General features: G+C 42.2%; 1 protein-coding gene across 2 annotated transcripts; it reads left to right on the forward strand.

The window, feature by feature from the left end:
* Nucleotides 1-3,366: 3,366 nt before the first annotated feature.
* Nucleotides 3,367-110,113, forward strand: LOC134347940 (E3 ubiquitin-protein ligase DZIP3-like). 2 transcript variants are annotated; one of them, XM_063050605.1, is made up of 32 exons: nucleotides 3,367-4,390; nucleotides 23,441-23,535; nucleotides 26,995-27,135; nucleotides 33,529-33,609; nucleotides 36,297-36,421; nucleotides 38,942-39,062; nucleotides 40,642-40,764; nucleotides 43,418-43,519; nucleotides 47,090-47,182; nucleotides 49,486-49,529; nucleotides 50,650-50,756; nucleotides 51,839-52,114; nucleotides 53,133-53,444; nucleotides 55,471-56,127; nucleotides 57,718-57,756; nucleotides 58,264-58,346; nucleotides 69,633-69,689; nucleotides 71,021-71,076; nucleotides 72,550-72,820; nucleotides 75,717-75,839; nucleotides 76,014-76,132; nucleotides 77,539-77,607; nucleotides 79,759-79,855; nucleotides 86,087-86,190; nucleotides 92,281-92,368; nucleotides 93,817-93,918; nucleotides 96,171-96,308; nucleotides 97,603-97,754; nucleotides 97,923-98,043; nucleotides 98,151-98,246; nucleotides 108,721-108,810; nucleotides 109,827-110,112. In XM_063050605.1, exons 1-32 carry the CDS (start codon nucleotides 4,378-4,380, stop codon nucleotides 109,935-109,937), a joined length of 4,206 nt encoding a protein of 1,401 aa, XP_062906675.1. In that variant the 5' UTR covers nucleotides 3,367-4,377; the 3' UTR covers nucleotides 109,938-110,112. The 2 variants fall into 2 exon arrangements, with proteins under 2 accessions (XP_062906675.1, XP_062906676.1); XM_063050606.1 differs by lacking the exon at nucleotides 55,471-56,127 and having other exon boundaries at nucleotides 109,827-110,113.
* Nucleotides 110,114-144,179: the final 34,066 nt, after the last annotated feature.

Raw genomic sequence — 144,179 nt, forward strand, 5'->3', positions numbered from 1 at the left:
GGAACATCTGGACAGCAAAGATGCATACATCAGCATGCTCTTTATTGATTACAGCATTTAATATCATCATCCCCTCAAAACTTATCAATAAGCTCCAAGGCCTTGGCTTCAACACTCCTTGTGCAACTGGATCCTGAATTTCCTCACTTGTAGACCCTTGTCAGTTTGGATCGGCAAAAAAAAAACACCTCCTCCATGATCTCTATCAGCACAGGTGTACTACAAGGCTGTGTGCTTAGTCCGCTGCTCTGCACACTTTACACCGATGACAAGCACAGCTCCAGTACCACAAACAGCAGGAATTCTGCAGATGCTGGAAATTCAAGCAACACACATCAAAGTTGCTGGTGAACGCAGCAGGCCAGGCAGCATCTCTAGGAAGAGGTACAGTCGACATTTCAGGCCGAGACCCTTCGTCAGGACTAACTGAAGGAAGAGTGAGTAAGGGATTTGAAAGTTGGAGGGGGAGGGGGAGATCCAAAATGATAGGAGAAGACAGGAGGGGGAGGGATAGAGCCGAGAGCTAGACAGGTGATAGGCAAAAGGGATACGAGAGGATCATGGGACAGGAGGTCCAGGGAGAAAGACAAGGCGGGGGGGAACCCAGAGGATGGGCAAGAAGTATAGTCAGAGGGACAGAGGGAGAAAAAGGAGAGAGAGAGAAAGAATGTGTGTATATAAATAAATAACAGATGGGGTACAAGGGGGAGATGGGGCATTAGCGGAAGTTAGAGAAGTCAATGTTCATGCCATCAGGTTGGAGGCTACCCAGACGGAATATAAGGTGTTGTTCCTCCAACCTGAGTGTGGCTTCATCTTTACAGTAGAGGAAGCCGTGGATAGACATGTCAGAATGCGAATGGGATGTGGAATTAAAATGTGTGGCCACTGGGAGATCCTGCTTTCTCTGGCGGACAGAGCGTAGGTGTTCAGCAAAACAGTCTCCCAGTCTGCGTCGGGTCTCGCCAATATATAGAAGGCCACATCAGGCGCACCAGACGCAGTATATCACCCCAGCCGACTCACAGGTGAAGTGTCGCCTCACCTGGAAGAACTGTCTGGGGCCCTGAATGGTGGTAAGGGAGGAAGTGTAAGGGCATGTGTAGCACTTGTTCCACTTACAAGGAAAGTGCCAGGAGGGAGATCAGTGGGGAGGGATGGGGGGGGGACGAATGGACAAGGGAGTCGCGGAGGGAGCGATCCCTGCGGAAAGCGGGGTCGGGGAGGGAAAGATGTGCTTAGTGGTGGGATCCTGTTGGAGGTGGCGGAAGTTACGGAGAATAATATGTTGGACCCGGAGGCTGTTAGGGTGGTAGGTGAGGACCAGGGGAACCCTATTCCTGGTGGGGTGGCAGGAGGATGGAGTGAGTGCAGATGTGCGTGAAATGGGGGAGATGCGTTTGAGAGCAGAGTTGATGGTGGAGGAAGGGAAGCCCCTTTCTTTAAAAAAGGAAGACATCTCCCTCGTCCTAGAATGAAAAGCCTCAGCCTGAGAGCAGATGCGGTGGAGATGGAGGAATTGCGAGAAGGGGATAGCGTTTTTGCAAGAGACAAGGTGAGAAGAGGAATAGTCCAGATAGCTGTGAGAGTCAGTAGGCTTGTAGTAGACATCAGTGGATAAGCTGTCTCCAGAGATAGAGACAGAAAGATCTAGAAAGGGGAGGGAGGTGTCAGAAATGGACCAGGTAAACTTGAGGGCAGGGTGAAAGTTGGAGGCAAAGTTAATAAAGTCAACGAGCTCAGCATGCGTGCAGGAAGCAGCGCCAATGCAGTCGTCGATGTAGCGAAGGAAAAGTGGGGGACAGATACCAGAATAGGCATGGAACATAGATTGTTTCACAAAGCCAACAAAAAGGCAGGCATAGCTAGGACCCATACGGGTGCCCATAGCTACACCTTTAGTTTGGAGGAAATGGGAGGAGCCAAAGGAGAAATCAGTTCCCCTCTACCACCACTCTGCTCTGTCTAGCGGAATTAGTCCTTACTCTTAATAATTTCTCCTTCTGAAAAGGATGCTTGTTGTCAAAAATTTAGTGACTTGGAAAACAGTTTAAAGAATGGAGGAAATTATTCCAAAATTATAAAAGGAAAAAGGAATTGTTGCAAAGTGAATTATTTACATTCATTTTATTAAATGAAAACATGGAAACAAATTTAAAAGTTAAGCATGCAATAATTAATATTCTTAAATAAGAAGATTTTAGTCTTACAAATGATGCAGATGAAATCAATGTAATTGAGGTGATGCAATTACTTGAAAACCATGTGATAAAAATTAGGGAGAACAGCAGTTTGTGACACTGCTCTCTAATGAGGAATTGCAATTACAAAGTGAAACATATAGAGATATGTAGGTGGAACTAGGTTGTCTAAAGTAGGTTGGAAAGCGATTGAAAATAGAGGAACTTATTACAAAATTCCAAAAGGAAAAGGTATTGTGGTAAAGTGAATTATCTACCTTCAGGTTGCAAAATGAAAACATGGGAACAAATGAAGAAGAATTTCAAGATCTCAGTAAACAACGAGAGACTATGATTCAAGAAAAGGAAAACTTAGAAACAGCAGATAGATTTGAAAAACAGCAATTTTAAATGTTAAGCATGCGAAAATTAATATTCTTAAACAAGAAGCTTTTAGTTTTACAAATAATGCAGATGAAACTAAAAATGCAATTACTTGAAAACCATGTGACAAAATTAGGGAAGAAAAGCCGTCTGCGGCGCCGCTATCTGATGAGCGTATACAGCACTCGCAAAAGGAATTGCAATTACAGAGCGACGTTAATAGAGATCTGCAGGCTGAACTTAGATTGTTTAAAGCAGAGTACTCCAGGACATATTTGGTTGAAGACGGAAGCATAGCAGGTGGCGGTAATGCACCTTAAGGCTGGTTTGCCAACCGCCATTAATAGAAGCAGTGGTAGGGGGAAACACACAAAAAGACGGAGTTCAACTGGAGGTACTGACAACTTCATTCTGAGAGCAGATGCAGCAGAGACGGAGGAACTGAGAGAAGGGGTTGGGGATTTTACAAGTAACACGGTGGAAAGAGGTATAGTTTAGGTAGCTGTGAGAATCAATGGGTTTATAATAGACGTCAGTAGATAAGCTGTTTCTAGAGATGGAGAGGCCACACTCAGATTGGAGGAGCAACGCCTTATATTCTGTTTGGGTCGCGTGGTGCTTCTCTCCTTTTCCTTTCTTCCGTGGCCTTCTGTCCTATGCTATTAGATTCCCCATTCTCCAGCCTTGTATCTCCTTCAACAAACAACTTCCCAGCTCGTTACTCCACCCCTCCCGGTTTCACCTATCACCTTGTGGTTCTTCCTCACCTCCTCCCACTTTCTTTCATCTTTTTTCCAGTACTGATGACGAGGTCTCGGCCCGAAACGCCGATTGTATTCCTTTTCCATAAATCCTGTCTAGCCTGCTGAGTTCCTCCAGCATTGTGGGTGGGTGGGTATGTTGCTTTGGATTTCCCCATAAACAGATTTTTCTCTTGATTGTGATTGTCCTATTTTGTCTAGTCTGGCAATCACCAACCTCCGTCACTACCCAGTTTTAAAAAAAGTTTCCATCAATCACCTATTGACTGCTTCACCCTCCCTCTCACTTCCCTTCCCAGTCCCGAGGCAGGGACACACAGCAAAATATAGACCCCGCCAAAATGCTGGAGGAACTCGGCAGACCAGTCGGCATCGGCGTAGGATTAAGGACTCGGCTCTTCCATAATTGCAGCCCAACCTGCTGAGTAGCTCCGACATTTTGTGGGAGTTTCTCTGGGTTTCCCGCATCGGCAATTTCCTCTTTATATAGACCGCCCTCCGCTCGACCTGCTGAATTCCTGTCGCGGTTTCCAGCCCCCGCGGCCGTTGGTGTAGCTGATCCCGATGGAGGGTCTCGGCCCGAAACATCCACTTGTTTGCTCTTTTCCATCGCTGCTGAGTTCCTCCAGTAATCTGCGTGTGTAGCTCTTCCCTCTGCTTACTCGCGGGAGAGCCGCCCTCCCTGCACATCGCTACGCGAAGTGAATTGAAACTAAGCCCTCGAAAGAGCTCGATTCCATAATTCTGTAAAAAAAACTACTCCCCCCCCCCAATCCTTCCAGTTTGATTCTTACATAAAGCTTCAATCTAGCACAAGCTTTAGAAGATCTTATTACAGTCGGGATTTGCATCTGTGCTAGTGCAAAATTCCCCATGATATGCCGCTTTTCAATACCATCTATCTGCGGGGCGGCTCAGTTTACATAAAACATGAGTGGCTGTTGGGTTTGCGGCTCTTTCGCATTCGTTGTTCATGAGTCAAACGGGAAGCAAGAGTAACCCGGAAATAGTGGTTTTGCTAACACTCTCTACGAAGGTCTCCGAGAGGAGTTATGGCTCGAGAAGGTAATAGCTTTCCGTCTTCTGTCGTAATTTTCCCGTGTACTTTTGTGTCAAATGGCGAGGTTTAACTTGCGTAGTAACTGAATTGTTTACATGAGCTTCCTCTAACTCAACCAATAGCTAGTTGTAATTCGAATTAAGTATTTCTGCCTATATTTGGCAACTCAGCAACATCGGGGATGAATCACCCAACAAGGAAAAAATCTGCAGAGGCTGGAAATCAAAGTAATACAGTACACTCAAAATGCCGGAGGAGCTCAGCAGGCCAGGCAGCCTCTATGGAAAAGTGTAATCGGCGTTTCGCGCCAAGACCCTTCAGCAGAATCCAGTTTTGAAATTAATATGGAGGCTGGCCTTCAATTCTTGGAAGCGATCCAGGTTCCGCAAGGAGATCCTTTGTTCTCATCCGAACAGGAGCTTTCTGTTTCCAGGCTTGAAACTCTTCTTAAGCACCATTATTGTACCGCTGGCGGCCAGAATCTTAAAAAGAAATAACTAAACAAGTAGTTTAGTTTGCAGTGCTTCCGATTTAGCTCCATTCTGAATGAAGAATAAAATAACTGGAGTATTTCCATATGATTTTGGAGATTATTTTGGTTCGTTAAGACAGTGCCGTTCCACCATAACTCCCACCCGTTCCCCCATTTACTTTTCCTATAATTCCCCCCCCCACATTACCATCAAGTGCACATCCTTCCCCCACCCCCTTCCATTCTACCATTTGCCTGCGTGCAAGGAGCAATTTCCAGTGACGTTAATCAACCCACCAGCCCACATCCTTGTGGTATGACAGTAAAATCCACGTGGTCGCAGGGAGAGCTACCCGAATCTAGGTCGTCTGAATTGTCTGGTGGAAGCAGGTCATTGGGGCACCACGGTAGAGCAGCAGTGCAATTGCAGCTCAGGGCATTGGAGTTCAATTCTGGCGCCCTCTGTAAGAAAGTTGTGCATTCTTCCCATGTGTGCGTGGGTTTCCATGTCAATGATTCAAGTGTTTGTCCAGAGGCTTTTTATGTGTTACCAGGGGTTCTACCCCCTATCATCCCTGTCATGTGGCTATTCACAGCAACTGCCCCCCCACCCCAACCACCACCACCTAGAATACTATCTCAGTTTTAATTTGCACCAGCCAAGATGCAGCTGGATTTGTAGGTGGAAAATGCTATCCCAGCCCATGAGGATAATGCACAAATTATGCATCGGTGGTGACACCTCCCTGATTAATAAGAAGATACAGATTCAACCAGAACCTAATGTAACCCAGACTGATGATTTAGTGTAGCTATGTGGAAGTGACTTTTAAAAGCCGTTCTCAGTTTTGAATTAAGTGTAGAGAAAGGTAGATCGTCTGCATTTGAGATACTGGGCCAGTGAGCAATAATATGCTGTTTCCATGAATTGTGCTTTTATTTGATTTCATCACTCGCTTAATAAGTTTTATTTAACTTCCTTTGTAGTTAGTGGGAAATGGAAGATTAAAAAAGAGCGTAACCAAAAAAAAAACCCCAGGAAGTACTGAAAATGCTCACTAAGTAAAGCATCAGACGTGGATAGGGAAACAGAGTTAACATTTCAGATTGATGACCTTGCATCACCTGAGTAGTATTAGTGCGATCACTCAACCCGAGTAGTTGTCAATGGAGAATTCCTGTGCATGACTTTGTTTAACGTGGGGGTCAGGGTCCAGCAGCATGAAATGCAAGATGTCTGTGGACCCTTCACTGCGGTAGTCTTCTACTGCCATTCTAATGTGTAATCATCTTCGAGGGCTTGGTTGGATTGATCTTTGCTGAGAACCGCCTCCTTGACTTCATTGTTACGAGTGACCTTACCAGGTGCTAAGTGCCAGATGGCTGAACTCCAGACGGTATTGCTCTTGCAGTCTTGGGGACTCGCAATCTCAGAGACTCAGAAGTCTCCTCGCCACAATAAGAGGACGATCCTTTGAGAGGGTCTTCAGAACAGTGATTTTTGGCTGATCTGAGTTTTTACGATATCTTCTATTCCCTTGAATGATGGTAATTCAACAAGAAAATAAATCGGAGGCAGGATCTAGATGAAGTATAAGTAACAGTAGTGGAGTAATTATCCACAGTTACAGAGTAGACGAATGGAAAATATTTCTGCGATGCAGAGGGATCTGTGTGTCCTTGTACACGTTTTGCAGATACCGAGAGCTAACAGAATGTATTGTGTATAGCTGGTGAAACTGAACTTCAGTGTGTTCCAATTATATGGAGTATTTTTGATCCCACCCCTGAAATACACTGAAGTATCGATCTTCTTAAAGACGTAAACATATAGGAAGTTCAGAGGTTTGCCACCCTGATGACTGAGGTGGTCAAGTTGCCTCCAAGGACAGACTCGATTTGTATCCATTAGAATTTAGATGACTGACAGTGACTTGATTGAAATATCCAAGAATCTGAGGGGTCTTTGCAAACTGAATGTGGATGTTTCTTGTGGGAGAATCAAGAACAAGAGGTCACTGTTTAAAAGTAAGGTATTGCCCATTTAAGATACAGCAGAAGTGATTTCTCTACCTCCCCTTCAACAGTGAGGCTTTAGAACTCTTCCTCAAAGGGCAGTGGAGGCGGTGTCTTTGAGTTTTTAAGGTACTGTTAGTGAATTGATTGGGGGGGGGAGAATTTTACTGGGGTAGATGGGAATGTGTTGAGGTTATGAACAGCTCAGACCTGATCTTTTTAAATGCTGGAGTGTGCTTGAGGGCCAGGTACCAGATTCCTACCATTATATGATTATATTATTGTTTATATGATTTTAATCTGAAATTATTGAATTCAGTGTTACAGCTGAATGTCTGTAGAAAGAGCTGAATTAACACAGTTTTGGAGACTATAGACGAAGGTTACAGTGGGGCATAATATTAAAACATCTGGAAAGACATTTAAAAACCCAGTGGAAATTTTCCCCCTAGAAATTATGGAGTCTGTGTTTAGTCTCTAACACAGAGCAGACTATTGTGAGCAGTGAACACAGTACATGAAATGAAAAGTTCAAGTCCTGATAACCTTGAAACACTGACTGTTCATTTCCCTCCATATATGCTGCCTGAGCCGCTGAGTTTCTCCAGCATTTTGTGTGTGTGTGTGTGTATGTGTCTGAAAAGTACAAGGAAGTGACCAATTGGAGGGATGTTTTGGAGACTAAGTGGAGTAAAGGAAAGGTTTTACACCTTTTCTCTTGCTATGGTATGATGACGTATTTTTGCAGATCATTTGAAGTGTGAACTGTGGGTTAGGGAAGGTTCAGTCCCTTTTCTGAGTTTTTGGAGGGAAAGTGTTGGATGAAAATAAAGTGCATGAAATTGACAAATACAGAATAATTGTAAGTGGGTGCCTCATAATGGACTTGGTGGCTTCAAAGGCCCATTTTTGTGCTGTGAGACTCAAGAGTCTGACTGTACAAATCCAGAAAAGAGATACTGCCAGATCTGTCAACGATTGTGGAGAATGAAAAAAAAAATCTGGTTAGAGTAAAATGAAGCATTACTTGGAAGGTAATGTCACTAATACACCTTAGACAGTAAATAAAACACAACATAGCGGTTAGCGTGATGCCATTACAGCCCAGGACATTGGAGTTTGGAGGTCAATCTGAAACAGAACTGCAATGTTCCCTTCTGTTCAAAATCCACAGAAAATACAAATCAGAATTTTTTAAAAAGCTACGGAAAATACTCAGGACAGATAGCTTCAGTGGAGGGTGGAACAAGAGACTTTCTGTAAAAGAGTTATCAAAAAAATTAAAATGCAGAAAATTTAAAGAGGGCTGGAAAGAACAAAAGGAAAGCTCTGTGACTGTATGAATATAAAGGCAGTATTGCAATGACAATTTCTTTTTTTTGTATTTGCACAATTTATTATTTTTTGTAGATTGGTTGTTTGTCGTGTGTAGTTTATCATTGATTCTATTGTGTTTCGGTGTATTTACTGTGAATGCCTTGGGATAGGACATAGCGACATGTGTACTTTGATAATAAAATTGATTTGAACTTTTGATGATTAAAAACACAATGATAGAAGATGGTCACGAGCAGCGATTTCCAACCTGGGGTCCACAGTCCCCTTTCTTAATGGAATTAGTCCACAGCATAAAAAAGGTTGGAAACCCCTGGCCCAGAGCAAGTTTGAAGGAAAAGCAGGTTGTATACTGAACTGAGTTTAGAAAGTCAAAATGCCTTTGCTGAAAGATGAAATATGTTTCCTCAAACTTGCGTCAGACTTCAATGGAAGATTGCAGAAAGTGCACTTTGTGACTGAACACCACCCTGAGACAATAATTGCTTATCATTGTGGGTTCAAACTAAGATGAGGAGGAATTTATTTAGTCAGAGGGTGGTGAATCTGTGGAACTCATTGCCTCAGATGGCTGTGCCAAGTCATTGGGCATATTTAAGGCGGAGGTTGATAGATTCTTGATTAGTGAGGGTGTGAAGATTACGGAGAGAAGGCAGGTGAGTGAGTTGAGAAGGAAACTAAATCAGTCATGATTAAATGGTGGAGCAGAGTTGATGGGCTGAATGGCCTAATTCTGCTCCTATATCTTATGATCATGAATGACCTAATCAATTTTATTTCGACCATCTCTATGGACAATGACTTCTAGGTCCTACCTACTATCTGGTTAAAAAGTAAAAGTTATCCTTTTATTCTCATTATATCTTTCCAGGAAAATTTCAAATGTGCCCTTGCAGTGATGGAGTCATACACTTATGGAATAATTTGTCACCATTTTATCTGACCTAAAACTAGTTAGATTTTGTACACTTTACCAAATCACCTTTCATCTCTTTGATCTATGGAGAACAGATCTCTGCTTGTCTAATCTGAAAGCTAATTTTCCTCATTGTATCTGCACTCTCTTGGACCCCTGTGTGAGAAACAGTGAATACAGTATTTCCCATGTGGCTACACTGAGTTTTGTATATAGACTCAACCAAAATTTCCCAGGTGCTATGCATTTTTGCCTCTACATGTAGTAAAATTGAAAATGTTCATTATGAACTGGTACTTTCAAGATTTAATGTGAATACGCATATAGGCCCTGGTTTTCTGCACTGTTGTTAAATAATATGCCTTTTGCTTTATGTAGTTTCTCCTCCTTGTACCAAAGAGGATCTCTTCACAATTCTCCGTATTAACGTTCATTTGTCACTCATCTGTCTCCTCAGCCAACCTAAGGAGACTGCCTTTTCACAGCCTGTTGCTATGCTTAGTACACATTTGACTTTACTTCAGTTGTAAATTTTGGAAATTTTACTTTGTGCATCCATTTAAATTATTAATGACAATCAAAACACTCAAAATTTCCAGCACTGATCCCTGGGGAACATCAACATCAATCTTAGTTTGAGCAAACAACCATTCGCAATCACTCTGGTTATTTGACTTTGAGTCACTTTTCTGGTTGTACAATAAAAATACGTTAGAAATACTCAGCAGGTCAGGCATTGACAGTTGAGAGTGAGCAGGTTCACATTTCAGATCATTATCCTCTCATCAAAGCTAGGAAAATTTGAAAGGAAATAGGAATAGGAGGCGGGGAAATGAAATGAGTGTAGTGGGAGAATGTGTGGTACCTCTGGGAGATCAGAAGATGAGAGAAAGGAAAAATAAATCAAAGTTGGACCAGTGAAAGTGAGAGGAGGGTGAAGGTGAGAGGAGGTGTGGATAGGGTAAATGCAAGCAGGCTTTTTCCGCTGAGGTTGGGTGGTACTGCAACTAGAGGTCATGGATTAAGGGTGAAAGATGAAAAGTTTACCAGGAATGTGAGGGGAAGGTCCCTGAAGTGTGGGACAAAATACCAGCGCAAGTGATGCACACGAGCTTGTTTTCAATGCGTAAGAGACACTTGGATAGGTACATGGATGGTAGGGTTATGGAGGACTATGGTCCTTGTGCGGGCAGATGGGAGTAGGCCGTTTTAGTACTTTGGCATGGACTAGATGGACCAAAGGTCCTGTTTCTGTGCTTTTCTATGACTCTGTAAGTTACACACAAATTTAACCAGAAAGAACTAAGTACTCTGTAATGCAAAATAGTCACAGTGTTGATGTAGAGAAGTAGTGATTAATGTTGTACAGACTGGTTCTGGATGTACAGAAGTTTGAAATCCCACACTTGGCGACATGGAACTTCAAGCTTTAGTATCTTCTGTCCAATGTTAACTGCAGGAAGATGGCATGGTCCCGATGATGGGGATCTAGGTGACAGATGTTGCCTTCTTGCAGAAGTACCTCAAAGACATTAGGGATGAAGGGGAGGATGCATGTATTGGCTGAGTCTACTCCATGAAGCTTCTTACATTCATGTGCATTGGAATACCTGTACCAGACCACGATGCAATTAGTCAGGATACTTTCAACAGTACATCTGTAGAAGTTTGTAGAGTGTTTGCTGACATGCTGAACCTCCTTAATCTAAGAAAGAAAAGATTTGTAACAGCTTTGTTGTGATTGTATCTAACTAAATGTGCTGTGCCCAGACAGGTCATTTGATATGCTAATGCCCAAGAATTTAAAGCTGCTGACACTCTCCATTGCTGAACTACCAATATGGATTGGCACATTTACCCTCCTTCCTGAAGTCAACAATCCGTTTTTTAGTTCTACTGATAACTGAGCAAAAGGTGGTTGTTGTTACATCTCTTAAACCAGGTGTCCCATCTCCCTCTTGTATGTGAGACGTCACCACTTGTGGCTCATACACCAACACTGACGAGTTGTGAAAAAAGTGTGGGAGGTGACATTGAAACATTCATTTTCTTACTGAGAAATGGGATGAGAAAAAAGGGCCTGAATAGAACTGAAAGAAGAAATATTCTCACAGTCATGCACTTGATTTGGGGGAGGTGAATGGAGTGTGAGGTAACGTAGCTTGGCATGAAAACAAGTTCAGCCAGGTAAATGGAGCTGGTGGTGGAGTGAACTGGTTGTGCCTGTTTGAGGAAAGGCCCTTAAGCTAACCTGCTAATGGGATGGTGGTGCAGAGGGATTCAATCTCCATGGTGAAAATAAGCCGACTGGAACTGGGAAAATGGTTAAAGTGAGGACAGTATCAGAAATGTAACTGAGAATTGGCTCAGAGGAACATTGTAGCCCTCAGTAATGAGAAGGCATTTCACTGAACAGTTTAATTGATATGGACAGATTGGGTTCATTGTTTGTTCTAAAAGTTATAGAGATCTGTCTTCTCCCCTTTCAATTGTCTACCAATTTGTTGCCTGAGTACCGACCTTTCTATTAGAGGCATTGGATTATCTCTAACCTGTCTAAACATGCTTTTTCTTCCTGTCAACTATTTAAATTTTTATGCATTTTATATTTTACAACTAAATTTTTTTCTCAGCCTCCTCTGTTCTGAAGCAGACACCCCAGGCTAACCAGTCTTTCGTCATATCTACATTTTTAAATCCAGACTACACCTTTGTAAATGTCGTTGGTATCTTGTTTACGCAATCACAAGCTTTATGAGATGTGTCAGATCAGACTTGTATGCAATATCCCAGTACTGCTCAAATTTGTGTTGTATATGTTTCTGTGTTTGCCAAATAAAGAAACCTTTTCCCCTTTTGTAACCACCTTATTGGTTATTCCCAATTTAGATGAACTGTTTCAATGATTGAAGTTGTGCACAGAAGTCAGATGGCCCTGAAAATGTTTATGTAATGGAGGGGAGGGGATGCTGGGCATTTGTTCTTGGAACCAAGAGGGCAATAACCCAAAAAGTTTGGGAACCACTTGCCTTAGCTTGAGCTCGACAATTTTACCAAAATTTCTTAGCAAAATCTATTTTTTCTTAATTTTTCTTGTGATTTTTCCATTATGTCTATTCTAGTTCTCAGACCGTTTCCATTAGTTGCCTTCCCCTACTTATTCAAAGTCGTAGTCAAGTTTATTGTTAATATGCACAAGCACGGTGTATGCACAGGTACATTGCAAAACTTACTTGCAGGATCATAGGCACATAGCATCATTCTCAAGAAAAAACATAAAATTTTACAAGAACACAACGATAACAAAAAACAAAGTTTAAATTTTCAGTGCAAAATTATCAAAATGGTCCCAGTGTTGCTAAACTGTACTGATTACAGTTGTGCCAGTTTGTTGAATGGAAGTAGCTGCTGTTGAATCTGTGGTGGGGGACTTCAGGTTTCTGTACATCTGGCCCTCCCTCTAAGCTACACTTCTGATTCGCCAGCCTTTTATCAATGGTTGAGGCAAGTTATAACAGCCATTTAATTTGCCAGCACAGCTTTGGGATCAGGGAAGCAGGTTGAGCACATGAGAGAAACCATAATGGTAGAATGCACAATCTCCACACATACACAGCAGTGGAGTTCAAACCTTTTCCACTGGCTGTGAGACAGTGGCACCTTCTGAAGCCGGCAGAGAGGGACTGAGTTAAAGGTCAACATCGTATAGCATCATACATAAAGAACATCTGAGAATGCTATGCCTCCTTAAGGAAAGGCAAGTTGACAGTGAAGAAGTGATAACTTTCCCCTTGGTTGCTCATTTACTGATTAACAATTTCTTGTGGTTTATTTTTATAAATCAGTATTGTCAATTTTATTATGAAATGTAGAAACGCATAATCAGAATCGGGTTTATTATCACTGACACGTCATGAAATATTGTTGTTTTGCAGCAGATTATTCTAAGTGATTGGAACAAATTAAACCAATAATTTTGAAGAATGTATTACGGCAGGCTGATTCAGATGATTGAAATATATGGGATCCACAGTGACTTGGTAGTTTGGGTACGCAGTTGGCAGGAGGTCTATGACTGCAGGGATAAGTGCTATGTTGTTTCTGAGATGTAGTGTGTTAAAAATACACATGGACTGAGATGTTAACTGTCCTGTCCTATCACCAGTGGGATCATCAGTTGATCTGCCACCTGTCTTCAGGAGTTTCAGCCTGCTTATGATCAAGACTCCCTCGAGGTGGTGGGCCAGCCGTGCTAAAGCACCACCTCCCACTGGTGAGCTTAAAAACTTGGCATCTGCCTCTATCAGAGTTGTTGGTCACTTCCATCCAACAGGTAGTCTGCTCTTCGGGTGTCTATGCAACTATTGAAGGGTTTGCAAAAGATGTATACACTGTCTGACTACCTGCCCCTCTGGACATACTTGGTCCACACCCATGCTGATCCTTTCTCTGCTGCCTCAGCTACAGCCCTGCTGGTTGACTTGATCTCTCTTCTAGTGATGCCAAGGTCACGCAGCCACTTCTGGAGTGAAAGCAATAAACCCACGGCAGCCTACTTCGAATGGATAGCATGAGACCTACCACCCTCTGTCCCTGCATTCTGATCTTAATTCTGCATACTTGGTTAACTTGCCCTCATGGGCTTCATCGATGTTGTCTTCCTAGGGGACTGTGAGTTCACCAATAACCGCTTCTGTGCTGGTGTCAGACCATACGATTATATCTGGATGCAATGTGGTGAAAGCTATTTGCTCCGGGAAACTGCCTTTCCTGTCCAGGTCAGCCTTGACACACCAATCATTGGCTGAAGAAAGTATGCTTGATCGTGAGCCTGCACTGTACACCCTTGACTTGGAGCCTTCTTTCACAAATGATATGTGATGCTCTGTGCAGCATGGGGCATGAGATAAGTTGTGCTGCAGTACTCTCTGCTCGACCACTTCTGTTACAACTTTGAGAACATTGTTATGTCTCCAGGTGTACATGCTGCTGGAGAGATTGACTCTGCATGCACTCAAAATATGTTGAAGTGTTCCCTTCTCGCCACAAGCAGCACATCTGTCTGTCTTATCTTCATACCACGTGCTGAGGTTGGCAGGTGTTGGGAGCAGATCGTACGCTGCTCTGCATAGAAAAGAGGTGCCGAGCAGTTCCATCTGCCACAGAACATTCCAAGATAGATGTCGGTGTTCAACACTTTCCCACCAGGTCCAAGCCCCTTGTTTGGCGAGGCCAGCTGTTTTAGCTAAACCTCTTCTCCTCTTCTACCTCTCGTATTTCTTGTGTTACAAGCTCACGGCGCTCCTTATCTGTAGAAGATGACCACCACTTGTGGGTTGTCCATCCAAGTCCCTGGCGGCCTAGCCTGATAGCCCCAACCGTCTCCTTGTGCTTCAATCTAGACTCTGCCTCATCAACTGCTACACAGGCTGACCACTTCCTGCCTGATCTCACATCCGGCTGGGTGTTCTTGATGACAGGGTCTTTTGAGTCTCGAAGCATCAAGAATGATCTTACTTTGGCTACCTTGACCTCTTTCACAAGGGATTGCACTGGGATGGTAAGCTTTGTCTGGCTACTGTGGATTGCAACATTGGTGAGGCTGCTCGGTACTCCAAGCCACTTCTTCACATACTTCTTGATCTTCCATTCCATTGCCTCAACGTGGGACATTGCCACTTCATAGACAGTTAGTGGCCACATTATCCGTGGCATCAGTCCATACTGCAATGTACCGCAACTTCAACTTTCCAGGCAAGCCACTCTTGTCAACAGACATCAGACCTCTGCTGATCTGTTCTCCTGTCTCTTGAACCCTCTTGGTGTCTCTCAGCTCCTCTGTGTACCATCGCCCAAGGGTCTTAACTGATTGATCCTCAATGGATGGAATCTCCTCTCCACAAAGGGTGAAATGAAAGTCAACCAGCTTTCCTCTCCAAAGAACAAGGCTCCTTGACTTCTTGGTCTTGAACTTCATTCTTCCCCAATCCATTAGCTCCTTGAGTCTAGATAGTACATTTTCCACTGCCTCCGTGCTGGGACCCAAAAGGGTGAGATCGTCCATGAACACCCGTATTGGTGGTAACTCCCCTCTGCCATCAAGTGCGACACCTGGTCCCACTGATTCTGCAGCCCTCACAATGACCTCCACGGCTAACACAAAAAGGATGGCTGAAATCGCACATCCCATTGGGATTCCAACATCCAAGCTCTGTCACCTAGTTGTAAACTGCTGAGTGGAAAACCTCATCCGGAAATCGTTGTAGTACTGCATAACAAAGTTCCTCACCTTAGCAGGAATCCTTAGGAATTCCATCGCAAACTCATTCGGGACATGGAGAACAGAACCATATGCATTTGCCAGATCAAGCCAAACTACAGCCAGATTTCTTCTCAACCTTTTCGACTCCTGGATGGTATGCCATATCATACTAGAATGTTTAAGGCATCCTGGGAAGCCTGGTATTCCTGCCTTCTGCACAGATGTATTTACCAATCCATTCTCTGTCACAAATGAAGATATTGTTTCTGCCAGAATGCCAAATATAATCTTCCCCTCTACATTCAGGAGTGAAGTTGGTCGGAACTGATTCAATGTAGAAGAATTCTCTTCCTTCGGGATGTATACTCCTTCAGCCTCACTCCATGACAAAAGAACAACACCTTGTCTCCATACCACTTTTAACAATCTCCACAAGTATTTCCTCAGCTCTTCACACTTCTTGAACACCTTATACGGCACTCCATTAGGTCCTGGCACTGAGACTGACCTTGCCTTTCTGATGAACCGTTCAACTTCTGCCAATTTGGGCTCTGACAGATCGAACTTCACTCCTGGCTTGGTAGGCTTCACAAGCCTTGAAATGTCAAGCAAAGGAGCCTCCCGCTGTTCGTTAGAGTAAGTGCTTGCCAGGTGATCCTCAAGTTCTTGTTGAGAGATGTTAAGCTGCCCGCTCTTACTTTGTTCAAACAGTTTCTTTGTGAACTTGTGAGGGTTCTCAAAGAACGACTTTCTTGCCTTCTCTCTCTTTCTCTTTTTACGTTGTGACTCTGCATGACAGAGTGATGCTAACTTTATTCGAAAATGCTCTCGGAGATCAGCAAGCCCTGGTTTGTCACCCTCACTTGCTACCTTCCACCTCTGTCTCAATTATCTAAGCTCTCTCCTCAACCTACTAATCTCATTCTGGCGCCTGCTTGGTTGCTGTGTAGGCTTTGCTTTTTTCAACTCAACCAAACCAAACCTGTGCTTTCCAACATCGTAAATCATATCACCTATCACTTCCAACTTTCTCTTTGATGTTCCCCTGAGAGTGTTCTCCAACATCATACTGATATCCTCATCAAATACACGCCAAGCCTTCTCATCTGCCATTGCTGGCCACTTGACCTTCCTCTTCTTCTCTACCTCCTCACCACCGCCATCATGCGAAGGATCTACCTGGGTACTGTGGTCTGAAACCTGACCTGGGTTATCTCTCGTCTGACCTGGAGTATGATGACTCTCTCCAGAGCGAATCGCTGTGGCTTGTGAATCAGTGGTTGAAAAGACCACATCATCTGTGCTTAGTGAAGTAATCTCATCTTCATCCACTGGGATGGAATAGCACCTCAACTTTGCTTGGTGGACTCATAAACCTTTAATGCTGGAAAACGCTCTCCCACACCAACACACTGGACACTCAGAGCCTCTTATCCTAGCTCTTGGTCATAGTCATTCTCTGTAATTAACTGTATCCGTCCGATTGGGTCCATCATTCTCCCTCCCTCTCGGAGGACCCCGAGGGTATGTTTCTCGGTGTAAACTAGAAGCTTCAAGAGGTGGGTGCTCTTCTGAGCTGGTGCCCAGAATGCCAATCCTGACACCCCTGGTGCCAGTCTTTCCTGGCTGTCCACTGTCCATCCATGCTGTCTCCGGACTATTCCGGTGACATTCCGGTATATATATATATAAATGACAAGAATGAAACTGATAGGTGGGTTGGGTTACTGATTTTCTAGACACAACAATTGCTATAGTTATGGATAGTTTAGCGGGCTATCGAAGGATGCAGATCAGTTACAGTTAAATAAATGGGCAGAGAAATGGCTGACGGGGTCTGAAGCATTGCACTTTAGAGGTCAAATGTAAGTGGAACATGTACCGTCAATGACAGGACCTTTAACAGCATTCACACATACGCACAAATGCCGCAGGAACTCAGCAGGCCAGGCAGCATCCATGGAAAAGAGCAAAGAGTCGACTTTTCGGGCTGAGAGTCTTCATCAGGACTGGAAAGGAAGGAGAGATGTCAGAATAAGAAGGTGGGGGGAGGGGAGGAAGAAGTACAAAGTTGCAGGTGATAGGGGAACCGGGAGAAGGGGAGGGAGTAAAGTAAGGAGCTGGGAAGTTGATTGGTAAAGAGATAAAAGGCTGGAGAAGAGGGACCCTGACAGGAGAGAACAGGAGACCATGGAAGTGAGGAAAGGGGGAGGAGCACCAGAGGGAGGAGATGGACAGGTAAGGAGATAAGGTGAGAGAGGGAAACAGGAATGGGGAATGGTGAAAGGGGGGCAGTTTCCTGAAGTTTGAGAAATCGATGTTCATGCCATCAGGCTGGAGGCTACACAGATGAAATATAAGGTGTTGCTCTTCCAATCTGAGTGTGGCCTCAATCCTGGTAGTACAGGAGGCCATGGACCGACCAACATGTCGCAATGGGAATGGGAAGTAGAATTGAAATGGGAGGCCACTGGGATATCCCGCCTTTTATAGGTGCTTCCCAATCTACATCGAGTCTCATAGATATACAGGAGGCCACATGGGGAGCACCGGATGCCGTAGATGACACCAACAGACTCACAGGTGAAGTGTCACATCATCTGGAAGGACTGATAGGGGTCCCTGAAAGTTACTGAGGGAGGAGGTGTAGGGGCAGGTGTGGCACTTGTTCTGCTTGCAAGGATAAGTGACAGGAGGGAGATCAGTGGGGAGGGACGAGTGGACAAGGGAGTCGCATAGGAAGTGATCCCTGCAGAAGCAGAAAATGGGGGAGGAGGGAAAGTTTTGCCTGGTGGTGAGATCCCATTGGTGATGGTGAAAGTTAAGGAGAATTACATGTTGGACGTGGAGGCTAGTGGGGTGGTAGGTGAGGACAAGAGGAACCCTATCCCTGGTGTGGCAGCAGGAGGATGGGATGGAATGAGAGCAGAGATGCAGGTGAGAGCAGCATTGATAGTAGAAGAAGGGAAGCCCTCTTCTTTGAAGAAAGAGGACATCACAGTTGTTCTGGAATGAAAAGCCTCAACCTGAGAACAGATATAGCAGAGATGGAGGAACTGAGAAAAGGGAATCGTATTTTTATAAGTAGCAGGGTGAGATGAGATATAGTGCAGAAAGCTGTGAGAGTCAGTGGATTTATAAAAGAGATTGGTAGATAAACTATCTCCAGAGATGGAGACAGAAATCGAGAAAGGGGAGAGAGGTGTCAGAAATGGGCCAGGTAAATTTGAGGGCAGGGTGGAGGCTGGAGGCAAAGTTGATGAAATTGGCGAGCTCAGCACGGGTGCAGGAAGCCACACAAATGCAGTTATCAATGTAACCTAGGCAGAACTGGGGAGCAATGCAGGTGTAGGCTTGGAACATGGACTGTTCCACATAGCAGTCGAAAAGGCAGGCATAGCTGGGACCCATGTGAGTGCCCATGGCTACGCCTTGGCTTTGAAGCAAGTGGGAGAACCTGAAGGAGAAATTACTGAGGTTAAGGATCGTTTCCAAAATACGGAGGAGAGCAGCAGTGGAGGGGAATTGCTTGGGTCTATTGTCCAGAAAGAAACAAGAGCCTTAAGGTCCTCCTGATGGGGAATAGAAGTGTATAGGAACTGGACATCCATAGAGAAAATGAGACAATCGGGACCAGGGAACTTAAAGAGATTGAAAAGATCGAGAGTGCTTGAAGTGTGGAGGAGGGTTGAAGACGGGAGAAGGGGTCATCAGTGCAGTCAGAACGGTCTTTGCCAAAGAGGAAGGCATGGAGTTTGACGTCTCAGCGGGCGCAGAACTCACTAAGGTGCAGACATGGGGACAAAGATAAGGCCCTTACTGATGACAAAACGTTCTGCCTCAGAAAGGGGAAGGTTGGAGGGAATTGTGTGAAGACCCGGCATGGATGAGAACTGGGATCAGAAGGGGGAAGATGATTGGTTGTTTTTCTGAGGAGAGAGGTGTGTTGGGTGTTCAGGGAAGGTGGGGTAGGAAGAAGATGGAGGCTCTGAGGACGCAAGAGCTGACGGTGGGGCCTGAGAGACACGGGATTGCAGGGTGATGGTGGGGTAAGGGGAGATTTGGGTTCCAGCAACAGCATATAAAGTCTCAACCTGGAGGCGCTGTCGGTCAAGGTCCAGGCTGGAGCCAGAGTTAAAGGTTACGCAATTAGCAGTTTGAAGGTGTCCTGGGTCGTAGGGACTGGCTTTGATGGCGGTGGAATCCAGGTTCTGAATCTGCTCAGAATCACTGGAACCGGTGTTGGCGATGGTAGTGTCACCACTACGGAGGTGTCTAGAGCTGTTGGGCTGGGGATATATTCAGAGAGATTTGTAATCTGGGTGCATCTGATGGAATTGAGGTCTAAGCCTGAGGCAGTAGGGATTGTGGAATGGAGACATTGAGGGCCACTGGAGTTGGAGGCAGGATCTGGAGGCTGGAGACAAGCAATCTTCCGATCCTTGCTGGACGTGAGGGAGGTGAAGTACCAGCAGTGAATCCGGCAGCGGATAAAGTATTGGAGAGGCCCATTGCATTTCGTTTAACAGAATTGATATACAAAGTGATTTTGGGGTTCAAGTCACTAAATGCAGCCATGCAAGCAGACAAGGTGGTAAGGAAGGCTTATGGCATGCTCGTCTTCATAGGTTAGGTCACTGACTACAAGAGTAAGGAAGTCATGTTGCAGCTGTAAAACTCTGAGGCCACATTTCAAGAATTCTTTGCAATTCTAGTTACCCGTTTCATGAAGGATGTGGAGGCTTTCAAAAGGGTGCAGGAAAGGGTTACCAGGGTGCTGCTTGGTTTCAAGAGCATTAGCTATAAAGAGAGGTTGGACAAACTTGGCTATTTTCTCTAGAGTACATCCAACTTCAGCATGGCACCAGCAATCATTGGCAACGTTGGGTTGCACAAAATTGTTCCAGATTTCCTCTTTATACCTCTTTTGAATTACTTTTGCTGCAATTTGTAGCATGTAAAATTCCTCTTAACAATGGACTTTCAAATTATCTCAATGATCTTCATATCTCACGATCAACTGAAGAACCTGGACCAGTCAGGTACAGTGCCTTTAAGGCTCATCACCGTGGCTAAAAGCATGGCAGGAGATGGGGAATCCAGGCCAGGCTGAAATACAGAGGTGATGAGGCTCCTCTATCCAGCACCTTGTTGTTGAATGTGCAGATGCTGGAGAGTAAAACTTGACAATCTGAAGGAAAGACTGTTGTATCAAAGGTACATGAGAAACATTTCAGTTGTTTGCCATATCGAAACTTGGTTAACTGCTGTCACAGTGGATGCAGCAGTCAAACCAGAGTGTATTTTATGGGCAGTTCTCGTTGGTGCTCTGACATGGCGGTTTTGTCAAACTTGTGTTCCCCCAACTTGGAACACCTAATGGTCAAATATAGACCATTCTATTTGCCTCAGGAGTTCTCTTCTGTGATCCTGATCGCAGCTTATTTACCGCCAGCGGCTGACTATAAGTAATCACTCAAGACACTGCATAATGTCATCTGCAGACAAGAAACAGCCCATTCCGATGCATTTCAAATTATAGTTGGAGACTTCAACCAGGTTTGTGAAGAAAATCTTGCCTACTTATCACCCTCACATAATCTGTAGCATCAGAGCTCCCAACATACTACATCACTGCTATACTAAGATAAGCAATGGCTACCATTCCTTGCCCAGACCACATTTTGGTAACTCGGATCACTTGGCTATCCTCCTCCTACCTGCTTACAAGCAGAGCCTGAAATGCAAGGCCGTGGACATTAGGACAACTAGGAAGTGGTCGCGGGAGGCAGAGCAACGAGACAGGATTGCTTTGTGTCAGTGGACAGGGCCATGTTCAAACACGCATTGAGAGATCTGAATGAATACACCATGGTTGTAATGGACTTTATTAAAACAGCTATAGATGAGTGTGTCCTACAAACTTAAATCAAGCGATATGGAAGACAGCAGGGCTTCACTTCCAGATGAGCTCAATGCCTTCTCTGCTGGCTTGGACCATCACAACATGGAGGAACCATCACAAACCCCCACATGTCCTGAGGATCCTTTGATCTCAGTATCTGAAGCAGGCTGCCTTCAGGAGCGTGAAGCTAAGGAAAACATCCAGACTGGACGAGGTACCTGGCCGTGTACTAACTGACTAGTGCCCAAGAAAAGTGTGGTGAGCTGCCACAATAACTATCGCCCCATTTGCATCACATCCTTGATGAAGTGTTTGGAGACACTGGTGGTGAAGCACATCAACTCCTGTCTGAGTAGCGACTTGGATCCGCTCCAATTTGCCTACCAGAACAACAGGTCCACAGTAGATGCCTTCTCATTGGCTCTTCACTTTAAAGCCCTCCCAACCATTGAGTGCATTTACTTGAAATGCTGTCGTAGGAAAGTAGCATCCATTATCAGAGATTCTCAACACCTAGGCCGTGCTCTTTCCTCACTGCTTCCATCAGGCAGAAGTGATAAAAGCTTCAGGACACGCACCACCAAGTTCAAGAACAGTTACTACCCCTCAACCATCAGGTTCTTGAACAAAGGGGATAACGACACTCACTTGCCCATCCATTGAGATGGTCCTACACCATAATCTCACTTTAAGCACTCTTTATCTTGTTATCACAAGTTCTCGTTATTTATTGCTATTTATTTATATTTGCATTTGCACAGTTTGTTGTCTTCTGCACTTTGGTTGATCTTTCATTGGTCCTGTTATATTACTGTTTCTATAGATTTGCTGAGTATGCCCACACAAAAATGAATCTCAGGGTTGTATATGATAGTACATATGCACTTTGATAATAACATTTACTTTGAACTTCGAAGCTGAGGGGAGACCTGATAGAAGTTTATAAAATTATGAAGGAGATAGATAGGGTAGATAGGAAAACCGTTTTTCCCAGAGTAGAAAATACCCTTTGTCTTTGGGAAACACGGAGAGGAGTAGATGTTGCCGAGGGTGGTACTGGAATGAGGTACAACAATGATAATTATGAGGCTTTAGGATAGACACATAAATATAAGGGAGTGGAGGGATAGGGATCATGTACAGGCAAAAGAAATTTGCTTTGTAAAGGGAGTTTAATTTGGCATTATGTTTGGCACACCCATCATAGGTCAACAGGCCTATCCTTGTGCAGTACTGTTTTATGTTCTATGAAAAGGCAGGAGGAGAAGATGGCGACGCGACACAGCTCGCAGTGGCCACTCTGGTGGTGATATCTGTTATCTGTCAAGTAGGGTTCTGTGCACAATCCTGATTTGATGGAGACAGATGTGAGAGCATGGAGGAACATCTGGTGAAACTTCTGAAATGCCTGCTTCACTGCCGCTGCTGCTGTGTAATCCAGAATCTCCGGAGGAGAAGGCCCCGAGTCCTTGGCTTTGCTTGTTGCTCGGCAGCCGGGGCAGGGTCGAAGCGCTCGGCAGTGGATGGCACTGGGTGTCGGAGGGCTGGTCGGGGGCTCGAAGTTTTTGGATGGACTCAGAGTCCGCTGCAGTTGGGTGCTTCCAATGGTGTGGCATCGGCAAGTTTGCAGCGCTTGGAGGTTCATGGCAGGGAGAATTTCTGCCTTCTACCGTCTGCGTGAGATGATGAGGTCATCGGAACTTTGAGACTTTTTTTACCGTGCCCATGGTCTGCTCTTTATCAAATTATGGCGTTGCTTTGCACTGTTGTAACTATATGTTATAATTATGTGTGTTTGTCAGTTTTAGTCTTGTGTTTCTGTGATATCACTCTGGAGGAACATTGTATCATTTTTTAATGTGTGCATTTCTAAATGACAATAAAAGAGGACCGAGTGTCCTCATGATCTAAATAAATAAATAAATGTTTTCTCAGTGACTAAGACTGAAATTTCCATGGGAAGAATTGCATTTGTTTATCAAGTATAAGTCTTGCGCACCAAGTCAATTCAATGGAAATGTGGAAGCAAATTTGCTTGTGGAATTGTGTTCTGCTGCAGAATGTCCTCCTGCCTATAGAAAGGTATTTCTGCTAGTCAGAACTGTAGAACTGAATTAAATTTTCACCAGACTAATTAATATCTTAACAGATTGCACAGAGTTTCTGAATGATGATGGTGCCACATTCAGACAAGGACCAAGTGCAGAATATCAACCTGAAGATGCGGATTCATTTGGTTTTGAAGTAGGTCTCTTTTTTTTTTGCACCACAAACATTTTACAGTTAAATTGCAAAATATAAATGGAAGGTACAGGGCAAGACAGTTGGAAATCTAGAAAGAATGATATAATTAAGTATTTATAGTTTCAGTAGCTAACTGACAGTACATATGGTTTCCTTTATAGCTGCTAAATTTTTAACTGTCAATTCCAGCATGTTCTGTGCTTTTGTGATTCAGATTTGCAAATATTAATTTCTTACTTCACAAGTTCAAATGTTAGTGTTCACGAAACCATTTAATATGCCTGCTGCAAATCTAGCCATACATTCTTCTATCCTGCAAATAGTACACTGTACTTAATAACTTTGAGCTGTTCTGCAGCCTGTCATGAATTCTGCCCCTTGGCTGCTCTTCGCTTTTTTCCCCTGAGTTCCCTTGCCCTTTGGGGTTCCTCAGTCAGTCTATTTTCAACTGGACCAGGTACTGCTGCTTCTGCCACTTGGTGTCTTCATCTTGTCTCCCTGCAGTTATATCTTTCAGTACTCTTGTCTGCAATGATCCTGTTGATTATTTTCATTTTTATGTTCACTATTCTTGTTCATTGGACTTCACCCCCATTACATCGCACTTCTGTGCTGTCATTACTGATTGGCTAGCAAAACTGATCGTTTTGGGGATGCTTCGCGCAAACTAACCGTGGATTAATTGTGCCTGCTTTTCCACTGGGCTGCGTTTAGCACAGAGGTTCTCAAGCTGGGGTCCATGGACCCTTCGGTTGGGGTCCATGGCATAAAAACGTTTGGGAAACCCTGATTTAGTGCAATGTCTTGAAATGTTCTTTCTGATTTTACTTCCATTTCCCAGTCACCTTCAAAGTACACAGATTAATTTTGTCAAAGCCAAACTGACTTTTCATTGTCTGTGGGTCATTCCTGCACTCCACAGGACCTCAGATTTAAATTTGAACTCTGTCCTGGTTTTTCTCTTAATTGTACAGCCCTCATTACGAAAATGGAATGGCCTCACTGATCCAGATTGCCTTCATGCAATCCCATCATTATATCCTTCATGTTTGTTTACTTTTCCTTTACATACTCCAATGCTGTTTGCCTCAGTTATTCCCTGTGGCAGTGAATTCTTTTTTAAATGATTCGGTAGGTAAATGAACTACTTCCAAGTTCTCCTTAAATTTATTAGTAATCCCTGATTTCTTTCCATTTCCAGACAAGTTATAATAAAAGGTTAGGCTTTTCTGAAGGCAGCTTGCTTAACTATTTGAACATTTATTCTGTTGGTTATGCTATAATCTTTGTGAATTTTATTTTAACCCTTCCAGAAAGCTTCTATCTTTCTTTTATTATGGGTACAAGAAATTTTTTGTCATACTGTGAGTGTGAGCTAGCCAGTATAGGTTTCACATAAGCTCTCTGCTTTTAAATCTATTTGTTTCTCCCTACCAAATTCTGATCTGAACTTTCTCTGCATCTATCTTGAACAGCTAACAATAACCACACAAAATGCTGGAGGAACTCAGCAAGCCAGGCAGCATGTATAGAAAAGAGTAGTCAACGTTCCCGGCCTGAAACGTCGACTACACTCTTTTCCATAGCTGCTGCCTGGCCTGCTGAGTTCCTCCAGCATTTTGTGTGAGTGCTGCTTGAATTTCCAGCACCTGCAGACTTTCTCTTGTTTGTGATTAGCTAACAGTTACCTTTGGTTTCTTCTTCCGCTTTATCTGTGTTCATTACATGTAACCCCTGCCTCTCCCAAACATACTTTTATCTCAAATCTATTTGCCTCTATTACTGATACTATTAGCCCAGCTGCCTCTATGACAATCTGTCTTACTTGCCTTGTCTGTAGGTGTTTCACTGATTGTTCTTGTACTTTCTCCCCCCACAAAGTCTCAGTTATGTTCTTGGCTTTTGAGCTCCACCGCCTCTTCTATTCCGAATATGCCACAAACAACCAGTTTCTGTTCTTATCCATAGTTCTGGACAAAACAGTAAATAATATCCACATCTCGGGAACTGTTTAATAATCTTTTCAAAAATTCAGTAGAAAACTGTCCCTTGGTGAAATCTAATTCTCAGTTATTATTCTGTACTCAGTGCCCTGCATCCATTATTTGTCCTCAACATTTCCATTTTAAAATTCTTATCGTTGTATTCAAATCTCTTCACGGCACCACCCATCTCTCTGCAACTAACCCTCTCTATTCTGACTATTCCACAAACTGCTTTCCTCCAACTGGTGGTTTCTTATTTTTTCTACTCCTGCCTACCATTGTTGGTCACACCTTCAGCAGTTAGGCCCCGAACCTCACAATTTTCTCTCCATATATCTCTGCTACTCCATTCTCTGTCCTCCCCTATCAGATTCCTTCTTCTTCAGCCTTTTGCCTCTTCCACCTATCACCTCCCAGCTACTCACATCATTTCCTTTCAACCTCCCTCCCCAACCCACTTACATACCTTCTATCTGTCTCCTGGACTCACCAGTTCATTGTGCTATTCTCCCTCTTCCCACTGTCTTATACTGGCTTATCCTCCTTCCTTTCCAGTCCTGATGATACGTCTCAGCCTAATATGGCAACTCTTTATTCCTCTCCATAGATGTTGCCTGATTTACCGAGTTCCCTTAGCATTCTGTGTGTGCTGCTCCAGATTTCCAGCATCTGCAAAATTTCATGTGTCTCCATGAGTTCTTCCAAAAATTCAGTCCCGCTAACCAAGATACTGGTTCTTCATCCTAGTATTCCTAATTGGATTTGTTTGAATTTTAAAAAAGTAGCAAGATAATTAAAAGTCTTGGTTGCATTGAAGCCCATCAGAATGCAGCACTAGATGGTTTATATTTCCAGTACCGCAATAACACATGCTGTTTAAAATTGAAAGGGTGGTTTTCAATTTGATTCTAATGAAGATGTTAGTCATCTAACATGCCTTTAAGCAAGGCAGGAAGTCCTAGAGAGGGTACAGAAAAGATTTACAGAATAGTTCAAGACATGAGGCATTTTAATCGGTTTAGATCGGACAAATTTCTTATGTTCTCCTTGGGGTAAAGTTTAAGATGAGACTTAAAAGTTGCACAAGATCAAATTGGTTTAATTGGGATAAATAGAGAGGAACTGTCCTCTCTAACGGTTCAAGGACTATTTGGGGAGATAGATTTTTTTGAGTAAAGCATGTTTGAGGGAACTTCTTTTAACTCAGAGTAGTTACAAGCTGGAATGTGCGGTTTCCTCAACCCAATGTAAACAGTTATTTGGAGCTTTTAAAAGGGAATTGAAAGGTAGTTGAGAGAGAATTTGTTGGGCGTTGGGGATAGAACTATGGGAAGGATTTAGCAGGATTGTTGTATTAGGAATTAAGATAATGAGCTAAATCCTGCTGTGCTGCCATTTTGTTTCTAATTAAAACCTGCTGAATCCCATTGACTGTGCAACCTTTTGATTCTGTTACTTGATGCTTGTTTTGCAGTTGGAAGGTAAGAATGTTGAAGAAATAATGAATAATCCACTGAACATAAACAAGACACTTGGTATCTTCCCGTCCATGAGTACAGATAGACAAATTCAACAGTTCCAAGTTTTTCTCACAGCTGTAGTGAAAAATGATTTGGTGAGTATTAATCTAATATAAAAGGAGTTTTTTCAGTTTAGTGCTCCCAAAATGCAGTGAATAATTTATCAATGTAATGGGAATCTATTTCTAAGTTTACAGTATTTTATCATCTTAATGTTAACTCATAGGCAACAAATATTAATTAACTAATTAATGAGTGAAGTGTGGGCATGTGGCCAAGTGGTTAAGGCATTGGACTCGCGACCTGAAGGTCGTGAGTTCAAGCCCCAGCCGAGGCAACGTGTTGTGTCCTTGAGCGAGGCACTTAATCACACATTGCTCTGCGACGACACTGGTGCCAAGCTATATGGGTCCTAATGCCCTTCCCTTGGACAACATTGGTGTCATGGAGAGGGGAGACTTGCAGCACAGGCAATTGCTGGTCTTCCACACAACCTTGCCCAGGCCTACGCCCTTTCCAGGCGCAGATCTATGGTCTCGCAAGACTAACGGATGCCTTTAATGAGTGAAACAGAGCAGAGTTGGCCCTTTGAGCCATGCTGCCCCAGCAATCACTGACAAACCTATTTAGTTCCAACTTTTCCATCTCTCCGAAGCCGTCTCTTGTGGACAGTGCTCTAGTTCTCCTAGAGGCTCACTGTCAACCTCTATTGTCAGGGATATTGTTATGCAGTAGGAGCTGATTGGGAGAGGATGTTTGTAGATGTTTAGCATGGGTCTCTTTTACGCTTCCCAGTACATATTTATGGTCACTTAAAGCTTGATTTATGGATATAATGCACAAGCATCATGTGCATAATGCAACAGAAAGTTGAAATACCTCCGTTCAGTCTAAATATGGTTACGGAATCTTGGTCTTAATGTTAAGGTACTTTTTAAATGTATGAGCACATCCACCACCACTCAGGAAATGTGCTTCAGATTGTGTATAGTTTTTGACACCTTTGCTTTGAAGTAAAATTTCCTATTTTCTACTCTAAATTTGCCCTGTCCTACAAGCATCTTCTTCATCACTGATTTTAGACTCACAGACCCATTATTACCTGGCTTATCCTTGGTGCTCCTTTTGAACAAAGGGACTACCTTTGCTGTTTTCCAGTCATCTTGGCTGTGGTCAGTGATGAATTAAAATGTTGTTGCGTTCTCAGCATTTAGCATCTTAGGATAAATCTCATCGAACTATGGAGGTTTATTCATGATAAAGCCTGCTCAGACATCTAATACTTTTAATAGTTATATGATCATTGATTGTATCTGATCATTGTTTATTATATTTGACTTGCAAAGCTATAACCATTGGCAAAATTGTAGAAGTTTTAGAAGTTTGTGGTCTAGAAACTTGAGATCTGCAACAGGAACCTCAGGACTCACACCACCAAGGTTCAGGAACAGTTAGTACCCCTCAACCATCATGTTCATGAACCAAGGGGAATAACTTCACTGAACTGTACCCACAACATATGGACTCACCTTCAAGGACTCTTCATCTCATGTTCTTGAGATTTATTGCTAATTTATTTTTTTTTCTTTGTATTTGCTCAGTTTGATGTCTTTTGCACAGTGGTGTTTGTCAGTCATGTAGTGTGCAGTCTTTCATTCATCTTATTGTGCTTATTTGTATTTACTGTGAATGCCTGCAAGAAAATGTAATTCAGGGTTGTATATGGAGACGTATATGTACTTTGATAATAAATTTACTTTGAATTTAGAAGTTCAGGTATAATGTCAGACAGAGATTCTAACTGCACTTTGAGATGGGTGTGAAATCCCCATTGCATTACTCAAAGATAGACCAGACAGCTTCTCATTTCTACTATGATTAGATTAGATTATGAGGACACTCAGTTCTCGTTTATTGTCATTTAGTAACGCATGCATTAAAAAATGATACTATGTTACACCGGTGTAATGTCACAGAAACACAAGACAGACCAAGACTAAGATTGACAAAAACCACAAAATTATAACATATAGTTACAACGGTGCAAAACAATACTGTAATTTCATAAGAGCAGACCGTGGGCACGGGAAAAAAAAGTCTCACAGTCCTGATAGCCCATTATCTCACGCAGATTGTAGAAGGGAGAAACTCTCCCTGTCATGAGCTTCCAGCGCCGCAAACTTGCTGATGCAGCATCCTGGAAGTACCACAGTCCAACTCTGAGTCCGTCTGAAAACTTGGAGCCTCCGACCAGCCCTCCGACATCGAGCACCATCTCTGCCGAGTGCTTCGACCCCGGCCCCGGCCGCCAAGCAACAGGCAAAGCCGAGAATTCGGGGGCCTACCCCTCCGGAGATTTCGGTTTACACAGTAGCGGTGGCAGCAAAGCAGGCATTTCAGAAGTTTCACCAGATGTTCCTCCATGCTCTCACGTCTGCTTCCATCAAATCGGAATTGTGCACGGCCTCCTACTTGACAAATAACAGATATTCATCACCGGAGAGGCCGTGCACACTGCGTCGCACCGCCATCTTCTCCTCCCTCCATCTTCAACAAGCGATTACCAATACAACTACCAATTTTGTTCACAAATACAAATTAATAGTAATTTGTCTTGTGGACTTTCTGAGAATTCTCAGCACATATAGGCAGAAGCCTTTTATTATTATAAGACCATAAGACCACAATATATAGGAACAGAGTTAGGCTATCTGGCCCATTGCATCTGCTCTGCCATTTCATGATGGCTGATCCATTTTTCCTCTCAGTCCCAATCTCCTGCCTTTTTTCCATATCCCTTAATGCCTGACCAATCAAGAATCTATCAACCTCTGCCTTAAATATACTCAGTGACTTGGCCTCCACAGCCGTCTGTGGCAACAAATTCGCGACTCTCTGGCTAAAGAAATCTTTCCTCATCTCTGTTCTAGGAGGATGCCCATCTATTCTGAGGCTGAGTTCTCTGTTCTTAGACTTCCCCACTCTAGGAAACATCCTCTCCACATCCACTCTATCAAGATTTTTCAGCATTCAATAGGTTTCAATGAGGTTACCCCTTGTTCTTCGGAATTCCAGTGAGTACAGGTCCAATGTCATCAAATGCTCTTCATATGACAAGCTTTTCATTGTGGGAATCATTTTCGTGAACCTCCTTTGAACTCTGTCCAATGTCAGCACATCCTTTCTTAGACAAGGGTGCAAAACTGCTTACAACACACCAAGTGAGGCCTCACCTATGCCTTATAAAGACTCAAAATTACATCCTTGCTTTTATATTCTAGTTCTCTTGAAATGAATGCTAACATCACATTTGCATTCCTCACCACAGACTCAACCTCTAAATTAACCTTTAGGGAATACTGCACAAGGACTCCTGAGCCCCTCTGTGTCTCTGATTTTTGAATTTTTTCTCACCATTTAGAAAGTACTCAAACCTTTAATTTCTTTTTACCAAAGTGCATGGTCATACATTTCATGACATTATATTCCATCTGCCTCTTCTTTGCCCATTCTCCCGATCTGTTTTTTCTGTAGCCTCTCTACGTCCTGAAAACGACTTGCCCATCCACCTATATTTGTACCGTCTGCAAACTTCGTCACAAAGCTATCAATTCCATCATCCAAGTCATTTACATATAACATAAAAAGAATCCATCCCAACACAGAGCCCTGTGCAGCACCACCAGTCACCAGGAGACACCGTCAGAAAAGGTTCCCTTTATTCCCATTCTTTACCTCCTGCCAGTTATACACTTATTATCCATGCTAGTATCTTTCCTGTAATACTTAAATCGTTAACTTGTTAAACAGCCTCATTTGTGGCACCTTGTAAAAGGCTTCTGAAAATCCTAGTAAACTCCATCCACTGATTATTCTTTGTCTATCCTGCTTGTTATTTCTACAAAGTGTTCCAACAGATTTGACAGACAGGTTTTCCCCTGAGGAAACCGTGCTGACTATGGCCTATTTTATCTTGTGCCTTCAAGTACCCCAAAACCACATCCTTAACAACAACTTCCCAAACACTGGCTAACTGGCCTATAATTTATTTTCTTCTGCGTCTCTCCCTTCTTGGAGTGACATTTGCAATTTTCCATTCCTCCGGAATCATGCCAGAATCAATTGATTCTTGAAAGATCATAGCTAATGCCTCCACAATCTCTTCAGCAATCTCTTTCAGAACCCTGGTGTATATACCATCTGGTCCAGGTGACATTGTGTGGGCATTGTGGTTAAGGCATTGGACTAGCTATCTGAAGGTCATGAGTTCGAGCCCCAGCCAAGGGAACATGTTGTGTCCTTGAGCAAGGCATTTGTTCACACATTGCTCTGTGATGACACTGGTGCCAAGCTGTATGAGTCCTAATGCCCTTCCCTTGGACAACATTGGTGTCGTGGAGAGGGGAGACTTGCTGCATGGGCAATTGCTAGTCTTCCATACAACCTTGCCCAGGCCTGCGCCCTGGAGAGTGAAGATTTTCCAGGCGCAGATCCATGGTCTCGCAAGACTAACGGATGCCTTTAAACCAGGTGACATCTACCTTCAGATCTTTCAGTTTTCCAAGAACCTTCTCCCTAGTAATAGCAACTTCACACACTTCTGTCCCAACACTTTCGAACTTCCAGTCTACCGCTAGTGTCTTCTACAGTGAAGACTGATGCAAAATACTTATTCAGTTCGTCCACCGTTCATTATTTTCCATTACAGGTTTCCCCTGCTATCCGAAGGTAGAGCGTTCCTATGAAACGGTTCGTAAGCTGGAATATCGTAAAGTGAATAAGCAATTACCATTTATTAATATGGGAAAAATTTTTGAGCGTTCCCAGACCCAAAAAATAACCTACAATTCATGCCAAATAACACACAAAATCTAAAATAACAGTAACATATAGTAAAAGCAGGAATAATATGATAAATACACAGCCAATATAAAGTAGAAATACTTTTCTGCAGCACTGTCTAGCGCAGCGAAAATCTCGCGGAAGCGCTCTCGGCAGAAACGCTCTCTCCAGTAACCTTTAAGCTATGAAGCTGCCAAATCATACCAAATAACACATAAAAATACACAGCCTATATAAAGTAGAAATAATATATGTACAGTGTAGTATCACTTACGGGAATCGGGAAGACTAATAAATTGCAGTTTCGTCACAGTTAAACACTTGCTTATATGAATAACCACCTGACGCAATCGGCAATCTGCTCTGATCTGGGCCGACATTTACATGCCGGGCGGCACCTAATTAATTAGCTTGTTTATTTCAGCTTTTTTCTTAAAGATGTGCTGGGTGCGTCCCAACTACCGCTGCACCACTGCATTCTTCACGGCAATGTATCGGTCCGCGGCCCAGAGGTTGGGGACCACTGCTTAATCTATGAAGCTGCCCTCAGCTCAGAAACCGATCAAACCACCCATGACTACCTTTAAATTCCACTTTCGCAACACTTTCATCACCATCGTCCAGTGCTTTCTGTTTCAGCTTATTAAAAAGACTGACTGATTTCTCCTTAAGTATAAGAAAACTTAATGGAACACTACGCTTTCTACAACCATCAATCCACTCAAGCAATAGACTTTCCATTTATCCATTATTGGATGCCGACTGAGAGAGACCACTTTGCTACGAGCAGAACCAACAGTAACATCGGCAGCTTTCAAAATTCTTTCTCTCTGTATAAATAGTGTGAATGGTGGATGCAGGCAAGTTCAACCCGTGAACAATGTCCTTACTTTGATCACCACGATCAAAATGCTTAATTATGTCTAGTTTTACGCTAAACGTAACACCCTTACAAGCTCTTTTAGACTTTTCCGATACTTTAGAACTCATCTTGTTGACGGATGCATAAAGTAAATCGAGATAAAGCACATGTTTAAGCAGTGCCGGGTAGAATATAGTTCCACGGGAGGAGCTTGGCTGCTCGGGCACGCGCTGCCTTTTTTCCTAATAGTGAAAACACCTTCTGTTAGCAAAAACAGGGTACTAATGTAGGTCTTTCATAACAGTGAGGTGTCGTAAAGCGAACGTTCGGAAAACGGGGGCCACCTGTACTACCTCTCCAGCATTATTTTCCTGCAGCCCAATATCCACTCTTGCCTCTCTTTTACACTTTATGCATCGGAAGAAACTTTTGGTATCCTCTTCAACATTTACGTATTCCATCCTTTCCTTCTTTATGACTTTTTCAGTTGCTGTCTGTTGGTTTTTAAAAGCTTCCTGATCCTTTAACTTCCCACTAATTTTTACTTTATTATATGCCCCCTCTTTGGCTTTTATGAGGGCTTTGACTTCTCTTGCAAGTCATAGTTGTGTCATCTTGCCTTTAGAATTATGAAAACAACTTTAAAATATAAATGCACTTCATTGGCTTTAATCTGTTTTGGGATATTCTTTGCTATCAAAGTATAAATTATTTTGTGTAGTGGAAGCTTATTCAAAGGCAAAGTGTAAATACGATTAAATGACTTCACCTCTCTTGCTCCTAGGTATGTCGAATAAGTCAAGTGCAGTACCTGTTGTTGCTGCACTACTTTGTTATGGCACTCTGCTCCAGAAGCAAGGCACAGGTACCATTTTTCTGGTAGTTCTATTTGTAATCTTAAAAAAAAATGTTTGAAGGTATTGTGGCTTTTACTAAACTGATCAGCATGCTTTTGCTTCTTAATCCAAATGATTTGTTCAATCAATTTTACAAAGCTTTACGAATGGTTTGATAGAGACCTGCTGTTTAGTGCATTGATGTGGCATTTTGAATTGAACTGACTTTATTTCTTACATCCTTCTTATACATGAGGAATAAAAACCTTTACGTTACATCTCCATCTGAATGTACAATGTGCAATCATAGTAATTTATAATAAATACAACAGTCGATGTAATATAGAGTATACTCAAGTCAGCGTGAATTCATCACTCTGTTGGCCTGGTGGAAGAAGCTGTCCCAGAGCCTGTTGATCCTGGCTTTTATACTGCGGTACTGCTTCCTGGATGGTAGCAGCTGGAATAGATTGTGGTTGGGATGGCTTGGGTCCCCAGTGATCCTACGGGCCCTTTTTACACACATGTCCTTGTAAATGTCCTGAATCGTGGGAAATTCACAGCTACAGATGTGCTGAAAAGTGCTGCATTCAAAATAGCATCGGGGCAACAACAAGCATGCAAACTTCTCTATTTGTGTGGAAAAATTTCCAGGGTACTTCACAATGAATACTGTACCAAACAAGACGATACTAAATTCAACGATGAAATTCTGATGTGGATCTTAAACAGGGAGTTATTTGAAGAGAGGAATCTCAAGGGGACTTGACGGACTTGGGCTTTATTCCTTGGAGTGCAGGACACACAAAGCTGATGTTATAGAAGTTTAGAGAGTCATGAGGAGCAGAGACAGGATGAAAGCAATTCACCTTTTTCCCAGGTTTGGTGAATCAAGAACTAGAGAGCATAGGTTAAGGAGGGAGGGGAAAGATTTAAGAGGAACTTGAGGGGTAACCTTTTTACACAAAGGGTGCTATCTATGTGCAATGAGTTGCCAGAGGAAGTGATTGAGGCAGCTACAATTACATCTTTTAAAAGTGAGTGGACAGGTACATGGACTGGAAAGGCTCAGAAGGTTATGGAGAAATACTGGAAAATATGACTAGCTTGGGTAGGATATTCTGGTCACCTTGGACCAAAGGACCTGCTTCCGTGCTACTTGACTAGATGCTCCTAAGTACATGTAGCTTTGATATGTGGAACTGTGCTTGTTTCAGACTTACTCAGCCCTTCATATTTTCCACCCCAGGAGCATTGACTAATGTATTGATGATGTTCCCTGCACAAAACTTGAAAATTTCATAACTTAGCTGTTACTTTCCACCCTGCTCCCACTGACGCACAATCCATCTCTGATTCCCCTCCCCTTCCTTCACCCTGCTCCCAGTTGCATACAGTCTATCTCTGATTCTCCTTCCCTTTCTCTATCCTGCTCCCACTGACACACAGTCCATCTCTGATTCTCCTTCCCTTTCTTCACTTTATTATCATGTTAGATTGGTGGCCAATATCTATTCCATGCTCTGGGATTCCCACAGCTAACCCTCCTTTGCTTGATCCCTTTTCCTGCTGCTGTATTTATTATCCATCCTATGCTTCACTGGAGCAATGTGGTGACAAGTAGTCAGTTCAGCTAACCTGCATGCTGTACATTTGTTTCTTGTGCCAGAAGCTGCTGGGTCTGAACCACGAATATCAAAATGAGAACTTATTCTATTTATATTTCTTCATCAGTGCTGAGGTGCAATTCCTGAATTTCCCACTAAACATTAACTTGAATACACTATTGCAAGCAGTAAATCAACTTTCAGGTTAACTAAGAAACAACAATTAAGAAGTTCTTGCAATGCATTCCGTATGCTTGGAGCAAATGATAAAAGGAACCAGGCACGTGGCGTAGAGTTTTACATTAATATGCTATCTGGATGACAGACGAGTGGAGCACCAACACAGAGGCTGTGTACAAGAAGGGCCAGAGTCACCTCTACTTCCTGAGGAGACTGAGGTCCCTTGGAGTATGCAGGCCTCTCCTTCAAGTGTTCTACCAGTCTGTTGTTGCCAGTACAATCTTCTAAGCGATGGTGATCTGGGGCGATGGCATCAACACGGGTGATGCCGACAGATTCAAAAAACTGATTAGAAAGGCTGGCTCTGTTATAGGAGTCAAACTGGACACACTGGGGGCTGTGTTTGAACAAAGGACCCCACAGAAAATCCTGGCGATTCTGGACTATATTTCTCACCCTCTACATGCCACCTTTGCTGAACAGAGGAGCATTTTTAATAATAGACAACTGAGTTGCTCCAAAGAGTGCTTTATGAGGTTATTCTTACGCTCAGTCTCTATAATGAGTCAACCTATAGCCGGAGAAGTGAGGACCCCTTCCTGTTAGACTATTTGAGGTAACTTTTTTAAAAGTCTTTCTTACTTCTCTTCTACTATTTGTATATCTGTGCACTTGTAATGCTACTGTGACACTGTAATTTCTTTTGGGATAAATAAAGTATCTGTCTATCTAAAGGAGCAAAGTAACTGGGAGAGAACATGACGGTAAGCTTGACTCTGCTGGGTATGTAATCTTGTGTGCTTTCTGACCACTTGTTTCGAAATAGGGTGCAGTTTACATGTTCCGAGGTCCGGTCGAAGATGTAGTTTCTAAAGACTTGGTGTTGTTTGTCCTGCAGCTATTTTACACTCTTTATACTGTATCTCTAGGATCTGGCTGAAGCCAAAAAGCAAGTTAAAACAATTGAGAAAATGACTAAGGAGAAAGCTGAATGCCAGGATTTTTTGTATGTGGCCTATCACACTTTAGGCTGTTTATACTACAAGCAAAATAGGTAAGGAACCTCAGCTTGAAAGTGAATATGAAAAATTAAATAGTCTTTAGAACAATTTAAATTACATTGGAAATAAATGTTCAGTGATTATGGGACAACCTGTGTTTGCATTCAGTTTTGCTCTGTTAGTTACTGTTATAGACAGCCATCCTCCATTGCAACATGAACCGTGCAGTCTCCTGATGAACAAGTAAACAAGAGAGGAATTGTTTTATGATCACCATTACTCTTACTCCTCTCTATTCCAAGAAATAATTTAAACAGCTAAATCCCCTTCCAGTGTGGACTTTGGACGCCCATCACCCAGGACGTGCCTTCTACTCATTGCTAACATCAGGAAGGAGGTGCAGGAGCCTGAGGAGACACACTCAATGATTCAGGAACAGCTTCTACCCCTCTGCCATCCGATTCCTGAATAGACATTGAACCCGTGAACACAGCCCCACTTCTTTCTTTTTCTCTTTTTGCACTATTTAATTTAACTTACAGGTATACTTACTGTAAATTACAGTTTTTTATTAATATATATTACAATGCTGCATAACAACAAATATCATGGCATAATGCCATTGATATTAAACCTGATTTTGATCCTGGAATCTTAGTCCAGGTCCAGGTGGTACGTATGTGTAGATGATAGCTAAACTCTATATCAGTCTGGACCTTAATCTTAGTCTTGTATTACTTTATCACAATAGTGCACACTGTTAAAAGCAAAAAAAAATGTCTAGGATTTCCAGGAATTTAAAAAGTACAAAAAAGTCATTCCATTCATTTAATCATAGTTCTATATTATATGAATGGATATTTTGTTCAAATTCATATTTCAAATATTTAAGTTAATGGAGCAAAAGTAGAACAGTGATGAGTGTTGTTAAAAGCCTTGGGCCAGGTGTAGGGTAGATAGTTTATTTGTGTGAATTACCTTTTTAATATGAATCTCAGTATTTGTAGCATTTAAAAAGACAAGTATGACAAGACATCAAGAAACCTAATTTTGTGGAGGAAGTTCATGATTTCAAGATGGCGCAGAACATTGATTGTGCGATACACTGTTAAGAAATACTGTGGTGTTAGAGATACTGAAGGGAAGTGGAGCTGTCAAGACCACCCTGCTTTAAAACTTTGAAATACAGGAGGATGAAATTATTCCACTGCCCAAATAACCTAATGTGGCATTGTCACCATTTCTTAAATTTCATTTTTTCTGATTATTGTAGATGGTTCCAGCAACTAATTTGCAGTCTCTCTCTCCTTTCCTTTTGCCTGTCATTTGCTTTCTCTCTATATATTAGATTATAAGAACAAAAGAGATGATTTCTTGAAAGTGAGTCCATAGGTTGTAGGAATAGTTTAGTGATGGGGTGAGTGAAGTTATCCTCCCTGGTTCAAGGGCCTGATGTTTGAGGGGTAATAACTGTTCCTGAACCTGGTGGTGGAGTCCTGAGGCTCCTGTACCTTCTTCCTGAGGGTAGCAGTGAGAAGAGAGCATGGCCTGGATGGTGGGGGTCCTTGATGATGGATGTTGTGTTTTTTGCAACAGCACTCTTGTGTGGATATGCTCAACGGTGGGGAGGGCTTTATCCATAATGGACTTGGCTGTATCCACTACTTTTCATGGATTTTTCTGTACAAGGGCATTGGTGTTTCCATACCAGATCACGATGCAATCAGTTAGTATGCTCTCCACCACACACCTATAGAAGTTTGTCAGTGTTTTAGATGACATGCCAAATCTTCGCAGACCTCTAAGGAAGTAAAACTCCTGCCATGCTTTCTTCATGATGTCACTTGCGTCCTAGATCCAGGACACTCCTCTGAAATGATAACAACAAGGAAATTAAAGTTACTGACCCCCTCCACCTCTGATCCTCCAATGAGAACTGGCCCATGGACTCCACCTGAGGTCAATAAGCAGCTCCTTGGTCTTGTTGACATTGAGTAAGAGGGTGTTATTGTGGCACCACTCAGCCAGATTTTCAATTTCCCTCCTATATGCTGATTTGTTTCCATCTTCGATTTAGCCAACGCCAGTGGTGTTGGTGGCAAACTTAAATATGGCATTGGAGCTGTGCTTAGCCTTACAGTCATTAGTATAAAGCAAGTAGAGCAGGGGGCTAAGCACACAGCCTTTGTCCCTGTGCTGTTGGTAATTGTGGAAGTGTTGTGGCCAATGCAGACTGACTGGAGTCTGCAAGTGAGGAAATCGAGGATCCAGCCGAACAAGAAGGTATTGAGGCCTAGGACTTGAAGCTTATTGATAAACATTTGATAGTTTATCACCATTTTAACAAAAAGGAAAGATTTTGAATGGTTGATTAATAAAAGGAATAAGTGATCCAAATTCAACTCAAAATTTGCAATTCTTAGTTCATGACGAGAACTGTTATTTTAAATTTCCTTATGGATATATTTCACAAGTTTGATCTATCCTTTCGATTATGTTAGAGGTTTTCTGCCTCCATTCAAGCCAAGTATTATATAAATAGCTCATAACAAGATTTTAAAATCTTTCTGCAGGTTTGAAGATGCCATGCAGTGGTTTCAAAAATCTAAACAAGAGTTCGCAGAAAACCCCCCAAACATGGAATGGAGCAATGTGATACTAAAAGCAGAAGAGATTATACCAGAATATTTTGAAGTAAGAATTTTATCTCAAATACTAAGAATAAGTCACTCTATGGTTAAACAAATTTTTATCTTAGAAGCATAATAGGAAAACAAATGTGTAAAAGATATATTCGGGGAATGGGTGGTAGTGCAAGATATATTCTGAAATGTTTCGTGTTTTTAAGGTAATTCTTTTGCTTACGTAATAGTGGTTTTGATAGCTTTGTAATAAGAAACATTAATTTTTTTCACATTTTTTTTTGGGTGGTAACAGTGGCACTTCAAATTTATGCCATTTACCTTTCTTTGCACTACCCAGAGATCCGATGTATTAGACGTTAATAGACTTTTGGGAACACTACAAATATTAAAATTCAGTTCATGTTTCATTCATCCATTGTGGCAGATTTCTAGATTTTAAATGTATTAATTCAAGCTCCAGAATATGTGTGACCAAACTGACTTCCTGCACGAAACCCACACAGTAGGCAAAAGGCCTCATGCTGTTGGGATTTTTCAGAAAATTAATTCAAGTCATATCAAGTTCTTGGTATGCAAATTATTGGCCATCTTCTTTAAATTTAGTATTTAGTTGTCAGATTTTCCGATACCAGAAAGATGAATTTTGCCTCAGGCATAATCTGAATTTAGGTTCCATTGATTTTTGCTGTAAGTAACTGATGAACTAGAAACATAGAAAACCTACAGCACTATACAGGCCCTTCAGCCTACAATGCTGTGCTGAACATGTATTGACTTTAGAAATTACCTAGGATTACGTATAGCCCTCTATTTTTCTGAGTTTCATGTACCTGTCCAAGAGACTTTTAAAAGACCCTATTGTATCCGCCTTGACCACCATCGCCGGCAGCCCATTCCATGCACTCACCGCTCTCTGCGTAAAAAAAACTTAACCCTGACATCTCCTCTGTACTTACTTCCAAGCACCTTGAAACAATGCCCTCTCGTGATAGCCATTTCAGCCCTGGGAAAAAGTCTCTGACTATCCACATGATCAATGCTTCTCATCACCTTATACACCTCTACCAGGTCACCTCTCATCCTCTGTGGCTCCAAGGAAAAAAGGCCAAGTTCACTCAACCTATTCTCATAAGGCATGCTCTCCAATCCAGGCATCATCCTTGTAAATCTCCTCTGCACCCTTTCTATGGTTTCCTTCCTGTAGTGAGGTGACCAGAACTGAGCACAGTACTCCAAGTGGGGTCTGACCAGGCTCCTATACAGCTGCAACATTACCTCTTGGCTCTTAAACTCAATTCCACAGTTGAGGAAGGCCAATGCACTGTATGCCTTCTTAATCACAGAGTCAACCCGTGCAGCAATTTTGAGCGTCCTATGTAGTAACTGTTCTTGAACCTGGTGGTTAATTGGCTAAACTTGCAGTTTGTTATAGAAGTGCAGAACCCAGATGACATACAAGGCAATTCAGCCCACCAAATCTTTTGTGATTTTTTTTTTTTTTTTACAGCTTTTGTTCCCTCACTCTTTCCCTCAGCCCAGTAGATTATTTTTCGTCACATGCCTATCAAACTGATCAGCCAAAACCGAAATGATGTTCATGTCATTACTCTGCCTTTCTCATCCTTTAGGTGAAAATAAATGAATATATTGAAAAGTGCACTGATCCTCCTGACCCCATAGCAACCTGCCAACATTTAAATTGTCAAGGATACTACAAGAAGGAAATCTATCCATCTGACCCTGATTACAAGGTATGGCTTCATACATGTAGAATGCTTACATGCAATGAGCCAAACTTAAAATATCTCTTCTGTCAGTTGATGCTTGTTTTTGACTTGCTAATAAGGATTGTTGCCAGATAATCTCATTAATCCGATGGAAGTAGTAATGGGACGCTGTTTCTGAATGTAAGGAAGCAATTTTCATGTAAGGATTAAACTGGAATTTAGACTAGATTGCAAGCAAGAATTGGTAATTTTATTTGGGCATTAATTCTTGTTCACTGTTGAAGAACTGATTCCAGATGGAAACTGAGCATTTTGATTGTCTAAACACGAGATCCTGCAGACGCTGGAAATCCAGAGTATCACACTCAAAATTCTGGAGGAACTCAGCATCTATGGAAAGGAATAAAGAGTGATGAAGGGTCTTGGTCCAAAACACCGACGCTTTATTCCTCTCCATAGATGCTGCCTGATCTGCTGAGTTCCTTCTGCATTTTTGTGTGATATTTTGATTGTCTGGTAATTTTCCAGTTGTTTTGATCATCTAGTGAGGATTTGATTGTCTCAAAAAGCATATTAGTTTAAGTATATGTTTATGTATAATAATGTGATTCACGCTGCTTTCTGTCTGATTTATTCTCCACCCAGTTAACCTAAGTTTTGGTATTGATTCTGAACAGACCCACCCAGTTACCCTCCACCACCACTCTTCTCTGTCTGGCGGAACTGGTCCTCACTCAATAATTTATCTTTCGGCTCATCCCACTTCCTCGAAACCAAAGGTGTAGCCATGGGCACTGGCATGCGTCCCAGCTATCCCTGCCTTTTTGTCCGCTACGTGGAACAGTCCATGTTCCAAGCCGACAGCAGTATTGCTCCCCAACTCTTCCTACGCTACACCGACTGCATTGGTTCTGCTTCCTGCACCCATGTTGAGCTTGTCAACTTCATCAGCTCTGCCTCCAACTTCCAACCTGCCCTCAAATTTACCTGGTCTATTTCTGAGAGCTCTCTCTCCTTTCTCGATCTCTCTGTCTCCAGAGGTGGAGACAATCTATCTATTGATATCTTTTATAATCCCACTGATTCTCACAGCTACATGGACTATACCCTGTCACTTGTAAAAATTTCATTTCCTTTCTTAGTTCTTCCATCTCCGCTGCATCTGCTCTCAGGATGAGGCTTTTCATTCCAGAACTAATGAGGTGTCCTCCTTCTGCAAAGAAAGCGGCTTCCCTTTCACCAGCATTAACGCTGCCCTCACCCGCATCTCTTCCATTTCACACACATCTGCTCTCACCCCATCCTCCTGCCGCCACACCAGGGACACGGTTCCTCTGGTCCTTACCTATCATCCCACTAGCCTCCACATCCAGTACATAATTCTCCTTAATTTCCGCCATCTCCAGCGGGATCCCACCACCAGGCAAAACTTTCGCTCCTCCCCACTTCCCACTTCCACAGGGATCGCTTCCTACGCAGCTCCCTAGTCCGCTCGTCCCTCCCCACTGATCTCCCTTCTGGCACTTATCCTTGCAAGCGGAGCCGGTGCTACCTCTGCCTCTACATCTCCTCCCTCACTACCAGTCAGGGTCCCAGACAATCCTTCCAGGTGACACCACACCACCTGCGGGGTCTCTTGGGGTCACTTATTGTACCTGGTGCCACCAGAGTGGCCTCCTGGCTATCAGTGAGACCCAATGTACTGTAGATTGGGAGACTGCTTTGCCAAGCACCACTCCTCCAGAAAAAGCAGACTCTCCCTGTAGCCATCCACTTTAATTCCATTTCTCATTCCCATTCCAGTGTGTCAACTGGCATGATGAGGCCTCACTCAGGTTGGAGGAGCAACACCTTGTATTCCATCTGGTGGCACAAACATTGATTTCTTGAACTTCCAGTAATTGCCTACCCCCTTCACCATTCCCCGTTCCTGTTTCTCTCTCTCAGCTTTTGTCCTTATCAGCCCATCACCTCCCGCTCGTGCTCCCCCCTTTTCCTTTCTTCCATGGTCTTCTATCCTTTTCTATCAGATTCCCGCTCCTCCAGCCCTTTATCTCTTTCACCAATCTACTTCCCGGCTCTTTACTTCACCCCTCTCCCTGTTTCACCTATCACCTGCCACCTTGTACTTCTTCCTCCTCTCCCCTACCTTCTTTGACTTCTCCCCTTCCTTTCTAATCCTGAAGAAGGGTCTCGGCCCGAAACGTTGACTATTTACTCTTTTCCATAGATCCTGCCTGACCTGCTGAGTTCCTCCAGCATTTCTGTGTGTGTTGCTTGGATTGCCAACATCTACAGATTTTCTCTTGTTTATGATTTGAAGTAATTAATTATGCATGCTTTTCTTCCTCAACCACCTGTTCTTCCCATCCCTGGTAGATGTGCCTTGTTCCCATTTCGTCTCCTGTCAACTAAATATACCCTGTTCTTGGAATGAGGACAAGGAAGTGAAGGCGTTGAGGCTTCATCAGTGTAGGTGACCCTATAGAGTGGTGTCCAGAGCCAGGCATATCAAGGGATGGTGTCTCAAAGAGCCACTTTGAATTAGTTGTACTGCATGCTGCAGGGACACTGCAAAGGACCTTTCTATGCATTCTATTATAAATGAGATAAGAAAATGTAGTATTTATTCTATGAAATTTCAGAGGTCTGTACCTGCAATTTTGTTACCTTTCAGGGTTATGTCGAACTTTCTTGTGACAATAATTGCGTCATGCAATATCATACGACCTGCTGGAAAAAGTTGAGGGATTCTAACTACCAGGGGCAATCGAATCAGGTGAGATATATTCTGATTGCTCACTCCTCTTATTTCCTCTCTTCCTACCCCATCTTGTCATCTTCCTTATTTTGATGAATTTTCCATACTATCGCTTTCTATTTCTTGTTAGACAGATGAAGAGAGGAAACCCAATGCTTCTGTTATATTTATTCTATAAAACAAAAATATCCATAAGATTGAAAGAGTGCAGAGAAAATTTACAAGGACGTTGCCAAACTTGAGAACCTGAGTTGTAAGAAAAGGTTTAAAAAGGTTAGCACTTTATTCCCTCAAGAGTAGGAGATATGATAGAGACATACGACATTATGAGGGGTATAGATAGGGTAAGTCTAAGCAGACTTTTCCCACTCAGGTTGGGTGAAACTAGAACTAGAGGTCATGGATTAAGGGTGAAAGGTTAAATATTTAAGGCGAACAATGAGGGGGAACCATTTCACTCAGAGGGTGGTTAGACTGCGGAACGAGCTGCCAGTGGAAATGGTGGATATGGATTTGATTTCAACATTTAAGAAATGCTTGGATGTGAGAGATATGGGGGGTCTACTGATTCCCCTCTTCCTGCCTCCTTCCCACTCTCAGTCCGCAATAGAGACTCAGGTTGGAGGAACAACACCTTATATTCCGTCTGGGTAGCCTCCAACCCGATGGCATGAACATTGACTTCTCTAACTTCTGCTAATGCCTCACCTCCCCCTCGTACCCCATCCGTTATTTATTTATATACACACAGTCTTTCTCTCTCTCTCCTTTTTCTCCCTCTGTCCCTCTGACTATACCCCTTGCCCATCCTCTGGGTTTTCCCCCCCCTCCCCCTTTTCCTTCTCCCTGGGCCTGCTGTCCCATGATCCTCTCCTATCCCTTTTGCCAATCAGCTGTCCAGCTCTTGGCTCCATCCCTCCCCCTCCTGTCTTCTCCTATCATTTTGGATCTCCCCCTCCCCCTCCCACTTTCAAATCTCTTACTAACTCTTCCTTCAGTTAGTCCTGACGAAGGGTCTTGGCCTGAAACGTCGACTGTACCTCTTCCTAGAGATGCTGCCTGGCCTGCACCAGCAACTTTGATGTGTGTTACCCATATCAGAATCTGGTTTATCGTCACTCACATATGTCATGAAATTTTTTTTTTTGCAGCAACCGTACTTTTTACCACAGTACTGTGCAAAAATCTTTGGCACCCTAGCTATATATACTGTATATACCTAAGAATTTTGCACAGTACTGTATGTTGATGGACTATATCTGACACCATCTATATTTGCAGATGTTGTTTATCTACTCTAAATGAAATGAGGTTCACTTTTAAAAAGCAGCATGTGGATCTGTAATCAGTGACGCTTTAAATCACGCCTGGTACTGCGTGTAACAATATTTGGAGCGTCAAATAAAATAGGGACTGCAGAATATACTGAACAATTCTGAAATAACTATAGAGAAAGAGACAGAGTTAATGTATCAGGTTGACAGTCCTTCATCAGAACTGTGAAAAGTTAGAACTGAAATTGTAAGTTGTAGAGAAGGGGAGTAGAGACGGAATGAATTACGTAGTGGTGATACAAAGCGCAAGAAAATCCATTCATAAGAAGATAATCAAGTGGAAATAAGGAAAACTGAAATACTAGTGAAGGAGAAATGAGAAATACTGAAAGCTGGATACTCTTAACGTTGAGTCTGACTGCACTTGTAATGCTGTGAGCAGTTTTGATCTTATCTAAGAAAAAGATGTATTGGTGACAGTCCAGAGGAGGTTCACAAGAATGCTCCAGGAATGAAAGGGTATGCTAACCATTTGATGGCCCTGGATCTGAACTCACTGGAATTTAGGAGAGTGAGGGGGAATCACATTGAAACCTGTCAAACATTGGAAGGTCCAGTTAGAGTGGATGTGGAAAGGATGCGTCCTGTAGTGCAGGCGTCCCCAACCTTTTTTGCAACGCAGACCGGTTTATTATTGACAATATTCTTGTGGACCGGCCAACCTGGGGGTGGGGGAGGGAGGAAGTAGGGTTGCCAACGGACAAGAGTAGCAGTCAAATACGTTTTTAACCCCAGGAAAAACTACAATGACCATGAAGCCTTGCGCAGGCGCCAGTGTGCATGCGTGACTTACGTATGCGTGTATGTGCCGATTTTTTTCTGCAAATCGTTTTTGGCGATTCTGTCCAGGGAGGGGTTGGTGTTAATCACGACCAGAATATAGGTGATAAGTAGCTAATACACTCAATTTCATTTCTAAAAGGGTTTATCTAACGAATTTAATATTAAACACACAGTGCGTATTTTCCTCGCATGAATATAGTGATAAGTCAATTATCAGGGGAGCTTGAAGTAAGTGTTGAACGAACTCCCAGTAGAAGTGGTAGAGACAGGTTCGATATTATCATTTAAAGAAAAATTGGATAGCTATATGGACAGGAAAGGAATGGAGGGTTATGGGCTGAGTTCAGGTCGGTGGGACGGGGTGAGAGTAGCGTTCGGCACGGACTAGAAGGGCAGAGATGGCCTGTTTCCCTGCTGTAATTGTTATATGGTTATATAAGTAAGTCAATAGCATCATGACATATTAAGTAACGTTTGGATATTAAACACACAGCACATATTTTCCCCGTATGAACATATAAAGTCATTGCAACACACCAATATCACTGAATCAGTGGGAGCCCTGGGCTGAATACTTGTTCCCTGCAACAAGACGGTCCTATCGAGGGGTGATGGGAGACAGCGATACTCGAAAGGGGTTCCTTATGTCCAGTCTATTCCACAATTTAGTTTTCGTTGCATTCATTGCAGGGATATGTTGGAAATGGAAGCAACATTTTCAGTGCTTTTGTGGCTATCTCGGGATATTTAGCCTTGACTTTGATCCAGAATGCCGGCAGAGATGTTATGTCAAACTTACTTTTCAGCCCACCGTCATTTGCAAGCTCGAGGAGTTGATCTTCTTCCCGCACTGACATGGATGACGCATGCGTAATGACCTTGCGTGCGTTCAAGCTCAACAGTGCGTGACGGGGAATAAGGAAATGGGCAGCTGACTCATATCGCCAAATCATATCGTTTCCTTGCGGCCCGGTAGCACATGCTTTGTGGCCCAGTGGTTGGGGACCGCTGCTGTAGTGGGAGGGTCTAGGATGAGGAGGAAATTTTTAAGCCAGAGGGTAATGAATCTGTGGAATTCATTGCCGTGGAGACCAGGTTACTGGATATATTTAAAGCAGCGGCTGATAGGTTCTTGATTAGGTAGGATGTTAAAGATTAGTGGAGAAGGCAGGAGGATGGGGTTGAAAGGGATAGTAAGTCAGCCATGATGGAATGGCGGACCCTTTGGGTCGAATGGCATAATTCTGCTGCTTTGCCTTATGGCTGTGGCCCAGGTGCAGGGTCGATGGGCCTAGGCAGAATAATAGTTTGGCATGAACTAGGAGGGCCCAAGGACCTGTTTCTGTACTGTAGTGTTTTGTAATTCCTCTTCCAGATTCTTGTAGACCATATCCAGTAAAGGGTGAAAATGTATGTCACATTTGTTTGATAAACTGTATATTCAAATCAATGTGTTTTTCTTTCTCCACAGGATTTCTGTTCAATGAATTGTATAAACAGTGGTTGTAAAGGGATAATCATAAAACTTACGATACACAGTGCTGCAGGAAGCACACAAACAGAGGTAATTACCAGCAATATTGCAGTGTATTTTCGACTGTTAATGGCCAGAGTGGTGTGAATGAGTTTTGAGCATTGACCTTTGGCATTTTTTAAACACTATGAACCACATTATTTGTGGTGGGAAAGCTGTTGGAAAAGATTCTTAGAGATAGGATCTATGCGCATTTAGAGAATCATGGTCTGATCAGGGACGGTGAGCATAGCTTGTGAAGGGCAGATCGTGTCTAACAAGCCTGATAGAGTTCTTTGAGGAGGTGAACAGGTATATAGATGAGGGTAGTGCAGTGGATGTGATCTATATGGATTTTAGTAAGGCACTTGACAAGGTTCCACACGGTAGGTTTATTCAGAAAGTCAGAAGGCATAGGATCCAGGGAAGTTTGGCCAGGTGGATTCAGAATTGGCTTCCCTGCAGAAGGCAGAGGGTCGTAGTGGAGGGAGTACATTCAGATTGGAGGATTGTGACTAGTGGTGTCCCATAAGGATCGGTTCTGGGACCTCTACTTTTCGTGATTTTATTAACGACCTGGATGTGGGGGTAGAAGGATGGGTTGGCAAGTTTGCAGACAACACAAAGGTTGGTGATGTTGTAGATAGTGTAGAGGATTGTCGAAGATTGCAGAGAGACATTGATAGGTTGCAGAAGTGGGCTGAGAAGTGGCAGATGGAGTTCAACCCGGAGGAGTGTGTGGTGGTACACTTTGGAAGGACAAACTCCAAGGCAGAGTACAAAGTAAATGGCAGGATACTTGGTAGTGTGGAGGAGCAGAGGGATCTGGGGGTACATGTCCACAGATCCCTGAATGTTGCCTCACAGGTAGATAGGGTAGTTAAGAAAGCTTATGGGGTGTTAGCTTTCATAAGTTGAGGAATGGAGTTTAAGAGATGCGATGTAATGATGCAGCTCTATAAAACTCTGGTTAGGCTGCACTTGGAGTACTGTGTCCAGTTCTGGTCGCCTCGCTATAGGAAGGATGTGGAAGCATTGAGAAGGGTACAGAGGAGATTTACCCGGATGCTGCCTGGTTTAGAGAGTATGGACTATGATCAGAGATTAAGGGAGCTAGAGCTTTACTCTTTGGAGAGAAGGAAGATGAGAGGAGACATGATAGAGGTGTACAAGATAATAAGAGGAATAGATAGAGTGGATAGCCAGCACCTCTTCCCCAGGGCACCACTGCTCAATACAAGAGGACATGGCTTTAAGGTAAGGGGTGGGAAGTTAAAGGGGGATATTAGAGGAAGGTTTTTTACTCAGAGAGTGGTTGATGCGTGGAATGCACTGCCTGAGTCAGTGGTGGAGGCAGATACACTCGTGAAGTTTAAGAGACTACTAGACAGGTATATGGAGGAATTTAAGGTGGGGGGTTCTATGGGAGGCAGGGTTTGAGGGTCGGCACAACATTGTGGGCCGTAGGGCCTGTAATGTGCTGTACTATTCTATGTTCTATGTTATTAGCTAGTGCAAGAGAGTTTTATGGCATTGCTAACCCTGCTTTGGTCATGTGCTTCCCTATATGGTTGCATTAAATCTTGGGATATGTAAGGTTGAAGGAATGGTGAGATTGTTATCATGCAATGTTCTTTGCTGAATTCTATAGACTGGATTGTACTCGACCCCACTCAAGTCTTGCATTCACCACCTCCGCCCTTTCCTGGCCTTTGCAGTTTTCACAGCCACACAATTCCAGCAGAAATTTGAGGTGTTCCTGCCCCGTGAGGCAGGGCAGTCCCTAAGCAACAGCCCGGTCCCAGGTAGCAGATCCTGGGTCCTCACTCACAGTCTACCCTGCGAGGATCAGAAACGTTTATTTCCATCTCTTGATATTTGATTGTTTAAATCTTATTCTTCCTGACTTGTCCTTCAAAGCCTTTTTGCTGTAGGACAACTCATTTATCTAACTCCTGTCCCAGTCTCTTATTAACCACCTTTTATCACTAAACATGAATCAAATTCATGATCCTCATTGTCGCAATCATTCACTGTCTATCTCCATCCTTTAGCACCTTCCAGACAGCCTTCTCTTTTCAAACTAGATTAAAACTGATCTATCTTCATCTTTTGATCTACTGTAGATAATCAGTTACAATTAAATGCTTCTGAAAATAGAAAGATTAATGTCAGCACAAGTTATCATATTACTAATTTGTGATCTTTTAATAGCTATTAGTTCCTTATCTGAGCTTGGCTTTCATATTTTTTGACAGATTCCTTGCTGTGTAATGTCAAATTATTGTAGTCGTTGAGGTGAAGGTCTTTATTTTTAAATACACCTGTTTTTTTTTCTCAATGTTTTCTTACAGTTTGAAGTGAAGATTCCAGCTCAGCAACCACAACTTTCCACTATGTAAGTATTTAAAAGCATCTGTACTTAGTTTATTATAATAAACTTCCCTGGGGAACTTCATAGGCTGAAAAAAAGTTTGCAAGTTAAGATAATTTGAATAAGTGGCTTGAAGCACAGTTGTTTGGTTAAATTTTGTAGAGATTTTGCAAGTCTTAGAGAGGATGTAGCAGAATGTTTAAGTTATTGGAATAAAAGACGTATGCAGTACTCGTGACATTATTTTCAAACTTGGTGCGTCACCCGGGGAAACTACACTAAAGCTGGAATAATAAAAAAGCACTTCACTCTAATATAATCAGAGAAACTGCCATACTAATATGAATTTTATTTTAGTTCACTAATATTCATTAAATGAAGAAATGAATGCTTGATTTGTCTGGTTTGTATGTGACTGTAAACCCACCGGAGTTGTCTCTGTCTTCTGAACTGATCTAACATGGCACACATCGGAGGGAGGGATGGATCATAAGTCATAAGATCCATACAGCACAGAGAGATGCCCTTTTAATCACTACGTCTATGCTGTCTGTTGTCCCTATCAACACTAATCCCACACCACCACTTTGAGCTTTGCCCTCTGTGCCTTGGTGACTTCTGAAAAGTAATGAGTGTCTGCTTCCATTGCCACATCCCAGAATCCAACCCACCTGACTACAAACTGCTAAAGAGACAAAGAGCATCAGGAGTCCTACATGCAGCTCTGTATTCCGTATTTAAGAAAGAATTTATGAGTCGGGGCACTTCATAGCAGGGTTATGAGGGTAACTCCAAGAATGAAAGATTTTCCTATAAGGAAAGGTGGAGCAATTTGGCTCTGTGCTTATTGTAGTTAAGAAGAATGAGAGGTGAATTTATCAAAACATATATGATTGAGGAGACAGGACAGGATAAATGCTGAGAGAATGTTTCCTCTGGAGAAATCTATGACAAGTTTCAAATGAGGAATCACCTTTTTAACATAATAGGGAGGAACCTCATCTGAGAGAGTTATGAATTTTCCCCATAGATAGTAATTACGGCTGAGATGAAGCGATAATAGGCAGATCAGATCTATGATCTTATTGAATGGCAGATCGGGCTCAAGCATCCATGTGACTTACTGCTGCTCCTAATTCTAAAGGAAGAATAAAACAAAGGATACCGATGCTCCTGAAGAATCGAGTAAGTGCCCCGAGGAGAAGAATACTGAGATGGCAAAGGAAGGACTACATCCATTTTGTTCGACAGGTTTGTTTGGGTTGTTAGTTGTCTGTCCGTCTGTCTCTAACAACCCTGTTTTTATCTCTACAAATAATGCCCCGTGAGCTACAAATTCTCAGATTTTGTTTGGTGGGATTTTTTCCTCTCTCTGTACAGAGCACCCTTGTTGTACAGATTACCATGAAATTCTAAATTAAAGTTGAACAATGCTCCTTATCATATTATGTATATTTATTTTGTTTGTTCATTATGTGTCATGTCGTATGACATGGTGATCATGATCTTTCCGTGACTGTGATTGTCCTCAGCAAATTTTTCGACGGAGGTGGTTTTCCATGGCCGCCTTCTGGCCAGTGTCTTTACAAGACAGGTGACCCCAGCCAATATCAATACCTTTCAGAGATTGCATAACCAGGACTTATGATATAGACGAGCTGCTCATACAACCATCCACCACCTGCTCCCATGGCTTCACGTGCCCCTGATCAGGGTGGAAGGCTAATCAGGTGCTACACCTTACCCAAGGGTGACCTGCAGGCTAGTGAAAGGAAGGAGTTCCTTACACCTCCTTTAGTGGAGACGTACCTCCACCCTGCCACCCACAAACATTTTACAGCTTGTATGTGCACATTTGGTCACATTTTAATCCTTTGAAATATGACACCACAAGGTTATGAATTTGTTTATTATTTTCTAAAAATAATGCCCATCCAAATCACTGGAGCATAATACTTGTTAGAGCATAACACTCATTCCAGATCTTGTTGGGTCCAAAACTAATAGCTGACCTCTGCCAATTTCAGCTTGAGGACTTGTACCTGAGCCTGATGAAGCCCCCCGGTTTTGGCTCCAGTCATGATTGGCTGACTGGCTTCTGCAGTAGATCAAGTAGGGAGCCCTTCCTATGCTACCTACATTCCCCTGGCTTTTCCAGCTGGTCCTACACAGCCCAGCCTGATCTAAGCTGAGCCCAGGGAATTATAAATATAACTTTGTTGGGGTTCTCTTGGTATTCTATTAACCGATCTCTTCTTGATGGAAAGGAATGTTAAATTACAGGCTACCTTTATTTTTATGTTTATGAAATCTTGTATTTTTTTTCCTAACAGTGAAATGTCGCCTATTTCAAGAAATAGCTAAGAACAGAAAGCTGATTGAAAATGCAATCTGTGAAATTGAAAACGTGTCAGAACTGTTAACGTTGTGTAACTTGAAAGAAGTACTTGCCGAGAAGAGCAATAAGATTTCTGCTGAAATCATTGTAGACCGTGTTTTGGAATGGAACTGCAATATTAAGATGCGCCACTTCCTAAGTGTGCTTAGGAATCAGGATATCGCTAAACACCCAGAACTCTTGGAGTGGCTGAAGCTCATCTTGGAATTGAGTAAGATTTGGACTTTAATTTGCACTGAATTATCACCACAGACAGATTATACCACAAACATTTGGAGATACAGATAGCATTCATCGACTTTAATTCATAAATTAACTCTTGAAACATTTTTCTGGACCTCGGGTTGACTCAAGTGTTCAGGACTTTGCAGAAGTTGGGCAGTAGGAGACAACTTGTGATTCCACATAATCTTGGGGGCATTTACATTTTGCTCAACTGTCACAAAACCAGATTTATAAAAAAAATTCATTGATATAAGACACTTTAATTTTCCAGCTCTCTTCATTATCACAACGTGTTTAATTACAGGTTGACCTTCACTAATCCGACCGACTACCTGTAATCCGGTTCCTTCCATAATCCGGCACTGATTATGCTTAATGTGATCCTTCTGTAATTCGGCATTTTCACTAATCCGGCACTCCTCAGGTCCCAATGGTGCCGGATTAGTGAAGGTCGACCTGTACTAGCTTTAGAGCTGGGTTCTTTCCTGTTCAAGTATGAACATTTTTAATTTCCATTATTTTCACAATTTGAGTTCTCTTTATCATTGCTATGAACTCCCTTTCATCAACTCCCCTACTCATGTTCTCAGTATTATTTATTCACTTGTTTTTTTTCGTTTGTCTCCTTTTGCACATTAGTTGCTTGTCAGTCTTTGTGTGTGGATTTTCACTGATTCTATTTAATTTCATTGTTCTACAGTGAATGTCCTCAAGAAATGAATCTCAGGGTAGTATATGGTGTCATATATGAACTTTGATAATAAATTTACTTTGAACTTTGATTTAAGTTGTTTTGATTGTCTTTCCATTATTTTCATGGTAATGACACAACCTGATATTTTAGTTCACTTTTCAAACACTACAGAGCTTATCCATATTTTAAAATGATAACAAAACTTGTAGATTAACCAGCAAGGTCTAAAACTCAATCCACTGTTTTATGTCTGAATGAGATTTTCTTCTCAATTATATACAAGTATTGCGTATTTGTTTTCTCCTTTCAGGTGACCAGTGCAGTTTGTACTTCTTATTTAGTTATAAGAAAATCTTAATTCAAGTCCTTAATGAAGCAGGAGATCTCGTTATCAACATTGCTGTAAAGCTGCTGTCTAGGAAAGCTATAAGTCAACAGGAACTGAAGATATTGACTGTAACTGCGCCTGACCAAAGATCACATACTTTGATGGAGCAAATGATCACCAGTAAGATACTTTGGCAAATTGGTGAGCTAGTGTTTCTTCTGGCTGAAGAGCAAGATGCAATTCCAAAACTGAAGCCTTTATTTGAAGAGTTTAACCAGGAGTTTGATAAGTTCAGTAAGTTGGAGTTATTTTAGTTTGGTACATTTATTCAAACAAATGCAATTTCAGTTTTAAAAATGTCAAAAGCAGCACATGAGGACACTTTTACTTCTGTGGAGGTTCAGGTGATACCAGCTACTGATGGACATCTGACAGTTCTTTCTTTCAAGCAAATTGGTTCTTGTCTCCAAACTTCCCTGCAAACTGCACGCCTTTTTTGGTGAACAAAATTTTAAGAATGGTTTGCATAGTGAATTGGAATCATCAAAATGCTCCCTTTACGCTTGACTTATCCAGGAGGGAAATAGTGCTGGAGTTAGCCTGAGTGACTTTATCTTTGCATTGTAAAGAATGATTCCCCAGTTGAAAAAAAGTTGTAACTGTAACTTATTTGTGGAATTTAGAGGGCTTGCTTATATAAAAACAAAATGGAGTCTAACCTGTGTCCAGTCTAAGTTGCAAACACAAGAAAATCTGCAGATACTGGAAATTCAAGCAACGCACACAAAATGCTGGTGGAATCTGATGCAACATCCAACCTGATGGCATGAACATGATTTCACTAACTTCAGTTAATGCCCCTCCTCCCATTCTTACCCCATCCCTTATTTATTTTATTCCCTCCATTTTTTTTCCTCTCTCTCTCTCTGTCCCTCTCACAATCACTCTTTGCCTGCTCTTCATCTTCCTCTGGGCTCCCCTCCCCCTTTCTTTCTCGCTAGGCCTCCCATCCCATGATCCTCCCCTTTCTCCAACTCTGTATCCCTTTTGCCAATCAACTTTCCAGCTCTTAGCTCTTATCTCTCCCCCTCCTGTCTTCTCCTATCATTTCGGATCTCCCCCTCCCCCTCCCACGTTCAAATCTCTTACTATCTCTTCTTTCAGTTAGTCCTGATGAAGGGTCTCAGCCCGAAACGTTGACTGTACCTCTTCCTACAGATGCTGCCTGGCCTGCTGTGTTCCACCAGCATTTTGGGTGTGTTGCTCCAGTCTGGTGCTTGCTTCACCCTCTTTTTTTGTACAGATGTTGTATTACTCCTACCCTATGACAGGTGGTACTGCAATTGACTGCCCTTGCAACTCCCCTGAGTATGTCCTGATCCTGGCCATATTTCTCGCTCAGCATAATATTGCAACTGAAGGACATTTGGACAACTTTCTCCAATTGATGAGATGTGCTGCTACACTCTTGACAGTATAAAGCCATCCCTATCTGCTCAGAATCTCTCTCAATCAGTCTTGCAGCTCTGGATGTCAATGCCTGACAGATCCTGAGTCCAGTAGCTTAGGCTTTCAATTGGAATTTTATAATGTGGCCAGCCTGAGGTAGTGGAAGGACAAATTCAGCAAAATTCTGAGTAGCATTCTGGTTCTACCAGTGTGCACTAAATCTGGGGGTAGAGTGGGCGGGGAGAAATTATAGGACTGACAGTCCAATGATGCTGCTTTAAGAATTGTAAGGATACACATACTATATTATAAATTGCGGTCACCGTAATTTATGATCTGGGCAAGCAGCAGTACTATGATTTGCGGGTTCTAATCTATTTTATTCATGGGACAACCAACAGATCTTATATGGATGAATGTAACAACAGTAACTTGTTTAATTACCTAAATAACTGGGATTTATAACAAAAATAACAGCATGTTTATAGCCATTCCTGTAGGGTTTAATTTCTGAACAAGTAAATGATAAAAATAGAAAATGCTGGAAAAAAAAATGATTGATTATGAAAGGTCATTGTCCTGAGTGTTGAATCTTTCTCTCTCTGTGGCCACTGCCTGATATGCTGATTACTTCCAGCATTACTTCATTCAAATTGACATCTCTGGCAATACTTTTGTAGATACAGATAAATTAACAGTTTAAAATGGTACAATCTCAAGCTAAAATTATGGATTTGTTAATGATCTTTTCATGGTTGCAGATTTGTAATTATGCTTTTAATAAAACTAGTGTTTTGTATGTGTAAGATATTTTACAGTTAACTACAGATTATATACACAGTAGCATTAACAATTATGTGTTGACTTTTAGACAAAGGCAGTGTCCCTAATTTTGGAAATGCTTTGCCCATGGATTCCTTTTCCAAGGACCTGGATTATTCATTATTTTACCGCCTTCTTCATCTGCTCATAATAAAGGGCACTGAAGTCGTTTTACAGATATTTGATCGGGCACTACCACCTCAAGTATTAAAGAGGGAATTACTTAAAAATAAACGCATTTTAGAACCTTACCATAAAGGCACCTCAAAGGCCATGGTAAACACAGGTGAATGGAGTTTACTTTTTCCACCTAACAACGAGCAACCCAACTCACAGAGATTTGACATCACGTTGCTGGCCTCACTTATTAGACACTTGAAGATCCTTCCCTCCCCCCGTAGAGGGTGGGATACTGAGCCTGCGAGTAATGACCACAGCAAAAGTGCAGCTATAATACACCTCTGCAACCTCCGAAACAAGCTTCTTTTCGAAACTCTGAACACTGGAATTAATGAATCCGAATTTGCTGTGATGTGGGACAGAATGACAGAAATCCTTGTGAACCTTGGGGCAGATAAGCAAGAGTTACAGGAGCTGAGGAGTTTTCCTGTTGAAAAACTGTGGGAGGATCACCATCGACTGGCCGGTTATCTGGGAAAACCTGTGGCAGATGTCATGCAGCTGCTCTTGTCATTTGTTCAACAAGGTACACGTCAACAGAAGCAGAATACTCTATTTTTGTAACAGAAAGTATCGTAGCATATCTTGCACCTGTCAAGTACTAAGCGTTGCTGAATAGCCCCAATAATTACTATGGCGGAGATCATTAAATCTTTTGTTTCCTTGATTTCTACTCAAAACTTTCTTCTATTCATCCTGTTCCAATGAATAATTAACTTTTTTAAAAATAGTGTTGGTCTTTTCACTATAAACTCTTATTTATTCTATTAACCTTGCTAGAGGAAACATTCTTTTAAACTAGTCATTAATACAGCCTGAGTACCCCTTATCTCAAATTCCAAAGTGCAAAAACCTCCAAAGTCATAAATCTTTTTGAGCACTGACACAATGTCACAAATGGGAAATTCCATAAGCTGCTGGGCAGGTTCCCTGGCACTGCACAGGTCTCTGGGCACCTTGGACAGTTCTGAGAAGTGACCTTGTGTAATAAACAGAAATTAATGAAAAATAGAAAAATACTGCATAAAGTGAAAAATTAAGATCTCGATCATGTATGGTAACAATGGATTCGGCCGAGTCAGGGTGAAAACATGCTGATTATGAAACAAGCTAAGATCTATCATGACAAACTGAAAATTGAAGGTAATTGTGAATATTTAGCAGGCTAGTTGCAGAAATTTAAGAAAAGGCATAGCATTAAAGTTTTAAAGATTTAAAAAGTTTTAAAGACAAAGCATCTACTGATCACGAAGAAGCAGAGAAATTCATTGGAGTTTGTGAAGATCTAACATCAGAACAAGTCTACAGTGCTGATTGTTCTTATACCTTACATAAAACCTGAAAGAAATTTAAAATACAAGTACAGAAAACTGCATTGTAGTTTGAGACTGAAAGCCTGCCGTTGTTTGCTGTTGTTCAACAGCTGATTCAGGTATTCTCCCGATGCTGCTTTCGTTACCCTACACACAAAGGCTGCTTACCAGTGGCACAAGTTCAGAGTTGGAAATGATGGTGATCCCAAGCTAGTTTATAATTTATTCCAGTATCTGAAAAATTCTTAAATCTGAAACACTCTGGCCCCAAGCGTTCAGCCTGTATTTATTAATTCATGATGTTGTCAAACCAGATGCAGATTCCAAACTAGTCTAAATTGAGCAGTCTAAGCTAAGATTCTTTCAAATGCCCTTTGCAAGCACATTAATTAACATTGCACTTACATTTTCTTTGTTACAGTAAATAGAATAAAGGATTGGGAAAGTGATACTTGCTTGTATTTAAACTAAAGCCACAATTACATAAAGAAATAAAATGGATTTGGTCCTTGAGCCAGCTGACTTGAAGTATTGTAGGACAAGTCTCCTATCCAAACTGAATATGGGCTTTGTTGTTCTGTTGGTGTTTAGGGTGTTCAGTAACTAATCTCTTTGGATAACTCAGTGATATCAAGCAGTTATTTTAAATATCCAAACTAAGTACAGAACTAAAAAGTAACTTGTGGAATCCAATGTTAACAATTAATTCAAGAACACTGATGTGACTTGTTGGCCATTATTCATCTAGATAACACTGTACAACCCATCAAACTTAAAACTCACTCATCCCTTTCCTTCTATAGGAATGACTGTACAATCAAAAGAAGCAGCATCGACAAACTGTAAGTAAATTGGTTACACTGATGCATTTTGGAATAACATGAATTTGACAATTTTAAAATATTCAGTATAAGTATTGAAACAAAGTATTTGAGATTCGGTAACACTGCCATCAGTTTCAGGCTGTGTTCACATTCACTTTGAATTTTATTTTCTACTAATGCTATTCAAGATGTATTTTAAAATGAGTGCAACCTTAATGCCCACTAATTCTCTCTTGATTACTGCCTACCAAAGAAACTCCTGGAAGAAAGCTGTTGTCCCTAAGTAATTTTTTGGACAAGGTGTTAAATGGAAGTCCTGCACACTTTCAAAGGACTGGGGTACAGCAGTCAACAATGCAACTTAGAGCCCCTATAACCCATTGCTGTCATGCAGAAGTGAACAGTATAATGCAAGTTAGTCACTCTTTCCCTAGTCTAAGGGTGGGAAATTGGCAATCAGTAGGCGGTCTATCTCACTATGATTTTAAAAAAGTGATGTTAACCAATGTCTATTTCTGTTACCAGCTGTTTTACCTGCACTTCCTCCTCCACAAGAGATAAAAGAAAAAATAATGGAGTCAGAAGATCTAATTGATGATCACTCAGTGGTAAGAACATCCGCTTGCAAACTATCATTAATTTTGGAGACTATATAGACCAGTCTTTAATAATGAATGATATGTTTCTTTCCACTCCTAGAATCCAGAAAAAGAGATGGAATGTTTTTAACAGTTGCCAAAGCCACTTTTCCAATTTGGTTCTGTTGGTCAGGACTTTCCTGCTGGCTTAATACCAATTAACACATTTTTTTTTTGCAATGCTGGTGAAGCTGATAATGTGAACAAATGCTTCACAGACACCATTCCTCATTGCATTCATTCATGCAATACCAATCTGCAAAATATCTTTATATAAACCTTCCATCATTCAGATATTTAATCAGGTGCAGTGATCAAAACCTGGATTTCTATCTTTGCATTGTTCACATTTTTTTGTTAATCCTTGTAATGCCCAGTTTGCTGCTCAGTGCGATATGAACATCACCTTGCTTATTGTTAAGTAAGTTGTTTATAAAAGAAACATTTCGGAGTTCCATTTAGAGGATCATATAACAGGTCAAAGGTTTATGAAATTGTTTACGCCATGGAAGTAGGCACTCGCCCATGCTGACCAAAAGCTTGTCTACACTAATCCCATTTTATTGCATTAGGCCCATATCCCTTTACTCCTTTTCCAAACATGTACCTGTCCAAATACCGTGACTATAACAACCTCCACCACCTCCTCTGGCAGCTCGTTCCATATACCCATCAACCTCTGTGTCGGAAAAACTTAACTCCCAAATCTCTTTTAAGTATTTCCCTTCTCATGTTAAATCTATCTTCTCTAGTTCTTCCTCTACTTTTGTTGGGTGGGGGGAGGGGAGACTATGACCACCCACCCTATCTATGCCTTTCATAATTTTATAAGGCCATCCCTGAAATTCTGACATTCCATTCAGATCATCCCAGCCCATTGGATATCTCCTTGTAACTACAGTCCTCTATGACAGGCCACATCCTGGTGAATCTCTTCTGCACTCTTCATAGTGCACCTACATCCTTTCTATAGAAGAATGGGATGGGGGGGGGATTCAAAGTCTAGGTAAATTTATTATCAAAGTCCCGATATGTCACCATGTACTAACCTGAGGTTCATTTTCTTGCGGGCATTCACAGTAAATACAAAGAAACACAGCAGAGTCATTGAAGAACTGCACACAACAAAGTCGGACAAATGACTAATGTGCAAAAGATGACAAATTATGCAAGTACAAACAATTATAAACAAACTAATAATAATAAATATTGAGAACATGAGTCGTATGGTCCTTGAAAGTGAAGTCCATTGGTTGTGGAATCAGTTCAATGTTTGGGTGAGTGAAGCTATCCACTCTGATTCAAGAGCCTGATGATTGAGGGTTCTTGTTGATGGCCAAGGGAGGATCTCATTGAAACCTACCAGATACTGAAGGCCTGGATAAAGTGGACGTGGAGAGGATATTTCCATTAGTAGGAGAGTCTTGGAACCCTGGGCACAGCCTCAGAATAAAGGGACATCCCTTTATAAATGAGATGGGGGATATTTTTAATTCAGAGGGTAAATCTGTGGAATTTGTTGCCACAGAGGGCTGTGTAGGCCAATTGTTGACTCTTTATTGATAAAGAGGTTGAGGGTTATGGGGTGAAGGCAGAGAATGTGGTAGAATGAGAGAGGAATCTCTAAGCCTAATGGCCTAATTCTACTTGAATATCTTGTGGTATATATCAATGGCTCTCAAATTGGGTGATATCATGTCCCCCTCCCGAAGGCTGAGGGAGTAAGTAGAGGGGGCGCTCGGTAGCAAGCAGGGCAGTTGAGGAATTACAGGCTTATTTTAAGAAAACTACCTATTTTGAGCATTTGATCCTCAGTGCCTCATAAATGATTACATTAACCATGTAATCGCCTCATCTCTTGGTAATCCACCATTCTCTTGTCTTTGCTCAAAGCAATATGTCGAAAAGCAATGTGACACTTCTGTATCTGGCATATCGTGAGAAATCTGGACTGAAGAAGTCGTGTTATTTCCGGGCTCAGCCCATGCATTATTGCCATTCACTACTATAGGGTACAGTGTTAGCTAGTACCATGCCCATATTCCAATCATGCAGTTATGCCATTCCTATGAATTAGGGTATGCTGTTTAATGGGGTAAAGTTCAGAATTTGCTCTTTTAGACCATAAGATATAGGAACAGAATTGGGCCATTTGGCCCATTGAGTCTGCTCTGCCATTTCATCATGGCTGATCCAATCTCCTGCCTTCTCCCCATATCCCTTCATGTCCTGACCAATCGAGAATCTATTACCCTCTGCCTTAAATATAAACAAGGACTTGGCCTCCACAACTGCTTGCAGCAAAAAATTCCACAGATTCATCCCTCCCCGACTAAAGCAATTCCTCCTCATCTCCGTTCTAAAAGGATTCCCATCCAGTCTGTGTCCTCTGTGTTCTCTCTCACCACAAGAAACATCCTCTCCACATCCACTGTATCAAGGGCTTTTCACCATTCAATAGTTTTCAATGAGGCCCACCTTCATTCTTCTGAATTCCAGAGAACACTGGCCCAGTGCCATCAAATGCTCTTCATGTGACAAGCTCTTCAATCCTGGAATCATTTTCGTGAGCCTCCTTTGAACCCTCTCCAGTTTCAGCACATCCTTTCTTAGATAAGGGGCCCACAACTGCTCGCAATACTTCAAGTGAGGCCTTGTCAGTGCTTTATAAAGTCTCAACATTACATCCTTGCTTTTTTTTTCTAGTCCTCTTTAAATGAATGCCAACATTGTATTAGCCTTCCTCCCCACAGACTCAAACTGCAAGTTAGCCTTTAGGGAATCCTGCGCAAGAACTCTCAAGTCCCTTTGCACCTCAGGTTTTTGTATTTTCTCTCCATTTAGAAAATAGTCAACCCTTTCATTTCTTCTGCCAAAGTGCATAACCATATGCTTCCTGACATTGTACTCTATCTACCATTTCTTTGCCATTTTCCTCATCAATCTAAGCACTTCAGTTAGTCCTGACGAAGGGTCTCGGCCTGAAACGTCGACTGTACCTCTTCCTAGAGATGCTGCCTGGCCTGCTGCGTTCACCAGCAACTTTGATGTGTGTTGCTTGAATTTCCAGCATCTGCAGAATTCCTGTTGTAAGCACTTCTGTAGCTTACTTCCTCAAACCTATCTGTCCCTCCAACTATTTTCATATTGTCTGCAATTCCATCATCCATATCATTGAATCGGTCCCAACACAACCTCTGTGGAATACCACTTGTCACTGGCAGCCAAGCAGAAAAGGCTCCCTTTATTCCTGGTCTTTGCCTCCTGTGAATCAGCTATGGCTTTAGCCATGCCAGAATCTTTCTTGTAATACCATGGGCTCGTAGCTTGTTGAGCAGCCTTATGTGTGGCACCTTGTCAAAGGCCTTCTGAAAATCCAAGTACACATCAACCAATTCTCCTTTGTCTATCCAGCTTGTTATTTCTTCAAAGAATTCCAACAGATTTCTCAGGCGAGATTTTCCCTTGAGAAAACCATGGTTTATTTTATCAAATCCCTCCAAGTGCCCTGAGAACTCATCCTTAATAATCGACTCCAATGTCCTCAACCACTGATGTCAGACTAACTGGCCTATAGGTTTCTTTCTTCTGCCTCACCCCCTTCTTGAATTGTGGAGTGATATTTGCAATTTTCCAGTCTTCCGGAAATATTCCAGAATCTAGTGACTCTTGAAAGATCATTTTTAATGCCTACATGATCTCTTTAGCCACCTCTTCAAAACACCATCTGGTCCGTGTGATTTATCTACCTTCAGACCTATCAGTTTCCCAAGAACCTTCTCTCTAGTAATGGTAACTTCACACACTTCATGACCTCTGACCTGGAACTTCCACCGTACCGCTAGTGTATTCCACAGTGAAGACGGAAGCAAAATACTTATTCAGTGTTTGCCATTTCGTTCTCTCCAGCATCATTTTCCAGTGGTCCAATATCCACTCTCGTCTCTCTTTTACACTATGTATCTCAAGAAACTTTTGGTATCCGCTTTAATACTATTGGCTACCTTACTTTTGTACTCCAGCTTTACTTTCTTAATGACTTTTTTAGTTGCCTTCTGTTGGCTTTTAAAAGCTTTCCAATCCTCTAACTTCACACTAACTTTTGCTCTATTATATTCCCTCTCTTTGGCTTTTATGTTGTCTTTAACTTCTCTTGTTAGCCATGGTTGTGTCATATTTCTTCCTCTTTGGCATGTATATATCCTGTGCCTTCTGAATCGCTTCCAGCCATTGTTGCTCTGCTGTCATCCCTGCCAGTGTTCTTTTCCAATCAATTCTGGCCAGCTCCTCTCTCATGCCTCAGTAATTTCCTTACTCCGCTATAAGACTGATACATCTGACTTTAGCTTCTCCTTCTCAAATTTCAGCGTGAATTTGATCACTTTCCCCTAAGGGTTCTTTTACCTTGAGCTCTCTAATCAATTCTGGTTCTTGCACAACACTCAACCCAGAATGGCTGATCCCCTGGCAGGCTCAACCACAAGCTGCTCTAAAAAGCCATCTCGTAGGCAATCTAGAAACTCCCCCTCCCGGAATCCAGCACCAGCCTGATTTTTCCCATCTACCTGCATACTGAAATCCCGCATGACTATTATAACATTGTCACTTTGGCATGCATTTTCTACCTCCCATTGTAATTTGTAGAACACATCCTTACTACTGTTCGGGAGTCTGTATACAACTCCCATCAAGGTTTTTTTTACCCTTGCAGTTCCTTAACTCTTATCTTCAATGAGTCAACAGCTTCCTACCCTATGTCACCTCTTCCTAATGATTTGATTTCACTTTTTATGAACAGAGCAACACCTCCCCCTCTGCCTTCCTGTCTGTCCCTTCGATACACTGTGTATCCTTGGACATTAAGTTCCCAGCTATAATCCTCTTTCAGCCATGATTTAGTGATGCCTACAACATACTTGCCAATCTGCAACTGCGCTGCAAGTTCACCTACGTTATTTCACATACTATGCGCATTCAAATATAACATATTTTGCTAGTTTTGCTAGTACTGAAATATTGCTGTCCCACTTTATGTACTTTCAAGTAGAGAGTCAAGTTTTGCTGGAGCTATGATGATGTCATAATTTTCGACTTTATTGAATGCAGTGCTTGAGGTTGGACTTAGACTACAGGCAATTGACCATGGTCAGTAATCCATAACAAAAATGACAGTAGCAGACCAAATGAAAAAGAAATTTAGACAATATAGTGTGAAATATAGATTTATACCAGCACCAAGCAACAAATGTGTCTGTTGTGTGGAAAAGGTTTTTTTCAAATGAGGCAATGAAATCGCCCAGGCTTCATAAAAATTTGAAGAGAATACACTCTACAAAAGCAAACAAGAACTTAGCTTATTTTCAATCACCTTGTGGCAACTTTCAAAACAGAAAACATGTCAAAACATGTTTGCCAGCGCTTCACAACAAAGCAGTTTTGGTTTGCGTGTTTCGTATATTTCTTTGCTCATTGCTAAGTCTAGGAAACCCCATACAGTTGGAGAAGAACTGATTCTGCCAGTAGTAAGGGTGGTTCTGAGTATGATTTTGCTTAAGTCCTCAGTCCAAATAATTAAAGCGATACTGCTCAGTGACAATTCTGTTCAAAAACGAATAGAAGGAATGTCTGAGAATGTGGAAGGTACATTGTGCAACATGCTTAGGACAACAGAATTTGCTCTACAGTTGGATGAGTCAACTTTGCCAGGCAATGAATCTTTGCTTCTTGGTTATATTCGCTTCATAAAAGATGAAAGCGTGATTCAAGAGTTGTTATTTGCAAGGGGACTAGAAACAAGTATGAAGGGAGAGTCAATATTTTGGGTAGTTGAGCAATATTTCAAAAAGAAGGACAATCTGCTCACCAATATTCTTGCTCATTCAACGGATGGGGAACCATCAAAGACTGGACGCCAACATGGGATTATTACTTTCTTGAAAAAAGCTGTACCTAACATACTTACCATTCACTATGTAATTCACAGACAACATCTTGTCACAAAAATCTAAGTGATTGGCTGCAGAAATCATTAAATATTGTTATCACAGCGGTAAATGAAATCAGGTCCCAGTTATCAACAATTTCGAGATCCTTGTATTGAGAATGATGAACAATTTGAACATTTGCTATTGCACGCAGATGTCAGGTGGCTCTTTAAAGAGATGATTTTATGTGCTTTTTGAAACTGTGATAAAGTTATTTGAAGACATGAGTATTTCGTTCCATAAACAATTCAAGAATGTTTGGCAACATATTGCTTATTTGTCAGAATTATTTGCAAAGCTTAATGAAATCAGACTTCAATTGCAAGGAGATTATGTGAATCATATCAAAATCAAATTAGTCATCTCCACATTTCTGTTCAGGTTAACCCTATTTAAATGCAACATTGGCTGTTGCGGCCTTTTCCAATTTCCGCGCCTCTCTGAGTTGGAAGAGAAAGAAAGAATACCAGATGATGATCTTCAAGTATACTGCGCCCAACTGGGTGAGCTGTATGTGAAAGAGATTTCAGACTCTTTCCTCGATCCAAATTCCAGATTGGGTAATAAATCCATTCCTGAACACTTGTAATGAAGAATTCACAGGAAGGATGGAGAAAGAACTGATCGCACTGCAAAATGACTTTGCACTGAAGCCAAGGTGCAAAAAAATCATTTCAAGACTTCAGATTGCAGAAAGAAATTTCTAAATGCCATCCTGCACTGTGGATAAAGGTCAAGATGTTCTTTATTGGCTTACCAACATCATAATTAGTGGAGTTCAGTTTCAGTAAGTCACCCAGCAACTTTCAAAGCAACCAAACAGACTGCCAATTACTGAATGTGGGGATCTGAGGTTCCTTCTGAGTGACACTCAGCCCGATGTTGAGAAGCTGATCTCACTGCACCAAGCCCATCCATCTCATTGAAAGGTGAAAAAGCAATGAAGGATTGATAATTGGCCTACTCTAAAATTTTATGCTCTAAAATTGTTGATAAAAATCCTTTTTACTTTAATTAAATCGTTTTATTTGTACCTTTTAAATAGATTTAAATCTGCTTGGATTTTTGCAATTTGTCACTGATTCCAATTTGCATTTCCTATTTTCTTTCACTGTGCATCGTAAATCAAGATTCTTTATAGTTGTTATGCAATGACTAGAAAGAGAGAGAGGGGTGCTGAGAGCCAGGTGAAGGTAACCCAGAAAAACTTGGGAACCACTTGTCTGTAATATGGTGACCAGAACAGCACACGATTTTGCTTCTTCATTTTCCTATCCACTTGTATTGCCATTTTCAGCGAGCTGTGAATTTGCACACTACGGTCCCTCTATATATCAATGTTCCAGTGTCCCTCCACTTACTGTATATAACCAGCCACTGTTAGATCAGTATCAGATTTAATATCACCAGCACGTGTTGTGAATTTTGTTAACTTAATGGCAGAGTACAATGAAATACATGATAAATAAATATAGAGGGAAAAAACTGAGTTAAGTAAGTGTGTGTATGTATGTATGTATGTATGCACATATATATAAAATAATGTGAGGGGTGATTGATAAGTTCGTGGCCTAAGGTGGAAGGAGATGAGTTATTAACTTCAAACTTTCTGTATAATCACTCAAAGAGTTGAACTGCACGTGCATGTAACCAGAGCTGTATAACTCATCTCCTTCTACCTTAGGCCACGAACCTATCAATCACCCCTCGTATACACGCACACAAATATATACACATACACATGTATATCTACTAACTGGGTAGGATCCTTAATGATGGACGCTGCCTTCCTAAGGCACCGCTCCTTGAAGATGTCTTGGATACTATGGAGGCTGGTACCCACGACAGAACTGACTAATTTTACAAGTTTCTGCAACTTATTTTGATCTTGTGTTGTAGTCTTGTTGTTGTTGTTAAGTGCCATCGAGTCATCGTCGACTCTTGACGACCCTGTGGATAATTGCCCTAGAGTTTTGATCCTTGCAAAGGCGGCTCATTGTTAATACACTGTGTTCATAGCTGTCCTTACTGTGTCCTTCCATCTGATTGTCAGCCTTCCACCGAGCATGATATCCTTTTCCAGGCAGATGTTTTTTCCCATGGTGTGCCCAAAGTACGGAGTCTTGTCATTTCAGCCTCCAGTGGGAGATTTGGTTTGATCTCCTTGATGATTCGTTTGTTCTCTGAGAAGTCCTTGAGATGTATAGCATTTTTCTCCAGCAAAGGCGTCAGTAAGCTTCCTATCCTGCTTTACCGTGTGACTTTCACATCCACATAATGTCGTTGACAACACCATCGCCTGCACAAGTCGAATCTCTGTATGTAGGGGTAGATTCCTGTTTCTGAGGCTCTTCTCTAGATCCTTCATGGCTGCTCTAGGGTGATTCTTTGCTGGATTTCTTGACTGCTGACCTCTTCGGTTTTAATTATTGATCCAAGTAAGCTGAAACTGTAAATCACCTTAATTTCCTCTCCATCGAAATTAAAACTGGGAGTGCTGCCAGTAGTCATAATGTTAGTCTTCTCCAGGTTAAGGTGCAGGCCCATCTTAAAACTAAGTTCCTTGATGTTGGTTAGCAGTTGCTTCAGGTCTTCTTCGTTTGCAGCCAGTATTGTCATGTCATCAGCGTAACGAAGATTACTGATGATTCTGCCACCAATTCTCACCCCTCGTATACGCCTGCTTCTTTGAAGATTTGTTTGGTGTACAAACTAAACAGGTGGGGGAGAGAATGCAGCCTTGTTGTACCCCTTCACGGATGCCGAACATTCTGTTTCTCCTCGTTCCATTCGCACTGCTGCTTCTTAATTGATGTAAAGATTGCGCACAACGGTCAAGTATTCTGGTACAGCCACGTGTCTTAATGTGTCATGATCGATGCAAAGGCCTTGCTGTAGTCAATCAAGCACATATAGATGTCCTTCTGGTATTCTTTTGTCTTCTTGAGAATCCATCTCACATCTGCAATGTCTCTTCTTCCCCCCTTCTTTCATGAAACCTGCTTGCACTTTTGGAAGCTCCTGCTCTAAATAAATATGAAGTCTTTTCTAAATGATCTTTAGTAAATCCTGCTGGTGTGAGGAATGAGGGCAATTGTATGATAATTTCCAAACTCCATTGGACCACCTTTCTTCAATATTGGTAAAAACATTGATTTCCTCCATTCACTTGGCTATGGCATTGTCTTCCAGATCAGCTGACAGAGCCTCATCAATATTGCAACAGCTGCATCTGATTGCTGTAGTATTTCAATTGGAAATACTCTTCTTCATCCTACCTTTCCTGAAGTCCACAATCAACTCTTTGATCTTGCTAGGTTGTTGCTGCGATACCACTCTACTGGCAGGTATATCTTGATCCTCTACGCCTTTTCGTCACCATCTGAAATTCTGCCAATAGTGGTTGCATCCTCAGCAGGTTTACCATAATACACTACCTCTCAACTCAATAGGTTCATTTAATGTCAGAGAAATGTATACAACATGCATCCTAAAATTCTTTTTCTTCACAAACATCCACGAAAACAGAGGAGTGCCCATAAGAATGAATGACAGTTAAATGTTAGAACCCCAAAGCTCCCCCTTCCCACGCATAAGCAGCAGCAAGTCAGCAATCCCCCCCACCAGCAAAAAGCATCAGCGCCATCTGCCGAACACTCAAGCGTGCAGCAAAGCATCACTAAAGACACAGACTTGCAGTACCCCAAAGACTACTTGTTCATACAGTAATTCAACATAATTCGAGAGGCTCTCTCTCTCTCCCCCGAATAAGGGAAAAAGAGTTGTCTCTGTTTCACAGCGAGAGGGGAGACATAACAAACAACTCGCTGATTTATGATGTTAAAATTCAGTTGCGTCGCTTTTTCCCAGTTCTGTGCCCCGAGCGTTAGCTCGAGACACATAGCTCCCGATGTTCTTTGTTCTCCCGCAACACTTCAACCGGGGACACCGGCCTTGAATCAGCCCGTCTCCAGAGCCACAAAAATCCGGCACCCTGAAGGCACGCTACTCTTCCAGGCTGTATCATTGGCATATCAAAAAGCAGCCGGTTGTGAGGCCCTGAGAGTGAGTCCCATTTCCGCGAAGAACTGAAGTCAACGTGTAACTCCAGGGCAGGGCCTTCCAAAGAACCTTGAAAAGGGAAAAAGGAGATATCAAAGATAGAAATGGAGCCGTTTCCAAAGATGCAAGCAAAGGAGTGGTCGTTTAGCGCCATCTTAACTTTGCACCACCCTCCAATTTTGGATTGATTTCCAGCTAATCTACTGCATAATCCATATGTATCTTTAAGCACACGGCCCTCACTATCAACAATTCCATCAGTCTTCATGCTGTCAGCAGACTTACTAATCTACTATATAATCCATATGTATCTTTAAGCAAACGGCCTCACTATCTACAATTCCACCAGTCTTCATACTAATCAGACCACAGTCTTTCTCTACAGGTTTTCCCTGTGCTACAGTCTTATGGGAAATTCACCCTTACAGAATTCACCAATCACCATAGAAAAACCTGAGATACAGAATGAAATTCACTGGATATTCATGTGGAGAAAGGTTTTTCATTTATTTAGAGATACAGCACAGAACAGGCCCTCTCAGCCCAACATGCCGCACTACCCGGCATTCAACCAAGTTAACCCTGGCCTAATCACATTACAATTTACAATAACCTATTGACCTACTAACTGGTATGTCTTTCGACTGTGGGAGGAAACCCACACGCACCTGGGGAGGATGTGCAAAACTCCTTACATTGGACTCCAGAATTTAATTAGGAACTGCGACACCTCGACCTGTAATAATACCAGGTGAACCGCTGTGCTACTGTGGCGTTTATTTCTTTTCAACTCACATTTCTTGACACAAGTGCAGAAAGTGCAACTTTGCATTTTCTATAACCAGTTGCATCTCTGTGCTCACAGATTTCCAATCAGAAAAACGAGACTGCCACTGCTGCCCTCTGCCTCTACTCACCAAGCCAAGTTTTTATCCAATTTCACCTTCCACCCCAAATGCCCTTTGTTGCCAGAAGTTTTCTTCAGCCCATCTATACAATGTCTACTGCCTGGCCTTCATCTGTTTTCTTAGAGATGTGCGAAGCAGGGATTCCCCTACACAAAACCACCCCGACTCTACCTAATTAGTCCCTGTTTTTCTGATTGATCACAAATCTAGGTCCTTCATAATTCTGGTAAATATTAAAATTATATTCAATTCTAATTAATATTAAAATTACATTTAAAAGGTTTATTTTCTTTTCATTGCAGATGCTGAAAGCCAAAACAAAGTCTAAGAAGAAAAAGAAAAAGTCTAAAAGTAAAAAAGTAAGCTAATGTTACAGTATACTGATTTGGGGGCCCAAAAGAAATACATTTTTTAATCAAAAATTCAAAATCCCAATCAATTATAAATATCGTTACGTTAGCTGCTGATGCAAGGGCATTTAGTTGTGCTGGGAATGCTTGTGTAAAGCCCTATCTGTGTAGAGAGAAGCTCACTGCATGTTCTGCCAATTATTTCCAATAATTTCTCAGACTGAATTAATTTTACTGAGAAATCCATTGCAGTGAGACATAGAATACAGTAAACAGTGAGGCAGAATCTCACGATCAACATCTGGTTAGCATCAATGTGAGAAAGTAGACATCGCACCGTGAGCTGGCCCTGAGCACAGAGCAAACTGGTGAGGATGTGCTGAGACAGACAAATACTGAGATGTGTAATATCAGCCTGATAAATTGTGAAAAACCACAATGGATTCTGAAATTTCAGAATGTATGGTCTGGAACAGAGTAACACACACAGAGATGATGTTTTGGGCCAAGACCCTCGGTTCCAGCATCAAGCATATCTTGATTCAGGGATCTAGCCAGGTTCACCTAGAGTCCAAGCGTTAAGTTTTTGGAATTATTTGAAACCAAATAGTGATTTTTGGTATTGTTTAAAACTAATAGCAATTAATAAAGTAACATAGTTGTTAGGCTATAGACGTGCTCAGTCCTGAGACACTAGGCAAGGTTACTTGATTCCAAACAATTGGTTTATTGATCATTACAGGAAGTCTCTCCTTTCCCCTTTTCCCAACCATGATGGCTCCTTTCCACTCTCAGTCCATAATGGAGACCCATATCAGAATCAGGCTTACCATCACTCAATTTGTGATAAAATTTGTTTTTCTTTGCAGCAGCAACAGTACAGTGCAATACATAACCGTACTGTGCAAAAGTCATAGCTATGCATATGTGCCAAAGACTAGCACAGTGCTATAGATGGTGACGTTTGATATGTGCATAGTCATACAATCATGTACGTTAGCAGTGCACCTTGTGATCTGAAACAGCAGTAGCAAAAGATAAACCAATAATGGACAGAATACAGGAACTATGAAGCAATTCTGGAAAGTCACCTATAATTAAGTGGTGTGAAGCACATGGCAATGCAATAATTAATCAGAAGCACAAGTACGTGCAAAATAATTAAATGCACTTGCTTAAACTGCTACTGGTCGGATAGAAAGAAGCCCAAGGATGCAACGTTATCAACTTAGGTCACTGAATTTTATTAAAGATGTCATACTACTTTGATGGAAAATAAGAGAAAATTTACCAGGCATCAGATTCACATGAAATTTCCTGAAATAATTTTCTGTTTCCAGGATATAGATACTGAGGACGATCATCAAACAACGCAAGTTGCAGTTCCTAAAAGATAGTAAGTTCTTTTTCTATAAACAAAACTTATTTGCAGGTCCCTTGATCCACAGACTACCTGTACTGACCATCAAACATACGCTGAGACTATTCCTATACGTCACATTTTATTCCTCCACCCAGTTCTGCCACACTCAGGAAAATTATCTTGCCAGTCTTCATGTCCCTGGGATGTGGTTGGAAAGAAATGCACCAGGAGAAAGTGCAAATTGAACACACACACACAGCATAGGGGGAGGTGGTGTGTGTAAGGATCAAACCGGGAGCTGGGACCTCCACCATCTGCACTAGTTGTTGCATCATTGAATGAGCAGCTTCATTTTCAGCTTCTATGCCATGGGATAGAAACGTACTTAGACCTGTTAATATTATACCTTAATCTCATTTCCAATAATTGCTTCACTTGTGTATCCTGCTTTTATCCATGCCTATTCATGCATTAGTCTAAGTTGCTAAGGACTAACATTTGCTAATGTATTATAAAGCTATATGTATAGAAATCTAAGGGAATACATTTGTGAACTTGCAGTGAGCATGTCAAATTGAAATATATGGCAAAGCTTCTAAACACTCCTTAGTTTGTAGATCTGTATCTTATTTTTTGAGCATTTCAAGTTTCCTGTGCTGGTCTCAGGGTGCAGAGATCTCATGAGCACCGGAACAGATGTGGGGAGACAAAAAAGTGGTTCATTGTAGAACTGTGGGAGACTGGAGGTGGTAAACTTAGCATTTGCAAGAGTAGTTAAATATGGGTTCATGAGTTCTTCAGTTCTTCCTGGCTGTACTATCTGAATAATTTATCATTCATTACTTGTTGCAAACATTTTGTTGGATTGACCAAGGATGAACCAATCTTGCAGCAAGTTTTGAACGCCTTAGTCTTATGTGCATCCTGCATGTTTTGGAATTTGGGTTGTAAAATCTGGGGTATTTTTGCACATCTCGAGGTATTAATAATCCAGTCTTCAGTATTTGGAAAAGATTCACTGCGATTATAGAAGCTATGCAATATTAAACTTGTGTTGGGAGAAAAGAAGTTAGAGAATTTCCATACTCATGTTATCAGGGGTGTATGCAGATATAGTCATTTCAGAATCTTTCTGTAAAACAAAACATAATGCACTGAACATTGCAAGAGAGATTCCAGTTTGCCATTTCTTATTCATTCACTCTTCTGGCACCTGTGCTTACATTTACTTTGCAAAGACTGGAAGTAAAGAAGAGCACAATGTCTTTATCTACAATATATGTTAGGACATTTAGATAACCCATCTGAAACTTCAGGGTCTACAGTACAAAGTACATAATTATGAGCCTTTGATTCTTCTGATAATCATATTTGCCAGTTTGAATGATTTTAGTAAAGCTTCTGTAAAGTTTAGTCCTTGGCAAATTCAAGGAAACTTCACAATTATCTCTATGCTGCATACTAATTTTAGTCACATGTTTAATTGAGCATTTATTTCTGTAACAGTGAGGTGCTGTCAATTCCTGTGCAAGAAAACCAATCAAATAAGAATGAGGGAAGTGAGCTTATGGCAAATACCATCTGTAACGTTTCTACATTTGGAGCCATTCCCCCAGACTCTTCGTTATCGGTTTTGCACACTGCAACTGATGGCAGTCATACTGCACCCCTTTTTACAAGTCATGAAGTTAACCAATCAGCTGATTTGCCTGATCTGACCTATCAGAGTGACGGAGAACTGGATGACATTGATTTCATCATCAAAGATTCCAATGTAGTAAGTTTGAATTTCCTTTTTTTTTCCCCCCAGAAGTACTATTGTATAAATAAAATAAATTGAAATCAACTTTGCTTCTGAGTATTTGTATTCGTTGCAACTGTTCAGTTCTGGTTATTTTTTACAGGAAGAATGTGAAAACCTTGGGTAGAGTAGGAACAGAAAATATTCATTTCAGGAACCAATTCTGTAAACATTTTATGGTTCTATGAAAATGTCAATCATTGCTTTCTGCTTCGATGACTGAGATGCTAACTTTATCCTAAATACGTCCTTTCATGGTAGTACGTGACTGGACCCATTCGGGTCTTTACCTCAAAATGAAATATTTGCCTTTTAACTATCCATGATGAGTTGAAACATGTAGGCTGGACCTGAACCTAGCAACTGTGACTGGAAATTATTACATCAGCTCTTCAGACATCGGTGAATAGCTAAATAATGCATACTGGTACAGATCTGAAGTACCTACAGTGGACTTGTCAATCTTCACTACTGTTTGGAACACTCGGACAACCTCACACTCTTACAACTACCTCAGACTGCTTGCCCAATGATGTTGTAAGATATTGCGAAGTCTTATCAACTAGTAAAGTCAAACGTTCTTTCCCCATACCCCTTCAACGTATCTTAAAGTCATACGAGGCCTTAGAATCTTTGCCTTTAAATTTTGACAGTGCTGCAAATTATCAAAGACCCACTGTAAAAGATCCCTTGGTTTGTTCTTCAGTGCAGCTGATGAGTAAAACAATAAACCTCATTTATACGAACCACAAGAGATATTTGATGCACAACTGGGAAGTTTGAAAACTCTCTGGCTGCAGGTATTGTTACCCAGAGAATGTAGCTTCAGGCTCATAAATATGGAAACTTCGATAGACATCTATGGAATATTGAAAGGCATAGGTAGAGTGGATATGAGAGGATGTTCCCAATAGTGGCAGAGTCTAGGATCAGAGGGCACAACCTCAGAATACAAGGCGTCCCTTTAGAACAGAGATGAGGAAGAATTTCTTTAGCCAGGGAGTGTTGAATCTGTGGAATTCATTGCCTCAGAAGGCTGAGGAGGACGGTAATGGGTGTATTTAAAGCGGGGGCTGATAGGTTATTGCTTAGTAAGGGCACCCATCAAGGGTCCCCAACTTTTTTTATGCCATGGTCCCCAACCATTAACTGATGGGTCCACGAACCCAGGTTGGGAATCCCTTGTTGCCAATGGTTACGGGAAGAAGGCAGGATACTGGAGGTGAGAGGGAAAATAATCAACCATGATTGATCAGCAGAGCAGTTTCGATCCAAATGCCCTAAATCTGCTTCTATGTCCTATTGCCTTATGGAGATATCACAGCCATTCATTCTGTTTCCAACTAAGTTGTCCAGCCCAATCATCTGAATGTATGGTTTAGTAAGCTGTTAGGTTCAAGTGATGAGAAACACCTTTGACTTTTACAGTCCCTTGAAAAACTGTGCAAATAATAGTGTTGGTTCTATATTTTTATAAAAATAGTTACAGTATCTAAATGCAGCAATAGATTATTTTCAACTGTGCTTTCAAAAATAATATTAATTAAGTTCTCTTCTAGCAACTGAATCTCTTGGGCCAGATATAATTATTGAAAAGCTTGGACCTAACGCGGCACATAAAGGGTATAAATCAGAACAAACTCTGGAAGAATGGGTCGATGGAGAGTATGAAAAGACTTCGTGGAGGTGGAGGCAGCGACATGACTGTTGAATGAAATATGCACTTTGCATTTGCCCAAGTGAAAGAGAACAAGGTTAAAGCAGGATGAAATTAGAGTGGATAGATCAAAGGCACTCAGAAATAACCTGCTGTAACCTAAGAAACTGAGAGACATTAGAAAGGCTCCAGAAATGTCCATAATCAATTTTTCCTGGGTGTGGGTTTGGTGGCAGAAGTTGGGCACTTCTGTTTAAAACAGGGAAAAGATAATTAAGCAATTACAAAATCATTTTAAAAAATGTGGACTGATAAATGAAGGTTAGTATGAATTTATTAAAAATATAATTACTAAATCCTTTATTCAAGTAATAGAGAAACTTGTGTATATTGACTTTCAAAGGGCCACTGTAAAAGTTCCACATAAATGGTGATAACAAAATTAAAACCCATCAGATTGAAGGGAGAATGATTGTTTGGATATGATATTGACCAAGGAACAGAATAGGGATGTTTTCAGACTCCATGGTTCCAAGCAATATTTCTCTGGTGTCATTAATAGAACTGCTCTTTTTGATGTATATTAATGACCCAAACTTGGAAAATACAGGCCATAATATAAGTGTTTACGAATGATAGAAGTGTGATAGGGTGGTCAATGGTCTCAGCCAGTTATAAACTAGTGAAATGACAGATACAGAGCAAATGAAGTTCAACTACAATAAGTAAAAGGCGAGGCAGTATGAACTAAGTGGTACATTTAAAGGGGTTATAGGGCAAGTGGCAGAACAGGTTGAGGTGGTTCTGAAATAAAGCACCAGTGCGTGGAATTGCACTTACTGAGACAAGAACCTATCACATTCGTTAAGCCTCTGCTAAAATATAGCTTAATTCTGTCCACAATTTAAAAAAAAGATGCCAAAGCCTTGGAGCAAGTGCAAAGGTATTTTCAACCCTGGATCAGTTTTAACTTTTTGAGCTATGGAACATCACTGCTTTTGGCACATTTAGAAAAGCCTTTAAATAACGAGGGCAAGCAAATTGCATACAAAGCTGGATCACTGTCTACTAAGGATTTTAGCCCTTTTGGCGAGAATATTTGTTCTGAATGGACAGTGTGGTGTTATGTTCTGAACTACCAAAGGACAGTAATGGAGTCAAATATTTCAGTACAGTAAAAATCCTTGATGGTTTGATGTTTGATTTTCTTCATAGGATTTGTATTCTTCCCCATTGGAAGCTGATGGAGCCATCAAAGCACGGGAGTACGTTTGTCAAAATAGCAAAGGAGATTCTGAATTCAGGCAGAAATTGATTGATCTTGAAACTGAAAACAAAGTAAGTGTTTAAAAATTACCTTTAAATCATAGTAAACCCTAGTGTAATGTGACCTTAGTCTTTTGGTGTAATATGGGTATTTTCAATGGTTGCAGTTTGCAAAGTTAAGTTTCAGGCTTCAATACACAAAATTTTATTTTGATAATGATTTGTAAATACTTTAATTTTTTTCAGGTTCTTAAGAAAAACTCAGAACTTTTGATGATTCAATTCAAGAAAGAGCAACGACGGAGAATTGATGCAGAAAGCCTGATTTCAAAACAGCAAGAACATTATCATCAGGAAATAACCCAGTATGCCTATATTTACAAGTGCAATGTACATTCAGGTTCAAATCTCTAATAATCATACAGGAACAGGCCCTTTGGTCCACAATATCAGGGCCTGTAGATGATGCCAAATTATGCTAATTCTTCTCTGCCTGTGTTTGATCCAAATCCCTACATGTCCTGCATATTCCAGCGTCTAACCGCCTTGTAAATACCTTTATTGTATCTGTTGCCACTGGCAGCACATTCCTGGCACCTGCCACCGTCTTTCTTTTTTAAACAAAACGTTTTCTCTCCCCCCCATCCCCAATTCTTAAATGCAAAGCCAGGAAAAAGCTTCAAATTGTCTACCGTATCTATACCTCTAATAGTTTTATCAGGTCTCCTCTTGGCTTCCGACACTTCAGATAAGACAACCCAAGTTTGTCCAATCTTGTCTTATGGGTCATAACCTCTCATCTAGGCAGCATCCTAGTATCCCTCTTCTGTACCCTCTCCAAAGCTTTATCACCTTCCTGTAAAGGGGTGATAAGAATTGCACACAGTACTCCAGTTGTGACCTTACCAAAGTTTTGCATAGCTGCAATACCTCTCTTGTTCTCAATGCCTCAGACAATAAAGGCAAGCGTGCCATACGTTGCCATTACTATCCTATCTACTTGTGTGACCACTTTCATGGACTTGGACCCTAAGGTCCCTTTGCACATCAGTGCTGTTAAGGGTCCTGCCATTAACTCTATTCTTGCCTCTTCGTTAGGCCTCCATGGTATAATAGCTCACATTTGCTTGGATTAAACTCCTTAGAATCAGAATTAAGTTTATTATTACTACCTTATGTGATATCAAATTTATTCTTCTGTGGCAGCAGTACAAAGGCATAAAATTATTATAAATCACAAAATAAATAAACAGTGCACAAATAGAGGAATAATGAGGTAGTGTTCGTGGCTTTATGGACTTCAGAAATCTGATGGTACAGGGGAAGGAATTATTTTTGAATTGTGAGTGTGTGTCGATATAATACACGTCATTAATTACCATTGAGAAGATGGGTGGTGTGCCAGAATCCTGACCCACTGCAGTGCATTTGTTAACAGCTTTCTTACAGTGTTGTGACGTATTTCCAACTTCTGTTGGCATATGAAGAGGGGGAGTTTGCAGTTGGTTAAATTCTCAATAGTATGCTGTCCTTAATAGTCCAGGAGGTAAAGGCAAAAGTTTTGGGATTTTTGTTTCTGACTGAGCAAACTGTATCACTTTTGTTAATTTAATGCAACCAAGATGCTTTATTTCAAAGTTAAAAATCTCTGTAGTTGGGGACAGAAAATGTTGATATGTGGATAATTTGGCATTTTAGTTTGTTTATGTATCACAAGTCTAAGAAATTAGATTGTGCTTTGCTTTACAAACAACTGTACTTTTGCCCTTAGATTAAAGCGACAACTTCAAAGGAAAGAAGACGAGATAAAGAAGGTTACCACACAATATGCAAATGAGAGGTATGTTCTCCAATAAATCACAGGTTCAGAACAATGTTTGATTAACAGATACTCAGATCTAATAGGCTATGAAAGCAAAGGATCAGTCTAGAGACAATTTGTCTCAAATATTAACGTAAAGGATTAGCGTCTCAAATGTTCTCAGAAAGATGAAGTAAAAGGCTTATAATTTGTATTCAGTGATGAATACAAATGGTCACCACTGGCCTATATATAAAATAATAACTTGCCTTGTGCAGCCCTATGGATAGGAAACTGCTGAGAGAAGTTGGCTGCAACGCCCCCTGTTATGACAGGACCATCCACAACATCATCACCAATTTGGCTGTCAACACTGCCAAAGCATCTGAATGTTTCATTTTTCTGAATTATTTGGGCAGGGATTTGCTTTGTTATTGGCCATCGATATGTTGAGCTAAAATACCTTTTAATAATACTAGGTAATTAAAAATATTTAAAATAAAGTATGTAGTTGTTTTATTGACAGTGTGAATGCTCAGGTGTTCAAGTTTATCAGCACCCAGTCTATGAGAATCCGTTACTGGTGGTTCAATGTAGCATCTCAAGCTACATTTCAATATCCAAAATAAAAAATATTCATCAAATGATCAATATCATACTCATCTAATTTTGGGCTGAGTTCGACAGAAGCACAAACTTTAATGTTAATGAAACTTTACCTGAAATGAACAAACATCAGTAATTATTATCAACAAAGTGCCTGATTCTTGGGTGGCTACTTCCTGCATTACAGATCCTCACCTCAATACAGCCTTGCCACGTGGACCATTGAGTCACATGAAACTATAATCTAAAAGCTACAGAATAAAATGCCAACTATTATAGCTGTTACTTAATATTCATTTTGAAGTATAACGATACTATCTACTACTGGCAACACAGAGCTGGTCCACCAACATTGAGGTCTTATTTCTGATTTTAGGTGCCTGTCATAGACTGCTTAAGCTTAACATTTGTGATAATGATTTCAAGTCAACTTCTTGGTTGAAGGGCTGTCTCCTCCTAGTATATGAATACATATGGAAGGTAAAGTCTTGTTACTTGGACTGCAGGGGAAAAGCAACTTGCCAAAGACGCTGAAACAGCTATAGGGTGCCGAATGTCAGATGTTACCTGATGGTCAGCACCCAGCAACTGGAGAGGTCCTCTCATAAATCACTGAAAATCACTGATATTATGTTGAGGACAAGTTGATAGTTTGAAAAAGAACAACATCTTCCCCAGAATTTAACAGTAATTTCTTGACTACTGAGAACCAACCAACAAACTGGAACCTTGAGTGTGACTTGACCCAAACTTTTCATCAGGAAAGTTGCGAGGCCTGGCCAGGCATAGCTGAGGTGTATTGAAACCCGATGCTAGTAATTATCACCGATGTACATATGAACTGAGAATGTTTTAGTGGGTGAAAAGACCTCATAACTGTTTCAGTGTTGGTGACTAATGCTTCCGTGCACTGTTTAACTTTTTGTGTGAGCTCCCCAAATCAGGCTTGGCAGAATTCGATTTTTTTAAATAAATTTAACAGAAAAAGTGTTTAGTTTTTAAAAATCTGAATACTTAGAATTATCCAACATTATAGGATTTGGAGAATTCAGTTTATCAGTGGAAGCTGCAAGTTTCATTCTGTCTATTTTAAAGCTAAATAGTCTACCTGCTTCAACCACTGATATACTGGAAGACAGGGTTTGAGGGAGATATGGAAAGTATAATGGATGTTCCCGTTGCTGGACCTTGGCGATTCTTATCCTCAGTACTGGGTGAGATAGAAAGCCTTGTCTGCATCAGCGGAGAGGTCTCTTCCTCATCGCTACACCAGGAAATACTGAGTGTCTCTTTTTTGGACACACTAACACTGTGATTCTGGCCAAGCAGTTTATCGTGGCCCAGCCCTCTGCATGCAGCAAAGCTCTGCTGTTGCATTGGCCTGCATTTTGTGGAGGTGCTGATTAGTTTGAAAGGTCGAGATAAAATCTGCACTTAGCAACATTTGCTTGCTGAAAAATCGTTTTTACCAAGCCTAAGTAAAACTAACTGCATTTGATGAATCCTCATACTACAAAATTGTTAAAGTTTACACAGAACATTGGTTCAGTTTGTGATATGAGTCTGTTACTAATCCTATGGCAGGATGCTGTGGAATAAGGATAAAGCTAAACTCGAGGACGTAACTGCAAAGAACATTGTGAAGTTGGTAGAGGCAACAAAGCGAGCTGTTGCTGCTGAGGTAATCTATGAGTAACAAAAACTTGTTAGATGCACTCAAACTTTCATATTTGCAAAGGTTCAAAGTACATATATATGGTAAATCCTATGGTAATACAGTCCATGCATTAATATTGTCTTGTTTATTTGAAAGATATTGTAGAAATTTTGACTGACTGGGGGAAGAAAATATATCCAGTCTCATGGAAAACATGCATCTATTTTGTGTGCTGATAACTTTAATCAGAAATAGCATGTTTTAATTTACAGAAAATTTTCAAAGTTCAAGTTAAACCCATTTTTACTTGAGAAACAAAATGACCAACCACAATTGAAAAGACAATTTATTGATTTAAAGACTAGCATCAAATTAGTTAGCAGAATTTAAAACCATTCAAAATGAGAATAACAGAATTGAAATATTGAGCACATTCTTCATTAGCTTAATTAAGGACCTTTTTGTACCACTCATATTTGAAAATTATGCTAAAATAAATTCAAAATCAATACTCTAGAGCACAACCTATTGAATCACCCAGTATTAATCCAGAACTACATGTATAACTGTAGTCACCGGAGAAATGTGATAAATTCTCAGCCTGAATTGAAAATGCATTTTGTGGTTAATTATTCTTACATTTACAGATAGCAAGAGGTTACAGATTTTAAAAAACTGTCACGAAAATTAGAAACTGCTAGAAATGCTCAGTAGGTCAGGCAGCATCTGTGGAGAGGGGAACAGAGTAAACAATTAGAGTGGTTGACTTTCATTAGAACTCTTAAATTGGCATATGACAATGTGTACCTGAAGAAAATGTGGGGAGGGGAGAATCAAAGGGCAGTTCTGTGGCAGGGTGAGTTGCAGCTGAGGTTATGTAAATAATGCTATGATAATTAAAGAAAGATATTAGTGACACCAAGAAGAAATGTGTAAGAGGCCAAAGTAAAATTATTAACTGAAACTGCTGAGTTCAATGTTGTAATATGTCCGGACAAAACATGAGCTGGTAATTTTGATCACAATGGAACTATTTATGAGACAACACACAGAGAGGCCAGAGTGGGAATGGATTAAAGTGACTTAGATAACTCAATACTGGGTTTAACTTACGAACTGTGTAGAGATGGTACACAAAAAGAAAGTGACCTGGTCCAATGAAGAGACGTCATCAGCTATAAGTACAATTTTCTGAGTTGAAAAAGGACTAAATAAATCGCTACGTGAGCTGGAAAATGTGTTTGGAGTCCTGGAAAACTGAAATGAAAATGCCGAGAGGGCAGGTATCAATAGATAGATACCTTATTGATACCAAAGGAAATTACAGATGTTGCCACTCTTGTGGTTGTATGGAAGGAGAGGAGCTAGTGATGGAAGATGACACTTGTCCGTCAGCAAGGCTGTATAATCAGGATCAGCTGTGCTTTTACAGATTTACTCAGATTTCTTCCAAATGTACAGGATCAAGGATGTTTCAGAATTACAAACTTGTGTAGCAAAAATTTCCCCATGTCTGTTAGTTGTAGGGATATCCTAACCATCAATATTCACTCCTGGAGGGGATAGTAAACCAAAACAATTACTCCATTTCCCACAATTATCTATATAAACTATTACTTTGGATGTAATTGTAGGAAAACTCTTCAGCGTATCAATGTAGGTTTGCCCATGGTTTTTATATTAAAGTGTAGTCCAGGACTCTGATGTAGACTGTTGTCTTTTTGCATTAACTCACTGGCTGTGCTGACTGGATGAGAAATAAAAGCAACCTTTAGCTTTTCTCCAGAATTGCCATATACACACCTTTGGGAAAGAATTACTTAATTTTGCAGAATTTTGTTGTGCAGAATACTTTCTCAAAAGTACCTAATTAAGTGCTGGGGGAATTCAATGAAGTCTCTGCTCTGCTACTGGAGAGGGAAAGGCCCGCTGATGTGCCTGGAGAATGTTACCCAGCTTTTCTGCATTTTGGTTAGGGACTTTTTTTTTCCAGTCTTATAGTTTTTCACTCTGTCTTTCTCTCGTTTTGTGCATGAGGGAGGGTGATCTGGGGGGTCAATGTGCCTTTTCCATTTTTGTTCATTTTTTTGTGCAGGGAGGAGAGATTTGGCATCAATGATCATGCTGCCATTCTTTTCTTTCTTGGTTTCATGGCTATCTAGAGAAGAAGAGTTTCAGAGTTGTATAGTTTGATAATAAATGAACCTTTAAAATGAGAGTGTACTTTCAAACTGAAGGCCAATAAGCCTAACATCAGTGGTGGAAAATTTACAGGAGTGGGTTCTCGGAGACAGGATCTACCAGGATTGGGCTAGGCAGGGATTGATAAGGAATAGTCAGCATAGCCTTGTGTGTGGGAAATTCCTGTGATTTTTTTTTGAGTTTTAGAAGAGGAGTAATGAGGGCAGTATGGTAGCTGTTGTCTACATGGACTTTGACAAGGTTTCAGGTGGTAAACTGTTCTGGAAGGTTGGATCACATGGGATCCAGGGTAAGCCAAATGGATATAAAATTGGCTTAGTGGAAGAAGTCACTGGATATTAGTGGAAAGTTGTTGTTTTGAAAGGAAGAGAGTGATCAGTGATGTGCCACAGGGATCGGTACCAGGTCCACTGTAGTTTATTATTTAAGTGATGGATATAATGTTGGCAATGTCATTAGTAAGTTTGCAGATGATGCAATATTGGTAGTGCAGGAGACAGTGAGGATGTTTTAACCAAGAATACAACAGGATCTCCATGAATGGGAGAAGGAGGGCAAGGAATTTATCTCTGTCAAGTGCAGTAAGTTGCATTTTGATCAGTTAAACTAGAGCAGGACTTCCAGAGTAAATGATCTGGATGAAGTCAATGCTACGTGCTCATTCCCACCCATATGAAGAGGTTCAAACCATTCTCCAGTGATTTTCAATTATTGTTCCTCTAAGCAATGAATGGCTACTGGAAAATCATCACCATCAACATCCATTTTGTGCACAAGTAAAAGCCAAGGGTAGAAGAAACCAATGGTTTCTGACACATCCATGCTTGCAAAGAGCTAGTGGATGTAGGCTCAATCATCAGCAGAAGCTTGAGCAAGCCAGACTAAATTGAAGGGGTATATGTTTCCTCCATCCAGTATCTTGTTTGCAAATGCATAGTTGCTGGAGAGCAATACTGAAGACTTAAGGGCGAGATTGCTATATCAGAGGGAAATGAGAAATTGCTGTGTTCTGTGTTTCATGGAGACATGGCTCACTACGGACACACCAGATTCGGTGATTAGACCTGCGGGCTTCTCGATACACAGGATGGACCAGTCTGCTGATTTGGAGAAGGCAGAAGGTGGGAGTTTGTGTTTCATGATAAACTCTTTGTTCCTCCGATCTGGAACATTTAGTGATTAAGTGCTGACCATTCTATTTACCAGGAGAGTTCTCTTCATTCCCCCAAAGGCCAATGTTAAGTAGTCCCTCGCAGTAATAACTGCCACCATCAGCAAACAAGAAACAGCCTATCTTGATGGCTTTCAGTAATTGTCAGGGACTTCAGTCAGGCTTGATTGAAGAAATCTCTGCCCAGTTATCACCAGCATATCACCAGCAACACCAAGGGTTGCAACACACTCAATCACTTGCTATACTATGATGAGGAATGCCGACTGTTCCATCCGTAGACTGCATCTTGGGATTCTGATCACTTGGCACTCCTCCTCCTACCTGCATACAGGAGTGGTCGCAGGAGGCAGAGGAGTAGCTAGTTGGACGGGCCGTGTCCAAGGACTCATTGGAGAATCAAAATGAATACACTATGGTTGCCATGGACTTTATAAAAACAGTCATAGATGACTGTGTCCCCACAAACTCATTCAGAGTCTTCCCCATCCGCAGCGCGCACGGCCTCTCTGGTGAATGATATCTGTAATCTGTCAAGTAGGGGACCATGCACAATTCTGATTTGATGGAGACAGACATGAGAGTACGGAGCAACATCTGGAAAACTTCTGAAATGCCCGCTTTGCTGCCACTGCTACTGTGTGGTAACCGGAATCTCCGGAGCAGAAGGCCCCGAATCCTCGGCTTTGCTTGTTTCAGCGGCCGGGGCTAGGTCAAAGGCGCTCGAGAGGCTGTATTGGAGGGGCTGGTCAGAGGCTCGAAGTTTTAGGATGGATGGACTCAGTGTCGGCTGTGGTCGGCTGCTTCCAAGGCATCGGCAAGTTGACGGTGCCTGGAGGTTTATGGCAGGGAGTTTCTCCCTTTTGCCACCTGCTACCGGGGACTCGGGAGTCGATTGACTTGGGGACTTTGAGACTTTATTTTACCATGCCCATGGTTTGTTCTTCATCAAATTATGGTATTGCTTCACACTGCTGTAATTATATGTTATAATTATGTGGTTCTGTCAGTGTTAGTCTTTGGTTTGTCCTGTTTTCTGTGATATCACTCCGGAGAAACATTGTATCATTTCTTAATGCATGTATGCGTTTCTAAATGACAATAAAAGAGGACTGAGTGTTCTCATAATCTAAGCCCTGGATGAACCATGAGATCTGCAATCTGTTTAGGACCCGACCAATTGCACTCAGGTCTGGTGACCAAATAAGATACAAGAGGTCCAGGCACAATCTTCGGAAAGCCATCTCACAGGCGAAGTGGCAACTGCAGACTGCAAGCTGCTTGACAGCTGTGGCAGGGCTTGAATGCTAGCACTTCCTACAAGGTGAAACCAAGTGACATAGGTGACAAGATTTCACTCCCAGATGCCTTTATGCTCTCTTTTACTGTCAAAACATGGAGGCACCTTCGTGAACTCCCACTGCCTCCGATTTTTGATTTCAGTCTCTGAGGCCAACGTGAGAGTATTCTTCAAGAGGGTTAACCCAACGAAAGCATCCAGCCCAGACAGGGTACCCGGCAAGTACTAAACCCCTGTTTTGATCAACTGGCTGGAGTATTTGCCAATATATTTAACCTCTTGCATCGGCAATCTGAGGTACTCAGTAGCTTCAAGCAGGCTCCAATTATACTGGTGCCTACAAAGAATACGGTAACCTACCTCAAGTACGGTCGTCCAGTAGCACTTACAACCACTGTGATGAAGTGCTTTGAGCGGTTAGTGATAAAACATTTCAACTCCTGTCTGAGAAGTAACTTGGATCTGTTCCAATTTGCATACCATTTCAATAGGTCAACAGCATATGCGATTTCATTAGCTCTTCACTCAACCCTGGAAAATCTGGGCAGTGAAGATGCATACATCAGGCTGCTCTTTAGTGACTACAGTTTGGCATTCCATACTATCATCCCCTCTAAACTAATCACTAGGCTTCAAGACCTAGGTCTCAATACCTTTTTGTGCAACTGGATCCTCGATTTCCTCACTTGCCGACCCCAGTCAGTTCAGATTGGTAACAATTCTCCTCCTCAAACTCCATCAGCACAAGTACACCAGAAGGCTGCGTGCTTAGCCCCCCTGCTAATGCTTTATAAATAATGAGGACAAACAGACTCAGCCTTTTTACCAAGATTAGAGAGTCTAAAACTTCTGGACATGATTTTAAGGTTGGAGGGGAAAGATTTAAAAGGGATCCAAGGGGATGACTTTTTCCACACAGAGGATGGTGGGTATGCAGAATGAACGGGGAGAGGAAGTTGAACAAAACAGGTGCATTAATAACATTTGGAAGATATACACACAACCAATCTTCCGTCCTTGGACTCACTTTACACCGCACGCTGTCGGAGCAGTGCTGCCAGGATAATCAAGGACACGACCCACCCAGCCAACACACTTTTCGTCTTTCTTCCCTCCGGGAGAAGGCTCAGGAGCTTGAAGACTCGTATGGTCAGATTTGGGAACAGCTTCTTTTCAACTGTGATAAGACTGCTGAACGGATCCTGACCCGGATCTGGGCTGTACCCTCCAAATATCCGGACCTGCCTCTCGGTTTTTTTTACACTACCTTACTTTCCATTTTCTATTTCCTATTTATGATTTATAATTTAAATTTTTAATATTTACTATCGATTTGTACTCCAGGGAGCACGAAGCGCAGGATCAAATATCGCTGTGATGATTGTACGTTCTAGTATCAATTGTTTGGCGACAATGAAGTATAAAGTATATATACGCAGGTACATGGATAGAAAAGGCCTAGATGCATATTGCGCACTTGCAAGCAAATAGGACAAGCTCAGATAAACAGCATTGTCAAGTTGGGTTGAAGAGTCTGTTTCTGTGCAAAACTATAACACTTCTTGTGTGCTGCTTCTCTCAGGTTTTGGTTCTGGAGTGTCGGAGGGATAATGGTCTCTTCCAGCTCCAGCAGGCCGAACAGGATTGTACAGTGCACCTTAAGGCAGCAGAAGAGAATATGGGGAGGTGAGTGGATTTAACATACAGAATGTTGGATTTGTATTTTGGCACAGTTTTATCATCACTATTTATGTAATTACACTTCAGTGCCATGTTATAACTATAAAGGGGTGGGCTCCCTGGCCTCTGACGTTGGTACACACGTGCAATGTTCCCTCTGAGGTGCATGCACAAACACATCTTTTGCTGCTGGCACCCGAAGGAATTTAAACTGCGCACAAAAGGTAGTCACCCTCTACCTCATTGGCACGTTAAGTTATTTCCCCTACAACTGTACACCATCACATTTCGTTTTCCAGTTTCTGGTGTGAACGGTGTTAACAACATGAAGTTTGCAATGATTTGTCTGCAGATTTTAGAACTGGCTTTTATTATACTTTTTTTTTAATTGAAGAAATTACTCAGTGCGTACATGTTGTTGTCACTGGGCGAAAAATTGGGCAGCACAAGATTTTGCACCGACTGGTCATCTGGCATTGGAGGGAATGAATGTTGAACACATGACTCAGCCAGGATCTGTTGAGGAGATGGGATGCACTCCTGTGCAGCAGCCTCAGCTGCTTCAGTGAAAATTTATCTCCGAGGACTCAGTACAGTCACTTCTAGTGCGAAATTCGTCTATTCTGCTGAAATCTGAATACCATTCATACCAAATCAGTTTACCATTGAAACAGCAACTCAAATCTTATTCATTTTATTTATTTAGTGATACAGCCCGGAGTAGACCCTTCCGCCCTTTTGAGCCGTGCTGCCTCAGCAACCCCACGGCCTTAACTTAATAACGGGACAGTTTACAATGTCCAACTAACCGACTAACCAGTACATCTTAAGACTGTGGGAGGAAACCAGAGCACACAGGGAAAACCCAGGCATTCTACAGGGAGGACATACAGGGACCCCTTACAGAGAATGCCGGGACTGAACTCTCAACTCCAATGTCCCGAGCTGTAATAGTGTCACACTCACCGCTACGCTACTGTGGCGCCCAATTTTCAATTACATAGAACATAGAAATGTACAGCGCATTACAGGCCCTTCGGCCCACAATGTTGTGCCGACCATGTAACCTACTCTAGAGACTGCCTAGAATTTCCCTGGCGCATAGCCCTCCATTTTTCTAAGCATTCAGTGAATACGCAAGTCTCTGCCACACACAGTCCCTGATACAAGAAAAATGCGAACTACTACAGAAAAAGCCCTTGATAACAACCGCCTTCACTTGTAACACCATTATTGTCCATATGAATGGTAGTAAGAGGGTTTTCACCAAAGCTTTGACAAATTTTTCTCTGGAGCTCACAGTCACAACAGGCAAGATTTATACATGTGATTATTTTTTGAAAAATTCTGTATCTTCAGACCACAGCAACATATCCACTATGAGCTCTGTTTTTTTGCTGAGGTACTTTCCATTTCTGTTCATTATATTCAGTTTTATTTTCTTTAGTCACAAACTTATTTCCACCATGACTGTTTGTAAACTAATAAAGAAAATAAATGTTCCACTTTAATTTCCCACTCTTTTGTCATTAGTCACGTGTTGGTCTTGTTTTTAGTTCTTGGAAAAATCTGTTTCACTTTCTGTTTTCCAGCCAGTAAAAGGGGGACCTCTCAGTGGCCACCCATATTAGTTCCACTTCCCATTCCCACTCCCATTCCGATATGTCCATCCATGGCCTCCTGCACTTTCGTGAGGAGGCCACACTGAGGTGGAGGAACAACACCTTTTATTCTGTTTGGATAGCCTCCAATCTGATAACATGAACATCAACTTCTCGAACTTCTGGTAATGCCCCCCCACCCCCCTTCACCGATTCCCACGTCCTTCTCCCTCTCTCACCTTATATCCTTGCCCACCCATCACCTTCCTCTGGTGCTCCTTCCCCCTTTTCTTTCTTCCATGGCTTTCTGTCTCTTTCACCAATCACCTTCTCTTTACTTCATATTTCCCCTTTCAGATTTCACCTATCACCTTGCGCTTCTCTCTCCCCTCTCCCCACCTTTTAAATCTACTCCTCAGCTTTTTACTCCAGTCCTGCCGAGGGGTTTCGGCCCGAAATGTTGACTTCTCTTTTCGTAGATGCCGCCTGGCCTGCTGAGTTCCTCCGGCATTTTGTGTGTGTTGTTCACTTGCTTGTGTTTAACATTGCTGCACCAACTTTTCCTTTCTTCACCACTGTGTTGTTTGCTCTTTAATTAAAGAGCCGATATGTAGAAAACTGATCTTTTTTTTTACTAGGATCATATAAACTTGTTTCATAGGTTTGTCTGCAAATTTGGAAACTCGTTTAGTTAAATGAAACTTTTTGAACACTGTCTTTTCAAAAAAAAGTTATTTAACAGTTATTTAATATGTCCTCTTTCTTCTAAAATATATCATTTCAATTGAACTTAGTCGGACATATCATCCCTAACAGTAATCTGGTCATTTGTCCAAATTTGTCTGCTGTTCTTGACACAGAGTCGTAGTGTACTATAGCACAGGTAAAGGCCACTAGGCTCATCTAGTCCTTGCCAAACTGTAATTCTGCCTAGTCCCATCAACTCACAACTGGAGCATGGACCTCCGAACCTCTCCCATCCAAACTTCTTTTAAATGCTGCCGATGAATCCACAATCACCATTTCCACTGGCAGCTTGTTCCACTTTTTACCCTTAACCTATGACCTCTAATTCTAGTCTCACCCGTGGCCGATTTTGCTCTCTCTCCCGAGATTTTCACTCTTCGCTCCATGTTGCTGAGGCTGTGAGACTGCCCTGGCTGCCAGGGTTAGTCTCTACGAGCTTCGTGGCAATTTGCCCCGCTAATAGGATGAACTCAGACTCAGGCTTTGGGCCTACACCGGCTGCTCTGCAGATTCGGATCCAAGGACACAGTTTGGTTCAGAATACTGTTGCTCGCTTTTTATTGTTTCATGATGTGTTTTTCTTTTCTCTCTCTGCGCATAGAGCATTGGTCTTTTTTTCTTAAATTGGGTTCTTTTGGGTTTCTTGCTTTGTGGCTACGTGTAAGCATACAAGGAGCTGAGGGCAATACAGAGGGACCTGAAAGCCAGGATCAGGGAGGCTAAAGACAGGTACAGGAGGAAGCTTGAGTGGAAACTCGAGCAGAACAACATGAGAGAGGTCTGGAGGGGGATGAGGACCATCACTGGGTTTCGGCAAACTAGCAACAGAGGAGCTGAAGGCGGTGAGGACAGAGCCAACGAACTTAACCTGCTCTTTAACAGATATGACATTGTGACCCCTGCCCATCCCCCACATGAGCCATCTGTTGTCGGCCCCCAACCAACACATATTCCACTCTCCCCTCCTACCCCTCCTCACAGCCCCCCACCCTGCTCTCATGACTATACCCCTTCCCCACACGAAACCACCATGGTGGGCTTCACGGCTGAACAGGTGAGAAGACAGCTGAAACGTCTCAACCCAAGCAAGGCTGCAGGACCGGATGGTGTCAGTACCAGGGTGCTCAAAGCCTGTGCCCCTCAGCTATGTGGAGTACTTCACCATGTATTCAACATGAGCCTGAGGCTCCGGAGGGTTCCTGTACTGTGGAAGATGTCCTGCCTCGTCCCTGTGCCGAAGACACCGTGCCCCAGCGGCCTCAATGACTACAGACTGGTGGCATTGACCTCCCACATCATGAAGACCCTGGAGAGACTTGTTCTGGAGCTGCTCCGGCCTATGGTCAGGCCACACTTAGATCCCCTCCAGTTTGCCTACCAGCCCCGACTAGGAGTTGAGGATGCCATCGTCTACCTGCTGAATCATGTCTACGCCCACCTGGACAAGCCAGCGAGCACTGTGAGGGTCATGTTTTTTGACTTCTCCAGTGTGTTCAACACCATCCGCCCTGCTCTGCTGGGGGAGAAGCTGACAGCGATGCAGGTGGATGCTTCCCTGGTATCATGGATTCTTGATTACCTGACTGGCAGACCACAGTACGTGTGCTTGCAACACTGTGTGTCCGACAGAGTGATCAGCAGCACTGGGTCTTGTCTCCCTTTCTCTTCACCATTTACACCTCGGACTTCAACTACTGCACAGGGTCTTGTCATCTTCAGAAGTTTTCAGATGACTCTGCCATAGTTGGATGCATCAGCAAGGGAGATGAGGTTGAGTACAGGTCTACGGTAGGAAACTTTGTCACATGGTGTGAGCAGAATTATCTGCAGCTTAATGTGAAAAAGTCTAAGGAGCTGGTGGTAGACCTGAGGAGAGCTAAGGTACCAGTGACCCCTGTTTCCATCCAGGGGGTCAGTGTGGACATGGTGGAGGATTACAAATGCCTGGGGATACGAATCAATAAACTGGACTGGTCTAAGAACACTGAGGCTGTCTACAAGAAGGGTCAGAGCCGTCTCTACTTCCTGAGGAGACTGAGGTCCTTTAACATCTGCCGGACGATGCTGAGGATGTTCTACGAGTCTGTGGTGGCCAGTGCTATCATGTTTGCTGTTGTGTGCTGGGGCAGCAGGCTGAGGGTAGCAGACACCAAGAGAATCAACAAACTCATTCGTAAGGCCAGTGATGTTGTGGGGATGGAACTGGACTCTTTCACGGTGGTGTCTGAAAAGAGGATGCTGTCTAAGTTGCATGCCATCTTGGACAATGTCTCCCATCCACTACATAATGTGCTGGGTGGGCACAGGAGTACATTCAGCCAGAGACTCATTCCTCCGAGATGCAGCACAGAGCGTCATAGGAAGTCATTCCTGCCTGTGGCCATCAAACTTTACAACTCCTCCCTTGGAGGGTCAGACACCGTGAGCCAATAGGCTGGTCCTGGACTTATTTCATAATTTACTGGCATAATTTACATATTACTATTTAACTGTTTACGGTTCTATTACTATTTATTATTTATGGTGCAACTGTAACGAAAACCAATTTCCCCCGGGATCAACAAAGTATGACTATGACAAATCTCAAGGCTGCATAATTTATACACTCTTTGATAATAAATGTTCTTTGACTTTGGAAAAAGCCTATCGTCTTTATCGATTAACTTGACTCTGAAAACTTGCACTCAGTCCTCAATCGCACTTTATTTACTTGTACACAAGGAGAACAGCACGGCCTGTCACCAAGTTGTTCAAAAGTTTGAACAAAGAAATGCCATTATTTTATACAGAAGTTGACTAATTGGACACACATTAACTAATTGGTAACTCTGTGGATGTTCAAATTCCTTATCCGCATAATCAGTCACACCACGATAATATAGGTATTAATAGCCAATGGAATCTGCACGTTAAAGGCCAGTAATACTTCATAATTAGTAAAGTAACTGACCAATAGTAAGTGTCAAACTAGAATCCTTAATTTGCATCTTTATCTTGCCTTTGTATGGCAAATGGCTCCGGTCCCCTGCTCTGCAAAGTGAAGCTATGCTTTTCAAAGACCTCTCTTGCCTGGGTTGACTGCACACCATCTGTAAACTATCCTTGCCTGGACATTACCTTAACCCTTGCCTTGCCAGAACTTCCATGCTGTATGCCTTCACCCTATCTACACCCTCTCACAATTTTGTATACCTCTATCAATTCTCCCCTCATTCTCCTACTCCCAGGGAGCAGAGTCCTAACCTATTCAACCTTTCCCTACAACTCAGGTCCTCAAGTCATGGCAACATCCTTCTGAGTTTTCTCTGTTCTCTTTCAATCTTTAAAGTATGTAAGTCACCAGAAAACTAGATACAGTTAAACAATTTCTCTATTTCAGTCATGGGAAATTTTATGACAATTTCCCCCTGTACAAACTGAGAAAAACAGGGAACAATGCTAACGTTTCAAAAATAATTTGTCCATTAACCAGTTTCTCTATACTATACTGCCAATTTTTATTTTACTCTACAAGTTGTAATTTAAACTTGCTTGCTCAATCACCACTTGCATTTTCACTTGTGATGGTGTTCTCTATGACTTTTATCTTTTACGGCCTCTAGAAATGTGGCCACCATCTTTCTGAAGTCTGTGTATTCAATGTCCCAATGTGGACAAGTTTTCCATCCAGCAAGAGCTATTTTGACTTTCTGATCACTTTAATAGGCACTGTTTGTTTTTTATCTAACAAAATATTTTTGGTGTCTAGGAATCCTACATCTGCTTCTGCCTGTGCAACAGTTGATGGTTGGCAAGCAATTGTGGCTGATATAAGAAACAAAATTGATTTTACAAAGGTGAGGTAAATGTGTTTGTGCAAGTTAAATACAAGGACCTGTGTTAAGCTTGAAATCAGTATTTGTCTGACATGTAGATGTATCTGATTTTTAAATTGCTGAGCTAATGGTGTGGTCTTCGATAACTCTTTCCTCAACAACTGCAGATTTAAACAAAAAAAACTGGTACAATTAAATAGAAATATCAATTGCTGGAAACACCACGTAGGGATGACACAGTCTACAGATAGAAGTTATATGAAAACGTTTTGGCTGTGGGACGATGACTACTGAAACCTGATTGAGGTCATTTCTAGTCCAGGAGGCAAAGGGGATTAGAAGATCTCAATGTGTTGTAGACTTGGAAAATCACATACAGCAATCAGAAATCTGTCACTACGAGTAAATATGGTCCTGGTCTTGTCAATGCACAGACCAAAGCTGTCCTCAGTGAGAAAATGGAAAGAACGAGAGGAGTAAAATGGTAAAACCCAGTTTGCGTGGGGCAGGTTGGCAATGACCTGAAATGGGAAAAGCTGGGGAAATTTTAATCAGTCTTCCCTTTCTAAAAAAAAGATAAAAGTAGTTCAAACAAATGTGCATAATTCAGCACTGTTAAGTCTTCTGTCATGAGCGTTTTCACCTGAAGAAACATTTTGCTTTCTTTCCCTTTGCACCAAATATGCAACTGACATTACTCACAAGGAAACAAGAGATGCATGTGGGATATGCATAATATTCACAAAGCTCTGCTGAGCATAGAAACTCTAGTATCTGCCTCCCAAAGGCTAAAGTTTCCCTGGAAGCCCAGCTTTCACCTAGAAGGATATCCTTTTCCTTTTTAACCCTGCGATACATGGGCCACTGGGAGGTTTGATTCTTGGCTTGTGATGAGTTGCCCCAATCTTCAGTAGGTGTTGTAATTGCCCATTGTGTTCATGGCAGTGGAGGGGAAGTTTAGTTACTGCTTTATGAACCTTCCCTCATTTTGTACTGGCCACTGGTCATGACAGACTAATCTTTTAATCATTCCCTCTGTGATCGTTGTTGTCTGATTAACTCTGATAAAACATAATTTGCACATAATTCTATTTTTTAAAGTGCTGTATAAATGCAAGAATTTTGTACATATCAATTAGTTCATGTTGAGGATGAATGTTATGGAGTGTGACTTGTGCCTATGGAATCATAGTTGTGTCCACCGAGAGCTTGAATCTTTGTGACCTGTATGAAAGGATGGAATTGCTTCATTCAAATCAAGTACAACACTTATGGTTTGATTCAACATTCTTCCTTTCAATTTTCCTTTTCCATCAGAAAGAAAATGCTTTGTAGGAGAAGAAACGAGTACAAGAAACTTGCACAATATATGTATTGTTATTGACAAGACTTGTTTGCATGTGAAGTGCCAACGTAAGTTCCCGATGATCTGAGTTCAGTAATAATTTAGACTTTTTTCTTCTTCTTAGAATCAATTTGATGAACAGATAGCTTTGTTGAAAAGTGGAACTAAGCTGAGCATACTTCCACAAATAAAGATCCCACCACCACCTCCACATCCTAATGCAGTGGTATGTTCTTTCAATTATACTTGTTTTACACATTTACTGCTATATTCATTTTGCTCTGAAATCATAGGCTTGTGATCATAGAAGGCATCCTATACAAATTGCCCAATATTGCAAGAAATTGCAGAGATATGAACACAGTCCAATGGATCACAGAGATCAGCCTTCCCTCCATAGACTGCATCTACACTCCTCACTGCCAAGAGAAAGCGGCCTACATAATCCGTGAACCCTCACACCCCAGTTATTTTCTCTTCTTCTCCCCCCCCCCCCCCCGTTAGGCAGAATATACAAATGCTTGAGAACACGTGCCACTGGATTCAAGGGCAGCTGCTATCCCTCTTATTCAGCATCATCATCTGGTGCCGTGCCCAGATTGAGCTTTGACTGCCATGGCCCACACACTCCTGTTTCAGGTCAAGTGGATCAATTCATTGGTATTCATTTCCAGTTCTCTGGCTGCTGTCTCCATCATCATTTGTCTTTGTCTTCCTCTTGCTTTCTTCCCTTCAATCTCTCCCATAATTACCGTGCATCTAACTCCTCTTTCCTAATCACGTCCAATGAAATTACGTTGCCCTTTCATGATCTCATACATTATTTCTTTTTTCGTGTTTGCTCTGTTCATGACATCCTCATTAGATATTCGTTTTGTCCATGATATTCTTTGCATCCTCCTCAAAAACCACATCTCTGCTGCTCAATTTGTTTCCTCATGTTACTAGATATTGTCCAGCATTCTGAGCCATATAACATAAATGGATAAACGTAACATTTCAGTACTCTGAGGCGGGTTGTCATGCCTAGTTTAGTGTTGGTCAGTATACTCTTCATTCTCGTAAAGCTGTCTTTTGCCATCCCTATTCTTCTTTTGATGTCCATGTCGCACCTGCCATCTGATGTCACCCAGCTTCCTAAGTAGCAAAATTTCTGTACTTGTTTTCTGTCTTCCCCGTTTATTTTCAGCCTGCAGATAGGATTCTCCTTCTTTTTGGATATCACCATACATTGTCTTTTTGCGATTGATAGACAGACCCATTTTTGCACTTGTCTTCAACAACTATATCAATTAAGTTTTGTAGTTCTTCCTCCGTACTTGCAATTAACACAGTGTCATCTGCATATCTGAAATTATTGATGTTTTCACCGCCAACTTTGATTCCCAAGATGTCTCTTTTGTAATATTGTTTCACTGTACACATTAAATAAATCGGGAGAAAACACACCCTTGTCTAACGCCTCTCTTGATTTTCGTAAACTGACTCACTTCTCCATCTATTCTTATAATGGTAGTTTGTTCCCAGTACAGATTTCTGATTAGGCGGAGGTCTTTCGAATCTAGATCTAGAGTTTTCTGTAATATTTCAACTTATTGTGCTTCACTTTATCAAATGCTTTTGTGTAGTCGATAAAACAAACAAATCTTTTTGCACTTGAATAGCTCGTTCTGATAGTATCTTTAACATCAATATTGCGTTTCTTGTACCTTTGTCTTTCACAAAACCACATTGTTCTTTACCTATTTCAGCTTGTATCTTACTTTTAGTTCTTGTCATCAAAATTCTTAGAAGTGTCCTGGTGATATGACTCATTAAACTTATGGTCCTATGTAATTCACATTCTATTGCTCCAGGTTTCTTAGGAAGAGTGATGATTACTGAGTTTTTTCATCTCCTGGTATTATTCCAGTCTCATAAATCCTTATAAGGCTCTTGAAATGAATCATTCATATGTTAACCATTGATCTCCCAGTTTACATTGTAAACGCATCTGGACTTGGTGTTGCCTGCACTGTACTTTCTCAGTGACTATAACACAATAATCTGCATTCTTATAGAGTTGCAGAGTCATACACAATGGAAGCAGGGCATTCAGCCCAACTAGTCGATGCTATCCAAGATTCTTATCTAAACTGGACACATTTTTCCATGTTTTGCTTATATTCTTTTAAACCAGGGGTTCCCAACCTGGCGACCACGGACCCCTCAGTTAATAGTAGGGGTTCATGGTGTAAAAAACACTGGAGGCCTTTGCTTTAAACCTTTTCTACCCACATGTCTGTGTAAGTACCTTGTAAGTGTTGTTAATGTGTCTGCTATTCTATTTTCACTTTTCACTATCTTGATGTATTTATATATGGGATAATCTGCCTGGATGGCATGTAATGTAAGCTTTTCACTGCTTCTCGGTAATGTGACAATAATATACCAAAGATTCAGTGAAACCTCAAGTGCTGTTTTTCTTCTGATTTTCAGATGAAACATTTTCTGGAACAACATTTACAAATGAAATCAAACTATTGGCAGGCTGGATCCGGACAATCCAGTTCTGCTAATGGAAGGTCCGCAGTTGTCAAGGCACAGCCAGAAGTTTCTATGTCTGGACAGGAACAGGTGTGCATGTTACCCGCATGATGATGGAAAAATTCTGCAAATATTCTTATGGTCTTTAATGCAGTTGGTGGCAAATGACCCACTGACATTTTCCTCTAAGTTATATCCTGCCATAGTTAACAGTCTTCCAGAAGGAATAATAAACAGAAGAAAGTCTGCCGGTGCTGGAAATCCAAAGGAAAAAAAACAAAAAAATGCAACAGGTCGGGCAGCATCTATGGAAATAAACTAACAGTTGGTGTTTTAGGCCAAGACCCTTTCTCAAGACTTAGGAAGGGTCTTGGCCCAAAATGTTAACTGTTTATTCAGTTCCGTAGAGGATGCCTGACCTGCTGAGTTCCTCCAGCATTTTGTGTGAGATCTTTAGTAATGTCTTTTACTTAAATTTTAGCAGAATGCTTCTGATCCTGACTGATGTGCATGCCATGGATACTTCGGTGTGTGATGAATGTTTGAGATTTACTGCAGCAAGTAACCTCTAGTTTCAGTGGCACTACCTGGATGACAGCACTTAAAGTATTTCTGAAGTAATAGGCTTGAAAAGATGGGAGGGTAATCTCATACATTCAATAGTTTAGTTAACATATATGCAGGTTACTTTTGTTAATCCTGTGAACAGCCTGCTTGGTACAGAGATGGTGATGGTTTAGAGCTTCGAGTTCCTAGGCATAAACGTTAACAACAGCTTGAGCTGACCCAGTTATTTAGACAGTCGGACCAAGAAGGTACACCAGTACTTCGATTTGCTCAGAAAGCTGAGGGAATTCAGCATGTCCCTGTTGACCATCACAGCTCGGTTTTGCAACTGTTCTGCCCAAGACTGCAAGAAATTGCAGTAAGTTGTGGACACAGTTCAGTCCATCGCAGTAATCAATCTCTTTTCCATGGACCCTGTCAACACTTCCCACTGCCTTGGACATTTTCACCCTGGACATCCTCTCTTCTCCCTCCTTCCACTGGGCAGAAGGTAATAAAAGTTTATAAGCACGCACCACCAGGCTCAAGGATGGCTCCTATCCCATTGTTATAAGATTAGTGACTGGACCACAATAAAGATGAACGCTTGACATCACAATTCTACCTCAGCATGGCCCTTACACCTTATTGTCAACCTGGAAGGCATTTTCTCGGTAACATTTTCTATGTTCTGCATCTCGTTTTTTTCCTTAGTACTACCTTCATGTACTTCATGTTTTGAAATAATCTGTATAGATGGAATGCGAAGCAGTGAAGTTTTTACTCTATCTCGGGACATGTCACAATACTATTAACTACCAATTACATGAATCCGTAGATTCAAGTGACTGCCCCAGCATTCAATCAAGTTGTAGCTTGGCACAGCGGAGGAGCAGCAAGGGACGTTGCATCAGCAGGAGGAATCCGTGGGAAAAACAGCTTTGAAAGAATTATGGAGAAACTCTCAACATATTACCCACAATTTACAAGGTAAGCATCAGAGGCAAAACTGCGAAGTTCAGAGAATTGCATCATAATAGTTTCAACAAGTATTTACTTTACTCCCACCACTGCACATTTGATTCTAGCTAGCGGTACATGGTTCGTGTTTTATCTCAGAAACTTGCAAAATTATTTAATTTTGTGCTTGTGTTTTAGAAATTCACTGACAGATTATCTAAAGGAAGTGAGGCTGTCGAATGGTGGATCCCTGTCTGGATTATCATATGATGAAATTATAAATAAAGTAGCCCGATTAGTGGAGTCAAAACTGTCTGAGGTAACTGTGTGATTGCTATTCAGGCAACAGTGGAGTAATATACAGCTTTATTCTATTTATTTAAAGAGTTAACATTTATCTTTATCCTTTGTCTTTCTGCATTTCAGAAGAGTAACAGAGGTCAGAATAACCCCTCCAAGACATCTGTTTGGCATTCATCTAGACAGCAGGGATTTAAGCCCTGGGAAGGAGCTGCAGCCTTGGTAATCTGCTAAATGCTGTGTTTATAAAGTTAATTTCCCCCCCCCCCCAAAATATAACCTTTCTTTAAATAAAGTTTTTACTATTCTCCTCGCCTTTCCACATAAAAAAAAAGGTCTCTATTGAAAATCCCACCAATGCCAGTTTTAGCAATAAGAATTCCAAAAATTTATATTAAAGTAAAGGATGAAGGAAACCCACAGGGTGCAAATATAAATTCTAATCTGTACTCATGGAGAACAAGGTTAATCACCTGCATGAATTGTTTTACAAATTACAAAGCTTAAGGTGAATTTGATGCATCAGAGACTATGCATAGACGTGAGTTCATGTGACTGAGCAGGATTGCCACAAGTGATTTCATCCTCTCCCCTTCCCCCAGCAGCCCTGTAATTCTCACGAGCTCTGTCTGGCAGTGCCGATGCTGCACTTAACGGGTGCACATGCTCAGTGAGAGAGTTTTCATGTTGGGGGATGGGGAACAGTGCTGGCTCCTGCAAAGTGGCTAGTTGATCGATTTCATTGCGCAATGCCATTGTGAGCTTATTGTGACAAATGTATTTGTGGACATTTGTGATTGTGAAGGAGGATGTGAATTCCTGTATTTTGGTTTTGTGTAATTGTTCCAGACCCACATCGCCGCATTCCAAAGAATGGTCTATCCCTTTTTTTCCTAGAGTAAGGAGATTCCTTCTTAAAGTTTCTTGTGAGTGAGAGAGAGAGAGAGAGAGTGAGTGAGTAAGAGAGAGAGCGATGCATTACTTCAGACTGATGTTTTGCAGCTGAAGTCCTAAAGGTCTGATGCTCTGTATCTCTACTTTCTCTTTTGCCTTTTTTTTTATTGTATTGTGCTAAATGTTTTCCAGCTCTTGCACACAATAAACACCTTTGCATTGAATGTGCTATTGTGGCCTGTCATCTGATTTTTTTTTTAAGTCCACACCTTTGTAAGGGCACACGGCCCTCTCTAAAACCCAACGGCGTGATAGCTGATGCAGTGGTGGGATGGTAAACAGCAAGAAAATGAGGGTGTTTTTTTAAAAAAAAGGACTGGTTTGCGCTCACAGACAACAGCTCCTTTTTCAGCCAGGCATGAAGGATCTGATGACGAGCGACGGGATCCCGCGGAGTCAGAAAGAGAGGAGCATGCAGCCTCAGGTGCTGGCCCAGCAAGTCCGCTCCAGGTGTCCGACTCTCTTGGATAGATTCCTGATTGACCAGCAGGAACGGCTGATTGAGGGGTTCTGATTAGATGAAAACCCATCTAATGATGCCACCCCAGCCAGAGGAGGGCAAGGGGAATTGGTACAGTTCTTGCTATGGGGGACACCCAGCGTTCACTCACGAACTGCAGAAAGTTCCAGCCCAAGGCTACCCCTACCAGCTCCCAAGTACCCTCTCCAGGCAGGTGAAGGAGGCCTACTCTGCGATGGATGAGGAGGTGTCCAATCAGTATCCTCAACTGAAGGAAGCTCTCCTTGCCAAGCTTGACGTCCATCCGTAAACCTACCAGTTGAAGTTCCGAGCTTGGTCGACACCACCGAGGGAGTCACCAAAGGAGACCTACCATCGCCTGAAGAGACTGTATCGCTGGTGGGTGAAGTCAGGGCCCAGGACCAAGGATGACATCAGAGAGCGAGGTCATCATGCTAGAGTAGCTGCTACATGTCCTGCTAGGAGATGGCTGTATATGGTAAAGGAACGTGAACCTGTGAATGGTTTAGCCGTGGCCCACCTGTACATGAATGCCTGGCGAGAGTTGGTCTAGCCAGTTTCGATCCAGCCACGGGAGGAGAGTACAGCTGCTGTGAGTAAAGCTACTCTGGGACCTACGAAAGTTACACCTTTGTCTACACAAGAGAAAGACAGTGGGAAGACTGAGCCTTTGATTTGCTGCTTTGAGGACATAAATAATCTTCCAGAAATAGTAAGGGACAGAGGGTCCAGTGAGATGGAGGAACTGAGCGAAATACATGTTAGTAGGGAAGTGGTGTTAGGTAAATTGAAGGGATTGAAGGCAGATAAATCCCCAGGGCCAGATGGTCTGCATCCCAGAGTGCTTAAGGAAGTGGCCCAAGAAATAGTGGATGCATTAGTGATAATTTTTCAAAACTCGTTAGATTCTGGACTAGTTCCTGAGGATTGGAGGGTGGCTAATGTAACCCCACTTTTTAAAAAAGGAGGGAGAGAGAAACCGGGGAATTATAGGCCGGTTAGCCTAACGTCGGTGGTGGGGAAACTGCTGGAGTCAGTTATCAAGGATGTGATAACAGCACATTTGGAAAGCGGTGAAATGATCGGACAAAGTCAGCATGGATTTGTGAAAGGAAAATCATGTCTGACGAATCTCATAGAATTTTTTGAGGATGTAACTAGTAGAGTGGATAGGGGAGAACCAGTGGATGTGGTATATTTGGATTTTCAAAAGGCTTTTGACAAGGTCCCACACAGGAGATTAGTGTGCAAACTTAAAGTACACGGTATTGGGGGTAAGGTATTGGTGTGGGTGGAGAATTGGTTAGCAGACAGGAAGCAAAGAGTGGGAATAAACGGGACCTTTTCAGAATGGCAGGCGGTGACTAGTGGGGTACCGCAAGGCTCAGTGCTGGGACCCCAGTTGTTTACAATATATATTAATGACTTGGATGAGGGAATTAAATGCAGCATCTCCAAGTTTGCGGATGACACGAAGTTGGGTGGCAGTGTTAGCAGTGAGGAGGATGCTAAGAGGATGCAGGGTGACTTGGATAGGTTGGGTGAGTGGGCAAACTCATGGCAGATGCAATTTAATGTGGATAAATGTGAAGTTATCCACTTTGGTGGCAAAAATAGGAAAACAGATTATTATCTGAATGGTGGCCGATTAGGAAAAGGGGAGGTGCAACGAGACCTGGGTGTCATTATACACCAGTCATTGAAAGTGGGCATGCAGGTACAGCAGGCGGTGAAAAAGGCGAACGGTATGCTGGCATTTATAGCGAGAGGATTCGAGTACAGGAGCAGGGAGGTACTACTGCAGTTGTACAAGGCCTTGGTGAGACCACACCTGGAGTATTGTGCGCAGTTTTGGTCCCCTAATCTGAGGAAAGACATCTTTGCCATAGAGGGAGTACAAAGAAGGTTCACCAGATTGATTCCTGGGATGGCAGGTCTTTCATATGAAGAAAGACTGGATGAACTGGGCTTGTACTCGTTGGAATTTAGAAGATTGAGGCGGGATCTGATTGAAACGTATAAGATCCTAAAGGGATTGGACAGGCTAGATGCGGGAAGATTGTTCCCGATGTTGGGGAGGTCTAGAACGAGGGGTCACAGTTTGAGGATAGAGGGGAAGCCTTTTAGGACCGAGGTTAGGAAAAACTTCTTCACACAGAGAGTGGTGAATCTGTGGAATTCTCTGCCACAGCAAACTGTTGAGGCCAGTTCATTAGCTATGTTTAAAAGGAAGTTAGATATGGCCCTTGTGGCTACAGGGGTCAGGGGGTATGGAGGGAAGGCTGGGTTCTGAGTTGGATGATCAGCCATGATCATAATAAATGGCGGTGCAGGCTCGAAGGGCCGAATGGCCTACTCCTGCACCTAGTTTCTATGTTTCTGTCAACAGCCAGGCCACAAAGATTCTTCTTGTCCCCTTAAGCACTCAACCATCTACATTGCCTTCACCCACATCTCTTCCATTTCATACATGTCTGCCTTCACCCCTTCCTCCTGCCACCACACTAGGGATAGGATTTCTCTTGTCCTCATCTACCACCCAACAAGCCTCCGTGTCCAGCACATCATTCTCCATGAAGTTCAGCCACTTCTCCAACAGGATCCCACCACCAGGCACATCTTTCCCTCCCCTTCATTTTCCGCAGGATCGCTGCTTATGCGACTCTCTTGTCCATTCGTCCCTCCCCACTGATCTCCCTCCTGGTATTTATCCTTGCAAGCAGAACAACCTCCTCTCTCAACACTACTCAGGGCCCCAAAACACTCCTTCCAGGTGAGACAACACTTCACCTGTGAGTCTTCTGGGTCATCTGCTGTATCTGGTCCTCCCAGTGTGGCCTCCTCTACATCGGTGAGACCTGACGTAGACTGGGAGACAGCTTCGCTGAACACCTAAGCTCCATCTGCCAGAAAAAGTGGAATCTCCATGTAGCCACACATTTCAATTCCACTTCCCATTCCCATTCTGAGATGTCAGTCCGTGGCCTCCTCTAGTCCCACGATGTGGCCACATTCAGGTTGGAGGAGCAACACATTGTATTGTGTCTGGGTAGCCTCCAGCCTGAAGGCATGAACATCGATTTCTCGAACTTCTGGTAATAGCCATCCCCCACCCCTTCACCATTCCCCATTCCTGTTTCCCCTTCTATCCTCATCTCCTTACCTGTTCATCATCTCCCACTGATGCTCCTCCTCTTCCCTTCCATAATCTTCCAGCCTCTCCTGTGAGATTCCCCATTCTCTAGCCCTTTATCTCTTTCACTAATCAACTTCCCAGCACTTTACTTCACCCCTCCTCCCCTCCTTGTTTCAACTATCACCTTCCACCTTGTACTTCTTCCTCCCTTCCCTCCACCTTCTTCATCTGACCTCTTTTTTTTTCCTTTCATGATGAAGGGTCTCAGCTTGAAACGTCGACCGTACTCTTTTCTATTGATGCTGCCTGGCCTGAGTTCCTTCAGTATGTGTTGCTTTGGATTTCCAGCATCTGCAGACTTCCTGGTGTATATGACTGTCAAAATACTGTTATGTTCCTCAAGAGGGGGAAGAAACAGAGCTGGAGGCTTGTGAACACTCTAAGGGGAAGGGAGAGTATATGAAGGAAAATGAACTTTCTGTTGAAGTAACACACATCAAAGTTGCTGGTGAACGCAGCAGGCCAGGCAGCATCTCTAGGAAGAGGTGCAGTCGACGTTTCAGGCCAAGACCCTTCGTCAGGACTAACTGAAGGAAGAGTGAGTAAGATATTTGAAAGTGGGAGATCCAAAATGATAGAAGAAGACAGGAGGGGGAGGGATGGAGCCAAGAGCTGGACAGGTGATTGGCAAAAGGGATACGAGAGGGTCATGGGACAGGAGGCCCAGGGAAGAAAGACAAGTGGGGGGACCCAGAGGATGGGCAAGGGGTATATTCAGAGGGACAGAGGGAGAAAAAGGAGAGTGAGAGAAAGAATGTGTGTATAAAAATAAGTAACAGATGGGGTACGAGGGGGAGGTGGGGCATTAGCGGGTTAGAGAAGTCGATGTTCATGCCATCAGGTTGGAGGCTACCCAGACGGAATATAAGGTGTTGTTCCTCCAACCTGAGTGTGGCTTCATCTTTACAGTAGAGGAGGCCGTGGATAGACATGTCAGAATGGGAATGGATGTGGAATTAAAATGTGTGGCCACTGGGAGATCCTGCTTTCTCTGGCGGACAGAGCGTAGGTGTTCAGCAAAGCGGTCTCCCAGTCTGCGTCGGGTCTCGCCAATATATAAAAGGCCACAGCAGGGGCACCGGACGCAGTACATCACCCCAGCCGACTCACAGGTGAAGTGTCGTCTCACCTGGAAGGACTGTTTGGGGCCCTGAATGGTGGTAAGGGAGGAAGTGTGAGGGCATGTTTTGCACTTGTTCTGCTTACACGGCTAAGTGCCAGGAGGGAGATCAGTGGGGAGGGATGGGGGGGACGAATGGACAAGGGAGTCGTGTAGGGAGTGATCCCTGTGGAAAGCGGGGGGGGGGAGGGAAAGATGTGCTTAGTTGTGGGATCCTGTTGGAGGTGGCGGAAGTTACGGAGAATAATATGTTGGACCCGGAGGCTGGTGGGGTGGTAGGTGAGGTCCAGGGGAACCCTATTCCTAGTGGGGTGGCGGGAGGATGGAGTGAGAGCAGATGTACGTGAAATGGGGGAGATGCGTTTAAGAGCAGAGTTGATAGTAGAGGAAGGGAAGCCCCTTTCTTTAAAAAAGGACAACATCTCCCTCGTCCTAGAATGAAAAGCCTCATCCTGAGAGCAGATGTGGCGGAGACGGAGGAATTGCGAGAAGGGGATGGCGTTTTTGCAAGAGACAGGGTGAGAAGAGGAATAGTCCAGGTAGCTATGAGAGTCAGTAGGCTTATAGTAGACATCAGTGGATAAGCTGTCTCCAGAGACAGAGACAGAAAAATCTAGAAAGGGGAGGGAGGTGTCGGAAATGGACCAGGTAAACTTGAGGGCAGGGTGAAAGTTGGAGGCAAAGTTAATGAAGTCAACGAGCTCTGCATGTGTGCAGGAAGCAGTGCCAATGCAGTCGTCGATGTAGCGAAGGAAAAGTGGGGGACAGATACCAGAATAGGTACGGAACATAGATTGTTCCACAAAGCCAACAAAAAGACAGGCATAGCTAGGACCCATACGGGTGCCCATAGCTACACCTTTAGTTTGGAGGAAGTGGGAGGAGCCAAAGGAAAAATTATTAAGAGTAAGGACTAATTCCGCTAGACGGAGCAGAGTGGTGGTAGAGGGGAACTGATTAGGTCTGGAATCCAAAAAGAAGTGTAGAGCTTTGAGACCTTCCTGATGGGGGATGGAAGTATATAGGGACTGGACATCCATGGTGAAAATAAAGCAGTGGGGGCCAGGGAACTTAAAATCATCGAAAAGTTTAAGAGCGTGAGAAGTGTCACGAACATAGGTAGGAAGGGATTGAACAAGGGGGGATAAAACCGTGTCGAGGTATGCAGAAACGAGTTTGGTGGGGCAGGAGCGAGCTGAGACAATAGGTCGGCCAGGACAGGCAGGTTTGTGGATCTTGGGTAGGAGGTAGAAACAGGAAGTGCGAGGTGTGGGAACTATAAGGTTGGTAGCAGTGGATGGGAGATCTCCTGAGCGGATAAAGTCGGTGATGGTGTGGGAGACAATGGCCTGGTGCTCCTTAGTGGGGTCACGATCGAGGGGTAAATAAGAGGAGGTATCCGCGAGTTGTCGCTGTGCCTCGGCAAGGTAGAGGTCAGTGCGCCAGACTACAACAGCACCCCCCTTATCGGCGGGTTTAGTAATGTTAGGATTAGTGCGGAGGGAGTGGAGAGCAGAGCGTTCCGAAGGAGTGAGGTTGGAATGGGGACAAGGTGCGGTGAAGTCGAGACGGTTGATGTCCCGTCGGCAGTTAGTGATAAAGAGATCCAGAGCAGGCAGAAGACCAGAGCGGGGTGTAAATGATTTTGCCAATCACCTGTCCAGCTCTTGGCTCCATCCCTCCCCCTCCTGTTTTCTCCTATCATTTTGGATCTCCCCCTCCCCCTCCCCCTTTCAAATCTCTTACTCACTCTTCCTTCAGTTAGTCCTGACGAAGGGTCTCGGCCTGAAACATCGACTGTACCCCTTGCTAGAGATGCTGCCTGGCCTGCTGTGTTCACCAGCAACTTTGATGTGTGTTGCTTGAATTTTCAGCATCTGCAGAATTCCTGTTGTTTCTGTTGAAGTAAAGGGGCAAACTGTTTAGGCATTATTGGTCACTGGGAGTGTAATTAGGAGAGAGTTAGTTTTCCCTGACAATGTTAACTACTCTAAATGTGTGAAAGTGGGATGTGTGTCTGGGGATGTTAAGCTATATCCTACCACAGATCTTACCCTTGACTTTGATGATCAGGTCTTTCTTTTGTGGGTGGGAGTGGTTAGCAAATTGCCAAAAGTTATGGTTCTTGGGTGGGCTTTGCCTGTGTTGTCCGACTTTTTGCAGAAAACTGAACCTGGTAGCACTGTGAAGCTTTCAAGAGAGCTCAGACCAAGGCAGGGTTTGACCGCAGGCTTCTTTTACCACCTCCAGCAACAAGTAGCTGGCCAGATGATAAGATCCTTGAGGTTTTGAGGAAGATAGGTCCTACGTCTTACAAAGTGTCCTATCCAAAGAGGGGCTAAATGTCCCAGGTCTACCCTCTTAATCTCTTGAAGAAATGGAAGGAGAGGGAGGAGGCTTAGATGCTCCTGATGATCCCAACTTGTTTAAACTACAACCTGGACGTACCAACTTGATCAAACACACCATCCATATAAAGGATGACTAATCCATTCGTCAGAGACCATACAGAGTTGCCACAAGTAATTTCTTCCTCCCCACCCCTTGTAGCCCCATAGTTCTCATGATCTCTGTCTGGCAGTGTTGACGTTGTGCTCGTTGGATGCACATGCTCAGTCGAAGAGCTCATTTCGGGGAATGGGCAAGAGTGCTGGCTCCTGGTAAATGGTTCATTGTTGATTGATCTTATTGTGCAATCTCATTGTGATGAATGTATTTGTGGACATCTGTGACTGTGAAGAAGGATGTATCCACATTTACAACACAGTCAGAATGGATGATCCTTTCTCTCCTAGAGGGAGGCGATTCCTTCTTAAAGTGAAGAGCGAGTGAGTGTGGTGAGGTGTATTACTTCAGACTGATGTTTTAGAACTGTAGCCTTCGAGGTCTAATGCTCTATATCTCTACTTTCTCATGTCATTTTTTGCTAGTTCACCCTTTTTTTTGCACTATAAATATTTTTGTACTTTCCTAAAAGTTTTCCACGTTTCGCACACAATAAACACCTTTGCAGTGAATGTGACTTGTTTGTTTTAAGTCCACACTTTCAGAAGGGCACTTGACCCTCACCAAAACCCAACGGTGCAACAGTTCCCATTCAGACTGAGTTATCTCCCACTCTAAAATGACATGGGAATTTGGTTTCCCCAATACTTGGGCACTCAACAAAGACGGTGTTCCTCATCTTCCATTTGGGGAGAAAAAATATTTCTGTATCTAGTAAATAATTAGAAAGGCAAATGGAATTTTGGCCTTTATTGCAAAGAGAACAGAACGTAAAAATTACTAGAAGTGTACATAGAATTGTAACACCATGCCTGGAACATAGAAATTGAAGAGATTTCAGTGAATAATCGCAAAGCTCAGTGTCTTACCAGATTTCTAATCTAATATTATTTGGCTTCTGGGTGATGGGGCTATTCGAGGAGAAGTGAAATAGGTCATTGGAATTTATTTAAGAAAAGGGAAATGATTGTTTTGAAATGTAAGGTTTTGGAGGAAGTTTGATAGGATAAATACTGATAAGGTGTGTCATATCACGGGAGAGTCATTTCACAGTAAGGAGACATCCACTTAAACCAAACTGAGTGATAAGTTCCTGGTTGTGCTGAATTTTTGGAATTCTTATTGCCAAACCTGCCATAGAACGGGAACTGAGCCTATAAACGATATTAGATCAGCATTGAAAAGTTGGTGGTGGAAATGTGAAGTGAAAACAGAAACTGCTAGAAGCAATCAGCAAGTCAAGCAGCACTTGCAGAAAGAGGGCGGATTAGTTAATGTTTCAGAACTGAAATGATAACTGTGTTTCTCTCTCCACAAATGTTGTCTAACCTGCTGAAAGTTTCCAACATTTTTCTGTTTTTATTTGGATGAGTTATGACTGCTTTGAATTAGCTGTTGAGCCCTCTCCTACTTCTGTAGAGTTTAGGTGGTGGGGGGCAGGGAAGGAAGAGGATAAACCAGCAGTTATAGCCAAATAGAATCAGCTGATGATGCAGTTATTGAGAACTAGAAGAAATCTGTCATCTAGATATTATGCACTACCTAACTAAAGGGAGATAACAGAATGACAGCTTTATTAGTGAAGGCCATCATATCAGTATAAAAGTATTTTGAAGTCTGTAACCTTTTTCAAGTGGCAAGAAGAAAGCTGACAGCACAAATCTCCAACAAAATGCTGGAGGAACTCGGCAGGTCAGGCAGCATCTATGGAAAATAGCAAACAGTCGACGTCCCAGGCCAAGACCTTTCTATAGGACATTTCTTTCCACTGATGCTGCCAAGTTTCACCAGCACCTACAGTCTCCCAAAAACTTGCTTCATTCATATCTACCAAACGTAAAGCCATTCCGCTGCAGTTCTACATTAGCAATTCACTGAATAAACCAAGGTTCTTATTATTGTCAAAGTATGCATGCATGATACAACTCTGATATTTGTCTACTGAAGACAGCCATTAAATACAGAAAAGACCATAGGCGTTGCTGATAGAAAAGACATCAACTATCCCCCAACCAGCATGAAAAAAGAAACAAAACTCGCAGACACCAAAATTCCCCCCTCACCCACAGCAAAAAGCAACCACAAATACAACAATCCTCTATACATAACAATCCCCAACTCATTCACTCGCAGAAAAGAAAAGTGACAGTAGCACCAAACCCCCAAACCCCACTTATACGCAAAAAAATTAATAGATCACTCACTCGCCAATCGACCACAAAAAGAAAACACCAAAAAACTGAAGGAATAATATGAAGTACAGTCCAGTAATCTCATTATATCGGCTTCCTGTATATTCACTGCTCTGTATATAATAGTGCTATTGAATGGCACCTCATCTTATAATTTTAATTTCTAATACTGAACTGCTAGTCTGTTACCAAGTACAATTATTAGGGATAGAGAGCTTTTTGTAATGCAAAATTCTTCTATTTTCTAGAGTGAAGAAGATCCTTGTGTGATCTGTCATGAAGAACTTACTGCAGAATCCATGCTTATTTTACCGTGTGCTCATAAGTTCCACTCACAGGTACTATAAAGAAATTTATTTTTATTCATGTTTTGTTTTCCTACTACAGCAAATGAAGACTGAGTCAATACATTCAAAGTGCCATTGAACAAGACCGTATCCATGGTAGAATAAATCTTTATAGCAGTAAACTGCATTCCCAACAGCGTTGCTGAATATACAAAATAAAATTCTAGTTAATAGAACATAAAACAGTACAGCACAGTACAGGCCCTTCAGCCCACAATGTTGTGCTAGTATAAACCTACTCCTCCATCAATCTAACACTTTGTACTTGTTTTACTGTTGTGTAATGTGGAAAAAGTTTCTATACATCACTGAATGACAGAATACTTCACACAGGAAGCAAATGAACAAAAAGACTATGGTAGCTGACAAAGCGTGTATTAAAGATATTGAGCTCATCCAGGAATGATGAGTCATTGCCACGTAGGAAGTTGCATTGTGCAAACCCTGCCACAGCTGTCAAGCGTCCAACTATTATCTCAGTTCAGTCTGAAATTGTCTCTTTGTGCTCACGATGACCCAGCGGATGTCAAATCTGGACTCCTTGTATAAACTCAGTGTTGTTAACCCTAAACCCTTTAATGGTTGCATTAAAGATGGATTTAGAGTATTACAAGATCACTCCATATTTGAGATTTTCAGATTCTTAGAGTCTGGAAATCCCACCTCTAAACAGTTCACAAATACTTTGCACCTCCCTTTTATCAATTCAATGATCAGGATTTCACTATGTCCCATCCACTGTGACACTTAAAGCATTTCCCTTTTCATAGTCCGGATTCTATCCAGAAATTGTGCTTTTCTTGTAGAAAAGAAACAAACTAATCAAGTAAGTTCTTCTGTGCACAGTACAGAATTCACCAATGAAATATGGCTGTATTTTAAGTGTGGATATTAAAATTGCAAAACACCTTTCATTCCTAGACCATGTTCATACAAGTAATTTTAGTTATAGACGTAAAGCACTGATTAAAGCAAATTGATTGTTAATTTATTTTTTCCCTGCATAGTGCATTGAACCATGGCTGAATGAACAGAGAACCTGTCCGACTTGCAGACTTCACGTTGTACTACCGCGAGAATTCCCAGACCTTCCCAGTCGGAAAATTCCTCCATTGTAGTGAGGAGAGGAGAAGATGGCAAGACGCAGTGCGCACGGCTGATCTGAAATGATATTTGTATTTGTACGTGGGTACCATGCACAAACCTGATTTGATGGTGTCACGTACCCCGTGATGGGAATAAAGAACCAGCAGAAATAGAAAACACTTTGGAGTCCAGTATTGCTATTAACTAATAATACTTATTAGTAACTACGCAATCCGTTAGTCTTGCGAGACCATGGACCTGCGCCTGGAAAGTCTTCACTCTCCAGGGCACAGGCCTGGACAAGGTTGTATGGAAGACCAGCAGTTGCCCATGCTGCAAGTCTCCCCTCTCCACGACACCAATGTTGTCCAAGGGAAGGGCATTAGGACCCGTACAGTTTGGCGCCAGTGTCGTCGCAGAGCAATGTGTGATTAAGTGCCTTGCTCAAGGACACAACACGTTCCCTCGGCTGGGGCTCGAACTCACGACCTTCAGGTCGTTAGTCCAATGCCTTAACCACTTGTCTATGCAATACAGTAATAAATGTAAATTACAGAGTTTGAAACAATACAGGTAAAATCATCAGATGACAGAGCAAAAATGTGTACAATTTCCAACTTAATATCTGGATAACTAATCAGCTATAATATTGTCAGTACCTTTCACATGTTTGATTTTTAAGTCACATTCTTGCAATAGCAGACTCCAATTTAACAACCTTCGATTCTTATCCTTTATCTCAATTAGGAACACCCACGGATTAAAACCCATGTAAACCACAAGTGGTCTCTGAGCAACAGAGAGATTTTGAGGTCTCTGAACATAGACCTTAAAATGTTGTAAAGCCAGAATAAGTGCTAGTAATTCCTTTTCAACAGTTAAATAATTTTTCTGGTGCACATTAAATTTCTTTGAGAAATAAGCTACTGGGTGCTCAATATCATCCACACCCTTCTGTAACAGTACTGCCCCAGCAGCTTCGTCACTAGCATCGGTTGCTATCGAGAATGGTTTTGAAAAATCAGGTGCTTTGAGCACAGGATGATAACACAGGATGGTTTTCAGACATTCAAATGCCTCCTGGCAAAGGTCATTCCATATAAATCTTTCACCCTTCCCTAAGTTTTGTTAGGGGGAGAGTGATGTCAGCAAAGTTCTTATATAACTTATGACAGGGGTCCCCAACCTTTATCGCACTGCAGACCGGCCGAAGGTTGGGGGGGGGGGGGGAGACTACAATGACCATGAAGCCTTGCACAGGCACCAGTGCGCATGCATGTACGTGCCGATTTTTCTCTACAAATCGTTTTTGGAGATTCAGTTCTGGGGTGGGGAGGTGTTAATCACAAACGCAATGTAGGTGATAAGTGGCTAATACACTTAATTTCATTTCTAAAAGGGTTTATCTAACGAATTTAATATTAAACACACAGCGCATATTTTCCTCGCATGAATATGGTGATAAGTCAATTATCAGGGGAGCTTGAAGTAAGTGTTGAACGAACTTCCAGTAGAAGTGGTAGAGGCAGGTTTGATATTATCATTGAAAGAAAAATTGGATAGTTATATGGACAGGAAAGGAATGCAGGGTTATGGGCTGAGTGCAGGTCGGTGGGACTAGGTGAGAGTAGCGTTCAGCATGGACTAGAAGGGCAGAGATCGCCTGTTTCTGTGCTGTAATTGTTATATAGTTATATAAGTCACTTATAATTCAATAGCATCATAACATTTTAAGTAACGTTTGGATATTAAACACACCACATATTTTCCCCATATGAACATATAAAATCATTGCAACACACCAATATCGCTGAATCAGTGGGAGCCCTGGGCTTGTTTTCCTGCAACAACACGGTCCTATGGAGGGGTGATGGGAGACAGCGATACTCAAAGGAGGTTCTTTATGTCCAGTCTATTCCGCAATTTAGTTTTCGTTGCATTCGTTGCAGAGATATGTTGGAAATGGAAGCAACGTTTTCAGTGCTTTCGTGGCTATCTCAGGATATTTAGCCTGGACTTTGATCCAGAATGCCGGCAGAGATGTTATGTCAAACATGCGTTTCAGCCCACCATCATTTGCAAGCTCGAGGAGTTGATCTCCTTCCCACGCTGACATGGATGACGCGTGCGTAATGACCTCACGTGTGCTCAAGCTCAACAGTGGGCGTGACAGGGAATGAGGAAAAGTGCAGCTGACTCCTATCGCCAAATCATATCGTTTCCTCGCGGCCCAGTAGCAAATGCTTTTCGGCCCGGTACCAGTCCGCGGCCCAGTGGTTGGGGACCGCTGACTTATGATAAGACCCAACCATTCCTAAAAACCTTCTTAAAGCTTCCTTGCTGGTCAGAACAGGAACTTCAGCAATAGCTTGAACCTTGGCCTGTACAGGAGCCAGGTGGCCCTGGCCTACTATGTAGCCGAGATAAATAACAGTAGCGTGACCAAACTTACTTTTAGCGAGGTTCACAGTAAGAATGGCCTTAGAAAGTCTGTCAAACAGTTTTTCTACTGCTGAATTATGCTCTTCCCACGTGTCATTCCAGACCACTAAGTCATCAGTATAAGCCCCTATGTTTTCTAAACCTCTAATCACAGAATTGATCATTCTTTGAAATGTCCCTGGTGTATTTTTCACCCCGAAGGGTAAAACATTGTATTCATACAGCCCTGAAGGTGTGACAAACGCTGAGATTTCTCTGGCCCTGTCAGTCAATGAAACACACCAATACCCTTTTAACAGATCAATCTTTGTGAGGTACTTAGCCTTTCCCACTTTATCAACACAATCATCCACTCTGGGGATAGGATAAGCATCTGTCTTGGTTATAGCATTAATTTTCCTGTAGTCAGTACAGAATCTCATGCTACCGTCCGGTTTAGGGACAAGGACGCAGGGCGACGACTAGTCAGAGGTAGATGGCCTAATAATACTGGTTGCTAGCATGTAGCTAATCTCTTATTCAACGTCTTTGTTTTTCTCAAAGTTTGTTCTGTAAGGATGCTGTTTAATAGGCTGGGCTGAACTTATAACGATGTGATGCACTACACCTGTGCACCATTTCAAAAGGTCAATTAGTCCTTTCACTTGCTTTTGTGGTCTAGGGTCCAACTGATGGACCTTATCAGTAACATTTTCCAGAACAATGGAATTCTGACATCTTGGTGAGACTAGATTCAGTGGGTAAACATGTCTTTTCACTCCATTATCAGATTCCACGACTCCATTTTGTTCCATAACAGTTCCCCCAGCTGCAATTCTAGCAAACAAGTGTTTTATTTTTATTCGACCATTTTGTAAACTTCCCTTGGCAAGGACACAAAGCCTATTAAATCTTTCCCAGAATTTTAACATAGTTAAACACACTGACACATTTTTCTAAATCAGACCATGGTTCTCTGAGTAGGGTCAAAGATCCTTTTGGCCTGTAACTGAATACAGGTTTCAACAAACTACCCTCCAATGCCTTCTGAATCGTATCTCCAACAATAAATAAGAGGAGGGGAAACCCCTCATCCCAATTTTTCTGATTTCTCACACCATATGCTTTAATCATGGTCCGTATATGGCAAGTCCTGTTACACTTCACAACATCCTTCCTTAAACTAGGCCAGTAAGATTCCTTCATAATCCTGTCCACTGTCTTTCTCACTCCATGAGGTCCACCTAAAGTCATACTGTAAGCCATGTTTAAAATTTCAGCCCTGTAAACTTTCAGAACCACCACGTGACTTGCAGGCATAGTGGCTGGTCTCCACTTCCTCATCTACACCCCATCTTTAAGGTAATATCCCACTGACCCTCTCTGAACCTCCTCTCCTGTGAGACCTATTTCCTTTAAAGCCACCATTTCAGAATCTCACTTCTGTTCCTCTATAAATTCCTTCCTCAATCAAGACAAATCTTTCTCATACACCTTACTCTTATCAACTGTACTACCCTCTAAGTCCTGCTGAAATCTGGAAGGTAGAAAAGTCTGTGACACATCCTCATATTTTAAACCTCTGGTTTTGCTATCATAGGCCTCAACAGCAGCTTTGCTCATACATTGAACAGCTATACCAACCTTACCTTGGAGAGGTGTCAACATGCCTCCATTGTTTACTAAACTTAGCACCATCATCAGGCTTATAAGAACCATGTGTACATTATGGAAGAGCCCAAACAATCCCTTTATCAACTTTTTCCGACCTTCTCTTTGACTTTCTTCCATAACATTACACTGAATAACATGATGATGACCTTGCAGGTGCTTTTCTCCAAATGTCCAAACAAAATTCAACAGAGTAGCACATCCTTTCCCAGCAGGCCTTTGTCCTGCAAGCAGGGTCAAAGGTTGTGCAAACAATCCAACCTTTTCCAGCACTTTTGCCATTATTTTCAGCAACACTGACCTCACCAATTTCCACCTCATCACCAACTTTTAAAACACAGTCTAATACAAGTGACTGAGAATCCTCACGTTCCACTGGTACCAAGGATAACCCCTTATTCACTAAACCAAGATCATCTGACATAAAAAAACTCCATTCCTTTTCAACCAAGTCAGATACTTCAGGCTTTAACTGAGTCTCAACACAAGGTTCCGATCCCTGTGAATTCACGGGTACTTCCACAACCTGAACACATTCAATCGGAACAGCTGCCTCTTCTGGGCTGTCATCACTTGTCCCAGTTTCAAATTCAAGGTCATCCCGAACCTCCCAGCTATTCTCTGGCAAACTCTCATCTGGAGTAAACTCAACCTCGTGAGTTAAAACCTCTGGATATGCCCTTACATCATCAGGAACACACCTTTTAAATTCATCACACAAAACAAGCCCTTCCGAGCTGCACAAATCATCAGGGTCTGACACTAAACTTCTTTGCTGCAACTTCTCTATCTTTTCCAGCTCGAACCACCTCTGCTTGTCTGCCACGTGATCTTCACGTTGCCATTCCTCCCTCTCGAGTTGTCTCTGTCTTTGTCTCTTCTCTCTGTTTTGCTGTCTCTCTAGCCTCTCTCTTGAACTGCTTAAATTTCAATTCATGCTCCATTCTTAATTTTGCTCAGCCTCAGTAGGATTACCTTCTGTGAACATATTCAACACATCCTCAGTAAATTCTTTCGTCGAAACATAATATTCAACTATTTTTCTTTGAATTTCTACCTTAGTCATACCCTTATTTACCGTCGTAAGCTTTAATTCCTTAACAATGTCCCGCAACTCATACTTTCTAGCTTTCTTCAAGGACGCGGGGTCTGGCAATTCCAGAAATTCCGCAACATCCATTTCTGCTGATTTTCCGAACAAACAAATCAAAAGGGATTTTCCCCAATCAATTCAAACAAGCCTCCCAACCAATTTATTCATATCACGGACGCAGGCCCCAATTTTGTCACATACCCCATGACGGAAATAAAGAACCAGCAGAAATAGGAAACACTTTGGAGTCCAGTATTGTATACACTAATAATATTTATTAGTAACTATGCAATACAGTAATATAAATGTAGATAAATCAAATGGGTTAGCAATGATTATATAAAAGTAAGTGTGGAATATATATGTATGGGAAAAAAACAAGCTTCTTTAAGTCTAGGGGTAAAAAGATACAGTCTTACGATGATGAGTAAAGTTCAGTTCAGTTCATTTCGTGGTATTGAGTTGAGTAGTGATGGAGAGAGAGAGAGTGAGAGATTTGAATCTTCAGGTGAGCTGACGCCGTCGATCTTCTCGTTGTCCTTCGAAATCCTTTAAAAGTCATCGACTGTGACTTTAACAAAGGGGACCGGTTTTCTGTGGTGGAGCTATCCCCCCGGCAAGGGTGGACACATGGACAACTCCCCACCAGTCAACACCTTTTCCATTCCACTGCAAGACTGACGGATCGATCCGCCTGATCGATCCTCTAAAACCTGCTTTTCCTGCGGGCACAACAATGCTCATTGTGTCCAAACATGTGTCCGAGGTCTATCATCTGACCTCCTATTTTATCTTTCTGTGCTGAGCATCAACTGTCATTCAAATAACTCTTCCTTCCTCTCTCTAAGAAAATCACAAGCAGGCAAACTGTCCTTGAAAAGTATCAACACACTGCTGAAAATCATAACATTGAGTGTCCAACCAATAACGCCCTCAGTCACCATAGCAACTTACGAGCTGCTCGGTGCTGTCTCCAACTCAGCAGAAAGCCAAAAGTTACTTCCAGTGCCTTAAAGTGACAGTCCAACAGTTCATCTCTCTCGCTCTTTCTCTCTCTCTTCAAAACACAGTTAATAGGGGTAAATGAGCACAGTTCATAGGGGTAATTCAGGACCCTGTCACAATGGAGACAGACGTGAGAAGCACAGAGGAACATCTGGAGAAACTTCTGAAATGCCCGCTTCGCTGCCGCTGCTACTGTGCGATCGAGAATCTCCGGAGGGGAAGGCCCCAAGTCCTCGGCTTTGCCTATCCCGTGTTGCTGGGGCCGGGGTCAAAGCGCTCGGCAGAGGTGGTTCTCGGTGCTCGGTGTAGGAGGGCTGGTCGGAGGCTCAAAGTTTTCGGACAAACTCAAGAGTCGACTGTGGTCGGGTGCTTCCAGGGTGCTGCATCGGCAAGTTTGCAGCGCTGAAAGCTCATGGCAGAGAGATTTTTTCTTCCTTCTACTGTCTGCGTGAGATGATGGTACTTTCAAGAGACTTTAAGACTTTTTTTTTACCGTGCCCATGGTCTGTTCTTTATCAAATTACGGTATTGCTTTGCACTGTTGTAACTATATGTTATAATTATGTGGCTTTTGTCAGTTTTTCAGTCTTGGTTTGTCTTGTATTTCTGTGATATCATTCTGGAGGAACATTGTATCATTTCTTAATGCATGCATTACTAAATGACAATAAGAGAGGACTGCATGTCCCCATAATCTAATCTAATTGGCTGGATAATCTTCCTGGCTGATTAACTATCATAGATGCTACAGAATTATATTTAGAATTAAAACCTGGTGAACGCAGCAGGCCAGGCAGCATCTCTAGGAAGAGGTACAGTTGATGTTTCAGGCCGAGATCCTTCGTCAGGACTAACTGAAGGAAGAGTTTGTAAGAGATTTGAAAGTGGGAGGGGGAGGGGGAGATCCAAAATGATAGGAGAAAACAGGAGGGGGAGGGATGGAGCCAAGAGCTGGACAGGTGATTGGCAAAGGGGATATGAGAGGATCATGGGACAGGAGGTCCGGGAAGAAAGACAAGAGAGGGGGGAGAAACCCAGAGGATGGGCAAGGGGTATAGTCAGAGGGACAGAGGGAGAAAAAGGAGAGAGAAAGAATGTGTGTATAAAAATAAATAACAGATGGGGTACGACGGGGAGGTTGGGCATTAGCAGAAGTTAGAGAAGTCGATGTTCATGCCATCAGGTTGGAGGCTACCCAGATGGAATATAAGGTCTTGTTCCTCCAACCTGAGTGTGGCTTCATCTTTACAGTAGAGGAGGCCGTGGATAGACATGTCAGAATGGGAATGGGATGTGGAATTAAAATGTGTGGCCACTGGGAGATCCTGCTTTCTCTGGTGGATAGAGCGTAGGTGTTCAGCAAAGCGGTCTCCCAGTCTGCGTCGGGTCTCGCCAATATATAGAAGGCTACATCGGCAGCCTCGCCAATATATAGAAGGCCACATCGGCAGCCTCGCCAATATATAGAATATATATATATTACTGTAAAGATGAAGCCGCACTCAGGTTGGAGGAACAACACCTTATATTCTGTAGGAACAGGTGCAGTCGACGTTTCAGGCCGAGACCCTTTGTCAGTCGACTGCACCTGTTCCTAGAGATGCTGCTTAGCCTGCTGCGTTCACCAGCAACTTTGATGTATGTTGCTTGAATTTCCAGCATCTGCAGAATTCCTGTTGTTTACCTTATATTCTGTCTGGGTAGCCTCCAACCTGATGGCATGAACATCGACTTCTCTAACTTCCGCTAATTCCCCACCTTCCCCTCGTACCGCATCCGTTATTTATTTTTATACACACATTCTTTCTCTCACTCTTTTTCTCCCTCTGACTATACCCCTTGCCTATCCTCTGGGTTCCCCCCCCACTTGTCTTTCACACCGGACCTCCTGTCCCATGATCCTCTCATATCCCCTTTGCCAATCACCTGTCCAGCTCTTGGCTCTATTCCCCCCCCTCCTCCTGTCTTCTCCTATGATTTTGGATCTCCCCCTCCCACTTTCAAATCTCTTACTAACTCTTCCTTCAGTTAGTCCTGACGAAGGGTGTCAGCCTGAAATGTCGAATGTACCTCTTCCTAGAGATGCTGCTTGGCCTGCTGCGTTCACCAGCAACTTTGCTGTGTGTTGCTTGAATTTCCAGCATCTGCAGAATTCTTGTTGTTAGAATTAAAACCTGATCAATTGATTTCGACTGACTGTGAGAATAATGTTAGAAGATAACTAATGAACAAAAAGAGTGCTTGTGCATGAGAGAGCTGTTTTGTGTAACTACCTATCAAGGATGCCTGGCAACAATCACAGTACGTATGTGATAATGAATGTTTAACAAGCAGCACCAGATAGTTCTTGGGGCTCACTCGATCGCAGATTTTCCCAGGCTCTATGAGCGGTGGCTCTGTTGTGTCAACTGAGATGCAAGCTTGCTAACAAACAGTATGTAATTTTAAGTAAATAGTGTTTGACAGTTAGTCCCTTGGTCTGAACCTAAAGTCCTCTGGTAGAGAGGCAGATCGACAGTGCAAGGGGTGTAATTTGGTGTTTGGTGACAGTGCTTTTGGTCTTTAGATTTTTTTCTGCACCTTAAGTGCAAAATCAAGCATGAGATTTTCTTGAGTTTCTCTTAATATACCGTCCACCCAGCTGTGTGGAACATTTGAGACAGCTTTCTCAAGTGTAAACTTGATGTATAAGAGGTCCTTTAAATTGAATAATAAGAACAGACACAGCAGAGGAATTAGGGCATTGAGTCTGCTCTGCCATTTCATCATGGCTGATCCATTTCCCTAATAACTCTATTCTCCTGCCTTCTCCCCAATAACCTTTCACACCCAGAATAATCAAGAACCCAGCAATCTCCGCCTTAATTGCATCCAGTGATCTGGCCTCCGTAGCCGCTAGTGGCAACAAATTCCATAGGTTGACCACCCTCTGGCTAAAGGAAATTCTCATCGCTGTTCTAAATGGACATCCCTCTACTTTGAGGCTGTGCTCTCTGGCCCTAGGCTCTTCTACTAAAGGAAACATCCACCAGGCCTTTGACTTCCGACAATGTTGAACAATGGTCATAAAGTACAAAAAATAACTGAAAGGAGAATGGAAGTTGTCAAGTTGGGCAACTTTGTAAATCTAAATTAGGCAGCTATTAGTTTTTTTTAAATAAATGTCCTGGAACGATTTTACACCTTTTGAATTAAATAACTTATTTGTAGATGCCTCCACCATTCCATTAAAGTCAAAGTCCTTGCAGCTTCTCACACCTGGCACCAGATCTTTAGATGAGCAGAGGCCATTAAAGGACATAGAACATAGAAGAGTACAGTACAGGCCCTTCGGCCCACAATGTTGTGCCGACCCTCAAACCCTGCCTCCCATATAAGCCTCCACCTTAAATTCCTCCATATACCTGTCTAGTAGTCTCTTAAACTTTAGTGTATCTACCTCCACCACTGACTCAGGCAGTACATTCCACGCATCAACCACTGAGTTAAAAACCTTCCTCTAATATCTCCCTTGAACTTCCCACCCCTTACCTTAAAGCCATGTCCTCTTGTATTGAGCAGTGGTGCCCTGGGGAAGAGGTGCTGGCTATCCACTCTATCTATTCCTCTTATTATCTTGTACACCTCTATCATGTCTCCACTCATCCTCCTCCTCTCCAAAGAGTAAAGCCCTAGCTCCCTTAATCTCTGATTATAATCCATACTCTCTAAACCAGGCAGCATCCTGGTAAATCTCCTCTGTACCCTTTCCAATGCTTCCACATCCTTCCTATAGTGAGGCGACCAGAACTGGACACAGTACTCCAAGTGTGGCCTAACCAGAGTTTTATAGAGCTGCATCATTACATCACGACTCTTATAAACTTTCTTAACTACACTATCCACCTGTGAGGCAACTTTCAGGGATCTGTGGACATGTACCCCCAGATCCCTCTGCTCCTCCACATTACCAAGTATCCTGCCATTTACTTTGTACTCTGCCTTGGAGTTTGTCCTTCCAAAGTGTACCACCTCACACTTCTCCAGGTTGAACTCCATCTGCCACTTCTCAGCCCACTTCTACATCCTATTAATGTCTCTCCACAATCTTTGACAATCCTCTACACTATCTACAACACCACCAACCTTTGTGTCGTCTGCAAACTTGCCAACCCACCCTTCTACACCCACATCCAGGTCATTAATAAAAATCACGAAAAGTAGAGATCCCAGAACAGATCCTTGTGGGATACCACTAGTCACAATCCTCCAATCTGAATGTACTCCCTCCACCACGACCCTCTGCCTTCTGCAGGCAAGTCAATTCTGAATCCACCTGGCCAAACTTCCCTGGATCCCATGCCTCCTGACTTTCTGAATAAGCCTACCATGTGGAACCTTGTCAAATGCCTTACTAAAATCCATAAAGATCACATCCACTGCACTACCCTCATCTATATGCCTGGTCACCTCCTCAAAGAACTCTATCAAGCTTGTTAGACATGATCTGCCCTTCACAAGGCCATGCTGACTCTCCCTGATCAGACCATGATTCTCTAAATGCCCATAGATCCTATCTCTAAGAATCTTTTCCAACAGCTTTCCCACCACAGACATAAGGCTCACTTGTCTATAATTACCTGGACTGTCCCTACTACCTTTTTTGAACAAGGGGACAACATTTGCCTCCCTCCAATCCTCCAGTACCATTCCCGTGGACAACAAGGACATCAAGATCCTAGCCAGAGGCTCAGCAATCTCTTCCCTCGCCTCGTGGAGTAGCCTGGGGAATATTCCGTCAGGCCCCGGGGACTTATCCTTCCTAATGTATTTTAACAACTCCAACACCTCCTCTCCCTTAATATCAACATGCTCCAGAACATTAACCTCACTCATATTGTCCTCACCATCATCAAGTTCCCTCTCACTGGTGAATACCGAAAAGAAGTATTCATTGAGGACCTCACTCACTTCCATAGCCTCCAGGCACATCTTCCCACCTTTATCTCTAATCGGTCCTACCTTCACTCCTGTCATCCTTTTTTTCTTCACATAATTGAAGAATGCCTTGGGGTTTTCCTTTACCCTACTCACCAAGGCCTTCTCATGCCCCCTTCTTGCTCTTCTCAGCCCCTTCTTAAGTTCCTTTCTTGCTTCCCTATATTCCTCAATAGACCCATCTGATCCTTGTTTCCTAAACCTCATATATGCTGCCTTCTTCCACCTGACTAGATTTTCCACCTCACTTGTCACCCATGGTTCCTTCACCCTACCATTCTTTATCTTCCTCACCGGGGCAAATTTATCCCTAACATCCTGCAAGAGATCTCTAAATATCAACCACATGTCCATAGTACATTTCCCTGCAAAAACATCATCCCAATTCTCACCTGCAAGTTCTAGCCTTATAGCCTCATAATTTGCCCTTCCCCAATTAAAAATTTTCCTGTCCTCTCTGATTCTATCCTTTTCCATGATAATGCTAAAGGCCAGGGAGCGGTGGTCACTGTCCCCCAGATGCTCACCCACTGAGAGATCTGTGACCTGACCCGGTTCATTACCAAGTACTAGATCTAGTATGGCATTCCCCCTAGTCGGCCTGTCCACATACTGTGACAGGAATCTGTCCTGGACACACTTAAAGTCTGCCCCATCTAAACCCTTGGAACTAATCAGGTGCCAATCAATATTAGGGAAGTTAAAGTCACCCATGATAACAACCCTGTTATTTTTGCACCTTTCCAAAATCTGCCTCCCAATCTGCTCCTCAGTATCTCTGCTGCTACCAGGAGGCCTATAGAATACCCCCAATAGAGTAACTGCTCCCTTCCTGTTCCTGACTTCCACCCATACTGACTCAAAAGAGGATCCTACTACATTACCCATCCTTTCTGTAGCTGTAATAGTATCCCTGACCAGTAATGCCACCCCTCCTCCCCTTTTTCCGCCCTCTCTATCCCTTTTAAAGCACTGAAATCCAGGAATATTGAGAATCCATTCCTGCCCTGGTGCCAGCCAAGTCTCCGTAATGGCCACTTCATCATAATTCCATGTATGTATCCAAGCTCTCAGTTCATCACCTTTCTTCCTGATGCTTCTCACATTGAGGTACACACATTTCAGCCCTTCTACCTTACTGTCTTTATACCGTTTATTCTACTTCTCTTTCCTCAAAGCCTCTCTGTATGTTAGATCTGGCTGTACTCCATGCACTTCTTTCACTGCTCTATCGCTCTGGGTCCCATCCCCCTTGCAAATTAGTTTAAACCCTCCCGAACCATGCTAGCAAACCTACCTGCAAGGGTATTGCTCCCCCTCGAGTTCAGGTGCAACCCATCCAATCTGTACAGGTCCCACCTTCCCCAGAAGAGATCCCAATGATCCAAAAATCTAAAACCCTGCCTCTGCACCAACTCCTCAGCCACGCATTCAACTGCCATCTCTTCCAATTCTTACCATCACTGTCACGAGGCACTGGCAGCAATCCTGAGAACGCCACCCTTGAGGTCCTGTTCTTCAGCCTTCTGCCTAGTTCTCAAAACTCACACTTCAGGACCTCATTCCTCTTCCTGCCTATGTTGTTGGTCCCTACATGTATCACGACTTCTGGTTGCTTTCCCTCTCGTACCAGGATGTCGTGCACCCAGTCAGAGACATCCCGGACCCTGGCACCCGGGGGGCAACAAACCATGCGGGTGTCCTTCTCACATCCACAAAATCTCCTGTCTGCTCCCCTGACTATAGAGTCTCCAATTACATCAGCTGTCCTCTTCTCCGTCCCACTCTTCTGCACCACAGGGTCAGACTCAGTGCCGGAGGCCCTGCCACCATGGCTCACACCTGGTCGGTTGTCCCTGCCAACAGTATCCAGGATGGTAAACTTATTATTCAGGGGAATGGTTACAGGGGTGCTCTGCACTACCTGTCTGCTCACCTTTGCTTTCCCCCTTCTGACTGTCACCCAACGACCTGCTTCCGACAGCCTAGGTGTGACTACCTCCCTGTAGCTCTCATCTATGACTGCCTCTTTCTCCCTTATGAGTTGAAGGTCATCCAGCTGCTGCTCCAGATTCCTTACATGGTCTTCCAGATCGCCCAGTCATATGCACTTCTGGCAGATGTGACTCTGCAGGGGAGGGGCGTTTCCCCCAAGACTGCCACATCTCACATAACAGGCACATCACCATCTCAGGAGGCATTGTGAAGACTGACTGTGAGCAAGCTTGTCCTCCACCTCTTCTCGTCAAAGCCTCAAAGCTCCACTCCTTCACTGGCCACTTTGCTTGAGCTCTCCCCCTATTTATCTGTTTGAGCTTTTCAAAATGCTGGGTCACCTGACCTCGATTGCCCAATCAGCCGCTTTCTGTTGAGTCTGAGCTATTCAAATCTTGATTGTCTAATCAACGGCTTTCTGCTGATCTATTCAAACCTTGATTGACTTACACAGACCAAGTCATTGGCCATTAGCCCATCTCAGTCTCTCTTTCACTGAATTTTGCATTACAGACAGCAAATACAGCCACCTAATGGGTATTGCTGGAATCCCATGTTTGAGCATGTGCACATAGAAATCCCAAAGCAGATTTCCAGGAGTGTATTGTGGAAGCAGATTCACAGGTTCGGTGAGTGAGACAGAAAACAGTGACTATAAATGAACGTATTAATCATTTAGTTACAAACAGTAAAAAAAAAATCGACCAAACTTTTAAATTGCACAAGCTACAGAACTAAATAATTCAACCAATAGATATTTAGCTAAGAGTTCACGCGGAGCATACCTTCCCGGTGGTTTTGTGTAGCATGCTCTGGGAACAAACGAAAGGGAGAGAGCAGAGCTCCTACACGTGCTATTTTATCCCCCACCGAGGTGCCCGGAACCAGAAATTGATGCTGTGGTGCGCAAGCCAATCAACGGGAAAGGGAAGATGTAGCGTTTAAACTGACCAATCAATGATCAACAAGGCAGAAGTGGCTTTTGACTGACAAATATGCCACAGCCCCACCTACAAGGAGTGACGGCAACCAATAGTGGACTTCCTGCTGTCTTCGTTGCCACAAAATCCAGGCATCGCCACTGACAAATCAGAGTTGTAAAAGAATTTGGAGGCTCTTTGAGGACTCATGAAGTTCATGGGCATGTTCAAAAGAATGAAGGAAGCTGCCTGTATTTCACTGGTCTCTCTACTTTTCACTCAATGCTGCCAGAGGATGGTGCCAGAGCCTTGGGCCTTGGGAAAGGTTTAATCGAAATGGTTTGGTGGATTGGACTCTGCAGTTCACATTATGATATGTTCCTGGTTACTTTTTTTTATTGCCATTTTGTGTGATTTTGATGGGGGTGGACTGGCTCTGGGGCCTGGAGTCACAGCTCCAAATTGAACTGAACTGAACGTTCCCAGTCTGTTCCAATGTCTCTGATTTGATGTTTTATGTTCTGTGTTGTTGCTGGGGTTTTTTTTTTGCGCGTTTGGTGTTTGATGTTTACTTTGGACAACTGCCATGGTTTTGTTTCGTGGCTGTCTGTGGGAAGACGAATACTGCATACATATTTTGATTAAAAAAATGTACTATGAAAAGTAATCAAAAAGATAGAATGCAAAATTGACCTTCAATCACATGAGAGCAGGAATACAGAGGAAATCGTGGTATTCCTTACTTACTAGTTCTTAAGGATATTATGTTCAGTTATGGTAGATTCTACTGACCTCCCAAAGGTCTCCCAAATAATATTTTGATTAAAAGTATTAAACAAGAGGTCAGCTTGAAAATTGAGGTGTCATCGATGATTTAATTCGGAAAACTGACAAAGATGACATAGTGTGCATTAAAAAGATAACATTTTCTCAAATGAGGACTTAAAATAAATTAAGTAATTAAGTATATTTCTTTAAGGAGTTAAAATAAAATGATGAGATACATTTCAGACAATGTACTGGAAATCTGAAACTGTCCCACCTCCACACGCCCCCCCCCCAAAAAAAAAGACTCTGGGGTAGCCTAGACTTTACCTTTTGGTTGGATAAACTTACAAAAGCTAAGTAACAATGATGAACAAAATGAGGTTGTAAAGAAAAAGCAGATGGCTTACAGATGATCAGTGATCATTTCGAATGGGCACATAGAACAGAGTAGACCATTTGAAATGGATGCTAAAAAATAACAATGATAGAAAGTGCAAATGTATAATTGTTAGTACTCTTAACATGCAGTACTGTGCAAAAGTCTTAGGCACATATACCGTTTGTATATAGCTAGGATGTCCAAAACTTTTGCACAGTACTGTATTTGTCAATGTGGAGTAGAGAGAGAGTTTGTAAATCCGGTGGGTGTAAAGGCTGTTGGGAGTGGTGAGGGTGGAGCACCCCACTGTGGGAGGGGTGTGGGGTGAATAGCAGAGAAGAAGTGCCAGGGCCGGTAGGTGGTACATTTGCAAATACACACACCCCTGAGACATGAGACAAGGACACTTGATTTCAAATAATTGGTGAACTGATCATTACAGGATGTCTCTCTAGTGTTTCCCACTCCCTTCCCCCTTTCCCAATCATGATTCCCCTCTCCCTGCCCCCTTCCCACTCTCAGTCCGCAATGAAACCTCATATCAGAATCAGGTTTATCATTAACATATGTCATGAAATGTGGTTTTTTATGTAGCACCAGTACAGTGCAATACATAAAATTACTGCAGTACCATGCAAAAATCTTTGGCACCCCAGGGCTAATATATATAAACTGATACATTTTACCCCTCATTTTCACCATTTTCTAAAGCAAAACAATAAATTGTGGTTATTAGCCATTATTAATGTTTAAAATTATTGCTTCAACAATGTCGGGGTGGGTATTGGGACTGGTTCTTTTCATGTTCTACTGTATATCAGTGATTTGGATGACAAAATTGATGGCTTTGTTGCCAAGTTTGTGGATGATATGATAGAAGCAATAAAGGCATAGACTATTTTCTAAATGGGGAACAAGTTCAGAAGTCAGAATGCATGGGGACTTGGGAAACCATGTGTAGGGTAGTGTCCAGTTAACCTACAGGTTGAGGCGATGGTGAGGAAGGCAAATGCAATGTTAGCATTCATTTCTAGAGAATGAAAGATAGTTTCATTCATTTCTAGAAATGAATGAAACTATCTTTCGAGAGGAGACATGATAGAGGTATGCAAGATATTAAGTGGAATAGACAGAGTGGATAGCCAGCACCTCTTCCCCAGGGCACCACTGCTCAATACAAGAGGACATGGCTTTAAGGTAAGGGGTGGGAAGATCAAGGGGGATAGTAGAGGAAGGTTTTTTACTCAGAGAGTGGTTGGTGTGTGGAATGCACTGCCTGAGTCAGTGGTGGAGGCAGATACACTAGTGAAGTTTAAGAGACTACTAGACAGGTATATGGAGGAATTTAAGGTGGGGGGCTAAAAGGGAGGCAGGGTTTAAGGGTTGGCACAACATTGTGGGCCGAAGAGCCTGTACTGTGCTGTACTATTCTATGTTCTATTACTATAAAGCAAGGATGTAATGCTGAGGCTTTATAAGGCATTGGTCAGACCACACTTGAGAGTAACGTGAGCAGTTTTGGGCTCAGTATCTAAGGAAGGACATGCTGGCATTGGAGAAGGTTCAGAGGAGGTGTCATCGCAGGTTAACTGGACTCTGAACACGTGCACTCGTTTCTCAGTCAACTGTCTCATACTCCTGCACAAGGAGAACAGCACGGCCCTTGTCACCGAACTGTTCTGAAGTTGGCACAGAAAATGCTATTTTTATACAGTATTGACTAGAAGTTAAGGATATTTGACTATTTGGTAAACTGTATGTTTGAATTCCTGACTTGCAAGGTCAATTGCTATTCACAATAGAGGTGTTAAAAGTCAATAGAAACTACAAGCTAACAACCAATGATAATCTGAAGTTTGTAAAGCACTTGCCTATAGTTGGTTCCTGGCCTTCCATATCCTTCCATTATATTTTTTCTTATCTTCTCTCCAGTAAATGAAAATGGCTCTGGCAATCTGCTCTGTAAAGGGGGGCTATGCTCTTCCAAGACATTTCTTGACTGGGCTGTCTGCACTATTTGTAATTTATTCTTGTCCTGACATTGGTAACCCTTGTCTTGCCACAATTGCCACAGAGAATCATGAGAATTAACCTGCAAATGAAATGGTTAACATATGAGGAGCACTTGACGCCCTGACCCTGTACTCTCTGGAGTTTAGAAGAATGAAGGAGAAGTCACATTGAAATCTATCAAATATTGAAAAACCTATAAAGAGTGGACATGGAGATTATGTTTCCTATGATGTAGCCTCAGAATAGAAGGATGTTCTTTTAGAATAGAGATGACAAAGAATTTCTCCAGCCAGGCAGTGGTGAATCTGGGGAATTCATTGCCACAGATGGCTGTGGAGGTCAAGTAATTGCATGTATTTAAAGTGGAGGTTGATTGGTTCTTGATTAGTAAGGACGTCAAAGGTTATCAGGAGAATGGGGTTGAGAGGGATAATGAATGAGACATGATGGGATGACAGAGTAGACTCAATGGGCCAAAAGGCATAATTCTGTTCCCATGTCTTATGGTCTAACTCTTCCAAACCCAAACACTCAACTTGGTTTCCTTCTCCAACAACCCTAACTGCAGTGCATGGGAAGTAATGGGTTTGTCTTTAAAAGAGACCAGTATTGCCTCGCTAAAGTGCATTTTAAGTGACATTGCACATTACTTGATGGAGTGGAAAGTATCTGAAGTACCAGATAGACTGGACGTGATTTTTATTTAAGGACGAGTAGGACTGGACAATAGGGAAATGACTTTGAGGGAAAAAAAACGTATAAGAATTCATAATTAATAATATATCTAACCTTACCTAGAATACCATTTTTAATCTAAGCCTCAATAAACTGCAGGATTGCCTCATTTCTGATAATGTGTCCAACTGGTTAGACAATATGTTTCTAAAATATTAAGTAAAAATTTTTACCAACAGACACATTTCTATGACAACAAGGCTTAGGCTACTAAAATGTTACATCTGGTCAATCTTGCTGTATGATTCCGAAACATGGACTATAACACCAGAACTCCAAAGAAACTTAGAAGCAACAGAAATGTGGTTTCTTGGAAGAATGCTGAAAATATCATATAGAGATAGGGTAACTAATGAGACAGTAATCCAAAGTGCCCATACAAAAAGATCTTTAATGAGAACATTAAATGAGAGGAAACTTAAATTCCTGGGCCATGTCATCAGAAAGGGAGAAATAGAATGCCTTACATTACAAGGCCGTATGCCTGGGAGACGTGGAAGAGGAAGGCAAAGAAGAAAATATCAGGACACTGAAAGAACTAACAGATCTAAGTGTGCGAGATATCATTGACACTGCAAGGGATTGTTCGATGTGAAGAGCCATGATCGCCCAAGCGTGTAATGCACAAGGCACATGAAGAAGAGAAGATGTAAAAATGACCTATATTAATAAATTATACTTATAAAATTATGTTAATTTGTGGTTAAATATAAATAATTTAACTTCTCTGCATTACATGTTGTTCTGGCTCTTTGTCACGCTGGGTTGCAAATGAGGATGGAAATTTCTTTATTCTCCAAATCAAATTTGCATAACGTTGGACCGTGTTTAGGCATATTATAACTATTATTATATATTATAACCTTTGCCTCCTTACTTTCTCAATAAGCCTTGCATAGGGAACCTTATCAAATGCCTTACTGATATCTACATATACTACATTCACTGCTCTACCTTCAATGTGTTTTGTTACATCCACAAAGAATCCAATCAGGCTCGTAAGGCACGAGCTGCCCTTGATAAAGCCACACTGACTATCCCTAATCAGATTATGTCTCTCCAAATGCTCATAAATCTTGCCTCTCAGGATCTTCTCCATCAACTTGCCCACCACTGAAGTAAGATTTGGTCTATAATTGTCTGGGTTATCTCTACTCCCTTTCTTGAACAAGGGAACAACATTCGCTACCCTCCAATCTTCTGGTACTTCTCCTGTCTCTATTGATGCTGCAAAGATCATCGCCAGAGGCTCAGCAATCTTCTCCCTTGCTTCCCACAGTAGCCTGGGATATATCTCATTTGGACCCAGCGCCTTATCTAACTTAATGCTTTTCAAAAGGTCCACCACATCCTCTTTCTTAATGTCTATATGCCCAAGCGTTTCCATCGCTACAAGTCATCTGCACTATTGCCAAGTTCTTTTTCCCTGGTGAATACTGAAGCAAAGTATTCATTAAGTACCTCCGCTACCTCCTCTGACTCCATGCACACATTTCCACTATCACACCTGATGGGCTTCTTTCTCACACGGATCATCCTCTTGCTCTTCACATACTTGTAGAATGCCTTCAGGTTTTCCTTAATCCTGTCCGCCAAGGCCAACCCTTCTAGCCCTCCTAATTTCATTTTTAAGCTCCTTCCTGGCAACCTTGTAATTTTCTATATCGTTTGTACACCATGTTATTTTATCATATCATTCTTTCCTTGCTCAATGGAAACTACTTATGCAGAGCGCCGTGCAAATGTTCCCCGAACACTTGCCACATTTCTGCCATGCAGTTCCCTGAGAACATCTCCCAATTTATGCTCCCAATTTCCTGCCTAATAGCAACATCGTATTTCCCCCAACCAAATTAAATGTTTTCCCAAATTGTCTGCTCCTCTCTCTCTCTCTCTCTACTGCTGTGGCAAAGGAGATCGAGTTTGATCACTACCTCCAAAATACTCTCCCACCAAGAGATCTGACACCTGACCAGGTTCATTTCCCGATACTAGATCAAGTGCAGCACTCCTCTAGCTGGCTTATCTACACATTGTGTGAGGAAACCTTCCTGAAAACACCTAACAAACATCTAAACCCCTGGCTCTGAGGAGATACCAGTCAGCATTAGGAAAGTTAAAATCACCCATCATAACAACTCTATTATTATTGCACCATTCCAGAATCTGCCTCCCTACCTGCTCCTCGATGTCTCTGTTACTATTGGGAAATCTATAAGAAACACTAGTAGAGTTATTACCCCTTTCTTGCTTCTGACTTCCATCTATACTGACTTGGTAGACAATCCCTCCATGGCTTACACCTTTTTGGCAGTTGTGATACTATCTATGATTAGTAATGCCACGTCCCCACATCTTTTGCCTCCCTCCCTGTCCTTTTTGAAACATCTAAAGCTCAGTACACTCAGCACCTATTCCTGCCCGAGACATCCAAGACTCTGTAATGGCCACAACATCATAGTTCCACGTATTGATCCATGCTCTAAGTTCATCCAACTTGTTTATGATACCCCTTACATTAAAATGAAACTATTCAGCTGAGTGCATCTTTGCTCTATCATCTGCCTATCCTTCCTCACAAACTCTCTACTTGTGCATCAACCACCTCATCCTCTGCCTCTTCACTTTGATTCCCACCCCCCTGCAAATCTAGTTTAAACCCTCCCCAATAGCAAACCGCCCCCCCCAGGATATTGGTTCCCCTCCACAGGTGCAACCCGGCCCGCTTGTACAGGTCACCCCTTCCCCAGAAAAGGTTCCAATGATCCAAGAACTTGAAACCCTGCTCCCTGCACCATCTCCTCAGCCGCTCATTCGTCTGCGCTATCGTCCTGCTCTGATCTTCACTAGCTCGTGGCACCGGGAGTAATCCAGAGAATACCATGTTCAAGATCCTGCTCTTCAGTCTCCTTCCTAACTCCCTAAACTTATTGCGCAGGACCTCTACCCCTCTACCCCTCTCCTACCTATGTCATTGGCACCAACATGTACCACGACCTCCGGCTGCTCACCCTCTGCAACTACTCAGAGACATCCTGGACCCTAGCACCCTAGCAACACACTATCCTGGCTTCTCTTTTGCTGCTGCAGAATCTCCTATCTGTCCTCCTAACTATCGAGACCCCTATGACTATTGCTCCATCTGACTTCACCCTACCCTCTGAGACTCAGAGCTGACCACAATGCTATTGGTTTGGCTACTGCTGCCTTGCCCAGATAGGCCATCCCCCTCAGCAGTATCCAAAGGGGTCTGCCTGTGGCTGAGGGGAATGGCCACAGGGGGACCCTTGCACTGACTTCTTTCTCCCTTTACCTCTCTTAGTCTTCACCCGTCTACTCCCTGAATTCTGCACTCTGGGTGTAACCACCTGCTCCAAAGTCTTATCTATTAATTGCTCTTCCTCCTGGATGATCCTCAGTTCAACCAATTCCAGCTCCAGCTCCTTAATGCGGTCTTTCATGAGCTGGATTTGGCTGCACTTCCTGCAGGTGAGGTCATCAGGGAGACCATCAGGTTCCATAAATTCCCACATCCTACAGGAGGAGAATTCCACTGCCATGTCTGCCATCCTGTCTGCACTGTACAATGGGCAACCAAGACCAAATCAGCAATAACGAAAGGAAAAACCTACCCTTCTTACCTGTTTCTTTGGCCTCAGCCTCTTTTCATGCAAGCCTTTTGAGTCAAAGCCTCGAAGTTCCCACTCTGACTGTAGTCACTCTGCTAGACCCTCTTTCTCTTTAATGGTTAAAAAGATAAGAAAAGCCCCCACACAAGGAGAAAGAACTCATCGCATTTGGTGGTGCTTTGCCTGCCTTCCAATGCCTCTGACATTTCCCGTGTACAATCAGGTTTCTATAAATTGACAGAATTTTTAGAATGTTTTGTGAGATCCACAAGGTTTGAAATGGAATTGTGAAAGTAATCACTGATTTAGTATAGCAATTTTTCATTGAGAATAAATGAGACATGGCTGGCTATGACAAACAAAGAGTTTCCTGACAGCTATTTACAAATATGTGAGACTTGGCTCCTGTGGAACTTCCAGCCAACAAAAGGAATTGTAAACAATAAGAGCATGAGATATAGGAACAGAATTAGGCCATTTGGCCCATCAAGTCTACTCTACCATTTCTTCATGGTCAATCCAATTTTCCTCTCAGTCCCAATCTCCTGCCTTCTCCCCGTATCCCTTCACGCCCTGACTCAATCAAGAATCTATCAACCTCTGCCTTTAAATATACATAATGAATTGGCCTCCACAGCTGCCTGTAGCAAAGAATTCCACAGATTCACCAGCCTCTCGCTAAAGAAATTCCTCCTCATCTCCATTCTAAAAGGATGCCCCTCTATTCTGAGGCTGTTTCCTCTGGTCTTGGACTTCCTCATCTCTCTTTTATACTTTCTGTATCTGAAAATACTTTTGGTTTCCTCTATAATATTATTGGTTAGTCTACTTTCATATTCCATCATTAAAAGTATTAATGACTTTTTAATTTGCTTTTTGTTGGTTTTTAAAAGCTTCCCAATCCTCTAACTTCCCACTAAGTTTTGCTCTATTATATGCCCTCTCTTTGGATTTTATGTTGGCATTGACTTCACTTGTCAGCCATAGCTGTGTCATCCGGCTTTAAGAATACTCCTTCCTCTTTGGGATGTATCAATCCTGCACCTTCAGAATTGCTCCCAGAATTTCCAGCCATTGCTCTGCCGTCAACCCTGCTCGTGGTTTTTCTAAATTCTCCCTCCTGTAAACCAGTACCAACCTGATCTTACCAATCTACCTGCATATTGAAATCACCCATGACTATTGTAACATTGCCTTTTTGGCATGCATTTTGAATCTCCTGTTGTAACTTGTAGACCACATTCTTAATGCTGTTTGGGGCTCTATATAAACCTGCAGCCTCTTTTCACCCTCGCAGTTCCTTAGCTCTATCCACAATGATTCAACACCTTCCGATCCTATGCCACCACCTTCTAATGATTTGATTTGATTTTTTACCAGCAGAGCAATGCCGCCCCCTCTGCCTTCCTGCCCATCCTTTCAATACAGTGCGTACCCTTGAACATTAAGCTCCCAGCTATAATCTTTCACCATGATTCTGTGATACCTGCAACTTCATACCTGCCAATCTGCAACTGTGTTGAAAGTTCATCTACCTTATTCCATTGAGGACAAATCGGCCATGAACGGAGCATAAAACGTAATTATTTCCTCACCAATAAACTTAAATATAGGAACTTGTTCAGCAACATTTTTTTGTCATGCACAACACAAAAAACCCAAAGAACAGCACTGATTTGAGAAAGTGTTTAATGCAATTTGTGGTATAGACCTATGAGGAACATGAATCTGTTTTAAATATAACTACATTTTGATCAGTTATGTTTAGATCATAAGACCATAAGACCATTAGACAAAGGAGCAGAAGTTGGCCATTCGGCCTATCGAGTCTGCTCCGCCATTTTATCATGAGCTGATCCATTTTATCCTATTTAGTCCCACTGCCCCGCCTTCTCACCATAACCTTTGATGCCCTGGCTACTCAGATACCTATCAATCTCTGCCTTAAATACACCCAATGACTTGGCATCCACTGCTGCCCGTGGCAACAAATTCCATAGATTCACCACCCTCTGACTAAAAAAATTTCTTCGTATTTCTGTTCTGAATGGGCGCCCTTCAATCCTTAAGTCATGCCCCCTCGTACTAGACTCCCCCATCATGGGAAATAACTTTGCCACATCCACTCTGTCCATGCCTTTCAACATTCGAAATGTTTCTGTGAGGTCCTCCCTCATTCTTCTAAACTCCAAGAAATACAGTCCAAGAGTGGACAAACATTCCTCATATGTTAACCCTCTCATTCCCGGAATCATTCTAGTGAATCCTCTGTACCCTCTCCAACGTCAGCACATCCTTTCTTAAATAAGGAGACCAAAACTGCCCACAGTACTCCAAGTGAGGTCTCACCAGCGCCTTATAGAGCCTCAACATCACATCCTTGCTCCTATACTCAATTCCTCTAGAAATGAACACCAACATTGCATTCGCCTTCTTCACCACCGACTCAACCTGGAGGTTAACCTTAAGGGTATCCTGTACGAGGACTCCCAAGTCCCATTGCATCTCAGAACTTTGAATTCTCTCCCCATTTAAATAATAGTCTGCCCGTTTATTTCTTCTGCCAAAGTGCATAACCATACACTTTCCAACATTGTATTTCATTTGCACTTCTTTACCCATTCTTCCATTCTATCCAAGTCTCTCTGCAGACTCTCTGTACCCTCAGCACTACCGGCCCCTCCACCTATCTTCGTATCGTCAGCAAACTTAGCCACAAAGCCATCTATTCCACAATCCAAATTGTTGATGTACAATGTAAAAAGAAGCGGCCCCAACACGGACCCCTGTGGAACACCACTGGTAACCGGCAGCCAACCAAAATAGGATCCCTTTATTCCCACTCTCTGTTTCCTGCCAATCAGCCAACGCTCTATCCACGTATGTAACTTTCCCGTAATTCCATGGGCTCTTATCTTGTTAAGTAGCCTCATGTGTGGCACCTTGTCAAAGGCCTTCTGAAAATCCAAATATACAACATCCACTGTATCTCCCTTGTCTAGCCTACTTGTATTTTCCTCAAAAAATTGTAATAGCTTTGTCAGGCAGGATTTTCCTTTAAGGAATCCATGTTGAGTTCTGCCTATCTTGTCATATGCCTCCAGGTAATCTGTAACCTCATCCTTGACAATCGACTCCAACAACTTCCCAACCACCAATGTCAAGCTAACAGGTCTATAATTTCCTTTTTGCTTCCTTGCCCCCTTCTTAAATAGCAGAGTGACATTTGCAATCTTCCAGTCCTCCGGAACCATGCCAGAATCTATCGAATTTTGAAAGATCATCGCTAATGCCTCCACAATCTCCACAGCTACCTCCTTCAGAACATGTGGGTGCATTCCATCTGGTCCGGGAGATTTATCTACCTTTAGACTATTCAGCTTCCTGAGTACTTTCTCTGTCATAATTGTGACTGCGCACACTTCTCTTCCCTGCCACCCTTGAGTGTCTGGTACACTGCTGATGTCTTCCTCAGTGAAGACTGATGCAAAATACTCGTTCAGTTCCTCCACCATCTCCTTATCTCCCATTACAATTTCTCCAGCATCATTTTCTATCGGTCCTATATCTACTGTCACCTGTCTTTTACTCTTTATATACTTGAAGAAGCTTTTAGTATCCTCTTTGATATTATTTGCTACCTTCCTTTCATAGTTAATCTTTTCCCTCTTAATGACCTTCTTAGTTTCCTTTTGTAAGCTTTTAAAAACTTCCCAATCCTCTGTCTTCCCACTAATTTTTGCTTCCTTGTATGCCCTCTCCTTTGCTTTAACTTTGGCTTTGACTTCTCTTGTCAGCCACAGTTGCATCCTTTTTCCATTCGAAAATTTCTTCTTTTTTGGAATATACCTGTCTTGCACCTTCCTCACTTCTCGCATAAACTCCAGCCACCTCTGCTCTGCCGTCCTTCCTGTCAGTGTCCCTTTCCAGTCAACCTTGGTCAGTTCCTCTCTCATGCCTCTATAATTTCCTTTACTCCACTGAAACACCGACACATCAGATTTCGGCTTCTCTTTTTCTAATTTCACAGTGAACTCAATCATGTTATGATCACTGCCTCCTAAGGGTTCCTTCACCTCAATCTCTCTAATCACCTCTGGTTCATTACACAATACCCAATCCAGTACAACCGATCCCCTAGTGGGCTCAACAACAAGCTGTTCTAAAAAGCCATCTCGCAGACATTCTACAAATTCTCTCTCTTGAGATCCAGTGCCGACCTGATTTTCCCAATCCACTCACATGTTAAAATCCCCCACAATTATCATAACACTGCCCTTCTGACAAGCCTTTTCTATTTCCTGTTGTAATTTGTAGTCCACATCACTGCGGCTGTTTGGTGGCCTATATACAACTGCCATCAGGGTCCTTTTACCCCTGCAATTTCTTAGCTCATCCCATAAAGATTCTGCACCTTCCGATCCTATGTCACCTCTTTCTAATGATTTAATATAATTTCTTACCAATAAAGCCACACCTCCCCCTCTGCCTACCTTCCTATCCTTCCGATACACTGTGTATTCTTGGACGTTCAGCTCCCAGAGACATGCATCCTTTAGCCATGTCTCAGTGATGGCCACAATATCATACCTGCCAATCTGTAGCTGTACGACAAGATCATCCACCTTATTCCTTATGCTGCGTGCATTTAAGTATAACACCTTAAGACCAGTATTTGGTACTTTTCGCTTTGATTTCACTGCAACTTTATTGCACTGCAACTCATCCCAATGGCTACAAATTTGCCCCATCACCTTTAATAATATTCTGATGAGTTAGATGAGTTAGCCTTTTCCTGCTGAGATTACAACCCTCTTGTTTTTCTTGGAGTCTCCAAGAATTATACATTCATGCACAAATAACTGGAGCTTTTAAAATAGTATTTTTTTAAAATCCCTGCTCATTGCATTAACTGGCGCTAACCCCAGTCAATTTCAGAATCTAAAATTGCTCACTCTTGTTTTCAAATCCCTCATGGCCTACTTCCAAATTTAAAACTCAATTTTTGCTTATTTCTTGATCATGCCAGACTTAATTGAGAGCAATACCTTCAGCTGCCGAGGACGCAAGTACTGCACTGAAATTCTCCCCCTAAACCACTGTTTCTCCCTTTTTGAGATATTTATTAGCCTTTGGCCAAGCTAATGAGATCTGGTGTCAAATTGTATTCAACAATGCTCTCCTTAAGTTTGTCTTTTGAACCTGCTCTGCTTTTCAATACAGCCATGGCTGATCCTTTCAATACCACGTTCCCACTCTGTTACCGTACCTCTTGAAGTTGTTAGTGCCAAGACATTTATGTACCTCTTCCTTAGATATACCCAGCAATTTACCTTTGACCACCTTCTCTACTAGACAATTCCACGGGTTTGCCAGAATGAACCAGTTTTTACCTCCTTTTAGTCCTAAATTTCTCACCATAGCTGATTATCTAGATCCATCCCCGGCTAAGGGAAGCATCCTCCCCGCGTCCAGTCTGTCTAAGCGTGAAACTATTTTGTACATTTTAATAATAACATTTTAGAGCGTCTGAAAAGCATTAAGTTAGATAAGTCACCGGGAGCAGACGAGATGTACCCCAGGCTACTGTGGGAAGTGAGGGAGGAGATTGCTGGGCCTCTGGCAATGATCTCTGCAGCATCAATAGAGACAGGAGAAGTACCAGGGAAGAGGAGGATTGCAAATGTTGTTCCCTTGTTCAAGAAAGGTAGTCGAGATAACCCAGGAAATTATAGACCAGTGAGTCATATTTCAGTGGTGGCGAAGATGTTGAAGAAGATCCTGAGAGGCAGGATTTATGAGCATGTGGAGAGACATAATCTGATTAGGGATAGTCAGCATGGCTTTGTCAAGGCTAGGTTGAGGTTGTGCCCTTTAGTTCTGAATACCCCCATCCTAGGAAACATTCTCTCCACATCCACCTTATCTAGTCCTTTCAACATTCAGTAGGGGATCTACTGTAGGGGATTATTTATCAATAAGATCCCCATGCATTCTTCTAAATTCCAGTGTGTACAGGCCCAAAGCTACCAAACGCTCCTCACATGTTAACCCTTTCTTTCCCAGAATCATCTTTGTGAACCGCCTCTGGACTCCCTCCAAAGACAATGCATCCTTTCTGAGATATGAACATAGAACATAAAAATCTACAGCACATTACAGACCCATTGGCACAAAATGTTATCCTGACCACGTAACCTACTCTAGAAACTGCCTAGAATTTTTCTACCGCATATAGCCCTCTACTTTTCTGAGCTCCATGTACTTATCTATGAGGCTCTTAAAAGACCCCATTGTATCCACCTCCACTACTGTCACCAGCAGTGTATTTCATGCACCCACCACTCTCTGTGTGAAGAACTTACCCCTGACATCCCCTCTGAAACTACTTCCAAGCACCTTAAAACTATGCCCCCTCATGCTAGCCATTTCAGCCCTTGGGAAAAGCCTCTGGTTATCCACACAATCAGTGCCTCTCATCATTTTATACACCTCTATCAAGTCACCTCTCATCCTCTGTCACTCCAAGGAGGAAAAGCCAAGTTCACTCAACCTATTCTCATAAGGCACACTCTCCAATCTAGGTAAATCTCCTCTGCACTCTCTGTATAGTATCCACATCCTTCCTGTAGTGAGGTGACCAGAACTGAACACAGTACTCCATGTAGGGTCTACCAAGATCTTATCTAGCTGTAACATTACCTCATGGCTCTTTGTTACATGCTCAAGGAGATCTGTCTTTTTTTGTGAGAATGATGTAATGGTCTTTTGGAGGTCACCTGATGTGATTTTCCCGCCGATGTGAGGTCACGTGATGACATGTGCCCCGTGACTATATAAGGGTCGACCCATGTGACGCAGGGTTTTTTTTCTTAGTTTGTAGATTTCCAGGTAGAACGTGCTGTATCTCCGTTTCTGTTGCGTGTTTGTTTTTGGTGTTTCATTTTTAAAACGGAGTGTGTGTTCTGTTGCAAAATACCATATTATCTGGACCGGAAATTTTTGCTAGATGTGTTGATTTACTCAAATCAAACATTAGAAGGGAGAGTGAAGAAATTATCAAAGTTACAGGATCGAAGGATCGAGAGAAGTCGGCATCGTCTGGCAGTTTAATAAAGGATTGACTTATTGAGTCTTCGTTGGAGGAGTAGCTACCTGCATCGAGATAACTCTTGCCAAAAAGAGAAAGGAGTTCATGCAAAAAGGTGCTCTCCCTCTCTAAAGGAATTTAAGGTCAGTTGATTTAAACTGTTTACTTTTGGCATCGTGAATCCTGTGGACAGAACCAGCAGTAAAGTTGCGTCTGTGAAGAAATCCTTCTCCAGAGAAGTCTCTCCCAATTGAACGTGTAAATCTGTTGGACTTTCAAAGTTATCGCTTTAAGAACTATATCTGACTGTATCGCTTTAAGAACTATATCTGACTGTATCGCTTTAAGAACTGTTTTCGCATTTAATGCTTTAAGAACCAGAGCTGAGTGACGAGGTGTTGAACGGCTACATATCTGTTAACTTCCGGTTAAAGTTTTCGTTTGTTTTTTTTCTTATCGTTTATCCGTGTTTAATAAATGTTTGGTTGTTTTTATATAACCTGTCTCGATTGATATTCATTGTTGCCGTTTATGTAACACTCTTGAACTCAATTCCATGGTTGATGAATACCAACACACCATTCGCCTTCTTAGCAACACTGTCAGCTTTGAGTGTCCTGTCAACACAGACTCCAAGATCTCTCTGATCCTCCACACTGCCAAGAGTCTTGCCATTAACACTATATTCGGTCTTCAAATTTGACCTACCAAAATGAACCACTTCACACTTATTGGGATGAAGTCCATCTACCACTTCTCAGCCCAATCTGCATCATATCGATGTCACACTGTAACCTCTGACAACCCTCCAGACTATCCACAACACCCCCAACCCTTGTTTCATCAGTAAACATGCTAACCCACCCTTCTGCTTATTCATCCAGGTCATTTTTGAAAATTACAAAGAGGAGAGGTCTCAGAACAGTTCCCTGCTAAACACCACTGGTCACCAACCTCCATGCAAAATACAAACCATCTACAACCACACTTGTCCTTCTGTGGGCAAGCCAATTCTGGATCCTCAAAGCAAGGTCTCCTTGAATCCCTTGCTTCCGTACTTTCTGAATGAGCTTTGCATGTGGAACCTTATCAAAAGCCTTACTGAAATCCATATAAACTACATCTACTACTCTATATTCATCAATGTGTTTTGTTACATCCTCAAAGAATTCAGTCAGGTTTGTAAGGCATGATCTGCCCTTGACAAAGCCTATCCCTATTCAGATTATGTCTCTCCAAATGCTCATAAATCCTGCCTCTAACGATCTTCTCCAACAACTTGCCCATCACTGAAATAAGACTCACTGGGGTATAATTTCTACTCCCTTTCTTGAACAAGGGAACAACATTTGCAAACCTCCAGTCCTCCAGTACTTCTCCGGTCCCCACTGATGTTGCAAAGATCATTGCCAGAGGCTCAGCAATCTCCTCCCTCGCTTTCCACAGTAGCCTGGGCTATATGGGGCCCAAAATTGTTGACAATACTCTAAGTGCGGCCTGACTATTGTCTTATAAATCCTCAGCATTATCTCCTTGCTTTTATATTCTATTCCCCTTGAAATAAATGCCAACATTGCATTTGCCTTCTTTACAGCATTACATCCACTTTTCTCACAGCCAACTCTTTGGTTTTTGGAATGTAGTTTATCAAATATTTATTTTCTATTAATTTATTTAGCACTAAATAGTTTTGAACAAAATTGTCATTTGACTTTTTGTTCCTTATGTTTCTGGAAAGTTACTTGTGTACTCTTCCCTAAAGACAGGGCCAAAGTATTTGTTTAAAAAATTTCCAGGTTTCTGACTCAGGAATACACATTAGACTATATATTTTCTTTTTACTTAGATTTGAATCTTTTACAGTACATATTTCCCAAGGCATAACAGAAAGCCATTCATTTCATCGTGTGTAACAGCAGTGAGACTATATCTGGAGAACAATAGATTGCAATGGTCTCCTTAGTTAAGAAATAATTTAAATATTGGATGATGTTCAAAAGTTCACAGGATTAGTATGTGGAATGAACAAGATGCAAAAAGATTGGATAGGCTAGCCTTGTACTGGTTAGAATTTAAAAGGGCAAGAGGGGACTTCATTGAAATACTAAAGATCCTGATACTTCTTAACACAGTGCAAGTAGAGATAAAATTTGGTAGATACAGTATGCATATGGAAATGCATTTCCTTTGCGCTCCGCGTTTAAAACTGAGTTGAGGAGACTGTTTTTCCCTCTCAAGACCAAATTTTTGGGACACTCCCTCAAAGGGCAGTGGAAGCAGAGTTTTTTTCTGATGTCTTTTAACTGGAGGGAGATGTAGTGTTGATAAGGAAGCAGGTGAAGGGTTTTGATCAGATCAGCCATGACTTTACATTGATTGCTGTTCAAATGCAACAGAAACTGATTACAGTCAAACCCTGATAATCCAACGTCTCCATCTTCAGAAATCATGACTTTCCGCATCTGCCTCATCAGGCAGATCTTTCCTGTGCTCTGTTGAAAGCTTCTGGGTTCACTTCAAATGTTATCAGTATCAGGCTGAGTAGACAAAAAAATGAAATAAACGTGCTGAGGTACCAAATGGGGTATCGTACACTTGTCTGGAAAATCCACCAGTCCGGAGTGTACCAGATTATCAGAGTATAAGAAATCACCGCCATCTAATGGTCATTGACATATATCTGACATTTTTTTAAAATCTTCTGCCAGCGTTGCTGCTGGAGTACTGACTGAAATTTATTTTCTATACACACTGTGAAGCAACAGTGAACCCAAACGCCCAGCTCCAATAATTCTACAGTAATTCATTCTGCAATGCTTCACATTAACATTGTATCTTGTCCTTTGGTTCTTTCCATTGCCCCCCCCCCCCCCGCCAAACTCAGTTCTCTTCCTACAAAATATAAACAAGGACCCTTTTTACACAATTCCATGTCAGGAGAGGTGTTGCTTCCACTGTTGTATCTGACATCATTCAAGGGTAACTGATTAGCCAGTAAAGAGACAGATTAATAAAAATAAATTAGACTAAGTAAAGGCATCCGTTAGTCTTGCGAGACCATGGATCTGCGCCTGGAAAGTCTTCACTCTCCAGGGCGCAGGCCTGGGCAGGGTTGTATAGAAGACCAGCAGTTGCCCATGCTGCAAGTCTCCCCTCTCCACGACACCAATGTTGTCCAAGGGAAGGGCATTAGGACCCATACAGCTTGGCACCAGTGTCGTTGCAGAGCAATGTGTGATTAAGTGTCTTGCTCAAGGACACAACACGTTCCCTTGGCTGGGGCTCGAACTCACAACCTTCAGCTAGCTAGTCCAATGCCTTAACCACTTGGCCACGTGCCCACACAAATTAGACTATTTACTAAATTAAAAATGAGTTGATCGATTCCTTCCAATTTTCAAAGGGAGGATTAGATGATTACTCCTCCAGCACAATGGTAGGAGTAAAGACAGAATTAACAATTAACCTATAATTGTCAACACTACCTAACAGTGGTTGATTAAAAAGCAGAAATGAAAAAGTAGCTTTAGCAAGTTGAGACTGACCTGTTTATGTATTTATTTTCTACATATAATTGTTGAGGCACAGAATGACACCATTCAGGTCTGTGTCAGCTTCTTGTAGTGCAGTCCCATCAATACTGCTCCCTGTTCTTTCCCCATAGCCCTCTACGAGACATTAACTCAAGTGCTTAACTCAACTCTTTTAAAGATCAGGAAGAGAAAAGCAGTTATTATTTTCAGTCATTGCCCTTTCTTCAAAGATTCACATGAAAGACACAAATTGCAAATCTTAACTGGTTCTCTCAGCGTATTTGACCTGCTGAGCATTTCAAGCATATATTGAAGGGTCTCGGCCCAAAACATTGACTGCTAATTCCCATTCATACACTAGATGCCGCCTGATTGCTGAGCTCCTCCAGCACATTGTCCTTTTTCAGCTTGCGAGTATTTTGCCTTTGAAGGCACTGACTGGTTCCGTTTCCACCAGCCCCAGCATAACCTCAAGACTATATTAGTCTGCCAAATGACATTTTGCTAATATTGTGTTAAATCAACAGTTGTTTCCCATGTGCCAGCTTAAACTTCTGTCTCTCAGCTGCTGCCAGAAGCCGAGGGCCTCACAGAGATACAGTATCTCGCCCTGTGGCCACACAACTCTGGCGATCTGTGTTAGGTTCTGATTTTAGAGACAGCCTGTAGAATTTGTAGGTTTTCACTATGGACGTGCCAATTTGCTCTGGTATCACAATCCGTCACAGAAGTGTGCTGGTTGGTTAAGTGGCTACTGAGAGTTAATGCCCCCCATATAGATGGACAGCAGGAAATCAGTGGCTGTCAATGGACATCGGAGGGTACAAGTTACAGGGAAATAAGTATGGGAATGGGATTGTCAGGAAAGAACTGAAAGGCAAATGGATATTTTTATGTCAGAAAATATGAAAACCTTCCTCCGTAATTTGCTGGGTCATTGAATTCCATCAATCTTTAGATGAAATTCTTGTCCTGTTCTGCCAAAATTAAATTTAATACTCTCTCTTCAAAATACCCATGTCAGGATGCCATTTACTTACGACAGCTCAGCATTTAAAGTTCTGATTGAAAAGCTCCAGAACCTGGGCCTCTGTATCTCCCTCTGTAACTGGATCCTTGACTGCCAAACTAGATGACCACAATCTGTGCAGATTGGAAGTAACATCTCCACCTCACTGATAATCAACACTGGCACACCACAGGGATGTGTGCTTAGCCCACTGCTCTATGTTCTCTACACACATGACTGTGCGGGTAGGCACAGCTCAAATGCCTTCAGATGCCCACGAGAGGGCTTACAGAAGCGAGATATATCAGCTAGTTGAGTGGTGTTGCAACAACAACCTTGCTTTCAATGTCAGTAAGACCAAAGAACTCATTGTGGACCTTAGAAATGGTAAGATGAGTGACAACAGTCCTCACAGAGGGATCGGAAGTGGACAGAGTGAGTAGTCTCCAAGTTCCAGGGTCTCAGCATCTCTGAGGACCTGACCGGGACCCAATATATCAATGCAGCTATAAAGAAGGCAAGACAGCAGCTGCAGAAAGTTGTAAAATTAGCCAGCTCCATCTTGGGCATTAGTCTCTGTAGTACCCAGGATATCTTCAAGGAATGGTGGCCCAAAAAGGCTGTGTCCATCATTAAGGTCCCCCACTACCCAGGACATCTCCTTGCCACCATCAGGAAGGAGGGACAGAAGCATGAAGGCACACACTTAATGATTCAGGAACCGCCTCTTCCACTCTGCCATCCAATTTCTGAATTGACACTGAAACCATGAACACTCCTTCATGAAGTCCAGAACGAGGGGTCACAGTTTAAGGATAAAGGGGAAGCCTTTTAGGACCGAGATTAGGAAAAACTTCTTCACACAGAGAGTGGTGAACCTGTGGAATTCTCTGCCACAGGAAACAGTTGAGGCCAGTTCATTGGCTATATTTAAGAGGGAGTTAGATATGGCCCTTGTGGCTACGGGGATCAGGGGGTATGGAGGGAAGGCTGGGGCGGGGTTCTGAGTTGGATGATCAGCCATGATCATAATAAA

The sequence above is a fragment of the Mobula hypostoma genome, chromosome 6, assembly GCF_963921235.1.
Source record: "Mobula hypostoma chromosome 6, sMobHyp1.1, whole genome shotgun sequence".
In the NCBI taxonomy this organism is placed as follows: Eukaryota; Metazoa; Chordata; class Chondrichthyes; order Myliobatiformes; family Myliobatidae; genus Mobula; species Mobula hypostoma.

Coding starts and splice junctions, on each gene's coding strand:
- LOC134347940 (XM_063050605.1), top strand. Junction 76,133..77,538: donor TATCATCAGGAAATAACCCA/GTATGCCTATAT, acceptor TTTTGCCCTTAG/ATTAAAGCGACAACTTCAAA. Junction 92,369..93,816: donor ACAAAATTGATTTTACAAAG/GTGAGGTAAATG, acceptor TCTTCTTCTTAG/AATCAATTTGATGAACAGAT.